General features: G+C 37.9%; 1 long non-coding RNA gene across 1 annotated transcript; it reads right to left on the bottom strand.

Annotated features, from left to right (window-relative positions):
* Positions 1–55,053: 55,053 nt before the first annotated feature.
* Positions 55,054–93,560, bottom strand: LOC119873431. The gene is made up of 3 exons (XR_005364050.1): positions 93,507–93,560; positions 59,995–60,156; positions 55,054–55,107 (listed from the first exon to the last, which is right to left on the bottom strand). It is a non-coding gene; the product is annotated as an uncharacterized LOC119873431 (long non-coding RNA).
* Between the last annotated feature and the right edge of the window lie 50,619 nt (positions 93,561–144,179).

Here is a 144,179-nt window from a genome sequence, read left to right as displayed (position 1 = left end):
AGAAAATGGGATCAAAAAATATATATATATTTTTAAAGATTTTATTTATTTATTCATGAGAGACAGAGAGAGAGAGAGGTGCAGAGACACAGGCAGAGAGAGGAGCAAGCTCCATGCAGGGAGCCTGATGTGGGACTCGATCCCGGGACTCCAGGATCACACCCTGGGCCAAAGGTGGTGCTAAACCGCTGAGCCACCCAGGCTGCCCTCAAAAATATATTTCTACAAATAATACATGTTCTCATTTGCTTTGCCCAACAATTACTAAGACAAAACCATTAATAAGAAAACCTGCAAAATGAAGTCCAAAATTTTTCAGTATTTTTGTCCTGGGAACATATTCGACTAAAAGAGTACAATCAGAATTGTGTGTATTTGAATAAACTATTTTATCTGTATGGTTATATATCTTTTTGCTGGATGGCCTGACATTATGCACTCCCTGATGTGATGGATAGAAAGTATGGAACATAGCCTTTGTAGAACTATTTTTAGATTTTTTAAAAATTTGAACTTAATCATGAGAAAACAGAAAAATCTAGAATATGGAAGCTTTTAAGTGAACTCCTCAAATTATTTTATCTCATGAAGAACAAAAGGAGGCAGTAAGAAGGTTCTTACTCCCCTCAAACAGGGAGTGCCATGCATAATCCTCGATTGAATCTTGGGTTTAAGAAAATAGTTTATAAAATATATTTGGGGAATAGCTGTAGGACTTTAATAATGAATTACACCTTTAATGATAGTATTAAATTATTGGTTTCATTAACTCTGGCAATGATGTTTTGTGCAGGAGAATGCTTTTATTCTTGGGATCTACAAAAAAAAATGATATTTCACAACATCTATTACATTTTTTGGATGGTATGAACAAAGGGGAAGTGTTTGTGTCTAAAAGCATTATACACATACACACATACATTTGCAGACTAGGAACATAAATGGTGACTCTCAAACTAAAACATTAAAATATAGAAGCTCTACTAGAGAGCACAAGCTTAAAAATCTTCTACAGCTTTGTACACTATAAATCAGTATTTCACCAAAATAGGTCAGCACACCAACTGCCCACACAATCATTCATAGGCTTGTGTTCAGTGTGCATCCCATGCCAGATAACATCTGGACATAGGCCCTGGAATTTGTATTTTGTCAAATGGCCTACATGCTCTTTATGAATATCAAAATATCCAGAATAGTAGTAGTGAGGACAGATTGGCTCTTTAATAAATTACAACTGGATTAATTAAACTAAAGCTGTGAATCAAGCAAGGCACTCCCTTGACAATTTTAATGGCTCCCCTTGGAATAAAGAAAAGTACTAGAATGTCAAGCTGAGAAATTTAAGATCCTGTGTTAACAGGCCTCAGCTCTTTCAAATTTTGTCATTTGTCTCTACCTATACACTACATACAACCTCTCTAGTACTCCATTTTCAGATAATCACATTACCCCTCAGTCATCCTGACTATTCATTGGTACTATAGCATGTTTGGAAGTTTTTTCGTATTTGACTGTTCCTATTTTCACCTCCCTATGCAACGCCTTTGTTTGGCACTACCCTGTATTCCAGTCTGTTTAAATCTACCCCAAATTTCAGAACTCTGTTTAAAACTCAGTTCATTCTAATATTCCTACTCTATATTCCATCAGTACTTTGTACCTCTACTAAAGCATATATCCCTTGTATGAGGATCACTTATGGCATGCACCTCTATGAATATGTATCTGTATGAGTCCCTAGAGGATTAGTCTATGATTTTTAATCCCCAGCTTATCTAACATGTCTTTTTATTTGTGGCAAATGTTTAATACTTGCTTGTTGACTATAATAAAAATGTCTAATGTTTTCCAACTTTTATGTACCATTCTGCTAAGCCTTGCAGTTCACTACAAAAATTTAAAGGGCTTCTAAAGAGATACCTATTCTTTTACTTTTCATAATAAGTAAATGGCTAATTTGTATCAGAAAAAAATAGTCATTACTTCTGCTATAAGCTACCACGACCTTGACTTTTCACTAAGAATGAAGTAGAGTACCACTGTAAACTTTAGAACAGGAGAAAGACATGATTTATGTTTTAAAATGATCACTCTTGGGGTGCCTGGGGTAGCTTAGTTGGTTAAGTGTCGGTCTCTGGCTCAGTTTATGATCCCGGGGTCCTGGGATGGAGCACTGTCTCCCTCTGCTGCTCCCTCTGCTTGTACTCTCTCTCTCTCTCTCTCTCTCTGGCTCTTTCGTTCTCTCTCAAATTAAAAAAAAAGAAAAAGAAAAAGAAAAGAAAAGAAAGAAAAAGAAAAAGAGGATCACTCTGGCTGTTCTGTTGAGAACAGATTGAACACTGTTTCCTCTAAGAAGAAACAAAGGACTAAGCAAAGACCAGAAAGGAGACTAATACAAAGCAAGGCTGAAGTAGGGAAACCAATTAGGGAACTACAGAATTAACCCAGAATTAAGGTGATGGTGTTGTAAGGCAGAATGTAAAACGTGTTTGGGTTCTGAATATATTCTGAAGGAGCACCAATAAGATTTCCTGTTGAATTGGATGTGGTTTATGTAATAAAATGAGGAGTCGATTTAAAGATTTTTGAGCAATGTAATGGAGAGATGGACTGGCTATCAACCGAAATAGGAAAAACTGTAGATGGAACAGGTTTGTGTATGAAGGAGGAGATTTCCCAGAGTTCAGTTTTGACATGTTAAATTAGACATGTTAAATGTTATATCTAAGTCAGTCCTTGAATAGATGGGTATAGAATTTAAGAGAGAGGTCTTGGCTGGAGATAAATTTGGAAGTTGGGGTGGGTGTAGGTACAGAGGAAGAACTGAAAAAGAGACTAAGAAAGAGCAATCATGGGTGACATAGGGGGAGAAACAGAAGAGTGAGAACAGAACAGTAAGAAGTGGTCCACCATGATAACTTCTGCTCATAGGACATGTAAGATGAAGATTAGAACTCACCATAAGGAATCAGAAAGTTGGTGGCTTGGGAAAGCAGCTCTTAACTAGAACTGGAAATGCATGCCTGATAGAAGAGGGACACCTGGGTGGCCCAGCAGTTGGGCATCTGCCTTTGGCTCAGAGTATGATCCCAGGGTCCTGTGATCGAGTCCCAAGTCAGGCTCCTGATGAGGAGCCTGCTTCTCCCTCTGCCTATGTCTCTGCCTCCCTCTCTCTTTCTGTCTCTCTCATGAATGAATGAATAAATAAATAAATAAAATATTTTTTTTTAAAAAAAAGGAAATGCCTGATAGAAGCATGTTTAAAGGAAAACAGAAGAGAATGAGATCGTGAATCCTTTGAAGAATTTTACTATACAGGAGAACACAGAAAAATGATGTGGTAGATTTCAGGGGGAATGAAAATGAGTTTTCACTTTACTTGGGGATTTTTTTTTTTTAAGTAGGAGAATTACATACCCAAAGGAATGCCTCTTTCTAGCAGAGAAAAACAACTTAGGAGAAGTGGAGTCTTCCAGAGCTAAGTTCTTGAGATGGGTGTGAAGAGCTTGGCTCCAGCACATAGGTGGGGAGGCTGATGGGGAGCAGGTATTGCTCCTCTTGGTTAACAGGCAGAACCATAGACCAAATGTTTGTGTCCTCTCAAAATCCCTATGTTGAAACCTTAACCCTAATGTCATGGTATTTGGAAGTGGTGTCTTTGGGAAGCAATTTGGTCATGGGAGCAGAACCCTCAGGATGGGATTAGTGCCCCTATTAGAAGATTACAAGAGATGCAAGAGAGCTAATCCCCTGACCCCTTCTTTTCCTCTCTCTACCATGTGAAGATATACAGCAAGACTTGCCTCCACAAACTAGGAAGAAAAGTTTTCACCAGGAACAAAATCAGCTACCACCTTGATCTCGGACTTCCCAGCTTCCAGAAGAGTGAGAAATAAATTTCTGCTGCTTGAGCCTCCCAGTCTGTAGGTTTTTATTACAGCAGCCCCAGTTAAGACAGACAGGAAGACAGAAGCGATGTGACCACTGGAGAAAAGGTGTGAAGAGAGCCACCAAGAGTTGGAGAGTCACACCAAGGTATAGAATTAGGAAGGGACTTAGTCAAAGAACCTGAGTCAGTCTTGAGAAAATTCACACATTTGTTCCAGGGACTGAATTTAGGAGTTAAAATTTCAGAGCTCTCTAGAGTCTTCAATCTGGAAAACTCTACAGCTCTGTGGCTCTACCAGCGTCTAGAATGTTTCTGATCCACTAAATGTACAAGATGCTCTACCTTCCCACAGAGCTTTAAAGGACATCTTATCTATTAGCATCTATTCTGTGTTTTCCAAGAATCTAGAAACAGAACCTGGAAACCTGTAGGATTAGATACTAGGCTTCAGGTCTTTTTCTCCAAAAGTAATTATTTGCACAGGTAAACAGAGGGAGAATCTTCACCCCTGAAATACTAATTGTGATACAAACAGCAAGATGAACAATGAAACAGCAAACGCTTAAGAAGACACAGCCTGGCTATTAACTAGGGGAGGAAGAACTCAGCAGAACTCAGCAGAACTCAGTTGTACTACTTAAGATAATAAATGATCTCAGAGCCCATCTCTCTCACTGATAAAGTATTGGACAAAGGTTCAATTACAAATTGGATTTCATATAACAAATGGGTAAATGATAGCATGAATTCAGAGAGAGCAAAGAGTAAGCAATTTCTGTTGAGGCATGAATTGAGATTCAGCCAGAAGGCAGGTTCAACAAGTAAGAAAGATGTTTCAGGGCTTCTGGGGGTGTCATCTGAAGTTCTTTAAGTTTACCAAGCTCAGCAGCATTAATTAAACTTAATTAAGGTTAGCACATTAAAAATTAAATGCTTGCAGTTTGAAGGGCAATTTTATTTTTTTTAATAAAATTAAATATCCCATACAGAGTGATGTTCTACTATAACTTACCCTGAAGAACTTTCTCTGTAGTTACTGCTGTGGTAAACACTACTATAAAATAATGCCCATTAAGAATACCTGCATTGATACACATTTCTTAAGTCATATTAAGAAATACTTGACCAATTTAATTTTTTAAGCAAAAAGAAAGGGAGAAATAAATAAATTTGGGCCTAAAGACCAGAGCTAACTAAAATCCTTAGCTCGGGATCCCTGGGTGGCGCAGCGGTTTGGCGCCTGCCTTTGGCCCAGGGCGCGATCCTGGAGACCCGGGATCGAATCCCACGTCAGGCTCCCAGTGCATGGAGCCTGCTTCTCCCTCCTCCTGTGTCTCTGCCTCTTTCTCTCTCTCTATGTCTATCATGAATAAATAAATAAATCTTTAAAAAAAAAATAAATAAATAAAATCCTTAGCTCTGAAATTTATTTACACTATAATTTGGGACAAATAATCTAATTTTTCTAACTCTTAGATTCTGCTCCACAAGGATAATAATTCTTACCCTTGCATTGTTATTTTCAAGGACTTAATAAGATAAAGTATATAAATCACCTAACATTTTCTGGGAGGCAATAGATATTTAACAGATATTTGTTAAACCTGAGAATAACAGCATGAAAACATCTCAGTGGAAAAGCCGAGAGATATACCATTTTGTAAGAAATTGACACACAAGAAGGTTGGGGGTAGTTTCCTGATTTTATGCATTTAAATATTTGCCTTAATGATAGCTGCCTCCATTCCAGAACCTAGTATTTTCCTCAAGCTTGGGTTAAACCCAACCATCCCTAGTCCTCTGCCAAAATTCCTCTTATTCAAAGCCTCCAGCTATACAAAAAAATAAAATAAAATCACTCACCATCAGTAAGAGTTGTAGGCACTTATGCAAACATGTTGTTTGGAGGATGGTTTATTTGGGAACATGTGTGAAGAAGTCATGTAGGAGAGAAAGAACAGACAGTATTTTATGGTTCCATGCCAGAATTTTCTCAGCAGGAAATCACTTTGCCTGGGTAATTGCAATGCTTGCTAAGAAACAGGATTGGCCATTACAGTGGATATTATTTCTCTTTTATGCCACAACATACAAAGTCACACCATATCAAGTAATAAGTCTGACTATATTAGCTGGAATAAACTGGTAGCCAAAAAAAAGGGACACATATTGACAGAGTTTTCACTTCCAGATGATAAAAAATCCACCCAACTGTGAAATACAAACCAAACACAGAGCAGAAGCCTACTCTGTTCTTGCTACTCTCATGCCCAGGAATATTAGCATCAGTTTTTTTGACACAGTGTTCTGCAGGGTACCTGGATTGCTAAGTCAGAAAGCCTGTTGGAAAAGTGAGCCCAGGACCTGCCTAGCCATTCCCAACTGTGTTCAAATCCTCATTGGTCTAATTCACTGTAGGAATTGAGACTATCCAGGAGAAACGTTCAAGTATGAATTCACCTCAGTTCATGCTTTTGCATGTGGTTTGGGAAAAGGGTCAGCATTCCCTTGGCAGAAGGAAGGAATAAAACATTTGAGTGAGGGAAATTTCCATTTAGACATTGTGTTACTTTCCTAGGCTACTGCTGTACCAATTACGACAAATTGGATGACTTAAAAACACCACAAATTTGGAGTGCCTGAGTGGCTCAGTTGGTTAAGCATCTGACTCTTCATTGCAGCTCAGGTCATAATCTCAGGGTCCTGGGATGGAGCCCCACATCAGGCTCTATGCTCAGCATGGAGTCTGCTTGTCTCTCTCTCTCCCTCCCTCTGCTCCTCCCCATGTGTTCTCTCAAACAAAATCTTTATAAAGAAGCTCACAAATTTATTCTCTCACAGTTGTGGTGGCCAGAAATCTAAAATCAAGGTGCTATTGGATTCCCTTCCAAAGGCCCTAGTGAGAACTTTTCCTTGGCTCTTCCACCTCCTGGTGACTAGAATCACTTTCATATGGACTGTCTTCATATGGACTTCTCCCTCTTTGTCTCCCTTCTCTTCTCTTCTAAGGACACATCTCATTGAATCTAGGCCCTGTCTGATTAATTCAGGATGATCTCAAGATCTTTAATCACACCTGCAAAGACCCTATTTCCAAATAAGATTGTGTTCACAGTACCAGGGTTTAGAATTTGGACATATAATTCAACCTAATTGTAGACTTTAAAATTTTCCTTGGCTGGGGTACCACAGAAGTGAATGCGGTCACTGACTGTAAGGATCTATGTATAGATTTTAGATACCTTAGAACTAGGTTGATTCAAAACGAACCACCTCCTCCTGTACCTACATGGACAGTGGTTTAGTCAAAACCCTCTTCATTCCTTTTGAATACAGCAAAACCACTACAGCACAACTTGGTAAAAAAAAAAAAATTCTTTTAAATTGATCCACTCTCACTTGCTTCCTTATTTTCAAAATTGCATCAGTTGTATATCCTCATTCTTATTAGTGATTGTGCTATGCTTGCAACCTAGCTTAAGTGAAATATTTTTCCCCAAATCACCACATAAATAACAGCTTATTTTGAAACAAAATGTTGTATATATTACATAATGCCTAGCTGATAAAAGTCATTGCCTAAGTTGAAATCAGAAGCAACCTCTAAAAAATGGCTGTTTGGCTGGAAAAAAAGAAGCAACAAGGTGTTTTGAAAATATCAGAGATCTAGAGTCAGGCATTTCTGGATCCAAATCTAATTCTTTTCTACATATTACCTGCGTAATCCTAGATATGGTTTTCCTCCCTACTAATTCATTTATTTTTCTCATTTATAAAATGAAGAAGTGAGGTTCATAGTGTTGTTGTGAGGGTTATAAAAAATACAGTGTCTGGCATATAGTAGATTATATAGCTATAATTGTCTGAAATGATTCTTTGGGAGTTCTACATAATAACTGCCATGGGAATTATCATTCCTATCTGAAGTTCTAAATTTTAAGCCATTCTCAAAAATCAATAGAAGTATTTGTAAAGGCCACTGTTCTTCTTGGCATTTCTATAGTTTTGCCAATTTGGAGACACATGTGCTGGATAATAGCCACCTGCCATTTTCACTTGCTATCATTGAATTCTAAGGCCACCACCAAGGATGTTCAAGATGTGAGGGAAGTCTCCTTACAAGATACTCAAGGTCAATCTCAACTCTCAGATTCTCTGTTATTCTGATTGCCCATGGCAAGTGATTTGACCTCTTCAATGCCTCATACATATTGCCAGTGAAACAATTTCTCCACTGTGACATCTTCTCTTTTAGGGTAAATAAGAATAAACCATATAGTTAAAACTTGTTTCACCTGTATACATAAATTTGTTTCACGCCTATTTTAGAAATCTTTGATTATTGCCATTATTGATATTTTAAGATAAAGAAATGAAAAGATATTTCAAATAATTGGGCATTTGATATCAGTGAGGGAATTGGGTCAAAAAATTGACAGTATGATTTACTTTGCAAATCAGAAATGGCCAGCAAGATCATATCTTTAGTTGTAAACTTTTCATAACAGCTTAAGTTATCACAAGGGTTGGGCCTTGGGCTTATCCTAGGAGGAGCCAGGATTGGAGGTAGAATCAACTGCCTGGAAGGTAGACTCTTGACTGAGCAGAGTCAAAACCAATGAATCAGAACAAAGGGCAATTACATGCCCAGATACTGAGGAGTATGCTAGCTTGTGTATGACTTGCTACGGTAGGTCTACTACACAGAAAAGAGCATAAGATATTCATTTAGATATATCTACAGGATAGGGCATATATTAAGGAGGAAAAAGGCAAAATTTACTACTGATTAGGGGAGGATATATAGTCCAAAAGAAAGAGTACTATGTTCAGAGACTCCAGAGATGAGCAACAAAAGACAGCTTAGACAATGGATGGCACCAAGTATGGTTAAAGGGGATATTGAAGTCACAGCAGGCAAAAACAGACATGGGGCATTTCACTAGATCAGGAAAAATAGAAGAGGATGGATATGGATCAGGATCTAAAACAGATAATACAGTATTCAATAAATAATTAGCTAAGAATTCAACTCAACTATTCAATGTAATTCTGCTTTTTACTGTGCTCTCACTATCCACCTACCTTGAATGGCTCAGCAGCTAGATGATCCTTCAGGTGTGGAGAGGGGCCAGAAGCACTTCCATAGGTTGAAATAGAAGCAAAATGTGAAGAGAGCCTAACTCTATCTTGATTACTTTTTTAGAGGGGAATAGTCCAATATTCATAAAAGTACATAATGTATTATAAGCCTTTAACAAATACTTGTGTAAAGATGGCATTCTCACAGTGTACTCAGACATTCTCCTTAGCTTTTCTAGTCCATTATTAAAGGGAAAACAAATATAGGGATAAAGGTGAGAAAGTAGCATCTAATCTCATGGGGCTATAAATTGAGCTTCTCTTACCATAGACCCACATTCTCTATTCCATATTTTGGTAATTTCTTACACATAATACATCACCACTGTTGGGTCACCACAGAAATGAATTATTTACTCCCTGTTTCTATGTGAAATATCCTGTGTTTCCCATTCCCTTCCATTGTAGCTAATTCAATAATACCTTCTGAGAACCAAATGCCCAATACCAGGTGAGAATTGGTTCAAGAAGAGGTAGAGAAATTTAGCCAGTGGGAGGATAGTTGGTCAAAAATACCCAGGATGACTCTTTTGGTGTGTGGATCCAGAATAGGAACAAACGGGCACATGGGCTGGTTAAATGTCTGACTTGTGATTTTGGCTCAGGTCATGATTTCATGGGTCATGAGACTGAGCCCCTGTCAGACTCCCCAGGCCCTGTCCCTGCCCTGTCCCTTCCCTGCTCATGTGCTCCCCTCTCTCTCTCTCTCTTTCTCTTCCCCACGTCCTGTGCTAAAATAAATATTTTTTAAATAGGAAAAAAAATCTAAAAATCTTCTATAACAGAAAAGACTCCGAATAGCCAGGGGAATATTGAAAAAGAAAACCAGAGCCAGGGGCATCACAATGTCAGGTTTCAGGTTGTACTACAAAGCTGTGATCATCAAGACAGTGTGGTACTGGCACAAAAACAGCCACATGGATCAATGGAACAGAATAGAGAACCCAGAAATGGGCCCTCAACTCTATGGTCAACTAATATTCGACAAAGGAGGAAAGACTGTCCACTGGAAAAAAGACAGTGTCTTCAATAAATGGTGCTGGGAAAACTGGACAGCCACGTGCAGAAGAATGAAACTAGACCATTCTCTTACACCATACACAAAGATAAACTCAAAATGGATGAAAGATATAAATGTGAGACAAGAATCCATCAAAATCTTAGAGGAGAACACAGGCAACACCCTTTTTGAACTTGGCCACAGCAACTTCTTGCAAGATACATCTATGAAGGCAAGAGAAACAAAAGCAAAAATGAATTATTGGTACTTAATCAAGATAAAAAGCTTCTGCACAGGAAAAGAAACAGTCAACAAAACTAAAAGACAACCTACAGAATGGGAAAAGATATTTGCAAATGACCTATCAGATAAAGGGCTAGTTTCCAAGATCTATAAAGAATTTATTAAACTCAACAGCAAAGAAACAAACAATCCAATCATGAAATGGGCGAAAGACATGAACAGAAATCTACAGAGCAAGACATAGACATGGCCAACAAGCACATGAGAAAATGCTCTGCATCACTGGCCATCAGGGAAATACAAATCAAAACCACAATGAGATACCACCTCACACCAGTGAGAATGGGGAAAATTAACAAGACAGGAAACAACAAATGTTGGAGAGGAAGTGGAGAAAGGGGAACCCTCTTGCACTGTTGGTGGGAATGTGAACTGGTGCAGCCACTCTGGAAAACTGTGTGGAGGTTCCTCAAAGAGTTAAAAATAGACCTGCCCTATGACCCAGCAATTGCACTGCTGGGGATTTACCCCAAAGATACAGATGCAGTGAAATGCCAGGACACCTGCATCCCAATGTTTCTAGCAGCAATGTCCACAATAGCCAAACTGTGGAAGGAGCCTCTGTGTCCATCAAAAGATGAATGGATAAAGAAGATGTGGTTTATGTATACAATGGAATATTACTCAGCCATTAGAAATGACGAATACCCACTATTTGCTTTGACGTGGATGGAACTGGAGGGTGTTATTCTGAGTGAAATAAGTCAATCGGAGAAGGACAAACATTATATGGTCTCATTCATTTGGGGAATATAAAAATAGTGAAAGGGAATAAAGGGGAAAAGAGAGAAAATGAGTGGGAAATATCAGTGAGGATGACAGAACATGAGAGACTCCTAACTCTGGAAAACGAACAAGGGGTGGTGGAAAGGGAGGTGAGCGAGGGGTTGGGGTGACTGGGTGTCGGGCACTGAGGAGGGCACTTGATGGGATGAGCACTGGGTGATATGCTATATGTTGGCAAATCGAACTCCAATAAAAAATGTACAAAAAAATCTTCTATAAAATATGTATAAGGAAAGTAACCACACTTGTTATGCTTCAGAATTTTTTTCTTAAAAATTTAATTCACAGAGAAAGGGAGAGAGAAAAGGTGTGTGGGGGGAGATAGACTGATTATAAATGGGATAGGCAACATTCATCCTGAGAAGCAGGCAGTGTTATAGGAGCCTAATTAGCAAATACCAGCACACATCCAAAGAGGTCTGGGCAGCAATAGATTTTTTTTACTGCAGTCACTACTTTTGCTATAACAGCAAATTATCTCAATTCTCTAGGACTCAGTTTCCTCATCTGTAAAGCAAAAAGACTTTAAGTTACAGCATTGATTTGCTGACACTCAATGGGTATCCTTTCAAGGTGTGGCCCCCTCCCTGCTAAGCTCTTCATTTTCGTTTATTCAGCTCTAGTCTGATCATGCTCTGCTCTTTCCATGGGGAGTCTGTCTTCAGAAGGATGATTATTCTACGTGCATCCATCTGAAGCTTATTTCTGCAGTGAGCATCTGTTTCCACTCAGTTAAGAGACTGAGATGGATATGCTCTCAGAGATGTGTGGGTCCACGTACCATGTGTGCCAGGCAGGGAAGAATCAACTGGAAAGACTGAAATGCTTGAAAAATCATTAAATACCCCCTCAGAAACCTCCAGAAATAGAAAAAGAGAAGGAAGACTTGAGTACTTGTCAATTGAGCAAAATGTGAACCTAAAGAGACTGCTGAAAAGGAGGAGAAGAAGAAAAACTCTGGTCTCTGTGTTCTTTCTACCCCAGAACGAGCTCATCAGCTGGAGAAGAGAATCAAGAGGCAGTTTGCAGAGAGTTCAGGCTGAGCTTTAGAGAGAAAATTGGATTCTGTAGTGGCAGAAACAGTGACTTTGAAGGGTCAACATCAACATTTAGTGATGGATATAGCTTTGTGCAACTTAGAATTTTAAAAGCACTCAAGAAAATCAAGAGTTAAGGATTCAAGTAAACATTGTTTCAGGGCCTCAAAAGAATTGGCCAAGCTGGAGTAATCCTTTGACTCCTAGAAGATGGAAGGTAAAGGATCAACCAAAAAATTGTCATAAGTGTAGAAAGCATTGATTTCATACAAGTGTACTGAAGAGGTAAATCAAGGGTTATAGAGGGGAAATTAGGATTCAAAGATGACTCATGCATATGTGGGGAACATAGCCCACATGGAAGAAGTCGCCATTCCCTGAGATAGAGGATCCAGGAAGATGATTTGTAAGGGAACTCAGAAAATAACTGGTTCAGTTTGGGACATATTAATTTTGATGGACCCCTGAAACATCCTAGGGTATCAGTCAGGTGAGACTATTGACAACTCAAAGGCAATGTCTAACTTGAATATAGTAGTAAAGACAATCTTAGGGTGAGAAACACCATCTGCAAGGACAGCACTAAGTAAAAGAGGAGAGGGCATAGGAGAAAAACTTAAGGAATTCTGTCCTTTAATTGTTGCACAGATGAGGACAAATCTGCAAAGAAGATAGATATGCAGCCAGAGAAGCAGAATAACAGAGCAGTGTAGCATCATGGAAGTCAAAGAAATAAGTGTTTTAAGAAGAGTGTCTAACATTGTCAGGAGCTACTAGAAGATCAAGTAAGGTGAGGCCTGAAATTAATAGGTTAAAGATTATTGGTTTAGAGGTCATGAGTGGCAGAGTGAGAGCTATTTCTGATGGAGTGATGGGGATAGATGTCAAGTACATTAGGCCAAGGATTAAATCAGAGATAAAGGAAGGCTGTTATAAAATATCACAAAGAGATGGGAAGAGATGGGGTAGCAATTGAAAAGGAATGTGAATTTGAGAGTATTATTATTATTATTATTATTATTATTATTATTATTTTAAGGCTTCAAGGGTATTTTTTAATTTTTATTTTGCTGAATTACATTTGGCACGTAATATTGTGTAAATGTAAGGTGTATAACATGTTAATTTGATACATTTATCCATTGTAATATGATTGCCCTTACAGTGCTACTATCATTAGTATCTACCATGTTACATAGTGATCCTTTCTTTTTAGTGCTTGGAACCATTCAAAGGTATTTAGAAGCTGATTGGGAAGATCCAGATTATAGGAAGTGATTGAATACACAAGACAGAATAATTTAAGCAATATATTAGCATTAAAAATTTAGATTTAAGTTGTTTATGAGCATGAGATATATAACCAGTAAAAATAAACAACAAAAAAGCAAGAAAAATGGGAAGGGGTGGAGAGGTGTTTTTTTTTTTTTTTTTAAGATTTATTTATTTATATGAGAAACACAGAGAGAGGTAGAGACACAGGCAGAGGGAGAAGCAGGCTCCATGCAGGGAGCCCAACGTGGGACTCAATCCCAGGTCTCCAGGATCAGGCCCTGGACTGAAGGTGGCGCTAAACCGCTGAGCCACCAGGCTGCCCTGGAGAGGTGTTTTTAAAGGTGTTTAGGGTAAGTATGATAGCTCTACTTGCTTCTGAACTCCTCAGGCCAGATAGGTTAGTGTAAGATGGTTTTTATGGGAGTAATTTCTGGACTCAAAATGCTTGGCTTAAATCCCAGCTTTGCACTTACCAGCTATGTGATTTAAGCTAAACTATAGAAACTCTCCAAACCAGAGGTCACCTCACCAGTAAAATGGGAAATTATTATAGCACATGCATACTCACAAACACACACATACACACACACACACACACACTTACCCTTAATTATATATATATATAAAATTCTATATATACACACACTCATATACACTTTTACACAAACACACATATACATACATATATTTTTTTACTTTTGAAAAGTAACCAGTAATATAATAAGCTCTATAAAAGTGTTATAATTTATGATAGGAGAAATATCCTAAACTTTTAGTAAGACAATTCTATGTGAATATATAAGAAGTCAAGTTGTTAACTGATGTTTATTTTATCTTTTTAATCAGGTTTCTCTTGCCCACTTTTGGGAAATAGAGGCAGCTATGTATACCTTCCACATTCCATACTTGAATGCCTCATTGAAGAATTTTAAGGAGATCTTCTGGGAGCCCACTAAGCACACTACATTGATTCATTTCATTTATTCTGTACATCTGTGGAGACTGTGTACACTGTATGGCACCTGATAAAATAAAGAGAGTCCATGTCCTTGAGTAGCTGAATGAGGGAGACATATAAACAAATTGTGGTAAAGTAAAATAATAAAGATACTGTTGGAACATCAAGAACTGAGGACACCAAATGAAGAGACAGTGTGACCATTTTTTATGGTTTTTCTGCTGGACAAGTCAGGACTACAGCATAGTAGTCAGATCCTGGGGTCAGTTGGATGGGGTAATTGGTCTACATGCTGTGAAGTATGGAACCAAGAGAGACATGAAAGTAGTGTCAAAGTGTGAAGCTGGGATCAAGCCAAATAAACCAAAGCCATGCTTCTCAGTTTTGATTATGCACTAGAATTACCTGGGGAGCTTTTAAAAAAGATGTCTGGGACTTCCACATAATAATCAAATCAGAATTTTTGGGATGTGGAGTCAGACATCAATATCTTTTTAAAATACTCTCTAGTTGGAATTCGCATGCAGCGAAGTCAGTAGAGAACAACTGCACTGAAGGGTCAAGTCAAAGGAGAGAGCATAGACGTAGCAACAAGGTACAGGTCCCCATAGATGATTGCTGTTCACAGATGTTCCTTGAACCAACATTATCAGCACTGCCTGGGAGACTACAGACATGCAGAACCTTGAGCCTTGCCCCCATGAAAATCTGTATTTTGACAAGTTTCTTTATAATTCTTCTCTACACTAAAATTTAAGAAGATTCTTAGAAAACTGCAGTCACTCTCTACCTGGTCTTCTTGCTTCTATTCTTGTTCCCCCAGAGTCTATATTGCTGAGATTTCCCTTTCTTTTTTTTTTTAAGATTTTATTTATTTATTCATGAGAGACACAGAGAGAGAGAGGCAGAGACACAGGCAAAGGGAGAAGCAGGTTCCCCGCAGGGAGCCCGATGTGGGATTCAATCCCAGGACCCCAGGATCACACCCTGAGGTGTGTTGACGCTCAACAATTGAGGCACCCAGGCTTCCCTATATTGCTGAGATTTAATCATTGAGCACTAAGTATATGCCATGTCTGACTTGCCTTAATTGCCCTGAAAAAGACAAAACCATATTCTGAAGGAGGATAGATGTCAACAACTGGTAAAACACCCTCAGAAAGCAAACCATGTGGAACTGGAAATCAAGGTGGGAGAATTATTCTGCACAAGCCCACCATGTCCAGGGAGAATCATCACTTTTTGGCAGTCCTGGCAGACCAGGATTTACATCTGCTTTAATGTCAGGGCAGAAATCTTGGTAAAATATGCACATTTGTAAGTATAATTCTGTCCCCCCACTCTTGCCTCCTAAGCTTTCTATCAAGAGGACAAATTGTAATTCACTAGGGCAATCAAGAACGTGTCTGGTAGTTTTCTGACTCATTATCAGATAGTTTTCTGACTCATTTCATATTGGTGCTAAATTCCAATAATGAACTTGGGTGCTAAATCCCAATGATGTACTTGGGTGTTACAGGAGCAGAGCTGTAACAGAGGACCTGAAACTGAAATGAAAGCCCTCATGAAAAATTGGATCCCTGTCAACCAAACAAGAAAATGTCTTGAAAACAACTATTTTGGAGATTGATGTTTAATACTGATCATCAAATTTCTTTAATTTTAAGACCATCGCAAATCTATAATTTATTGAATATTAAATCTGGAGTCACAGCAATAGAAATACCTACTTATTCCAAACTGCAGAATTCAAATCTCTACTACTTTTGATTCTTTCTTACATCTAAAATTGGAATAGGACAATCAGAAAAGTCTGGAAAGCATTGGCTAAAGCTGTGTTATGCATCAAATATGTATAGAAACACAATATTTTAAGACATAATGTTTCTTTGTTATTTAACCCAATCATCTATAACACACTGAAATATATTTAATTCTTACAATGACATACAGAGTTTGAGTTATTTATCATCACATTCTGCTCTAGAAGAATCTGAGAAAAAAAATCTTCACAGAAGACATGGAGCTGCCCAAAATCACATAATGGTTTTGGTTATATCCATACTCCTGCTAAATTCACACCAAAGCCAAATCCTTTGACTCCAAATCCCAAACATATTTCATTCCATTAAGCTATCTATCCTATGCTTTGATTGATCACATTCTTGACTATATGCAATTTTTTTTCTTATTGCCCAAAGAGTTTGAAGAAAAGCATCTGAGACTCTAAATAACTGGTTCCTACATCTGCCACTGGGAAAGGAGTTTCCAGCCCGGTTTTCCCAATTCCCTTAAGAAGAAGAAAAGCAAGCTCTTCAGAGCATAACCTCAGTTCCATTAAAAGGAAACTATATTTTATTTGTTGCTTATTGATAGAGCCCCAGTGCCTTCTCAAGTCAAATTTATTCTAAAACAAATCAGAGTAGCTTTTGTTTATAGTGATGAACACTCAGAAGAGGGTGTCTGTGTTGATCCTATGATAGACGTCAAGCAATTAGTCACAGTTGTGATTTATGGTACTATTTTAGTCACAAGCTATAAATATAGGCGTTCTGTATTTCTTGTTATTGTTTATTTGTTTGTTCTGGATTGAACTGAGCACTGATTAGCATAGCAAAATCAGCTTGTAAAATGAATGCCAACAGTTAAACAACAATTATGGAGATGCAATTAAAACTTAATGTTGGGAGATTTGTGTACCCTACAGGAGAACATCTGCCCAATAGCCAGGTGGACACATGGGAATGGTTGAAGAGGAAGACCTCCTGCTTACATGATCTTTATAAGAGAAATCTATGCTAAGTGAAGGTGACACCAGAAGGCAGCTTTGTCCTGAAAGGAGGAATTGAGGCAAGGGCCAAATAATATGGGTATGTTTTAATTTTAAATTTATACAAAGAATTAAAAACCTTTTCAGATTTAGAAAAGATGGATTAACATAATTATTCCATTTCTATCCAATTAGAAAGCATCTGCTCTATATTTGTATATGAATTTTCTTCCCTACCTCTGGCCAAATCTTCACAACTTATGAGAGGTATTCAGCCCCTATTCTGAAGTCTTCTTATTTTTCTTCTCTAATTTCTGTCCTTCATTATATTAGCTCTGTATTCCATATCTCTGCGCAGTTCCTCAAATTATTTTTGTAATGAAATAGAAAATCAATTAATCATTCAATCACCCTATTCTTTGAAAAAATGGTTTTTTAAAAAAAAGATTTTATTTATTCATGAGAGACACAGAGAGAGAGGCAAAGACATAGGCAGAGGGAGAAGCAGGCTCCTAGAGGGGAGCCCAATGTGGGACTCAATCCCAGGACCCCAAGATCATGACCTGAGACAAAGGTAGATGCTCAACCAATGAGCCACCCAGGTATCCCTTAAAAAAAATGTTTTCTGTCACTGGTTGTCTGACTTCCTTCTTTGTTCCCCAAATGCAAGGCCTTGATATAGTTTTGTTCAGGGCATAAATGATGTGAGGACCTAAAAGAACCCAACTGAATTCTATTGACAGAAATAACCTAGATAAGGCACTATCTATCCACCCTGAATCTGCTTCTTACTTTGAACATTTGGGGACAGAAACTATCTTGTTCAGTTATATATGCCCACCAACTAGTACATCTACAATGTAGATCAATAAAAAGTTGTGGGTTTTCGTTTGTTTGTTTCAATTCAATGGAGAAATTACAACAAAATAGTAAAAAGCATATTGCATAATAATACATGATCAAGGAATCTGTCCTCAGGACAATTTCTGCAAAATAGTGACTTTTAGGCTGAGTTTCTGGGCAGTCAGATTACAGAAATAACCTACATCCTACAACTCTGGAATTAGTATTAACCAAAACTCTGAGATGTCAAACTATTATTGAAGCACCTGTTAATTTTAATAAAAATTCCACACAGAATAATGAGGAAGATATAAGGTTTAAGCTATGCATTATCATCCTTGATTATCTACAGCTATTCCTCATTGAGCTAGACAGAAGTCCTCGCTCCTTTCCTGAACATTTCAGTAGAGGAATTAAGTGCACAGTCCAGTGGACCCAGGTCTGAAATGAGCTTCTACCACTTACTAATGGTGTGACCTTGGGGCAAGTCACTGGAACACTAAGGTACATTTTCTTCACCTATAAATTAGAAGAAATGATAGTGCCTACACCAGAGAGTTGCAGTGTGTTATATGGGGACAAGCTTTATGGAATGTCTCTACATGGTATGTATGCAATAAATATTAGCTAATTCTGGTTCTCTCCTCAGTATGGTTGCTTACAAATCTACATAGTTATGTCAACATGAATTCATCTGAAAAGACGAATTCAACTGCCCAACTCCCTAGCAGTGTAATTTCCCTTCCCTACTGGATCATTCTCATTATCACACAGTCTATAATACCTCTCATTTTAAAATCCACCCCCCCTCTTCCTATTACCTCCTCTAGCTACCATCCTATCACCCACCTCCCCCATTTGGTAAACTCCCAGACAAAATAGGAGTTATCAGTATTCACCTGTGGGCCTCCCTTTTTCTTTTAGCCCACTTCCACTAGACCTCCAACCTCATCACTCTACCCTCATTTGTCAAGGTCATTAATATCCTTCGTTTTCCCAAACCCATTGGTCAAGGCTCAGTTCTCCCTTTATTTGACATCTTGGGAGCATCTGACAGTTGACTATTCCTTCTTTCTTAAAATCTTTCTGTCACTGGGCTGCTGGGAAATCACTTTATTCTGATGTTTCTCTCTTTCCTCATCAGCTGCTTCTCATTGCCAAACTATAAATTTTAGGGCACCCGGGTGGCTAAGTCAGGTAAGCATTTAACTTCAGCTCAGGTCATGATCTTGGTGTCCTGGTGTTGGGCTCTCTGCTGAGCAGGGAGTCTGCTGTTTCTCCCTCTGTGATCTGTCTCGCTTTCTTTCAAGTAAATAAATAAATAAATAAATAATATAAATAAATGATATCTAAATCTATATATCTATATATTTCTATCATCTATCTATCATCTATCTATCTATAAATTTTGTAAAATATGGTCTTTTCCCCTCTTTTCTCTATATAAGATCATCTAGGGAAGGAGTTTATCTAAAATTGTTCTCTATTCCTGAGTTCTCCATTAATATCAAGGGGCTCATCTCTGTTTGGGCTTTTAGGAGGTTTCTTAACCTTCTTGTATCTTGATTTTACCTTGAAGCTTCATCCATGCCTTTTTTTAGTATATAACATTACTACTGAGGTCTCTTAGGAAAACCAAATCAAACCAAACCAAACTAAACACTAAGCTAAAATGTAAACTGTTTCCTGTGCCCTCACCACCTTCTTTCTCTTTTTATCTTTTTTTTTCACCTTCTTTCTCAATCATCATCGTATTCTTTCAGTGCCACCCACATTGGCCATCTGACTGATCTCTAACCATGTAATATAGCTTGTTTCAGGGCCTTTATCTTTGACGGTCTTTCTGCCTCCTTGAAATGATCTTTTCCTACAGAATTCATAAGTCTTGCTTCTTCATTTCAACCCAAATGTCACTTGCCCAGAGAGGTCCTTCCTGACCCCACTTATTATAATACAGACTTCCCATTATTTTCTGTCCCCTACTCTTTTAATTTGCTACATAGTTATATTTTATCATTGCTTGTAATCATAGGATCCATTTATTCACTTGCTTAGTGGTTGTCTCACTCATCCAGAAGAATAGAAGCTCATCTAGAGCAAGATATTTGTTTCTTTCTTCACCATGTCCCCAGCTTCTGCTTATAATAAATTCTCCAAAAGCACTGGTGGAGTAGATGAACTGTAGAGCTGGGACTTGGTTAAGGAAGGCTCTGATTCATACTTGGACCCTTGAAGGCCATATACACAAAATGTATACCCTATTTATCTAAAGACTTGCTATTTTCATTTGTGTCCTCAAAGCATACTGAGAGAATGCTGAATCTGAAAGCAAAATCACAAAAGTAGTAGCTCTGCCCTGTCATTTATCATCTAATCCCCCAGGGAAAGTCAGTGGAACTAGCAACTCAATTCCCCAAGTTGTAAAATGGTGATCATCACAGCTGCTATTACTAACCTAGAGAATTGTCAAACAAGAAAGGAAGCCATCGCTTACTATACACCTACTATATATCAGGCATTGTACACTCAGATATGTCTTTCATATATATTTCTCTTCTGAATTATTACAATGACTTTCTAACTCATTTCCCTGGCTTCATTCAGGAAATCCTTTTAAGATGGCCCTGGAGTAATCCTAAAAATATAAATCAGATCCTATCACTCTCTTAATAACTAGGACACCCTCCTGCAGCTCTCTATTGAGTAGATAATAAGGTCTAAATTCCTTGGAGTTACAAAAACAAACCTCTAAATTCTGGCCCCTATCTCTTTCTCTTTATTTCCTAGAACTCAATTTCCCCTCCATTCCACCATCTGAATTTCTTCAAGTATCACTCACTAATTTGTACTTAAATAAAACAGAGTATTTCTTACCATTTGATTCTGTATTTGCTCTGTCTCTTGCCTGGATCTCCTCTCACACCTTGGGCTGTCAAACTCCCATTTATCCTGTAAAGTTCCACAGGCATGTAATTACCTGTATGAAGCCTTTATTAGAATATGTCCAAGGCTCCAGAAGAATCAACCACCCTGTATTATTTCTATACCTTTTACACCCTTAATACATCATACCTACTAAATTTTTTTGTTGTTGTTGTCCTATATACTACAAGTTTCTTGAAGGCTATAACCAGTTCTTAATCACCTTTGTTTTGTTTTGGGTGGGGTTTTTTTGTTTGTTTGTTTGTTTTAAGGATTTTATTTATTTATTCATGAGAGACACACAGAGAAAGAGAGAGAGAGAGAGAGAGAAAGAGAGAGAGAGTGAGAGAGAGGCAGAGACACAGGCAGAGGGGGAAGCAGGCTCCATGCAGGGAGCCTGACATAGGACTCAATCCTGGGTCTCCAGGATCAGGCCCTGGGCTGAAGGCAGCACTAAACTGTTGAGCCACCCGGGCTGCCCATCTTAATCATCTTTGCATCCACAGATAATAAACATATAGTAAACTCTCTGTAAGGGTTTGTTGAAAGAATTAATCACCTGATACAATCTTATAAATCTCTCTGTAAGTAGGTATGGTTTTCTCCACACTCACCAAAGAACACCAGACAAATGTGAGTATCATCCAAACCAGAACATGTTGAAGCACAGAAAAGGAATCATTAAAAAATTTCTCTGGGAAGACAAGCATAGATTAGGAGTGTTGGAAGACTTAGAGTCACCATGTTTAAAAGGCCCTACATGATCTAGTGTCCCTTTATCTCACTCATTGCTCTTCAACTCCTATGGCCTCCTGTGTGCTCCTGGAGTACACCAAGCATGCTTCCAACTCAGAGCATCTGTATGCTCTTATTAAATATTACCTTATCCAAATAATCTTCCCTAACCACTCTCTAAAATAGCATACATATTCCAACCCACCTAATTCTCCATCACATAAACTTCCTTCATCTTTTCCTAATAGAACCAATCACTATTTGGCATACTTGATTATTTTTATTTATTTTCTGTAGTAGGTACTGGGAAGTAATCCAAGGTTCAATTGGCAGAGTGAACAGTCAGCTAGAAAAAGAATGTTGGTACTAAAATGATAGAGAACTTTAAAACCTTGACAGAAAGGTCTGAATATCATTTTGTTAAAAATGCGAAGCCTCGCAACATTTTGACCAGGCAACTGACATGATGCAAGCTCTGTTTTAGAAAGATTAACAAGATAAACATGCATCAGCAGAGCCCTGGTCCCCCAATAACAGAGTTCTATGACTGTGTCCTCTCTGTTTTGTAATTGGCTTCAAGTGTTGTTCATGCCCTCAGAGTTCTCCTGTCTTCTAATTAGATATTCTGTATATCAAGAGTGATCTCAATAAGCCTGTGTTTAGTTTATCACATCCTATAGTAACACCTAATAAGGACCATAAATGGGGTCCATAAGACTCCTTCCAAAGAAGGCAGCCCTATAAAACTGGATCAGATTCTCCAACACTGGCTCCACTTAGTCCTGCCTTCCTTCTATCTTCCATATTCCACAATAAAGTGGTCTCAGAATGCCTTGCATCACAACCAGGCTGAATTAAGCCAGAAGTAACAGAACTTGACAGCATTTTGAAATAAAGAGATGAGGAGGAGAGTCCAGAGTGACAGCAAGTTTTCAAACCCAAGTGACATAGAAAGCAATGATTCCATTTGCATTAGTGGGAGAACCAGAGAAAAACTGATCGTTTCAGTTTAAAACATACCGATTTTGAAGTCATGATAGAAACTTCAGGTAAAATATCTAGTACATATCTGGAAATGTAAGATTTGAAATGAGGAAATAAATCTGCATATAGGACTCAGATTTGGGAATCATTTGCATCCATGTGTTATTTGAAGATGAGAAAGCAAGTGAGATGAGCAAAAAATAAATTGAGAAAAAAAACACTTTAGCAAGATTTTAGAGCCAATTTAAGCAGGATGATGAGGTAAACAAGTGAGGGAAGAAGTATAAGTAGAAAAGGGAAGATCGTTTTAATATCCTGTGAGTGGTGAGTAGTGCTGGGAAGATGGCAGATAGGAAGACCCGGATTGCCCCATCGGTTACAGCTAGATAACACTAACATCAGTGTAAATAACCCAGAAAACAACCTGAGGACTAGCAGAACAAACTCCACAACTAAATGTAGAGAAGAGGCCACATCAGAGAGGAGGAAGAGTGGAGATGTGGTGGGGAGCTATATAGACCTGTAGGACTATCCACAGGAGGGAAGGACCTGGGTGTGCAGAGACGGGGGAGAAGGGGCCCTCACACTGGGTAGCCCACCCAGGAAAGATGAATCCCCGTAACAGTTGGCTTTGAAAACCAGAGGGACCAAGATTCATGAGTTCTTACAACCAACAGGACTTAAAACCCAAATTAAAAAAATCAGTGGCTTCACTCAAGGAGAATTGGTTGGGCAAGAGGAAACTGAGGCCCTGCCCTGAAAGAGACAGCACAACCAAAAGCCCATGGAGATACAATATAGAAGCAATTATTTGAAAAATGCCTGGGCATACAGATGAGTTATTTATTCATTAAGAGGTGTCCTAGAGGGACAGAGATCACCAGAAGACTCTTCCAGGAACATAGGAGCTGGCAAGAGCCATTCCCCTCCTCTACTTCCTAGCATAAATGTATGGCCACCTTGGGAACCAGTACAGCACTGACCCTTTACCTAGCTTGCTAATACCACTGCCCTACCACCCTGGCCCCTCCAGCCAGGCCTGCCTCAGCCCCTGTGCTATAGGTCCTGTCCTCCAGAGGACTGGCTGTGCACAAATCTTGCAAACACTGCATGTCCTGCCTCCGCACACATTGGGGAACTGCCTCTCAAATATGCTTTTGGCTGGAACCCATCCAGAGCCATACCACAAGCCTGACAGTATGCAAGCAGCCCCAGCAGGAGCCAGCACCACTCCAAAGAGACTCCTGCCCTGAGGACAGAGAAAGATAACCACACATATCAGTCAAACTTTGACCCTAGCAGTGGACTAGGGGCAGATAACTGGTCTGACTGCAGGTCTGCCCACCAATGAAAGTTTCTCAGGGGACAACACAGGGAAAGCACACTGTAGTTTGGTGCTACTGCACCTTGTGGACACCTTATCTGAATCAACTCAAACCCAAGGCATCCCCACTCTGGCCCATTAATAGTACATGACCAAATACTGCCCATAGCAGGCAAAGAGAGCTACTGCAGATGACTGGACTGAAGAAAAAGCACTTCAGCCACAACAATAGGGCACATGCAACACATAGGAGACACCTCTGAAGTGCCAGTTTCCAGTGAAAAGTGTCCTGCACTACAGGACACTGTAGGACCTCTTCTTCATAAGGCCACTATTTTCAGAAGCAGGACATATAGCTGACTCTCCTAACACAGAGAAACAGAGTTATGCAAAATGAGGAGACAGAGGAATAGACCCCAAGGAAAAGAAAAGAACAGGACCAAACCACAGCAAGAGACCTAGGCAATATAGAGAAGAGTAATATGACTGATGAAGAAATTAAAATAATGATCATAAAGATACTGGAGTTAAAAAAAAAAAAAGATACTGGAGTTGAAGAAGAGACTGGAGGATATCAGTGAGACCCTTAACAGAGACAAAAAGAACCAATCAGAGATGAAGAACACAATAAATGAAATTAAAAATATACTAGATAGAATAAACAGTAGATTAAAAGAGGCAGAAAAATGAATCAGTAACCTGGAAAGTAATCAAGCTGAGCCAGTGAGAGAAAAAAAAAAGAAATATATATGGTGTGCTTAGGTGGCTCAGTTAAATGTGTGGCTCTTGATTTTGGCTCAGGTCTGGATCTCAGGGTCCTGAGACTGAGCCCAGTGCAGGACTCTATACTCAGTGGGGGTTTGCTTCCTCCTCCTTCTCCCTCTTCCCCTCCCCCTGCTATCTCTTAAATAAAACATTAAATAAATGATTCTTTAAAAAGAAAAAGCCCCCACAGCCAACATCACATTCAATGGTGAAAAACTGAGAGCTTTTTCTCTAAGGTCAGGATCGAGAAAAGGATGCCCACTCTTACCACTTTTATTCAGTATATTGTTGGAAATTCTAGCCACAGCTTCAGAAAAGAAAAAGGCACAAAAGGCACCTAAATTGATAAGGAAGTACTAAATCTTTTACTCTTTGCAGATGACATGATACTATATGTAGAAAACTCTAAAGACTACCAAAAAATTACTACAACTGACAAATTCAGTGAGGTTGACGATACAAAGTCAATGTATAGAAACTCATTGCATTTATACATGCTTATAATGAAGTAGCAGAAAGAGAAATTAACAATCCCACTTATAATTGCTCCAAAAATAATAAAATACATAGGAATCAACTTAACCAAAAAAGGTGAAAGACTTGTACTCTGTAAACCATAAAATACTGATGAAAGAAACTGAAGAAAATACAAATGCAGACATTCCATTCTCACAGATTGAAAGAACAAATATTGTTAAAATATCTATACTACCCACAATAATTTACGGATTTAATAAATCCCTATCAAAATAAGAATAGCATTTTTTCACAGAACAAGAACAAATAATCATAAAATCTTTATGTAACCACAAAAGACCCCAAATAGCCAAAGCAATCTTGAAAAAGAAAAACAAAACTGGAAGTATCATAATTCCAGACCTCATGTTATACTACAAAGCTGTAGTAATTGAAACAGAACAGTACTGGCACAAAAACAGATGTATAGATCAATGGAACAGGATACAAAGCCTGTTAAATAAATAAATAACAATTATGTGGTCAATTAATCTTTGACAGAGGAGGCGAGAATATGCAATGAAAAGGACAGTCTCTTCAATAAGTGATATTGGGGAAACTGGACAACTAAATGCAAAAGAATGAAATTGGACCACAGTCTTTCCACATACACAAAAATGAACTCAAAATGAAATAAGGACTTAAATGTGAGACCTGAAATCATAAGAATCTAGAAAAGAGTACAGGTAGTAGTGTCTCTGTCACTGGCCATTGCAACATATTTGTAGAGATCTCCTAAGACAAAGGAAATAAAAGCAAAAATAAATTATTAGAACTATATCAAAATTAAAATCTGTGAAGGAAACAACCAACAAAACTAAAAGACAACCTATAGAATGGGAGAAGATATTTGTAAATGACATATCTGATCAAGCATTAATATCCAAAATATATAAATAACCTGTACAACTCAATACTACCCCCCCCCCAAAATAAAAACCTCTTAACTACAGAGAACTGATGGCTACCAGATGGAAGGTTGGTGGGGGATGGATGAAAAAGGTGATGGGGATTAAGGAGTGAACTTGTTTTGTGAGTAGTAGATGAGTATAGTTATTAGAGTAGAATATTTAGAAGAGTACTCTAAGGAGATGAGTAGAATCTTTATAGGGCAACATGATTAGCAAGAGGACTCAGTGGAAGGCAACCTATAAAGAGCTGAGGTGGCATGGTTTTATAACTTTATATAACTATCTAAGAATAGAAATGGAAAAGGCAAGGAATGGGAACTTCTGCACATTGGCATTTTTACCTAACAATTGTAGAATTGATATGATATCTAGAGATTGACATAGTATACACAATCTATTAAAATGTAAGGAATTGGGGATCCCTGGGTGGCTCAGCGGTTTAGTGCCTGCCTTTGGCCTAGGGTATGATCCTAGAGTCCCGGGATCCGGTCCCGCATCAGGCTCCCTGCATGGAGCCTGCTTCTCCCTCTGCCTGTGTCTTTGCCTCTCTCTCTCCTCTCTCTCTCTCTTTCTCTCTCTCTCTGTGTGTGTCTGTCATGAATAAATAAATGAAATCTTTAAAAAATAAAAAAATTAAAAAAATTAAATGTAAGGAATTCTAGGATGTAAAGTAGCACTGAGCTGATAGCTCCAATTGAGAAGCCCTGCCTTTTGTTCAAGTACTAGAAAAAAATCACCGAGGTCAATGAAAATCTAACTATAAAATCAGACAGAGGAAGTAATAAAATTGGAGTATCAAAGCTGGGCAAAAATTAATTCTAATTCTTCCATGGATTTTGGGTGATCAAATGAGTCAACAGGTCTGAAGCATAGAGAGTGTATCAGGCACTGTCCTCAGCTCTGGAAATGCAAAAATCTTAGATGAGCAGAGATATAAGGCACAGAAATCTGAAGCAACTTAAGAAGGTCTCACAAGAAATTTATGGCAAAACCTCCTGGGTCCTGGCCTATGCTTTTTTGCTTTATGTCCAATTTTTTACATTTCTCTCCAACCAAGTGCTAATTTATTTTTTTCCAAATCTAGACTAATTTCTTTGAAAGTCCTTGGATCTTTTGGAATTTTCTAATTTTTTTTCTGATTTTATAGGTTGCTTCGTTTAATCAAAATCTCCAGGTATAAAATGATAATATAGCTGTAACTTGCACTTGCTTATACATGATGTCTCTTATTATTAAGAGACACAGTCACCTGAGTTCCTTGGAGAAAGGCACTATGGAGACAAAGGCAGATATTCAATATTGCAAATAATCTCATCTTCTCTTGCTATCAAATATTCATTTAAATTGCATGAAATAGAAAAGTGGCTTCTTTAAAATGTCACTGTAAGAAAGATATCCATTCTGATCTAGCTGTGTCATAAAAGTAAGAGTGGGAAACACCATTCTTTGTACTTCGAACAAATAGAACCTGGCTGGTTTCATTTCCCTAAAAGGCAACTCAGGTGAATTGGCTCTATTAGCAGTACAGAAGATAATAATAATAGTTAATACTATTTTGTATACATGATGGATTCTCTGGGAAGTAGGTGTGCCCTGGTCAGCCCAAGTTAATCCATTTTCTCCACCCTGGCAGTACTGAATTGTTTTGTCATCAGCTTGGTTGCACTGGGAACTGCATTTTCCAGAACTCCCTTTCCCGTAAGGTTCTGGGGTCAGTCAGAAGAAGTTGCATGATTTAGGTGAGGAAGAAGTAAAGCTGTGTGACTGTTACCCTTTGAAGTTGCTCGTTGGCTCCAGGTGATGAGAGACAGATATATAGATGTGCTAGTCTATGCCAGTCTGCCCAGATATTTTCTCAGCTGCCATCCCTGCTCTGGTAGGCAGAGTTCTAAGAAAGCCCCAAGGTTCTTGCTCCCTGGTGTACCTTCTTTGTGTAATATCCTGCCCTTGAGTTGGGGGGAGGGGGGCTGTGACTATGATGGGATATCATTCCCACACCTAGGTTACTAATCAGCTGACTTTGAGTTAATCAAAGCAAGCTTATGTGGGGCAGGCTTGGCCAAATCATCAGAGCCTTTAAAAGAAAAGAAGTTGAAGTGTCCAAGAGGTTCATTCCTACTGGCCTTGACAACATAAATTCCATGAGGTCTACAGCAGCAAAGAAAAGAATCTGCCAACAACCACGTGAGCTTGGAAGAGGCCCCAAGCCTCAGATGAGACCCCAGCCCTCGCTGACACCATGGTGGCAGCCTTGCGAGACCCTAAGAAGAGGAGCAGGCTAACCTGTGTCTAGACTCCTGATACATGAACATCCATGATAATAAATGAGTGTTGTTTTAAACCAGTAACTTTGTAGTACTTTGTTACAAACTAACAGATAACTAATATATCTGTTGTAATAATTTAATACATGCTCATAGAAACAGATAACTGATACATCTGTTCACCAAAAGAAACCCCAGACCCACACTATCAGATGCCTTGCTGAAAATCCAAAGGCAGTAGCCATGAAGAGCAAATACATTCATTGACTTCACCAGCGTCTCTTGATGGTCTTACTCTTTAACAGCTAGATATGCCAGCTTCAGTATTTCCCTGCTAGTTCTAATTCCCCAGCTCCTTCTGTAATTGTGTAGCATCTAATTTGTATAAAAACTTTCTCATTTCATAATACTCATAGTGGTTCTGCTTCCCTGAATGAACCATGACTGATATGGTGACTAGTACCAGAAGTGGCAGTGGGACAATAGAATCTTTAGAATGGATATCTGGAATTGGTTTTAACATTTAATTAGACTTATGGGCATTAATGACCTTGCCACCAGTGTTAAAGAGCACATTGGTAGTCCAAGGAATTCAGTGACAATATAGAAAACAAAATTATCACCTCTAGACATCTACATTCAAGCTCTCATAGAAGGCAGTGCTTTGGGGGACCAAGTGGTTGCTGCTATAAACATTTTTAGTTAAAATAAGGCCTACTGAGGTTACTTGGCCAATTATAAATGCATCAGAGCACTGAGAGAAATAAAACTGTGGTCCTGTGACTTTAAATTTCCATTGCAAGATCCATTAAAAAAAATCAGAAAGCTTTTGCAACTGCCCTAAAAGAAAACCTTATCTCCTATGACCATAGGCACACGATTTTAAAAAATCAAACCAAAAGTCTAATCCTATGGGTGCCTTAAGTACAATGCAGATTGAATCCATGACTGCACAGGGGCTTTTTTAAATGTTAAATTTAGGGTATTGACAGGGAAGGAACAGGATGTTGAAAATTTGGATGGAGGGATCTAATGGGAGATTCTAATGAAACTGAACACATCACACCCTGAAAATTCTGCTGCACTTCCTTCTCAAATAGAAGCAGACCTTGTTCCCTTGCCTGAATAGTGTCCTGCTATGGCTGAAGAACCTGCATTTGATTCCTGTGAGGGAGTTATCTAAAGGGGACTGCTGATCCTCCTCAAGACCTTCTCCCACCACCTGTCATTTCTTCTAGGCCCAAGTTTTGGCGTGACCTATAGGCTCAAATGCAAAATACAACCATGAAAAGAAGCCATATGCACGTAAAAAGAATTGCAAGACTTTTTTCCAAGTTACATTGAATAGTTAGAGCCAATGCAGTTATCAGAATGGTTGAAGACACAAAGATCGTTGATGTTGGCTAATTGATTATATTGTCCTTGGGACTAAAATAAAAGGACAGAAGATTAGAGTTTTGACTTTTATAAGTGAAAAAAGTTCTCAATCAAAATGAAATTAGTCTTGAATTGTCAAAATACAGCCCCCAACTTGACTTGAGCCAACTTATAGACCCAGTCACTTGAGTAAAGAAGAATCTAAGTCCCCTTGAGAAAGGAATCTAAGCACTACTAAAAATGTATACCTCAAATCCTTCTTCTAGTCTACTCCAGTGTAACCAGTGACCATTTACCAAGATGGCTTGGATAGAAGAGGGGGGATGGTTATGCAGGCCTTTCAGAATTTTTTTTTAAGATTTTATTTATTTATTCATGAGAGATACACAGAAAGAGGCAGAGACATAGGCATAGGGAAAAGCAGGCTCTTCGTATGGAGCCTGATGCAGGACTCGATCCCAGACCCAGGGATCATGCCCTGAGCAGAAGGCAGATGCTCAACTGCTGAGCCACCTAGGCATCCCGGCCTTTCAGAAATTATTAAACAATAGCTTTGAGTTGACACTAATTTCTGATGAACTAAAATGTCACTGTGATCTACCAGTCAGAGTAGGGGCTTATGGAGGCCCAGTGACTATGATGTTTTGGCCCAGGTCTATCTCACAGCATGTACAGTTCCCCTCCTTCCCAAACCCAATCTATGCTTATCTCCTCTATTCCATGATATAAAGTTAGTAGACATATTCAGAAACTGGCAGAGTCTCCACATTGGTTTCCAGACACATAATGTGATGGCTCTTAAAGGAAAGGTCACATAGAAGAGACCAGAATTGACTCTACTTAATTAAATAATAAACCAAAGGAATATTGCATTCTTGGAGAGATTGAAAATATTATTGCCACCCTCAAGGCCTCAGAAAATACAAGAGTGGTGATTCTTACCACATGCTTATTCCACCTTCCTATCTGGTATATACAGAAGACAGAGGATCCTCTAAAAATGTCAGAGGATTATTGTAAACTTAATGAGAACTGCAATTGCAGCTGATGGAGTAAGTCAACACATCCACTGGCACCTGGTATCCAGCTATTGTTCCAGTGTATGCTTTTTCTTACATATACCTAATAGTGTAGGTATTATATACCAAAAAACGATTTACTTTCATCTGGCAAGGTCAGACCCATTCATTGTCTTATCCCAGGGTTATATTCAAATCTTAATTGCTAAATCACAGTCTAGTCTGCAGGGTGCATGATTGCTTCTTCTTTTCTTACACTGATCCACTGTATCAATGATATCACATAACATTCTTTCTAACAGAAATCTGACCAGTGCAGCAATAGCCTCACACTCACAGAGTTTAGTGATGTTACATGTTTCCTAACACCCTGAAAGAGCTGAATGGTAGAATGTATTTTTGAAAATTCAATGTACTAGTTGGGTAGCAACATCTTGCAAGGTTGGGTTGATCGCCTCAAAGACATGGCAAATACCCTTTGTCTGCAACTGATATACAATGTTATCTTTCCTTCACAGATCAGGGATGCAAGAAGTAGAAAGTGGCCACACTATTTCTCATAGTGGTCATCTAGGTAAATTTTCCCCCAACCTTATAACATTGAGCTCTGTTTATTTACAGGTCTTCATCTCCAAGAGGAAAAAAGGCTTCCACTGGAGAGACAGTACTTATGACATTAAAATAAAAGTTGAAACTGCCACATGGTCACTTTGATCTACTTGAACCAGTGAAACAATGGATAAAGATAGGATTACTATACATCTGGGTGATTGAGCCTACTTTCTTTCCCTGATAAAAGGAAATTAAATTGCTTCCATACAATAGGAACAGGGAGGGGCATGTCTAGAATGCAGGAGATCCTCTGGTGCTTCTATTAGTTGTCCCATGGCCTCTGGTCAATGTTAATGGAAAAGTACAACAACCTCATATAGAAATGAAGGTTTTGGTCATCTTCATAAACAAGGAACCATGACCAGCTGAAGTGCTTGCTGAGGGTAAAAGGAGTGTCAAACAAGTAGTAGAAAGAAGTTATAACTGCCAGCTATGATCCTGTGAACAACTGCAGAAAAACAAACTGTAGTAGCTATGAATGCATACTTCTCTTCCTTGTTCTGATATGAATATATTTATGTTGGGATGTTAATTTTGTTTTTTCCTTTGTTATTTCTCTTTTTCCCATTCCATAAGTCAAACTTATAACTCAATATTTAAGTCACAGGATGTCAAGGGAGAGTGACTTCACCAGAAGAATAAATATCATCCAAAAAATGGTTAAAGCGGGAGTTTGTGTGTTCTCACTGGGAGGGAATGTTAGCATGTCTGCTGTACAGAGGAATGATTAGATCATGTTAGGCAGAAGCCTCACTTGCTATTGTCCTCATTTGGAAGTTAAATATAATAAAAGAGGTGTATATGTATGTCAATTTGATAAGGGGTTGACTGGCGGGTCGTTCTGGTTGTTCTATTGTCACCTTGGTTATGCTGAGAACTACATTTTCCAGAATCTCCTTGTCTATGTAATTCTGAGTTAGAATTTGTCAAAAGTGAAGTCATATGAAATCTAGGACACAAGCAGCAACCATCATTCTGCAAAGTTAGAGATATTGAGGATTGATACAGAGGTCCCAGCAGATCCCAGCTGGTCCACACTCTTTCCCACTCAGCACCCACCTCTCCTCCCCAGCTGCTGGTCCTGCTGACTAACAGCATCCCATGCTTGTCATCAAATGCTTTGTTGCAAAGTCACAGACATCTACAGGGGCTCTCTTCCTGGACACGCAGGAACCTCTGTATTTCCCTGTAAGCTCTAACTCCCTTGTTCCCAGGATGGTTAGTGACCTTTCTCTCTGAGCACTAACCCCCCTTTTCAATCCTTTAATGCTCCAGTTCCTCCTTCTAATATCTAAAGTCTAATTCCTATAACAAATTCCTTATTCAGAATGGCTGTGCTTTATATTGAACTCTGATAGAGCTGCCTAAAAAATAATCTTCATTTCTTTTGAAAATCAGCAGTCACTTTACAGTAAACTAAATACAGAATATCCCTAGTATTAGTGTCAATACTAAAAACAGAGAAAACTATAAAGAGCATACCCCCCTTAATTGTGTGAACTTGCAAACCTGGCCTGCCCAGAATACAGCATTCTCTAAAACATGTTTCCATGTCTTCCTGTGAGTTTTCACTGGCAGACTGATGAGATCCTTTTCTTAGGGGTAGTGTCTGTCTGGCCAACTCAGCCACTATGATCAATAGTATTGATTCTATCCAGGGGGCCAGAACAGGAGAGTATGAAAATCTATTCCAGCTTATCTGAGTTAGCCTCACCACATGTGCAGCTTCTCACTTATTAAGATTGACCACAGAGGTTCAGAAGACAGAGGCAAAAATTGAAGAACCTAACCATTGATACCTAGGGGGAAATTCAAGAGGAATCTGCATGTTTATAAAATATAATAGAACTGATTTAACAGGTAAATTATTAAAATAGTTTACCCTGGCACAGACACGGTCAGTAGGTGCTACTGCACAAGTGCTCACCAGGTTCCACATAAAATGTAATCAGTCTGTTGAACAAGCATGAGTCATGGGATGAAATTATAAAGCCATTTTATGTTGCCTTTCATTATTTTTGCCCATTTATTTAGCGAAACTTTGTCTTCTCCCATCCCTATAGAAAATTCAGGCATACCTCAAGACATTGTTGGTTATTCTTAAGTTATAAAATATCGTTTCAACTTAAGAATTGAAATGTCCACTTCTATATGTGTTCAAACTTCCAACCCTATTTGGGTTGAAACATGAGGAATAAAGAGAGGAAAAGAGTTAAGGATAGTCCTTACTGGAATGGTGGCTTTTCTCTAGAACTGGCAGATGTCTGAACTGACCATTTCTCCCATGGTGTTCTGATGGAATCTGTGGGAGCTATTCTGGGAAACCTCTACCTGCAGTTGCCTTGATCTCTGTTCCTGTTGGTCTGGTCACTTATTCTATCTTCACCGTCTGAAAATTGGTTGATACCTTCAGTTTATCTCTACTGAGATAAACTAAAGCTATTTGCCCCTCCAGGCAATCCTCTGACTCCTCCCCAGCTTTATCTTATCCATCATTGGTCCATAAGACATAGTCATGCATTCTTCCCCTGATGTATGTACTCCCAACATTTCTAGGTCTTTTATCTACAACTAGTCAGACCATGTCTTATACTACCCTTTGCTCAGGCAGGAATCAGACACCTGGTCAGTGTGTGTGTTAACTTTCTGTGTGGTCCAAGTGGGCACAAGACAAAGGACAGGCATAACCAACCTCTTTGCTTTGAGATGAGTAGGAGAGCTCAGTGTCTACCAGCAATATTTTCCAAAATCCTCTTTACAACTTTTAATTTTAATCCTCAGTTCATTTACATCTGCTTGATGTGGATGAGTTTAGAACTGTCATAAACCAACTAACCACTTTTCAACCACGCCCTCCTGTGAATTTTCTACTCTAAATTGTTATGCTTACTTTGGTGTTTGATATCTATTTGCTTACATCCTAGGAGAAAACTCCATTGTAAAATATCGTCATATAAAGCAATTCATTTCTGGAGTCACCAGTCTTTACCCATTCTATGCCTCAATTCTTGATCTCTCAACTCAACCTGTCTAGTTACCAACTTCACTGTTTAAAGTATAATTATATTCTCAACCACTTCAAAAAAATATGTATTTTTTTAAAAAATGATATATTTGCTTATTTTAGAGAGAACAAGCACAAGGGGCAAGGGCAGAGGGAGAGAGAGAGAGAATCTCAAGCAGATTCCCACTGAGCACTGAGCCCCACATGGGACCTGATCTCCCCACCCTGAGATCACGACCTGAGCCAAAACCAAGAGTCAGATGCCCAACCGACTGCCACCCAGGAACTACATAAATATATATTTCTTTCAGATAGTTCATGATATTATAACTGTGATTTCTATGTCTTAGCTTCTTTTTTCATTCATCTAAAGTGTTTCCCATGCCCCCTCCCAGGTCATCCTATGTGCAAGCCCCAATGCTAAATCTCAGGATAACAAGGATCTTAAAATAGAACCTGGCCCCAAAGAGATCACTCAATTGTCAGAATTGTGATTCAAGAGATATTCAAGTCACATAGAAGAGACAGGAGGTACCAGAGGAGAAGATGTGTAATCAGAATCTTCAAAGAGGAATAGAAGTTGAGGAGTAGAAAGCTATTCCAGAGAAAACAGGAAAAACACAGGCCAAAGTAGAGAACAAGAGAAAGGATAGAATAATGATTAGCCAAGGATGGTTCAGTATGCATGGAACACATGGGGTATACAAGGAGACCATGTTGATTGATGAGCTGACCAAGTATATCAAGGGTATATTTTAAAGGAGTCTGCATGCCTGTTAAAGTTTAAAATTTATGTTTGAAGGCAATTGGAAACATCACATTTTAAGCAAGAGTGTGCTGTAGTAAGATTTAAATCTTAGAAAAAATATTCTCACTGAAGGGCTGCTAATAATTAGGGGAGGGGGTAGTGAAACATACTGTGACAAAGCATTGGCATTCTCTAAAAATGAAGGTCTCATACACATAATTTAAAAGCCAAACATTACCACAGTAGAAAGGGGGAGCAATGAAAATATATTTCTCTTTGCCAAAAAAAAATTAAGGGTGACAAATTAAAAATGAGATAATACTTTTCATCCATATGACAAAAAGCCTGTAATGTCAATGTGATGAAGGTTTAGGGAAATAATCTCTTAGGGTGCTGTGGGGGTGCAAGTTGGTAGAGCCATTTTGAAAGACAATTTCACAGTATCTATTAAAATTGAAAATGTGCATGCCCTGTGACTACACAGGCCTTCTTCTAGAGGTTTCGTATCACAAGTACTCATATGTGTACAAGAAGGTTAGCACAAGGATGTTCAGTACTGCATTGTGTGGGACAGTAAAACCTTGAAAACTATTGTAAAAAAAGATACTGTGAGGTACAAATGGGATATTTCCTTTTTTCCTAGAACTAAAGTACAAAGCTGAGAACAAAAGACATTAAAAGCCTCTCATTCTCTCAGTACAAAGAACTGCCCCATGTGGGGAGCCAGCTCTCTCCCCCTGAGCTTACACAGAGACAACACAGCAGTAGAACTGACATGTGACACCTGCTCCTACCCTGTGGTCATATCGGGAGAACTGGGAGGAAGAGGTTCTTCCAGTTTCCATACCCCAGAAAGGAAAAGCCCAGAGAATCTCTGGGGACAGTATGGGGATATCTATAAGAAAGGGAGACTGACATTTTACCTCTGGTTAGATTTCTGCGTAGTCATCAGAAAGCCCCTGCTGCAGATGAAAGGCACACAAGGGAGGGACAGCACAGAGGGGCAGCCAGCAGGGGGCACTGACAATCCACTCAAGTCCCCCTCCCATAAATCTAGAAAGCAGATCCTACTTTGGCTCACTAGACTCAATCAGGGGCAACAGAAGGTGAGGAGACTGAGCCCTGCTCTCTTGCTGGGGACCACTGAGCTGTAAAGCCACAAAGGAGTGCCTTGAACAGGACCGTGGAAAGCTGCTACCATTCTTCTGCTGTGAAATCAGTGAGCTAGGAAAGTGCTTATGACCAACCCAAGAGAGGATCTCCAGGTTGGGCTCTTAAACAGATGATGTGTGTTATTTCCCTTCTCACCAAGAGAGAGAAGAAGGGAAAGGAAAATGGGGCAAGGTTGAGGATGAGGATTCATGGGCAGTCAATTCTGCCCCCCAGCCCCTAGTCTAAACCCTAAGAACCACATGCCGTGTGAGTGCAGCAGTGAGGGATATTGCTTTGAATAGAATCTGAGATTACAGTGATAAAAGGTACACTACTGAGTCTTAAAGAACTGAAGCAGAACTGGTTTAATAACAGAAAGGGACTTCACTAGCTCAAATGAGTGTCATTAAGGGATTCCACTACTCAGCAGGAGGGGGCTGGAGAAAGCTGGACAGAGCACTGCTATTGTTGTTATTGGAAAAAATAAAACATTTTCATATACCTGGGAAGAACTGAGACTTCTTTTTAAGTAATTATACAAACTAAATGTGTAACACTAGGAAAAAGTAGAAATCCATATGTACAAACACTGTGAATTCAGACAGCATGTGTGGTACTTCAAAGGAATGACGTGGCTCAAAATTATCAATATGGATATTTCAGAAACACGTTAGCTGAAAACAAGTGACCAACAGTGCAGGCACAAGACCATATTAGTACTTTCTATGGAGATATAGAAGTACAGATATAGATGTAATTTTTTAGAAGATGACTTCTTAAATGCATGTTAGTTCTTAGGGAAGAAAAATATATAAATATTGAAAGGTCAAAGTCAAGGGGATTTTAACTTGTACAAGGTGCTTTCTTTATTAAAGAGAGACAATGTGTTCAGACACTACTTGTGTAACATAATGTATAAAAAAGAGAAATTTTACTAAAAACAAAACAATGGTTAATCCAGTGTGATGGGTATTTGAATGACTGTTATTTTCTTCCTTGTGCTTTTTTTTTTTCACTTTAAAATAACGTTACCCTCCAAAAGAGGGAACAAAGTAAGAGAAAAGACCAAAAAAAATCAACATGTAAAATGATCATCAGACTCATTAGTTATACAGATACTAATAAAAATAATGAAACATTATTTCCTGACATATTTATTTAATTATAGTAATGGAAGTGCTCATATACAGCAAATAGGAGTTTATATTGTCATGTTCCTCTGAAGGGCATTTGGTAAGATGTATAATGGGCCTTTTTTTTCTGGAAAATTCATGACTATGTATATACATAAAGCATTTCCAAAAGATTATTTAGTAAAATGTTAACTGTTAATCTCAGAGTCTTGGGATTATAGATGATAGGTGCTTATCTGTATATTTCTTCTATAATAAGCATGTATTATTTTTATTGTAAAAATATACACATATGTACACATACATATTTAAATTTTCTACACTCTCACTTAGTAATTCTACAAGTAGGAATCTATTGTAAAAAAAATAATAAGAGATTTCTTCAAGATTTAGTACAAAGATATCCATGGCAACATTATTCATAACAGCTAAAAATTGGAAACAACCTCCATGCGCAACAATAAGAGAATGTTTAAATACATTATAAAACAACCATATGATGGAATAGAAAGTAGTCTTTTATAAAAATGGTGTTTTCAAAACACACTGAATTGCATGTGGGGAATTCTTAGGATACATTATTGTGAGGAATAGAGAAAGGAAGACAAATAGGGATGAATTACCAAGTAGTCCCAGGGGCCTAAGCAAGCTTGAAATCCACACATTTGTGGAAGCACCAACACAGCCTGGTTGCAAGATTTTTCTTGGCTAGGATTGAGCATCCCAGTCACACAAGAACAAAGGACAGACAACCTCTGGAAAGCTAATTCAGTGCCAATTCTTTTTTTTTTTTTTTTTTTTGAGAAACTTAATTTATTTCCATGATGCGGGGGCTGAAGGGTCTGAACAAAAACCTGGTCTCCTGCCCCCTCCCCTTTTAACCAAAGAAAGAGGGGCTTGGCCACGAGGGCCAGCTGAGGCCTGAACAGGTCCACGGTGGCTCCTTGGCTCCAGGGCCCCCTCAGGAAAGACAGTGAGCAGCCATGGGGCAGGGTCACTTTGGTGGCGGATATGCCAGCTTCCAGCTCTTGAGAACTGACCACTTATGCCGCTTCATGGCATAGATCAGGGGAAATAGCAAGCCCATCATCATCAACATCTTGAGCCCCCTGCGTAATGAACTCTATGTTTTCTAGGGCTTAGAGTCACAGTTTATATCATCCTTGTTTTATAAGCACCACATTCTCAGTTAACAGAAGGTCTAGATTACCCTCTGCTCTGGAAGATCCTCTGCCATTGTCACTGTAGTGCCATTGTCACATGCAGAAGCAGCAAGCCATTGGTGTCTGCAGCAGGACAAAATTTGTGTTTGAGGGCATATGGAAGAACTTTGACAGTGCTCTGATACAACTCCTTTCTGTGTGCTTGGCAAAGTTCTTATAGGATCACTATGATCTGTGTATTCTAGAACACATGATCCAAGACCAAATCCCTCATGTGCTCCTCCATGCTAGTGTTCAAGCAGACCATTAAAGTCCCTGCAACCTTATGGTCTTATTTGTTGCTTTGGTAGCCTTGTTTCTGGAATTATGCCTCCACAGAAATAGATGTGTATGCTAAAGATAAGTTAAATGGAGGATTTTCTGGAAACATTTGAATTTCATGAATCTAAGAGGTTATGAAAACTATAAACTTAAAACTCAAACCTCCTTTATTCCATCTAAGTGACTGTGACACAGTAGTCACAATTACCAAACAGCAGTGTAAGCCAGGCACAAACAACTGTCTCCGGATGAATCTTTTAAAAGCATATTATGCTCAAACCTCACCCTCAAGGATTCTGATTCCAAATTCTATGAGGCAAATAATTGTTTTAGTACAGTTGTGTTGATAATGGCTAACCTACTCTCCTCCCAGAATCTCTCCCTTAGAAAGAGATGCACAGCCGTTCTCCAGAAGATATTCCTCTTTCAGAGCTCTTTTAACACTTTAGTCTCACATCAATGCTCCCAACAGGGTCCGAGATTTTTATGAACCATTTTAAGGACCTCTAGATCTTGATTTACCTCTCATACCTCAGGGTTTAAGCATAGTGTTAGCAAAACACCTCAGGTGCTTAATGATCACTTCATATGCCATAAGCTCTTTGACATGATCCTACTGATAATACCTTTTCCCCCATGTAAGCAAGCATCACCACGGTGTCCTTTCTTGATTCTATATTTTAGATACCAAAATTACAAAACATGATGAAGGTTATGCACCAGGCTCTGTTTTCAAAGAGTATTCTAACACATGCTTATTCACATACATAGTTTTTAAAATATCCAGGTCTCGGGATGCCTGAGTGGCTCAGTGGTGAGCATCTGCCTTTGGCTCAGGGCATGATCCCAGAGTCCTGGGATCAAGTCCCATATCTGGCTCCTGACAAGGAGCCTGCTTCTCCCTCTGCCTGTGTCTCTGCCTCTGTGTGTGCGTGTGTGTGTGTGTGTGTGTGTGTGTGTCTCATGAATAAGTAAATAAAATCTTAAAAAAAAATATCCAGGTCTCATTCCTCACTTCATTCTCTTGATTCCCCAAGTTGCTACGCATCCTGAACTACCAGGTCTACATGAGTTATTTTAGCTTAATGCACATTCCAGCATTACCCAATTCACACCATTGTCCTTGTTGTTAGTGTTTTAAGATAATGAGTACTTGAACGTGTTTATAAGCTAAAGTGAAGAAGCTAGAGGAGGAAGAGAGAATGAAGAATCAGATAATAAAGGAAAAATTGATGAGTCCAGGTTCCTCTAGGTGTGGGATAGGATTAGACCTAGAATAAAACATGATAGAACTGGTATCAGACAGTATTTAAAACAGAACACACCAAGAAAAAGATTGTTTGAAAACAGAATCTTATATCTCCAAATTAAGTTCTTAAATATTCATTCAATACTAATCCTTTCCATCTTATCTCAAGAAAAATAAAGGGGCCTATCTTCACCAATATTCCCTCTATTTTCTGATTCTGTAACCTCTTTCTCCACCAGCTCCCCCTAAGCCAAAATTTATGTTCAAGTTATTATCTTAAAATGACAACAGAAAGCAAGGACAAAGATGCTACTTGACTAATATTCAGGCAAATGCCCCTATTTGATTACAATGAGGTTTTGATTTGAAAGCTCAGTACAGTGGCCTGTTTGACTAGACTTACACTTGTGTAATATTTTCGCTTAGCTAAAGACATGTCTGGAATCTTCAAGCCAAACAGATTGAACCCCCCCTTTGTTCCTGTCTCCATAAACTCATGCCTGATTTCCAAGCCTCCTTGTCATAACAATGATGAAAGAGTGATCCAAGGTAGAACGTGTAGCCAAGGAGAAGAGACAAGCATAGGAGTATAAGAGATTGTATACCAATGCCGAGAGCAGGTTGATTTGGGCTTCATGTCACAGGATTTTGTAATATGAGAGGCAGCTTCCAAAGCTTCAGGGCTCCAGGCTTTGTAGGAAAAATCCAAAGGGAGCAAAGGAAGAGCCCAAGAGAAAGGGAGATAGATGCCAGGGTCTTAATCCAAGAATTTCTGCCAGAAGAAAGTAGACACAGAGAAAGGAAGACCTAATGCTGGATTTTCTTTTGAAGATTCTTGGATACAAGAAACACAGTTATTTATATTCTTCCTACCAAGACTCTCTATCCTTAAAAAAAATAGCTCGATGAGTTTCTTGGAATCGATAATTTGAAAGCATCATTTTTTCTCCAAAGGAGTTGGTGTCAGCTAACTAGCAGAAGTCTACAAGTGGTTGTTAACCTTTTCCTTTGACATAATAGAAAGAGAAGTTTAGGTGAGACTATTCGCAAAAGTCTGAAGACACTATTATAGTTCAGAAATAGGTCTTAACTCAAAATGTTGTTACTTGCAATAACATTACAAGTATTTTTAAATAATTTTTAAATATTTTTAAACAATTTACTTTTTTTTTGAGGTCTAAAGACACACTATTTTTAATCACGAATAATAGAAACTGAGGAGCACCAAAACAATCACCAGTAGAGGCTGTGTTCCAAATCTGGCCTCTGTCTGGACTACCAGGGAAATTGCTGCTGGGAGAACAGGTGGCAGTTGCAAGTACAAAAAGCAGAAGTCTTTAAAATTTAAGGTCAGGAGCAAATTAAAAACTGGAGCCACAGTGGTCTCAGCCCTAGCAGCCCCTGTAGCCACGGTGAAGATTCGTGATGATCATCCCCACATCCAGCTTTCTTCCATGTAACCAGCAAATGAAATTAGTTCCAGAGTTGGTGTTCCAAGTTGAAATACATCACTAGCCTCACAGGTTCTCATAACCCTCTTTTCCATTTGACAATCAGGCTTTTATCTGCATAGCATTCATCAGATAATATTTCTGCTACAGGGTTCTTGGCTTATGTTCTTCTGCTTACAAAGAGGTTGAAGGCTTAGTAAGTTTTCTTATAATAAATTCTGAAGGTGTACCCCAGAGTTTCACTCTCTTCTCTCCCTTCTGAGGTTCTAATCCAGCTCATCTAGTGTTGGCACAACTAACTCCTAGCCATATGGAAGAGATTTCCAGCTTCTTTAGACTTTAAGCATATTTTCTTTCACAGGATAATTTGCAAAGATTCTAGGTCTTTGGGGAAGCCACATTGCATCTCTGGCGCTCCATCTCCTCACTGGATATCTATCTTCTTCATCTGTCACTTCTCTCTCAAAAAAATATACTTTTAAAATTAATTAAAGTACATTCAAATTTATCTGTATAGTAACGTCCATCTCCCCCACTGATACTTTGATGGCTTTCTGGAGTAGAAAACAAATGCTAGGGGCACCTGGGTGGCTGGGTGGTTGAGCATCTGCCCTTGGCTCAGGTTGTGATCTCAGGGTCCTGGTATCAAGTCCCGCATCAGGCTCCTTGCAGGGAGACTGCTTCCCCCTCTGTCTATATGTCTGTCTCTCTCCGTGTCTGTCATGAATAACTAAATAAATAAATCTTTAAAGAAATTTTTTAAAAAAAGAAAAATGCTGAAGGTTATGTGGCTTTCTGGTATATATATATATATATTTAAAAAATTGCTGCTCTGACCCAATAGCTGAAAGTTTAGAAATGAGAACCAGAGAAATAAAGCAGCTTACCACATATCTAGGAGTAAATTAGGAGAAAGGGAATCAGATTCTCATGGACTCCAGTTGATGTCATGTCTACTACACAAAGCTGTCCTCTGTGTAAGGAACTGAGACAGGAAAATGGCAGAAAGCAGCAAAATAAGAGGCAAGAGTTGCTTTTGCAAAGGCCTGTTGCAACCTTTCATTTCTCCATGTTTCTAACATAAGACCCATAAAGAAAGCTTGTGTCTGTAACCTAAATTGGCTAATATTTTTTGGACTCTTGGAATTAGAGAACATTTAATATGTCTTCTGCGTAGCAGGAAAAAGCTTCTAATTCTTGCTTTGACCTGCCATTCATTTTAATTTGACAAAGCCACTCTTAACACAATTCAGATAATGCTGAACCGTCAATGCATTTCCTTATTCAGACAGCTCCTTAACGTGCAGTTCATTCATTCTCTACATTACCATAAGAAAAGCCATTCAATTTACCAAAGGGATGACAACCAATGGAAGCTCTGGTCTTCTTACAAGTCAGAAAATCATTTGCTTTTCCCACCAAGTAATTATGGCCAATGCCTCTAGAGAGTAGCAAATCCTACCCCCCTCCCCTCACAATGCTATTATCAGTGTCCTTCGCAGGTCAGAGGCATGAAGATTGAGGAGTAAGGATGACATATTTCAATGTAACCTTTAAAATCCCTCTTTGAAAGATTCTGTGTAAAATGAAAATCTCCAAAGACCTGAACTTTTACAACTCAGTAAACAGTCACCAGTTGTTCCCATTAAAGTCATCCCTTAGGGAGATTTAATGAGTGAGAAGAGGAGCATTTGTCAGGATTTCCTACTTGATCTTTTGATCTCCTCATAAGCAGGTTCATGGCAAAATTGTCTCCAAAACAAAGGGTTCAGGAAAAGCCCTATTACTGGTTAGTACTTACATAAGAGTAAACAACATTAATAACTATAATTTGTATTGCACTTTATCATTTATGGAAAAAAATGGACAATTTGTTCCATTAGGTATTGACAAAAACCCTGGAAACAAAGCTAGTGCTAGTATCATCATCTCCAGATAAGGACTCAAGAGAGATTGAGATTGAAAATAGTTTACATGCTAATTATGCATCAAATTCTGTTTGTTAACAACTTGATACTGATGGGTAGCTCTTGACCTAGAACAATATTTCAGTGTGACATTAGGACCCTATACCTCCAGGCTACAAACTTCTGCTTATTTATCTTATAAAATATTTTGAAAGTATGTAGCCTATCATACAACTTTATCTTTTCACCTAAAAGTTTCTATAATAAGATCAAATAACTGTAAAGTATATCATTTCTAACATTTATAAATATTAGTATTTGAAAATAAAAGTTTTTTATACTTTCAATAAATTCAAAAGAATCTAAATACCACTCACGGTCTGACACATGCCTTTATCCATTTGTAGATTACATGAAATAGGTCTTTAACATTTAAAAATTTTGTATCATTCCATTTTGCTTTTCAATTCATAGATGTATTTTGCATCCCAATAGAATTTTATCCTTGTGTAACATATTTTTATACTTGAAGGACTGTCATATTATCATTCTATCACACTGTTCCATAATGAAAAATTATATGTTGTACAGTTTGCTTATTGCATTTTTCGGTAACCATAAGATTCTAATTGTTAAAATTCAGGTCTTTGGGTTAAGATATTCATATTGTTATAATTAATACAGAATTGATTTTAAAGAATAGAAAAATACTGTTTGTGTTAATAAAACATTTTTTATGTAAGTATTAAAACTTCATTTAAAATACATTGCTTGGGACGCCTGGATGGCTCAGTGGTTGAGCATCTGTCTTTGGCTCAGGGCGTGATCCCAGAGTCCTGGAATCGAGTCCCACATCAGGCTCCCTACATGGAGCCCGCTTCTCCCTCTGCCTGTGTCTCTGCCTCTCTCTGTGTGTCTCTTATGAATAAATAACTAAAATCTTTTAAAAAATGAAATAATAAAAAATAAAATAAAATACATCTCTTAATGAGGTGAAAGGGGGTTGTAATAGATAGAATAATGCTCCCTCCAAAATTCTCATGTTCTAATCCTGAGAATCGGCAAATATGTTACTTTACAAGATAAAAGGATTTTCCAGATGTCATTAAATTAAGGATCTTGACACAGGGAGAATATGCTGGGTGGACCCAGTGTAATCACAAGGGTTCTTAGAAAAGGGAAGTAAAAGAATCAAAGTGAGAGAAAGAGATGAGATGACAGAGCAGAAGATGCACCCAGAAATGCAGATCCCTCCAGGTGCCAGAGAAGGCAAGAAAATGGGTTCTCCTGGAACCTTCAGAGAAAACATGGCTCTGACAACACCTTGAATTTAGCCCTGTGAGATTCTGGACTTTTGTCATCAAGAACTACAAGATGTTGAGTCTGTGCTGTTCAAAAGCACTACATTTGAGGTAATTTGTCACAGCATCTATAGGGAACTAATGCAGAGCTTTTGTTTAAAAATGTGTCCATTTATCCCTGGAGGATTATGACTTATCACTGAAATGAGACAGGATTCAGCATTTTTTACCTGTTTTCATATATATACATATATATGCATGAAGAAGCCTATTCTCAATATAGTACTTTCATTATAGCAATGGCAATCATTTCTTTGAGCCCCTTCTGAGTTCTACAACAAAAATTGTGCAGTGTTCTAATAGCAAAAATTGTCTTTAATTTTTATTGAAGTAGCAACAATTTCAAGTAGGTCTTACTGGGGCCAGGATTATGGATGGGAATTAAGGCCAGGGTAGGACAAGGAAAGAGGCGCTTATTGTCAGGGCCATGCGGGCACGGAGTCGATGCTTACAGGATGGTGAATGCTTTCTTAAATTTTGCTCTCTAGATGCCTTGCTTATCTCACCCTGGTCCTGGCCTTGGTCCTACTTTAATTTTATAGAAAGCAAAGGAAAAGAAATGGTCTAACTGGCAAAAATAAATAAATAAATAAACAAACAAAATTAGTTTACATTATTAAAGGAATTTATTTCTTCAATTTCTGAGAAGTATATCAAATAAAGACTAACAACTGTCTGTTAATTTTCCTGTTAACTTTTCATTTAAAGGCATCTGTTCAATTAGTCTCAGAAGGTTAGGGAAAATGAGATGTTATTTTCAATATGTGTTTTTAAACACTATATTTTGAGTAACAAACTTTTATGTTTATTGTGTTTGAAATGTACTTCTTTCAAAATGTTAGAGGTGAACATAGAGCTCATTTGAGTAATTAACAAAGTGACTAAACAGTTCAGTGCATCTTGTCAGGATGACTGACAAAATTCTGGATAATTTTGGGGGGATATTATGTAACCTCAAGAATCTGAGAATTTAATCACCAAAAATCTTTATTAGAAATTAATCCTGAAATTGTATGACAAAAACTATTATTCTTAATGGTTTAGCATCTTAAATTCTGGGAGGATCCAGGATGAATTCTATACATATTTAAGAAAACAAAACCCATAATATTAATACTCTAAATCAAGAGTGTGCATTTTAAAATCTTACTTTATATTCTTCACATTTTACGTAATTTAGCCAATTGAGATAAGATTCTACTTTTCTTACTCTAATTTGATATGTGTAAGCAACTGATTTGGATATATATTTTAAGTTGAAGTCATATTCAATTTATGTTCAACACTAAAAAGTGACTTTAGATTCAGCTTATTTATGTTTTATTTTTTAAGTTTCTAGGAATTATGCAAGGAGTTGGGAAAGCTTGTCAGTCACCAATCTGAATGCTTTAAATAAAAAAAAAAATCCTGTATATCAAATTTTATACTTATAAAAATATTTGAAGATGTTTAATTATAAAGGTTGTAAATGGAAGCAAACATTATGCAAAATCCCCTCACATGTGATTGCTGAAATTCTTGAGACTTATGAACAGAATCATACTGTATATCGACTGAACTTAAAAGCATAAGGAAGAAAGGTATTGGATTTTTTGCTTTAATAAATTAAACATTAGCTTCTAAAAGCAATTTGAATCTGAATAGTCTTTTTTGAGCATAAAAATTACTCAGAAGGGCACCAAAAAATGAACATTTAATACCACCAACCAGGAGTATGACTGGCTTAAGTTGCCTAGTCTACAGGAGCCTTTTTTGTCACCTACAGATAGAATTGACAGTAAAGACTGAATGACACAACACACTTAAACTCCTAGTCCTGTGTCCTATGTCTAGCAGATATTTTACATTGATCGTTTTTTTCAAAAAGGTTTATAAGTACTAAAACACCAGGGCACACAAACTCTTAACCTCCAGAAACCTATCCTAAAGAAATGCATATCTATGTGCATGGAAAAATATGCAGGATAATGTTTATTGAAGTACTGTTTTCACAGTAAAAGCCAGAAAACAACTGAAATGTCTAACAATAAGGAAAGTATAGAAAAATAAATTAAGGTGCATTTATATCATTAGATACTATGCAAGGACTAAAGAGGGTGGGGTAGCGTTATAACAGTCACATGGAAAGATTTCCTCAGTATACTATTAAGTAATGGGAAAGACTGCATAAAAATAGATATTCCATTTGTGTACAAAGAACTGGATTGATTATTTATTTATTTATTTATTTATTTATAGCAAAAGAATGGAAAGGATTCACTCAAAACTGTTAACAGTGACACAGTGATCTTATCTGGCTGGAAGCAACATGGTGATGGTTGGGGGATGAGGACAGGTAAGGACAGTATTCCTGTGTACTTATGTACCATACAAACTACTTATCAGGTAAGCATACATGTACACACACACACACACACAGAATATGTATTGCAAGTAGGAAGTCTAACTCGTGGTGGAATAAATTCATTTATATATCTATATCTATATCTATATCTATATCTTATATATATATATTTAAGTGATGTGTTCCCCCTATATATGACAAATGTGTCACAGTACTGCTCATGGCACATGTTGAAACACTTCTTTTGAAGTTGTCCAAACAGATCTTATTGAATTGACAGCTCTGGTGGTGTCAAATGGCTTGGTTTTTATGTTTCTTCACTATTCATATAACAGTTAGAAGACATGTAGTAGTAATAATAATTAATATGCCAACAGCAATAATAAATGAACAATTAGTGAGTGCCAGGCACTGCTCTAAAAACTTTAATTTAATGAATTTGTGTCATCCTAATAATAACTGCACTAGGTAGACACCATTCCAATAATCATATCTCGGGAAGGGAACTGGGCACAGAAAGGTTGAGTAATCTGCCATAAGGCCACACAGCTACTAAGTGACAGAGACAGGATTTGAATTCAGGTTCTGGGTTCAGAGTTGTGTTCATAATCACTTCACCTGACTTCTGTTTTAGTAGAGGAAGGATAGTAGTTACAATATTATGGATACATTTTTAAGAAAACTGTCATAAAGCAAGTAGTGCCAACCTTATGTTGATTGTGTTTAGCACTCCATATTTTTTGAAAACTGAGAGACACTCATGCTAACACACAAATGAAGCCCTAGCACACTTGAGTGAGACCCAACTCATCGTGCTCAAGAGGAAAGAGGATCATTATGATGTCTCTCAACAATGCTCCCACCACCACACAGTCATAATAAACAGATTACCTTCATTCCTTTACCCCATGTCCTTCACAGAGATTAAACAACTTGACCAACATCACACAGCTAATGAATGATGGAGCTGAGATAAGAATTCTAAATCTGGGCAGGAGGCCCATGTACTCACTCAACCAATTCTGAGAATGTGTAGCTTTACAATGATGAGAGTTGCAATCTGCTCTTTACAGAGAATGGTATGCAAAGTAGGCCCAAGGATGTCCCTGAAGCCATGTGGAAGGAAGGAAAAGCATATATGCTGGAATTACACAGATTTGAGTTTAAAACCTACCTCAGTTCCTTACTAGTTGTGCCCTATTGGGGCAGTTTCTGAATTTCTCTGAAAGGGAATAACCTAATAAGTAAAATGGGGAAAATACCTATATAATAAGATTATTGTCATTATTTCAAATCCCATCTTAAATATGAACTCTTTATCATCTTGGACAAGTTATTTATTCTTTGTGTTATCTCAATATTCCTACCTGCAAAATGGAGATTTAAAAATTGTCAAATGGGGGACCTGGGCAGCTAAGTCAGTTGTGCATCCAACTCCTGGTTTCAGCTCAGATCATGATCTAGGGTCCTGAGATCCAGCCCTGTGTCAGGCCTCCACATCAGGGAATCTGGTTGAGATTCTCTCTCCCTCTCCCTCAGCCCATGCCCCAACTCATACATCCACACTTTCTTTCAAATAAATAAATAAATATTTTTTTAAAGTATCTACCACTTAGTATTGTAGGGTGGATTAAGATAATCCATAAAGTGCTAAGTACTATTTGAAGAGGACAGGAGTCCCACAATAGGCTGACACATAAAGTGCTAGATTAACAAACACTAGTCTCAACAAACGTAGATTCACTTAGTTTTATACTCCCTGAGCAACTACCATTACCTTTTTATAAATTGCCTTCAGCACTGTTTACAATGCTTCTGCTGTTATGTTGTATTATCATCCCACAACCAATCTGCCTTATAAGTCAATGTACCTTTAAAAAATATAAATACACTGAGATTTCCATATCCTAACTCTTGTGATAAAGTCAGTCTAATTGTCATTTAAAAAGATGACAGGGACGGCAGCCCAGGTGGCTCAGCAGTTTAGCACTACCTTCAGCCCAGGGCATGATCCTGGAGACCCGGGATTGAGTCCCACGTCAGGCGCCCTGCGTGGAGCCTGCTTCTCCCTCTGCCTGTGTCTCTGCCTCTCTCTCTCTCTCTCTCTCTCTTTCTCTCTCTGTCTCTTATGAATAAATAAAAATCTTAAGAAAAAAAGATGACAGGGATATTAAATTAAAATTATAAGCCTCTTCTCTAATGAAATTACCTGCATATCTTCTGGAAAAAAGGAGGAAGGAAGGTAGGTCAAACCCAGTAACAATATGATAGATAATAAAAAATAAATAAATTAATTAAATTAAAAAGGTAGATAGTATACCATGATTAAAGTTTGGTGTCTTTCAGAAATAAAAAGCTTGGTTAAGATTCAAAGTCAATATAACTCATCATATGAACAGATTAAAAAAAAAAAGAAAAAATACAATAATCTCAATAGACACAGAAAAAAATCATATGGTAAAAACCAATACTCATTCATGATACAACCTCTAAGAAAACTGAAAATAAATGCATATAATTAACAAAATCCACTCCCCTCAAAAAAGGTATAGCAAACATTATACTGAATGGTGAAATACAAAACACTTTCTCCCTGAGATTGTGAGGAGACAAAAATACTGATTATTACCATGTATAGTAAACATTTCTTAAAATAACTTGATAGGATGAAATAAAACTGTCTTATTCTTAGATGATATTATTAGATTAAAAATCCAAAATAATGTACAGAAAAACTATTACAACTATTAAATACATATGAAGAAGTGGCTGGATGCAAAGTCAGTGTATTTTAAAATTATCTGGTTTTCTTTTTCTTTTCTTTTTTTTCTTAAGCAGCCGAGTTTGGAGCCCAATGCAGGGCCTGAACTCAGGCCCCTGAGATCAAGACCTGAGCTGAGATCAGTGCTTAACCAACTGAGCTACCCAGGCACCCCAAAAATCATCTGTATTCCTTTTTCTAAAACATTCTTTTTTTTTAAATTTATTTATGATAGTCATACAGAGAGAGAGAGAGAGGCAGAGACACAGGCAGAGGGAGAAGCAGGCTCCATGCACCGGGAGCCCGATGTGGGATTCGATCCCAAGTCTCCAGGATCGCGCCCTGGGCCAAACGCAGGCGCCAAACCGCTGCGCCACCCAGGGATCCCTGTATTCCTTTTTTTAAAAAAAGATTTGTTTTAGAGGGTGGAGGAAGAGTACAGAGAGAGGGGGAGAGAGTCTTATGCAGACTCTATGATGAGTGTGAAGCCCAATGCAGAGCTCAGTGTTTTGACCCTAAGATCATAACCTTAGCCAAAACCAACAGCTGGTTGCTTAACTGACTCTGCCACCCAGGCAACCCCATCCGTATTTCTAAATAGTCACAAAAAATAGAACATGGGTATTTTAAAGGATACATTTATAAAAGTATCAAAAAAGGATAAATCTATGAACAATGTGCAAATATGTAAAAATTATAAAATAGGATTAAGAGAATTTAAAGCAAAGCTAAATCATGGAAATGTACCATATTCTTGGATCATAAAACATTATATAGACTTTAATTCTCTCTTCATAGAGGCAGCCTGGGTGGCTTAATGGTTTAGCACCACCTTCAGCCCAGGGCCTATTCCTGGAGACCCGGGATCGAGTCCCACGTCAGGCTCCCTGCATGGAGCCTGCTTCTCCCTTTGCCTATGTCTCTGCCTCTCTCTCTTTCTCTCTCTCTCTCTCTCTGTATCTCTCATGAATAAATAAATAAAATCTTTAAAAAATATATCTCTTCATAGATTTAAGTATTCAATGCAATCCCCATCAAAGTAGGTTCTTTATGGTAGAAACTAATAAACTTCTAATGATATAAAAATACAAAGGGCCAAAACTGAAGGACTTACTCTACTAGATATTAAGATTTCCAAAATGCACACTTTCAGACAGTGCAAAGATAAACAAATAAATATACTGAAAAGAATCCAGAAATAGACCGACAAAAGTATCAATTTATGACAAAGATGGCTTTGCAATGCAGTGGCGATTCAGCATGGAGCAGGGCCAATAGGATATCCATATGAGAAAATAAGATTCTTAACTCCTGGGATGCCTGGGTGGCTCAGTTGGTTGAGAATCCAACTCTTGACTTTAGCTCATGTCATGTTCACAGGGTCCTAGGATCAAGCCCCAGTGTTGGGCTCCATGCTCAGCAGAGAGTCCACTTGAGGATTCTCTCTCCCTCCATCTGCCCCTCCCCCTGCTTGCTCACTTGCTCTCAAATAAATAAATAGATCTTTAAAAAAAAAAAAAAGAATCTTAACTCCTCTCTCTAGATCAACTGGAGATAAAAAGTGAATGGTTGTCTCTCTCTTTTCTTTGTACTTCTTTGCACATCTGCTTCTTTTTCTATGTATCTCCTACCCCACCGGTGCTTTCTCTCCTTCTCTGTTTTGGAAAAATATTACCACTAACAGTTGTTGATGTAAACTTACTTCTTTGAAGTGACTAGTCAGTCCACGGGAAAACCACTTAAATCTACTTTCATAATCTTGGGAGCAAGGTTGGGTCAAGTAGGCAATTTCCCATCTTCCAATTTATCAGCTGTAACCAGAAGGTGGCTCACAGCAAGCACAAAGCCACTCTTACCAAACCACATGGATGGTGTGAAGAAAAGCATCCTATAAAAGAGAAAGTCCTACCCAGATGTTAACTATAGGTTTCTGCTCAAGAAAACAGATGTCTAGAATAACTTCCTCTAAATCCAAATTAGGGAAGCAACACAGACACAATCTTGAAATCAAGAAAACAACAGAACAAGTTAATGTAGTACCTAAGATGCAAATATGGAGGAAAAAGTGAGAACAGAATTTAACAGAGAAGCTGGAGAATTATCTCTGATTCAGGAATGACACATACAATTAGCCCTTTAATTGCTCAATCCTGTATGATAAAGGATAACTGGATTCTAGGGTGGGGGATGGCTTGTCTTCTGTTTTACCTTAGGACACCCTTCCTGATGTGAGACAATAATGACTGCAGGTGTTGAGTTCCCTGATGGTAGGTTTTTCAGGTGTTGATCTTTGTATTTTTAAGATTTATTGATTTATTTATTTGAGAAAGAGTGAGAGTGTGAGAGAGTGTGAACAATGGGGAATGGTGGGAGAGAAGCTCCCTACTGAGCAGAGAGCCTGATGTGGGACTCAATCCCAGAATCCTGGGATCATGACCTGAGCCGAAGGCAGACACTTATCTGACTGAGCCACCCAAGCACCCCAGGTGTTGATTTTTGTATTAAAGGGCATCTGAGGCAGTCTCAATATTTAATGCATAAGTGATAAAAGAATCAGCTGAGGAGCTTATTAAAATGTAGATTCCTGGATGCGTTCCATAGATATTCAATTCATTAGTGGTTTGAGAAACACTAGGAAGCTTCCCTGGTGAGACACAATGATCATATCACCTTCGTTTCATCCCATCCAATTCCTAAGGACATAGGACTCTTTCTCTGGTTCCTCCAATCCCACAATGTTCACCATCAAATTGAGCCCTTTTCCAGTCTGCCCTAAGTTTTACAAGTTCTAAAATCATTTTTCAGTCAATATTCTTACCACAATATTCTCCAAACCAAATTTTCTAGTGTTGATAAATTTACTCATCTTGCTTTTCTAAAGCAGAGAACTACGATTTAATCAGAATCTATATAGCATGGTAAAAGATTTTGTGTTGTAGTTAGAAGTTCTGAGTTTGAATTCTCACTTCACACTTATTTATTGAATGTCCTTGCTCAAATTATTTATAATCTAAGAATCCTATATTCCTTATGTATATTAAGAGACATTAATTTCTGCCTCCCCCTCCAACTGCTAGTTTGTTAGAATCAGTTTTAAGGCTAGAACAGTTTATAAACAGTTCATTCTACAAGTCTGAAACAACAAGCATATGGATGTGAGATCACTTACCCAAAGTCATATTGCTGTTTATAGGATATAAGAATTAAATGATGTCAGGTGCAGCTGAGCTTGTCTACTCTACTTGTCGCACATCCCTCTTGGACTAGCAGGCTATCCAGGGCACTTTCTTTTTTTCTTTTTTTTTTTTTCCCCAGGGCACTTTCTCTCATGGTGATGATTAAAGCTCAAAAGGTCAAGCCCAACCACTTTCAGAGCCTAGAGACAAGTGGGTGTCAAGGCCAAGACAGTGGCCCCACAGCAACAACCAGGATAGGGCTACTTGTAAATATCAGGATAGGGCTACTTGTAAATATCAGGATAGGGCTATTTGTAAATATCAGTAGGATGAGAATGTATAATTAGATGACTTCAACTGTTCTTAGGTCGGTTATTATACTCCCCAAATTTGACATAGCGGTATGAGATGGTCACATGAAATGCAATTAACACTTGCTCATTTCCTTTGATTGTTGAGGACAAAAATCAAGGCTTGAGATGATGTCTTAGTATGCTCAGGAGGCTAAAACAGGATACCATAAACTGTGTGGCTTATATACAGAAATTTATTTCTTACAGTTCTGGAGGCTGGGAAGTCAAAGATTAGGGCACTAACAGGTTCAGTGCTTAGTAAGGTCTCACTTCTTGGTTCATAGATGACCATGTTCTTACTGTAACTTTTCATGGTGGAAGGGGCAAGGAACCTCTCTGGGGTCTCTTTACTAAGGACACTAATCCATACATGAGGGCTCTATCCTCATGACCTAACTACCTCCAAAGTCTTCACCTCCAAATACCATCATACTGGAGATTAGTTTTCAACATACGAATTTTGCAAGAACACAAACATTCAGTCTATAGTATGTAGGGCACAGGGCAACACCTTTCTTTTCTATAAATGTAGTGCTAAAGCCAGGGGATATTGAAATTCTATACTAGAAAACACGACTCGGCAGATTAGCCAACCCAAATTTATGTCATCAATTCAAGAGTCCAGGTCAGGGAATACAAATAGATTTTGACTTGCATATCTACTGATTTATTTGAAATGGAGCTTGGATTTCTGGGTTGAGAAGGATTCTGAGGCCATGTTCAGGCTAACTGGAAAACAGAGCCAGCATCAATTACTGGTAACAGTCATAGACATGGCAGTATCAGAGATGTGGGCTAGATAGAGGGCAGAAGCCAAAATGGAAACACACTGGATTTCAGGAAACCAAGAAAAATGAATGAAATGCATCAAGTCAGAAAAGATGACACAGAAGGTATCATCTAGCAATGTGAGGCATATTGCAACTTTATACAAAGACCCAGTACAAAAGTGTCTTTGTTTAAAAGAAGAGTTTAAGGGGTTTTTGGCTGACTCAGGAGGTAGAGCACACAACTCTCAATCTCAATGCCATGAATTCAAGCCCCATATTGGGCATGGAGCCTACTTATATCGGTAAATAAAAGCAGAGTTTGAAACTCCAGCATCCCTTGGTATACCCAGACAGTTCTGTTTCTGAGATAAATAAAAGCCTAGTAAATGAGTCTGACCCTATGCTAGGCTCTGGGAATACAAAATTGAATGAAATCCTCCATCCCCTCAAAGAGCTGAAGGCCTAATGGGATAGTCAGAAATCTGAATAATGGCTCTCAACCCTCTCATGCACCAAAATCAAATAGAGACATATTTATAGCTTGCCGCCCTTGAGATTCAGATACAACTGGCCTAGGACAAAGCCTAGGTATAGTGTTCCTTAAAATCACCCTCAGGGGACTCTGATGACTAAGCCTTGAAGAGAAAGAATTAAAGTCTTTGGATAAAGTAGGGGAGAGGCAATGAATGCAAACAGCTTGTGCTAGGTTATGAGGGTACAAAATACCTTATCACCTTCAAGTTTTGTTGTAAGTTTCTTGCAACTGGAGCTGAGTGTATCTAGAGGAATAGGGGAGCTGATATTAGGTGGGGACAGGCAAGAGCAAGATAATAGAAACCCTCCTGTGATAAGCTATTTAAACTTTTGCCATTTACATAAAGAAAGTTCTCTAAAAACTATAAAGCACAATAATACAAATATAATTTTTTAACTAGTATTAATAGGTAGCAATAGTCTTCTGAGAGGTATATGTTTTGTATCTCCTCCTTACCCTCTGAAATCTCAACCAATATGAAGGACAGATCCATCTGCCTTAAGGCATTGAAAGAGGGAGGTGGTGCAAAATTCTACTGAAGAGAGGATTAAAGGATAAGCCATTTGAAGGAGATAGAGGAAACTAAACTGTAGAGGGACAGCTGAAAAGTTACTTTTTACTTAGTCCACCCATTTTTCACCTCCACCCAGCATTAATGTTACTTTCAGAAGTGCTATGTTTGACTGTGTGGTAGTGAAAGGACCAGCCATCCCTGGAAGTCAAATGGCTTTGGCTCTAGCTTTGGCCCAATCACAAAATAGCTGTGTGTTCTGAGTCCCAGCTTCCTCATCCATAAAAGGAGTTAGTAATTACTAGCCAGCTTTTCTAACATGTTTTGAGTGATTTAAATTAAACTAATATTTACTGAGCTCGTTAGATCTTCTCATGTGAGATAATGAGATAATCTATGGTACAGTGCATTGTAACTTTTAAGTGCCATACAAACGTTAAGAGATAGTCATTGCTAATAAATATAGTAATTTACACAAACCGTTCACCATTTAGGTCAAATTACAGTGCAGTCAAATAATGATGAAGCATATCATTAACTATCTGTTGGATGATTTCTTGTATATAGGTTTTGATTGCAACACGAAGCAAATTACATCTGTTAAGCATTCTTTGCTTGTTGCCCAGAGAGCATGGTTGTCTGCTCATAGTCTTAAACGTTAGAAGGAGTGTTATTTCTCTTAGTTCATCTCAGTGAGTGAGCAAACCAAGTTTTAGCAAATCATGCAGTGAGTCAGTAGTGGAGATGGGCTGTAGAAAGAGTCTCAGAATGGAATTCTGAGACTATTACTTAGCACAGCAGGTCGGTGTGCCTCTGGGGATAATTGAAACTCTCTAAGCTGGCGATGGGGGATCGGGGTGGGGAAGAGACCAACTGTATATTTGATGTTTCACTGAGGTTGGATAATGGATAATTTTAGGACTAACATCTCAACCTCATTCTCTTTAAGCCTCTGGTTGCATTTTGTTGTTTTTTTTGTTTTTTTTTTTGTTTTGTTTTTTTGAATCAGGACATTATTTCAAACAATCGTGGGATTCTGAATTGTTCATTCTTTCCAGAGAAGGGCTCCTAATTTTGCCTCTCTGAGGTTTGTGTTTCTGAAAGTCTGTCTGTGAGAAGGAGGAGAATAAACTTCATCATTAATGTTTGATTTATCATTTAGGGGAAAACTTGCATTATCTTTAAATGGCTGGGTCCAACAACGTATTGGCACAAAATACATGTTGTAAAAAATACCAATATACTAAAGATTTATATGAATTCACTTTTCTGCTTGATGAGAGCAGGCAGTTTCTACCAGGCACGTGGTCTGTGGTTTCCTAGTAATAACCTTTGGCTCTACACTCAGTCAAGCCAGGTTTGAATCTTGGATTTGCTATTTCTTTGCTGTGGCCCCTCATTCTCCTCTCAACTTTTCTTTATCTATAAAATGAAAATGGTAATAATATCTACTACACAGTGTTGTTTGGGGGGAATTAAATGATATCACACATCAAAAGTGGATGACACGTAAGTGCTACAAAATGGTGAGCCCTTATTTTCATCATTCCAGAAGCACTTCACCCTCTAAGTCTCAAACAATAATTTAGAAGTGATAAAACAGAGATGAGGTCTCTGCTCCCTATAGAGAATGTCAATCTGACTTCAAAGTTAGGGTGCAATATATACTAGACTAGCAATAATATATACTTGTCTAAGTACAACACTTGGACATTTTGGGGCCTGGGTTCTAGTCCTACCACTACCATTAGCTGGCTTAATCTTATGATGATGATTCCACTTTCAACATTCCCATCCTTTCTCCATGCATTCTCAGAAGTGGAGAAGACAATGAAGAAAGCAATATGGTTGTAGTGAGTGAATAGTTCTATAGGATGTGTCAGCCCTTTCTTTCATCTGAAGTGACTAATGATATATACCTGTGGCTACAAACCATCCCCAATTTCTGTATCAGTAGCCTCTGCCTTACCATGTGGGGAGAGTTGTGTCTCAGAAAAGTCTCAAGACCTTCTATGAAGACTTAATACCTTTGAAAGAGTCCCAGCTCCCTGGATTGGGTCAGACATTCTTTGTATATCTTGGCCATTTTTATATAGGCCTGAGGATCAAATTGGATCTCAGCCCTGCTGGCACCTTGATCTTGGATTTTCAGTTGCCAGAACAAAGAAGAAAATACATTTCTGTTGTTGAAGTCACCCCATCTATGACATTTTATTATAGCAACCTAGGAAGACTAAGACAACTGGCTTGGACTCTTTGGTACTGGCAGTCTTCTGAACTATGGTTCTATTAATATGTAAACATCTGAGAGCCAAGCTAAGGGTGAATCAAAATTAAACTTCTTAGTCTCAATTTTACCCCATGTCCGTTTCCTTCCTCATCTCAGCACCCCAGACGATAAGATGCATGGCTTTTGAAATTTCCTGAATCATGAACTAGATGGTCAAGATCTTAATATATTGAGTGTTATGAATGTGGAAGCTACAAGGAATGTGATCACTAATGTTTTATTAATGAATATGCAGAAAAGCAGCTAAATTATGGTATTTTAGTAACAGACTTAATTTTCTTCCTCTGTCTTAGGATGTAAAAGTTATCAGCAAATAAGCATTTTGAAGAAGAGAGAAAACAGGGAAATGGTTAAGATTTTGCCCATTTACCCATAAGGCCTGTCAAATTGGAGAGTTTGGCAGATTATGGTAAACAAATTTGTCTTCCAAAAGAGTTCCATAAAGAATGGTGGACCCAAAGGAATTGTAGAGAACCCACACAGGCTCTAGGAGAGTGGAGGCTGAAGGGTTTACCCTTCAATGGAGAATTTATTCTGAAGACACAGGACATAATATAACTGTTGTCCTATTTGGGTTTTCAGTGATACCTAGAAACACTTTCACAAGGGTTTTGGATGCCGCCTCCTCCCCTTTACCATGAATCTTCTAAACCTTTTCCATTTTATCCAGCCATTAACTCTCCTCTCACCCCTAACTCACTTTCATTGGAAGACCTTGCCTCCTACTTCTTCAAGAAAATAACAGTAGAACTTGAGTTTCAGAATCATATTCCCTCTGGCCTCAAATGGCTGTATCCTTTAAACTTTTCATTCTTTTTGCCTCTCCAAAAGAAAATATTGACATTTTCTTTCTAAAGCTGATGCCCCTACCTATGTTTGCAACTTTTCCTCCTCTAAAGCATTGCTCCATCAATTATTCTGTCTGTTGGATATTTCAAACCTCCTCCATTGCTCCTTCCCTTGATCCGACAGACATGTTCAAATATCTACTACCCTTTAAAAATTCAAAATAAAACCTTGTCTCAACCCTGTTCTCCCTAAAGTCACTATCTCTCTCTCTTATTTTTCCCTCTTATCCAGGTTTCTTGAAAGAGTCATGCTTTGTTTTTATATAGTTCTCTCCCATTCTTTTTTTAAATCACAGCATCCTAGCCTCTACTCCAACAATTTAATTGAAATTGCTTTTCCATAGGCCATTAAAAACCTCTAATTGTTAAGCTCATTGGCTGATCCTTTTCCTACCTGGATTTTCTATTGCATTTTATGCTGTTGACTAAGTCCTCTTCTAAAACCATTCCTTCTCTTGGCTTTGGTGACACTGCTCTTAGTTTTCTTCCTACTTTTCTGACAACCATTGCCCTTTTTTGATTCATGTTAATTTACTCAATTATTTAAATAAGAAATTTTTAAGGTAGATCTTTTGCTCTCTACTTACCCTACACACTATTCCTGGTCAGATAATTAATCCTTGTAATTTCAACTATCTCACTTTTGTTTGGATCCTTCTCAAAGATTTAACAATAATTTAAGTGCTTCCAAGCTCCAGGCTTACCCTCCTTTTATATTCCTATGCTAAAACCATCTCAAACTCAACATATACGTTTTTAAACTTGCTTTATTTCCTCCAAGCTTGCTCTCTTGGTATTCTTCATCCAAGTGAGAAACTAGATACATCATTTCCCTTCTTGAAAACTCCTACCACTTTAAAATTTTTGCATTACTGGGACAGAAACTTTTATCCTGGGCATACAATCCACTATGTTCTCCAATATCTCTTCCAAGTAGATATATAGGCTTGTCCATTAGTTCTAGCCAGTAGAGTATGGAAAAAAAGGGGGCTTCTAGGTGGCTCTGTCAGCTAAACGTCCAACTCATGGTTTCAGCTCTGGTCATGATCACAGGGTCATGAGATTAAGCCCTGTATGGGGCTCTGTGCTCAGTGGGGAGTCTGCTCAAGATTCTCTCTCTTTCTCTCTGCCCCTCCTCCATTTGTGAGCACATACTCTCACTCTCTTGCTCTTTCTAAAATAAATAAATCAGGGACAGCCCAGGTGGCTCAGCAGTTTAGTGACACCTTTAGCCCAGGGCCTGATCCTGGAGACCTGGGATCGAGTCCCATGTCAGGCTCCCTGCATGGAGCCTGCTTCTCCCTCTGCCTGTGTCTCTGCCTCTCTCTGTGTGTGTGTGTGTGTGTGTGTGTGTGTGTGTGTCTCGTGAATAAGTAAAATCTTAAAAAATAAAAAAATAAAAAATATAAATAAATAAATAGACAAATAAATAAATAAATAAATAAATAAAATCTTTTTAAAGAAAGAATGAAGTGCCCTTACCTCCAGGGCTGGCTTATAAAAACCTCCTGTACTACACTTTATGGTCTCTTTGCCTCCCCTTCTGCCGGATACATGTTGATGTCCAGGGAATTAAAGATGGCAGGGTCTGCTTCAGTGGGGGCACCACCACAGTCACGCAGAGCAAAAGAACTCTGCCTGCGGCTAAACAAAAACATTCCATTATTTGAATATAACAGTTCCAACAAATAGACTCTACATGTTAACCTAGCACATTTCCATGTTTGCATTCACCTTTGACTATAGCCCAAATTCTGGCAAAACAGAGCTACATAATCTATTCCTTTTTTTAAAAAAAAGATTTTATTATTTATTCATGAGAGACACAGAGAGAGGCAGAGACATAGGCAGAGGGAGAAGCAGGCTCCTCTCAGGGAACCCAATGCGGGGCTCCATCCCCAGATCTGGGATCACGCCTTAAGCCAAAGGCAGACACTCAGTGGCAGAGCCACCCGGTGTCCCTACATAATCTATTGCTAATATACTCTGCCCACTAGATTTCTATCTCCCTTCCTCACATAATCTAGTCTTGATTCAAGCCATACTTGTTTCCTTTCCCTAATTGTACCATGCTCTTTTATACCTTTTACCTCTACATATAAAATATATTTCTGCAACATGGGCATCTCTTTCATATCCTTTCCATTTTGTGTATGCTTATTCACTTTTTTCATACACAATTCAAAGATGTGCTCCCCTATGAAGCTGTCTCTAATTCTTTAGATGAATTTCTGTCTCCTCTATGTTCCCATAACTCTTTATCACATAGTTTTATTTACCACATGAATCAAAATTATTTATACTCCAATGTCTCCATGAAATTTTGAGTACATTTTAAGCAGGAAATTTATTTTTGCTTTCCTAGAAGATAGTATACTATCTGGAATACTTGGTACTCCAAGAAGTAAAAGAATAACCAAAGTAACATATTTTTTTTAAAAATCAAATTCCTGGGATTAAGTAGTGTTTACTGGCTTTGTAGTATTCCTAGAAAAAAATAACATAATTACTCAATTTTATTTTTAAGTTTTGTAAAAGACATGACTATTCCTAGAATTAAGAAACCACATGTCATGAATGTGATATGAAAAAAGGTAGGATGAGGGCCACCTGAGTGGCTCAGTCAGTTAGATGGTGGCTGTCTTTGGCTCGGGTCATGGTCCCAGGGGGACCATGGGACTGATGCTGCATTGGGCTTTCTCTTCTGCTCCCTGTTCTGTTTAACTGACGCTGCTTCTTCTCCCTCTCCCCCTGCCTGCCACTCCCCCTGCTCTTCTTCTCTCTCTGTCCCTCTCCGTCAAATGAATGAAATCTTTTTTTTTTTTAAAAAGGAAAAAAAAAAGAAAAAGGGTTAATTGAAAAAGAAGAACACAGCTGTGCCCTTACAAAAAGGGACAAGTAGTGTAACTCTTGTGGAAAAAGAGGGATCAACATTGAAACGATTTGGAAAAGTTTACAAAAATGCAGCAAGGAAAGCTGTGAGTCCAAGACTCATGAAGTCTTAACATCTTCCCCAAAATATACAAGAAATATTTATGGACCTGAAGGAGAGGAAAATAGAAGGGTCTTGTTGATAAAAATAGAATAAAGGTAAAGGTCCATTTCAGGAAGCAGTGAAGAGAAATATCATAGCGACTCTTGAGCAATATAATATGACAATAGCAGAAACAAGTGTCCTTCTGGTGCAGAAAGACAGAGGGAAGATTTGCTTTACAAAACTCAGCCCTGGCTATAGTTTACAAAGAAAAAAAAAATAAGAAGAGGGTAGAACAATAAACATAACCGGGAATACCAGAGATAATTTGAAGAGGAGGTTCATGCTTGAGAAGCTTGGGTCTTAGATTAACTGGGCCTGCAGGAAATGAGAAGCAGAAAAGGAATTAAGAGAAATGTCAGAGGGGAAGAAAAGAGGGATGCCAAGGAGGCTAGGTGCTTGTGGGGACTGAGTCCCTAGCAAACTACTGCACAGGTAACAGAAGATTAGAGAAGATGAGTGCCTGTGTGGCTCAGTGGTTGAGCATCTGCCTTTGGCTCAGGGTGTGATCCTGGGGTCCTGGGATCGAGTCCCATATCAGGTTCCCTATAGGGAGCTTGCTTCTCTGCCTCTCTCTGTGTCTCTTGTGAATAAATAAATAAAATCTTAAAAGAAAATAAAGAAGACTAGAGAAGTTTAGAGTTATAACCTACTGAGCTCTGGGGACAACACTAGGTCTATACAAATCAGTGGGAGTGTTTTTTTGTTTTGTTATATTTTCTCCCCCCACAATGGGACTAACTTGATACTTGGAATTATCAAAGAGAGAAGAAAGAGCAGTACAGTGCATTGTTTAAAACAAGGCTTTAAGAGACAGGAATTCAGAGTAAGAAAATGTATACTAGGTAATAGAAGCATCAGAATTATAAATATTCATAAAAGGAAAACAGCATTTAGAGATAAAGCACTTCTCTGAATTGGGTTGAGAGGGCAATGTTAGGAGGGGATTATTAATTCAGTGGCCAAAGAAATATGTATGTAAGAGCCAAACCTCTAGAAAATAAGTCCAAAACGAAAGGACTGCACAAGATAAATGGACTACATTTATGTCGTATGCCATTTAACAAGAAGTTAAAGATATTTCCTTTTACAGAAAAAAACACACAAAAAATGACAACCCACAACTGATTCCTCTAGAGCTGGGATATGTGTTGAACTATAAGAACACTATGTGAATTGCTTTTGGAATAACGATAAATGCTAGCAAAAGATAGCAAAAGATTGATGGGGGCGATGATGATAAAAGCAATGTTTTCTTTTCAAGATGGCCAAAAAAGGTTGGGTCACCGCACAAACTGATAGGGGTGTTCTCAGGGAAGGAGTGATGACCAAGGATTATATTAGGCTGAATGTGATCATCAGAGAAAATATATTTGTTTTGGACCCCCTATTAGGGAGACTGCATAGAGCAGCAGCCTGTAAAAGGCATCAAAGACAAGGAGACCTAAAGTTAAGACTGGTTCTTCATCTTCCAAGCTCGGAGATCTTTGAGGGTCTAACTGACATCCCACTAGAGTATGAGTTCCATGAAAACAGAAACTTGGACTTGGTTGGCATTACCCACTGCTATATTTCTGGAGCCTTGAACAGTACCTGCTACATATAAGGTACTCAATACATATGTATGGAACCGACAAATATACTTGGCCATTTAATTTCAAAGACAGATGATGGACTCAGTTTCTCTGCAGTTCATAATCTGATATTGAGACATTGACTCCCATTAACCTAATGCATCTTAATTATAAAAAAATAATTTCACCAACTTCAAGAGTTTGGGTTAGGATTCAGTGAAAAAACTTTCATATGAATACATACCCAGCAAGGCATATAGATATTGAATACTAGTTTTTGTCTTCTTTAATTCAGAATGTGTTAAACACTCATCACATGCCAGGAATTCTACTCATAAGAGAGATATAATAATGAGGCAAACAGACAGGGCATCTCTCCTGCTTGAGCTTCTAGAATAGTGAGGCGATGACTATGTTCATAAATATCCACTAAGACAAGAGCTATGTGGCAAGAGCATAGGGAACAGAGAAGATGCAAGATAGACACAGATTTCATTTAAAGGGTCAATGAGATCTTCCCTGAGAAAACAGAATTGGAGGCCAGATCTGAAGAAATAGTCATCATCATCGCCCGGATAAAGAAGGATGCATGAGAAAACTCGTAGGCAGTGTGTAAAGGTCCAGAGGAAGGGGGAAACATGAGAGATTTGGGAGGATGATCTAAGGCCAGAAGGGCTGGAAAACAGATAACAAAGGAGGAAATGGCAAAATAAAGCTGAAGAGATAAGCATGGGTAAATTCATGATCGGATCTTGGTTAACCTCTCTGATAATTTCTGAACCATCTCAAATAAGCAATCCCACACTGAAGGATTCTTGCTCTTTGGAAAACTTTGCTCTGTTTATACCTCCTGTCTTCCTTGATGCTACCTCCCCTTAAAATTGCTTTGACCAACTCCTCTCCCCCTCCCATATTTTGACTGAAATATCAACATATAACATATGTAAGTATAAGATGTATGCCACTCTTCTTTTATACTAAAGTACTTTGCCTTCAAAACTCAGCCAAGTGTCTCCCCCTGATGCCCCAGCCTCATTTAAATAATAACCTTTCCTCCATGAGACTCATGCATAATTTACTTGAGGATGACATCACATTGCACTGAGATGATTCTCTCTACACCCTCCCTTCTAGACTCTAAATTCTTTGAGGAAAGACAATGTTTCATGTAACTTCTTTTCCCCACACTAGCTGGAACAAAGGAGGCACCCAGTAAAGGGAGGCTGGATGAATTTACAGACAGATGAATGTTATGCCTTCTACTTAGGCAACTTTATTTTGTATGGAATAAAGAACATTGTAAGGGGGCTCATGGTAGCTTTCAAATGAAGGGGGAAGCTTCTGGTATCAGGTGAGAATGGTGCCTAGAATAACTGTGAACTGTGTTCCCCAATTCCAATGCAGGGAAATGATAAAAGTGATAAAGATCATTTTGGAGATTTTTCATCATTTGAATAGGAAGAAATAATTACCAAATTTCAAAGATATTATGCAACCAACATCTCCCTTCCACCCCCATATTGCAGCCAAGGAACCACAGAAAGGCAGACTTAAAAGTCATACTCAGGCTTCCAAGCTAGGACATGAAAAGTTTGTAAGTCTCCCCTCTATCCTAAAAAGTAAAAAGCTAAACAAATTGGGAAAGCAACAGCTCTTATAGATCTGTAAGAGAAGATCACAAAGTGAACCACTTTACCCCCCAAAACAGGTGAGTATGGAGAAGCACTATTTACTGGAGCAGAAATCTCTGCAGGAACCAGTATAAGGAAAGAAAAACATGAGTTCTCATGGATGAATTGCAGGATACTCAGTGTGGACAAGTCTGAGGTAAAAACTCCTCAGAGAGATATCCCACACTTTTGTGAGTGTTACTGATGCTCCACCAGGTTCTTATGGTGAATGTCAGAGAAAAAATCACCTCCTGCTTCCATAGGGTGAGGGCAAAAGGAACCATTTTTGAAATATGTGTGGTGTTTGGTCCTTCCTAATTAGCTCTGCCCTCAGGAAAAACTAGTTAACCAAAGCCTAACCTGCTAGAGTTTTGTGAGAGCCTACCTGACCTGAGGGAAGTGAAAAACTCAACACCAGCCATCTCTAGCCTTCCAGTGAAAGAAGGGGAACATGCAACTCCAGTCCACTCTAGCCATCTTGTCCCTCTAAAAGGGAAGGGGAAGCTGAGAAGCACGTGACTTAACCAATAAAATACAGAGTCCAATAAAATACAGAGACTTAACCATAGGATTATAAAATACGTCCCCTCTACCCATACCTCACCACCACATTCCTGAAGGCCTATTTACTGCAATTCGTTTTATCCAGTATATCGTGTCCAGCTGTCAACAAAAAAATGACAAGGCAGCTAGACTTGATTCAAATTAAAAATGTCTACTTTGAGAAAGATATTGTCAATAGAATAAAACACACACACACACACACATACACAGACTGGGAGAAATATCTGATAAAGGATTGTTATCCAAAACATACAAAGAACTCTTAAAACACCACAAGATAAAAATCCAATTAAATAATAGGTCAAAAGCCTTAGCAGACACCTCACCAGAAGATGATACAGAGATGGTAAACGTATAAAATATGCTCCACATCATACATCATCAGGGAATTGTAAATTAAAACGAGATAGCACAATATACATAGCACGATGACATAACATGGCCCAAATCCAGAACACTGCTAACCCTAAATGCTGACAAGGATGTGGAGCAATAGAAACTCATTCATTGCTGGGGGAGGTAGGGAATGCAAAATGGTACAGCCACTTCAGAAGACAGTTTGGTGGTTTCTTAGAAAATTAAACATACTCTTGTCATACAACCTAGCAATTGTGTCCCTTGGTATTTACCCAAAGGAATTGAAGATTTATGTGTACACAAAAATCTGCATTTGTATGCCTATAACAGCTTTATTCAAACTTGCCAAAATTTGGAAGCAACCAAGATGTATGGATAAACTGTGGGACAATCAGAAAATGGAATACCATTCAAAGCTAAAAAGAAATGATATAATAAGCCATGCAATTATATGGAATAACCTTAATATATATATTTAAGGTTCTTAATGTATTAAGAAAAATAGATAAAATCAGTAAGTGAAAGAATCCAATCTAAAAAGACTACCAAAAAATAAAAAATAAAAAAAAAATAAAAAGACTACCTATGGCATGATTCCAACTAGATGACATTTTGTAAAAGGCAAAAGTATCAATACAATAAAAAGATCAATGATTAACAAGAGTTGGGGGTGAGGGTGAATAAGGTGGAGCACACAGGATTTTAGGGCAGTGAATATATTCTTCATGATACTATAATGATGGATGCATGTCATTATACATCTGTCCAAACCCACAGAATATACAACAAGCCCATACAATGTATGGGCTTTGGGTGATGTCACGGTAGGTTTATCAGCTGTAACAAATGTACCACTCTGGTGGAGGATATTGATGATAGGGAAGTCAATGCACATGCAGAAGCTGAGAATAAATGAGAAATCTCTATACATTCTCAATTTTTGCTGTGCACCAGTAATTGCTCTAGAAAATAAATTTTATTTTTTAAAAAAGGCACATTCAACTCAAGGCCATTCTTTTTGCATCCTTTACTAAGAACTCAAAGTGAGGGCCAAGCAATTCCTTTAGTTATAGTGGGTCCCTGCAGTCATTTAGAACCAGGTGTTTTCATAGTTAGGATATTGCACACTGATGGCTCAAGGCACATTCTGTGGCCTCACCTCTCACCTTCACATCTGTGCATCAAACCTCACACAAACGTTACCTTGTTTGCAACTAGTCAAAGTATGCTTAAGGTTTTTGGTTTTGTGGGGTTTTTTTTTTGTTTCTTTTTTTGCTTCTTCCCTTAAGAAGTGTGCTTTTTGAAGTCATAATTCTTACCTCATTTAAGTGGGAAATGATATGCTGAATTTACCACACCTGAGATCATAAGAAAAATACATAAAATCAGAAAGTATACTTCACCTTTGTTGGTGACAATTATTTTTTCTGATGTTAAGGAACTCCTGTGAAAATAAAAACCTATTTGGAAAGAATTATAATCAATAGAATATAATTAGGAACAATGTTCATATCTAAGAACAGGGTAAGATAAGTAAAAGGACATGCTGACTAATTAAGCTATTTGTTGACAATAATGGTTATGAGGAATTCCTATGATATAAATGAAATATATATGAATATATATATTCATTCACTTATTCAGCAAATCCACACCATGTCTGAGTACCCACTCTGTCCCTATGATAGTTGATGGGATTCAGCAATAAATAAAACAGCCCTGATCTCTGAAGCCATGGTGCTTACAATCAATGTCAGTAGTTCTCAAAGTGTGGTCTGTGGGTCAGTAGTATCAGCATCACCTGGAACTTGTGAGAAATGCAAATTTTTGAATCATCAACCAAAACTGTTCTATCAGAAATTTGGGAGATGGAGCTCAGTAGCCTGTGTCTTAGCAAATCTCTCCCATGATTCTGATGCAAGCTTGATTTGAGAATCCCTGGTCCAGCAAAAAAGACAAACATTAAGCAAAGCTATTCATGGTAATTAAATCAAGTATCATAAGAGAAGAGTAAGAAATTGTAAGGGAGGTTACCAGAACAGGATATAAAGTATTTACCTCTTTGGAGATTCAAAGACAGCTTCCCTGAAGAATTGATTGGAATAAAAGTGGGCCATTGTATAGAAGGATGGATAATGGATAGACATGTGACAAAGCAAGCATAATAATTTGTTAGGGGTAGAATCTTGGTGGTAGGTATACAGATGTTTACTGTAACATTTTTCAACTTTTGAGAATTTTCACTGTTTAATTTTGAAGAAAATGGGAGCGTGCTTTCAGTAGTATTAGAGATGGTGAAAGGCTGAGTGAAAGCATTCTTGATACAGGAACATATTCCATGCTACTTCATCCTCATTCATCTGTCAAGTTTTATAAGTCTCATGATAATTGAAAGAAGGACATTGTGGCTGGAATGTAGTGCTAAAGGGGAAATAGGCATGACAAGGTCAAGACTAGAGGTCAACAGTTTTGACAGTATACGTTTGAATCAGAAAGGCTAATTTGAATCAGAAAGGTTAATTTTCACGATGTATTACTAGTTCACACTTTTTATTGCTGAGTAGTATTGAATTATATGAACGTACCAGTTTTCTTATTCAGTCTCCTGTGGATAGACATTTGGATTGCTTCCAGTCTTTGATTATTATAAATAAAGCTGCTATGAACACTTATATTCAAGTCTTTAGTGGATGTGTGATTTCATTTCCCTTAGACTATAATTGCTGAGTCATAGAATGGATAAATCTAAAAAACTGCTGAACACTTTAGCAGTTTTCTGAAGCAGTTGTGCCATTTTACACCTCCACCAACAGTGTTTAAGATTCTAGTTGTTCCATATACATGCCAAAGTTTTCATTTTAATCATACTACTGGGTATATAGTGGTATCTTATTTGTTTTAATTTGCATTTCCTTGATGACTAATGATGTTGGACAGTTTTTCATATATTTATTGACCACAGTAGTATCTTCTTTTGTGAAGTGTCTCTTCAATCTTTTGCTAATTAAAAATTATTTGAGAAAGAGAAAAAGAGAGAGTGTGTGTGCATGGGGGGGGGGGGGATACTAGGGCATAGGGGGAGAGGGAGAGTCCTAAGCAGATTCTATGCTGAGCTTGACATGAGGCTCCTTCTCACGATCCTGAGATCACAACCTGAGCAGAAACAAAGAGTCAGATGCTTAATGGACTGTGCCACCCAGGTGCACCTCTTTTCCCATTTTTAATTGGGTTGTTTTTCTTATTAATGAGTTGTAGGACTTCTTTGTATATTCTAGATACAAGCCCTTTATCAAATATATGTATTGTGAATATTTTCACCCAACCTATGCTTTGCCTGTTTGTTTTCTTGATGTGCAGGGGTTTTTAACTTTGGTGAAGTTCAGTTTATCAATATATTCCTTTTAGTTCCTGTGTTTTCTGGATTATTTCCTAAGGGGGGGGAAAGAAAAGGTAGGTGGTGGTTTTCAATGTTGTGGTGTGTTATTTGAAAAGTTTTATAGATAATAGCTTTTATGTTTAGATATATGTTATAGCTCAAATAAATTATATGACATAAAGTATGTGTTGAGTTTCATTTTTCCCATGCAGATATCCAGTTGCTCCAGCACCATTTATGAGAACACTTTCATTATCCATTGAATTTCTATGGCACCATTGTATTTTTCCAAATATATGTGGGTCCATTGCTAGAGCTTCTATTCTACTTCATAGATTTATAGATATAGATATTTTTTTGACAATATCAAGTTTCCTTGATTACATCAGCTTTATGGTAAATCTTAAAATCAGATAGCCTAAGTACTCCAAATTTTCGTTCCCAAGACTTTTTAGGGGTTGATTCTAGGGTCCTGTACATTTCCATGTGAACTTTAGAAAAAATTCTTTAAATTTTTCTTTGTGGAAAGGTTTTAAAATTTGAATTAAGTTTTTTAAATAGATAATAGACCGTTCTAATTAAACAAAAAATTTCTTCTAATGACAGCTCTGGTACATTGTGCTTTTCAAATAACTTTTTTCATTTTATCTAAGTTGCTGGATTTATTACCATAAATTTCTCATACTAACCTTCCCCTTATACTCTTTTCAATGTTCTAGAATTTGTGATGATGTCTTATCTTTCATTTTTTATATTGGTAGTTTATGTTTTCTATCATTTTTTTCTTACTCTTGTTATGCTTTATCAATTTTATTAAACTTTTCAAAGAACAATTTTTAAAATTTTGTTGATTTTCTCAATTGCTTGTCCATTACCTATTTTATTGATTTCCACACATATATTATTAAAGACTTTCTTCCATTTACCTCGAATTTAATTAGCTTTCCTTTTTCTAGCTTCTTAAAATGGGATCACAGATCATTGATTTTATATTTTCTTCATTCTAATATGTTCATTTAAAATTTACATTTCCCTCAGTTTCTTACCATACATTTTGACATACTGAGTTTTCATTTTTATTCTTTAGAAATATATTCTAATTTCCCTAATCATTTTTTATTTGACCCATGGGTTACTCTATAGTGAGTTGTTTAATTTCCTAATATTTGAGGGTTTTTCAGATATCTTTCTATTATTGATTCCAAAATAATACCATTGTGCTAAGAAAATATTCTTTTTTTAAAAAGATTTTATTTATTTAACAAACACACAGAGAGAGAGACAGAGAGAGAGAGAGAGAGAAAGCATGCAAGTAGGTGAAGTGGCAGGCAGAGGAAGAGGGAGAAGCAGACTCTCCACTGAGCAGGCAGCCGAATGTGGAACTCAATCCTGGGACCCTGGGATCATGACCTGAGCCAAAGGCAGATGCTTAACTGACTGAGCCACCCACATGCCCCCAAAATATTCTAAGTATTATCTTGCTCCTTTAAAACATATTGAGATTTTTTATGGCCTACCATACAGTATATCTTATTAGGCATTTGATGTACACTTGAGCAAGAAGATTAATTTCTTACTCACTTTATCACTGGTCATTTACAGCTTTGTCACACATCATTATCATCCTGAGACCCAGCTTGATGAAGCAATCTCTGTCTAGGGCATTGCTGGTCTCATGCCAAAGGAAATGGAGAATATTTCAAAGCATCCCCTAGCTCTTAAAACTTCAACCTAGAAAGGACATGTACTACTTTAGTTAACATTCACTGACTAAAGAAATGTAACATGGCTATTTCTGATGTCATTCAGAAAGGGATGTGTAATCCTGCAACAAAGAACACTAAGTAATCTTAACACAGACGAAATCCATGCCAAGGACATGTTTGTCTTAAATAACCTGTGGATACTATCTCCAAGTACTTTTCTAACCAGTTTACTTCTCTGCATTTCCAATGCCAAACTGTCTTCCAAACCAGTCTTGTGGCTCCTCTGGACAGCAGCAAGAAACCTCTTAATAGATCTATCTACATCCACTCTCGCTTCATGACAGCAGTTAGAATATTTGACAAAAATCTGAGCATGCCACATACATTCTATTCCCATCAAATCCATCACTGTCCACCAGCTCCTGCTTTTTAAAACTTCTTAATAACTTCCCATTACACTTAAGTTAAAAGGCAACCTTTTCATGTGTTCCACACAACTCAGGAGAGCTCAGCCTCTGTCTACCACTTCAGGCTTATCTCTAACCACTCCTGCCCTCACTCAGCAAGCAGTCTCATGACTCTCAGTGCTTTGAATACACCAAGCTCTTCATAGTGCCATGGACTTTGCACAGGCTGTTGCTGCAGTCTGGAATGTCCTTTCCTCCATTCTTCACCCAGCTCACGTTCACATCCATATTAGGCTCCCCTCTTTCCCTTATTCTTTTTTTTTTTTAAGATTTTATTTATTTATCCATGAGAGACAGAGAGAGAGGCAGAGACACAACACAGGCAGAGGGAGAAGCAGGTTCCTCACAGGAAGCCCGATGCGGGACTCGATCCTGGAACCCTGGGATCCCACCCTGAGCCAAAGACAGATGCTTAACCACCGAGCCACCCAGGCGTCCCCCACTTCCCTTATCCTTGAGCATATTTTTACTTTGCTCACACCAGCTATCATGTTTGTAGTTCTATATTTATTTGCATGGAAATTATTTTGTTCCCTTCATGGACCATAGAACTGAATTAATCCTATTGCTCAGTTCAAGAGTATAATTATCTATGGTCCATGCCAGACAATTCTTTTTTTTTCCTTTTATCCTTCATCATTTTTTTCACTCATTTCCCCCTCAGTTCATCTTACCCCCTAACCATAGTTCATTTTAAGGGTGTATTTTCAATTTTCGCTGCATATATTAATTTATACAAACACACATGTGCACGCACACACACACAGCATGTTATGAGTGTTCATGATTATTGTCTTCCTCACTCAGTGTTAAATGTCAGAGCTCTGTCTGTTGCTGTGGACTACCAAGCTCTCTACTTGTGGCTAACCCCTTGTGGTATTATCACTTTACGGTGAAGAAAACAAAATGAAGCTGAGCAGTGTCTTAAGTCTTCCTAGGTGGGGCTTTGTAGATCCATGAACAGAGTCTAGCTTTGTTTCACTTCAATGTCAGCACTTAAATGTCCTTTTCTACCAAGTCACTTTTTCTGTCACTATATCCTTATCAGAGATACAAAATGTTTCAGAAATGTGGTATCGGAGAGGTCAGATGACTTGACCAAGTGGTAGACTTAGACTTAAAATTGACATCCTTCTCGTTCTTATGTAGCTCTCTCTGGTCACCTGCATGTAGCCAGTGCTTCCTAAAACATTAAACTCTAGGTCTCATTTCCTCCTCTGATTTTAATTTTTTTTTTTTTTATGATAGTCACACACAGAGAGAGAGAGAGAGGCAGAGACATAGGCAGAGGGAGAAGCAGGCTCCATGCACCAGGAGCCCGACGTGGGACTCGATCCCGGGTCTCCAGGATCGCGCCCTGGGCCAAAGGCAGGCGCCAAACCGCCGCGCCACCCAGGGTTCCCCCTCCTCTGATCTTAGAATCCAGGCTTCTTTTTCCCCTCCAGAAGCCAACTGCAGAAACTTACTGAAAACCCCAAGCCGTGTGCCAGCTCTCAGCTTTGTGTAAAGCTTTCCTGTTTGCCCAGCCTCAAACCAGCTATTTGGAGTTGGCAAAGCTGTTTACTTTCAAGCCTCCATTGTCAATAGATCAAGTAGAAACATTGATAACTCAATGAAGCTCTGGGCAGCCTGCCCGTCAGGAACATCAACATGATACATTTCTATGTACAGGAAGATTTACCCCTGGAACCTAAGCAAACAGGAATTCCTGATTTTGATCCAGAATGAATATTAGTGCTGTCCACCCCCATACTTGCCAGGGCAGTGAGGAAGCTGTGCAAACATCTATCTTGGCTAAAATAGCCTTTTGGACCTTGTAGGGCACTAATGGGCTTGGGGCTTAATAGGCATGAAAAAAACAGCTTACAGGGACTGGAGCTGAGATTCTCAAATGATGGGTGAGGGAAGCTACAGCTCTCCCTTCCTTGACAATTATTTATTGAGTGTCTACTGTATGGCAGGCACTGCTTTAGAAATGAGGGATGTTCAGAATAGAATACAGAGGCCCTATGCTCAATGTTGTCACAGTCTAGTGGGAGAAATAAGTAAAGCAAGCAAAGGAAGAAAAGCAACCATGGCAATGCTGTGAAATCCCCTCCAGTGACTAAGATCCGAGTCCTGCCTGACAAAGGTAAACCTCACAGAGGAACACAGAAGAGTTACTATTCCTGAAGGCCACTTAAATATGTTCTGAACACTTCAGCAAGCCAAATGGAGGCAGATCACAAAGCTAGAGCAGGCGTGGGACTGGCACTGAATGGAGATGCTGCCTCCTCGGTGAGACATTCTGGAAATTAACCTGCAAGGAGTTGTAGAAAACACATTAAAGTTTCCTCTTCCACAATTCTCTTATCTATAAAACCAACATACTTGGGTTACTCCTTTTGTGGAGTGGCTTGCTTACTCAAGCAAGCCACTTGAGATGACTCACCAAGAAGTATTACATAGACCTAAGTTTGTCTGTGTATCTATTTCCTTGTTATTCTGACATCTGGTTTCTATCAGGTGTTTTCTAGGCATGTTTCCCTTTGCCCTGATCCTCTTCTAAACATTAGTGTCACTTACCACTGCTTCTCTGTCTCTGCCTGCTCTTTCTATTAGGTTTTCTATTAGGTTTTAATCATTCCCTTCATAGAGAAGGCCAAGTTTTGAAATTAGGGATATAATACAAGTTTTTTGCTAGATAACTGTTAACATGTTCACCCTAGCAATTTATTTTATAATGAAACATTGTGTTTTAGAAAGATGATACACCTTTTGGGCTTCAAGATTTATACTCTTTTGATTATTGCATTTTAATTACTATTCTCAACCTCCGTAGGACACACAGCTACCTCTTCTAGAGGAAACTAAATTAAACACTGATATGCCTAACTAGGGCTGCTGTCTACAGTTGCCTAGATTATTATCGGGGATGCTATTCACATCATCATCTGATGAAAGACATCTTGCAATTATGCAGTGCACAACTTGGGCAGCCATTAGACATGACAGCCTACTTACTTTAGCAGAACTCTGCTATAAAATTAAGGAATTGAATATGATAATATCTAATGAAGAGATTGAATGTGATGAGAACTAAGATTTCTTCCTGTTCTAATGTATCTGATGCTAGGAATTCTATGCGCTTGAAATAAATAGCCTGAAATTCTGTTTTATGCACAGCATTGAATCTAGAAGACTAAAGAGCACTACGACAGCATCGGTCATGAAACTGAAGGCCAGATGTAGGACTGAGCTGCCCCTTTGCATGTCTAAGAGTCTACATAGGTATTTAGCCAACTCCTGATGTCGCAAGCTAGATAAGAAGTAAATACCAACAGGACAAGGTCAGTGGTTTGGTTTTGGCACTGAGAAAATGGAGTGACATAAGTGAAATGGGTATGTAATAAGCAGGATATTCCACTCAGCAGAAGTATTCACAAGTTATTGCTCTTGTTGGATTACTTCTCCGTCTCTCTCACTAGACTCCCACAACGAGAGCAGAACTCTTTATTCAATGTCCACCATTTTCCCCTCTGCCTGGATCTTTCCTCTACATTAACAATGAACATTGGCTTATTAAGCATCTGGGAATCCTGCAGTGACTAAACTGATCTCTTCTGCTTACGTTACTGTTTCCAGATTAATATGGTCACAGAATCACTTTTTCACCAACCATGCTTTAATATCTCACAAAACCTCCGAGGAATAGCCTGGTACCATTACTCTGAGCACTGTCTTTACTGCCACTGAGCTGCCAATTCCTATAACTAGGTTGCATAGATGTGCAATGGGATTCACAAATGGAGGAGTATAGTTGCTAGAAATGATGACTTTTGCTTGTCCTATGCACCTAAACACTCACTCCATAGTCAAAGGATGCAATAAGAGTTGCAGGAAGTGGCTAGAGTTCCACGCCTGCTCTCAGGTTCTTCCCCATCCCGCCCCATTCTGAGTCAGGCTTCTGGCCAAAATCGCTCCATCCAAGGCTGCACTCATCCTGCCTGTGAGGATGCAAGAGTTTGCAGCTGTCCTTAAAAGGGTTAGAGGCGGACAGGGGCAGTGAGATAGCTACACATTTTAGAACATTTTCTTCCTCTAGTAACTATTATTGGCCATTTAGCCATTTTCCCATTATCTCTAGTTCCCTTTGCCTGTTCTCCCACACTCGTTTAAACCTGATATTTGATACTAGCCTTTCTAACTCTCAGCCCCATTACCAAGCTGCTGTTTTCATCCTCCAAGGTTAAAACAGTCTCTGCAAGCAATGATGTTATTATTAATTATTATCAATATTAATATATCTATTTATATTGACCGATAGTTTCTATGCCTCTTACCTCTCTTTGAAATTACTGATGTTGGGCAGCTCGGGTGGCTCAGTGGTTTAGCGCTGCCTTCAGCCCAGGGCATGATCCTGGAGACCCCAGGATCGAGTCCCACGTCGGGTTCCCTGCATGGAGCTTGCTTCTCTCTCTGCCTGTGTCTCTGCTTCTCTCTCTCTCTCTCTCTCTCTCTGTCTCTTTTTATTTATGAATAAATAAATATTTTTTAAAAAAGGAATCACTGATGTTTTTCAAGGAGCTGTGTGTGCTTTTGTTCACAGCTGATCAAAATAGGCCAGAAAAAAATCAGGAAAGGTGACTTTCTGGGGCCCCCCAACATGCCAACAGCTCAGTAGCATCTTAGAGAAATAAAACCTGCTCTTGTCGCTGTCTCCTTAAAATTCTTCAAAATCCCTCCAGAGCATAAAGAGCACTTAATAATAATAACAGAGAACCTTTCTTGGGGATTCACATTGTGTGCACCTCAGTGCTAAATATTTTAACTCTGATTCTCAGAGCAAATCTACAAAGCAAATGGAATTATTAATCTGATGTTATCAGTGAAAAACTTGAGGTTTCAGGCTTTCCTACAGCTACAAAACTGGTATATGATGGAGCCAGCATTCAGACCCAGAGGCTGACTACTGGTTGGGCTTACCCACTAGGAAACTCTGCCTTATTGAAATCTGGATGAAGTGCCAACTCCTTACCTGGTCATATTAAGACCCTTTGAATTTAGGTCCCAAATTATCTTCCAAACACTTCTCCTATTACTCTTATTCTTGTAGCTGATATTCATTCACTCACCAAACATTTACTGAGCACCTGTTATATGCCAGGAACTGAGTTAAACATCACATAGCAGCCACCCAATCTGGCTCTAGACCATGAACTACATTTGTCCTACTTTGTCTGTGAGTTTATATGTATAGTCACTTTTGTCTGTAATGAGCTTTCCCTTCTTCTTTTTCTCTCTCCTTCTGGAAGAGTTTCTACATATGCTTTAAAGACTCAATTCTAATGTTATTTTCTCTACGAAGCCTTCTGCAGTTGATCTAGGCACAATGCTTCCTGGGCAGTCATTGCAGTTTATATATACATACCTTCTTTCTCCTCTCTAAATGGCTGCCTGTCTATCCATCTATCTACCTCCTACCTATATTCTGCTCTAGAATGTAAAGAACTTAATCTATTTCTTGCTAATCTTTCTGCTTCCTTGAAGAATGTCTGACATTTAGTAAATATTCTGGAATAGAATCAGCCCGCTAACTCTAACTGCTGAGACAAAATAAGGCTTATATCTGTGACATCCTTTAGACTACATTTTTAAGAGGCTTAGTCATGGGAACCCATCTTCAAGGGTCTTCAGTCTAGTTGGGAACAGCTGTACAAAAATGAAAATGCAAACACATTTATCAATGCTATAATAGAGACATACATATGGTGGCAAAGGAAAATAGAAATGGAAGTTATGAATGTCTCCTAGAGGAATCTGGAAATACTTCTTACAGGAAATGATTATTATGCTAAAGCATAGATGGCAAGTAGATCTTAACTAGGTTGACAGCAGAGTGAGCACCTTTTAGGACACAAATATTCAGAAACACATGTGAGCAAGGTCTACCCAGGGACCTAGAAGGTAAGTGTCTGAGGAGAATGAAATGGAATAGGGCCACATTGTAAAGGGACTAACAGATCATGAGAAGGGGCTTTGATTTTTTTCTGCCAAAGTAAAGATAAAGGGTCTGATTACTCATTTCCAGTAAGAGAGGAGTGCTCCCCACCAGCAAAGAGAAATGTTCTGACACCAGCTGGGTATCCTACAATTCAACTCATTTCTGACCCTCTGTATGGAGATACTATCAGATACCACAGGCAAAGGATTCAATCCCACAAGTCTGCCCTCCCACCCCCACCTCAGATGCCAGTGGCAAGTCCAGCCTATAACTTATACTTCTGATGAACTGGTAATAAATTAGAGGTTCCCACAACACCCTCCTCAGGTTTGACTGATTTGCTGGAGCCGTACCCAGAATTCAGAGAAACACTTTACTTACCAGATTGCTGGTCTACTATAAAAGGATAGAACTCGAGAACATCTAGATAGAGGAGAAGCATAGGGCAAGGTGTGGGGGAAAAGGTGTAGGGTTCATGCCCTCTCCAGGTGTTCACAGGCCTGGAAACTCTCCAAATCACCTCCTTTTAAGTTTTTATGGAGACTTCATTGCATAAACATGCTTGACAAATTCATTGGTCATTGGTGATTGGCTCAACCTCCAGACTCTCTCGCTTCCCCAGAGGTCAATGTGTGGGGCTGGAAGTTCCAATCCTCTAATTACATGGATGGCTCCACTGGAAACCAGCCTCCATCCTTAGGTGCTTTCCAAGATCTATCTCATTATCTCAACAAATGGTACCTTTGTTGCTCTCCCCACTTAGGAAACTCTGAGGGTCTTAGGAGCTCTGTGTCAGAAACAGGGTCAAAGACCAAATATATGCATTTTAAATCACAATATTACAAAAGGAAATTATGAAACATTTTACATTTAAGATGGAGTAATCAAATGTCCAGCCATAAAGATAACTCCAACAATAGTATAAAGGATAGAATTTTTAGAGTAGATCTAATTTAGCATCCAGGAACCTGTTATCACTCCTCCCCTTTTTGCACAAAGAGTTGACTTTTTAAAAGGGTAGAGAATCCCTCACTGTATGGAGAAGCATAAAGTCTCTGGCCAAGTCACCTGGCTCCTGCTGCTCTTGGAGTCTTTCGGTCTTAAGTCACTCTCTGCTCCTGTGGTCTCCTCACTTGTTTGCCAAGGAAATTTCGGGTTTTCCTTTGCACACCCTCTATTTAAGGAAAGCCTAATCATCCTTATCTGGGTCCCCAAAGATTTCTAAACTTTCCATTCTCAGTATACAAAAATATAAATCCCCCATTCTAAGACATTCTTTATTCGTTAGGATGAGGATTATTTTGCTTGCAAGTGACAGAAACCCAATTAGCTTATGTAAAAAATTGAATTCATTTTCTTATTAAATCAGAAAATCCCAGAGGGCTGAATCTGGCCAGGTAAAACTAAGAGCAGGATTTCAAATTGTCACCTGGACACTCTCTCCTCACTTCTTGGTTCTGCCATCATCTTCCCTTATTTTCACATATTCTTTCTTCATATGGTAACAAGTGGTGACTAGTAGCCCTAAGCTAACATGTTCCTCACAGCCTTCGTCTCAGGGGAATGTGTAGGATACTCTACCCACAAGCTGCTGTACCAATCCTTCACAATGTTGTTCATCAGTATCATTTGGATATATATACTTAGTACTGGGCCAATCTCAGTGTCCAGAGGAGTATAAAGTCTCAGGATAAACCTGCTGGCAGTGACCTGAAAGGGGCTTATATCAACTTTAGATAGCCAATTCCATGCTCCTCTCCCCAGTTCACATTTAGTGATTTCATATTGGAAGACTGAAGCAGCCATGATGGGAAGGTTGGAGACAGAACTAAAGCAAATGAAAAAATCAGGATTTTCTCATTTGGAAAGGCAAACTGTTGGCACACCACATGTCACAGGCTCATCCTTTTTTTTTTAAGGAAATAATGTGTTATATGACTGACCTGTCTACCAAGATCACATAGAATAGGAAAAGTTCCAAAATCAAAGGTACAAATGACAGAACAGACAAATGCAGTGTCCAGTATCTATCACATTCAAGTCTTTTTCTCTGTTTTTTCAGTCAAAAATGGCAAATCCTACTTTTTTGAGGGCTTAAAGTATAGTTTTCCATGTCACTTCAAATGTACACATCCCAGGGACCTGTTCTTCAGAGAACAGAAGAGAAGAACTAGAAACAAGACATATCCTCTTGAGCTCTCTCCCCCAGAATTGATTGACTGGAAAAGGCGAAGATTCATAACAATCACCTCACTCAATAGAAGTATTACTCAACACATTATAGAAGTTTAAAAAATATTCCTTGAAATACTACAACCAATAGTCATCTTACATCCATCAAATGTGTTATATTTGTAGGCTTTGTTAACTGGATCAGAGCCAAGCTGGCCATTATTTAGACTAAGGTAATACCTTTCCCTGAGATATCTTAGGATATCCTAACTTTCCAGAAGTTATGGAAACAAACAACAAACACATTCTGGGGACTGCTTGGGGATTGGTATTTCTGTGCCTCACCCAACACCAGACAATACAACAGAAGAAAGTAGCCGTCACTGATCACCAAAATTGGAGAGGATATTAAAGATGAACTTCCTAGAAATGAAGGCTCTTCCTGCTAGTCAGTATGTACAGACTCGGAACCCATAGATTTGGTTTCTTGCTAAAGTGTGACCATGGTATTAATCACCAGCCAGGGAAGTCTGTGATATTTGAGTTAAAAGCTAATATCATTTAATAGGGTTTAAAGATGGTGAAAACTACAGAAAAATTTATCATATGACTTTCTGTTTCCATCATGAAACTTGAGGCTATAAATTCTCCTGATTATGCAACTTTGTGCACAAAATCCTTCATAACTTGCTCATTTTCCTGGAAGGTAAAGGGTTAACTCTGATTTGGCATGATATCCCTGTGGTTGGAACCCTGCATCTCTCTAGTCTGATTTCCTTCTTCTTTCTCCTGTATATCCTGAAACACGGTCTTCTCAGTCAAAGAACGGACAGTGTCCATGGCTTCATACTTGTAAATATGTTCTTCCCTCTGCCTGGGATGCTATACAAGCCCTTACTCTCTCGGCGTGGTAACATCTTTTTCATCCTTTAAGAAACAACTCAGTATTTATCTTTTCTGACCCTATTCCCTCCTTGTTCACCCCTTTGTGCCTAAACCTGCTTGTAAGGGGTGTTAGGCTTAACGTCTCCTCTCAATACCCAATTAGAGTATCCATCACAATGATGATGTTTTGAATGCTAGTACATCTTATTGACTAGATCATGAGTTCCTTGAGAATAGGGGCTACTGAGTAATCCTTCTCTGCATTCCTGGAGCATCATGCAGTGTGGGTTACCTAGTATGAATTTCATAAATGTGATCAATTTGAATAGTTAACAATATGGTGTTTAAACTCTTTAAAAATATTACAAGCTCTACCAAGAAATATTTTTTACGTTTAATATTTTTAAATAATAATCACTGTCCAGACTTTTAACATCCATGTTAAGATATTATATTATTTTCAAGGCCATGTGTAAGTAGAAATTTTAGGAAAGACTATAAATTGTTTTATTATTATTTTTAAACACTATTCATCAAGCAGGAAGGATGTCCCAAAGTGTAGTAAAACATGTTACCAAATACTATAATGAATTGATTCTAGATAAAGGAGACAAATTGAATTGCTAATTATGAAGTTCATGTCAACAGAGCAATGGCCATTCAGTAGATAAATGAGTGGGAAAATAATTCTTCAGTTACATGAGAAAAATATCACCAAGGAAATTCTAGCTGTACCAGAAATTAATCACAATAATTTGCAAATCATTTCAAATTCCAAAGGTTCAGTGATTTTTTTCAAAGGAAGAATAACATTTTAATGGTGGAAACCTTCCTGTAGGAAAGAGGAATGTTAAAACAAAATTACTTTCTTTAGAAGAAATGGATATATATATATATATATATATATATATATATATATATTCAATCCAAGAGTTGAATTCATCTTACAAAGGGTGGTTTTGAGACTATATTGATCTCACTGACATGTAAAAACGCACAATGTTAATTTTCAGAAGCATGCTATGCTGAAATTAAAGGCTTTACATATTTGTTTGCTATTCTTATTGTCCATTAATGTTATGGCTGAATATTGAATGTGGAGGAACATGAAATATAGTAAATAGATGGCTCACCGAGATGCTGCTGCTGAATATTGTATTGACACTAATCCATCAAGATCAAAAACAGATGGAGGCTCACTAGTTATACCTGATAGCCCAAGTCTTACCCTTCTCCAATTTCATCACTGTCAGACTTACTTGCTAAATTTATTTATTTTTTTAAAGATTTTATGTATTTATTCATGGGAGACACACAAAGAGAGGCAGAGACACAGGCAGAGGGAGAACCAGACTCCATGCAGGGAGCCCGATGTGGGACTCGATCCCGGGAACCCGGATCACACCCTGAGCTAAAGGCAGATGCTCAACCACTGAGCCACCAAGCATCCCTAAATTTAAATTAAATGTTTACCAAGCTCTTAATATGAACAAAGTATTGTGTAGAGCATAAAGTTGAAACAAGACATAGTCCTTCCCCTCAAAAGGCAAATAATCCAAAAGGAAAAGATGAATACATTTACAAGCTCATTCCAATAAACATACATTAAGTACCTGTTGTTTCCAAAGCACTGTACCAATATCTATACCAGAGAGGTAAAAATGACCTCATTACTGGAAATGTGATTCTGATAGGAAGGATACCTAATTTCTACTACATACTATTTGTCCCCTTTGGTGAAATTGAGATTTTTATCTGTAACAATCTTGCTTAAAGTGGCTAAGAAAATTTCTCTTAGTATTGGAAAGTGAAGTCATAGAAACCAGCATTCATCAAAGACATGGAAAAACTCATGTAAACAAGAAGTAAGTTCTGTAACCAATGCTGCAGTTTACATGGAACTTGGCAAGGCTTACCATGCTCATGAATGATTACACATCTAAGTTACTGGAAATACATTATAGATAGGATATTTCTCAAATTAATGTGTTCAAAGCCAAATGATCAATGAAAAGTGGGAAAGACTCACCGGTATCACAAACTCATTAGAACCACAAAGCTTAATGGGGCAAAACAAATAGATTAATATGTATACCAACTATGTTAGTGAGCATAGGCTAGACTGAACTATAGTAACATTTGTTCTGAAATCTCTGTGGCTTAATGCAATAAAGACATATTGAGAAGCTGCCTTACTTGAAGTGATTCTTTGAATCTGGCTGGTTATTTTTTTAAATTAATTTATTTATTTGAGAGAGAGAGAGAGAGAGAATTAGCCCAAGGAAGGGCAGAAAGAGAGGGAGAGAGAAACTTTAGCAGACTCTTCACTGAGCTCAGAGCCTGATCTGGGGCTTGATCTAATGACCCTGAGATCAGGACCTGAGCTGAAACCAAGAGTCGGGTGCTTAACTGGCTACACCCCCCCAGGAGCCCCAATTCTGGATGTTTTGAATTTGTTAGGATGCCATATCTACATGTTGCTTCTGTGGGAAAAAGAAAAATTAAGAATTGAACACCAACTCTTAAAAATTTCATCCTGAAAGTGACATTAGTCATTTCCCCCATATTCCATTAGGCAGAGAACCACATGGCCCTGCCCAACTTCAAGGGGACTGAGAGGAATATAGAAGAGTACATGGCTATTCAATAATCAGTCAATGCTTGCACCACATGACAATTACCAAGTGTAAGGAAGAGATGGAGGCACTGCTGACAGTTAATAGAAGAGAGTGGCAGGCAACTATTGAAAAAGAGCATACACTGTGTTGGACAGGTGAAGACAAGCAGAAATTTGCCTTAGATCCAGGGAATTCTGGTACTGCAGGAAGAGAAGAGCAAGTGCCACGGATGAGTCCATAAGATCAATACATAGACTAATCACTAGAGTTCAGATAAAACTCTCACCCAAGTTAAAGAACAAGTAACTTTAAAAAAACAAAATCAGGGACAATGGTACTTGTAAAACACAATTTAAAGTGCTGGGTTACCAAAATTTCACTGAGATTTGATTGCTCCAAACCAAGAGGCCCATAGTAGGATCCACCCAGGAGCTGAATTTGTAAGTTACTCAGATGATTAATATGTAGCCAGCCCATGGATCTCATTTTGAGAAACTACTGGCCCAATAAATGAGCCAAGTTAGAACTGGCACAGAAAGCAAAGCAAAATAACAAGAGCCAAAACAACAAGCTTTGTTAAATTTCGTAAAATTGATAAATAACAGTACTAAATGGGGGCTCAAGTTGAGTGTAAACTACAATTGCCAAGGGTCTAAAGTGGGTCATCCAATAAATTTGTGGAATAGTTGTATTATATTTTTATAATTAATCTTAATGTAGGATAAATGGCTGTTTTCCTTTTTTCAAAATTGGCTCTTCCAAATATTTCTAACTATAAAAGTATCAGGGCTCTACCTTCTTTTGAGTAGTTATGTTCCTCCTTATTTTAAGGATTCCATGCTCCCATATTTGGGGAGTTTAAGAACTGAGAAGGTCAAAAGGAGAATTCTCTCAACTCTCAGTTAAGAGTTGTCTATAGTAATAGTGAGGAAGTAGAGGAAGGCACAAGGATCCAGGACACTGGCCAAAGAAATCTCCTATAATTACAAATCCATATGAGAAGGGATGACCAAAATTAAAATCTCAGTAGGGACACAAACATATACCAGCTCAAACCAGGAGAATAATAGGATCAGAGGTGTGCTAGTCTGTATCCTAGCTAAATCCAACTGGCTGGGAATCCATAGCAAGGAATCAGAGGCACAGTTTACTCCATGGCTCTTGAGGCAGATGCAGCAGCCATGATAGCAGATCTACCTGACACTGGAATATGAAAAACAAAAAGTCAGATATACATATACAACATGAAATAAATACTAAACTTGATATGTGAGTCATGCAGTTGAGTATTGTTGCTAACTAAAAAATTATGTACCTTGGAGTAGTGGGAACTAGCCAAGGAAGAAAATGAACTAGTGAAAGAATGAAGTTGGACCCTGTCTTACATCATACAGAAAAATTAACTCAAAATAGTTTAAAACCTAAATGTAAGACCCCAGCATATAAAACTCCTTGCAGAAAATGTAAAAGAAAGATTTCATGGCATTGGATTTGGCAATGATTTCCTGGATAGAACACCAAAGCACAGGTAACCCAAGCAAGCATAGACTAATGGGCCTACATCAAATTTATGAATTTTGTGGATTCTTAGAGAGTAAAAGGCAACCTATAGAATGAAAAAATATATTTGCAGATCATATAATTAATAAGGGGTTTATATTCAGAATATATGAAGAGCTAGTTGTAAACTAATTAGAGAGCTAGTTGTAAAGCAAACAAAAAAATGAAGGAAACAAGTTAGTTTTGAGTAATCTTTTATGTTTCTCCCTCTATTATCTCCCCACTATATTTTCTCTCGTATCTATCTATCTATCTATCCACATATATATGTGTATGTAAACAATATTTGTATATGAACTCTGGAAGATGACTAGTGAAGTCTTAGAGTTTCTTCAAACAGAGCAGATAATCACTGGTCAAGAGACTCTGTGAAGTGAATTTACAATCCATCTAAGTGGTACTGTGATCGAATTCAGAATATCTAGAAAAGTACATGATCCTTAGACTATTTTTCCTGAAATAATACTTCTTTTAGCCCATGTAGACGGATGACATGCCCAATACAGGCAATTTAAGGAAGAAAATGAAGATGGGATGCCTGGGTGGCTCAGCAGTTAAGCATCTGCCTTTGGCTCAGGGCATGATCCTGGAGTCCAGGGTTTGAGCCCTATATCAGGCTCCCTGTGTGGAGCCTGCTTCTCCCTCTGTGTCTCTGTCTTTCTGTGTGTGTGTCTCTCATGAATAAATAAATAAAATCCTTTTTTTAAAAGGAAGAAAATGAAGATATGAATATCTATAGAGCATTTTCTCTGTGCCAAGCACTGTATTGATTCCTTCATAACCCACTTTATTAAGTTTGGATTGTGCTTCCTGGTGAGAGCTTAAACCTCTACTCTTTGGTGCAATACACATTACCTTTGGATACTTACCAAGCTTGGCTTCCTATCATAAGTGGTGAGCAAACCATCAGTGGTATCACTGAGGGGGGATGTTACTCAACCATCAGATGAAGAGCAATTCAAAGGGTGCTCAAAGATATGCAAAGCTGTTTTGGACTTGACTCACAGCCACAGAAGGCACCTGGGCATGCTGGTGTGCTGAATTAATGACAGCTTCATCAGTCTTCCCTGAGCTGGGCAGTAAATACACAGGCAACCAGGTGACCTAATAAACATTCTAGAAATTCCTTTCAAGCTAAAAATAAAAAGGAATACAGCATAAGGAGAGAATCCATGGAGTAGAGATGAGATGGAAATTATTCTCCCAACTAAACATGAAATGTGTGGTAGGAAATGAGCAATCACCCCTCCTTCAAAGTAGTTCTACATTATGTGAGCATATAAATGTATTTTAATAGAGCTGGCCCAAGTTATATGTCAGACAACCTCTTTTAGAATTACCCATAGCACATTCTCTGGCAATTTTTGGTCATTTAAAGATAGATTGGAACTTGGAAAACAATCACTTTGCCCTAATGGAAATTTTATTGACTTTGGAATTAAACAATTCTGAGTGTGACTTTACACTGAGAAGCTTATTGGAATGACAACTAGAAACTGGGGATTATCACAGGATGACTGTTCCTGCCTTGAAAGTTGTTGGAAAACACACAATTCAGAGACTTAACATACTTAGTAAGTCCTATCCATTATTGTTTTCATGAAAAAAATTAAAAACAAATCACATGACTGATAAAGTTGAGCAATACAATTCAGCAACCGAATGTAAGATGAGCAACTTTTCTGTTTTTGATTTATAACTTCCCCCAGGGTCATACTGAAGGAAGAATCCCCAATATTTTGCATAGTAATAGTTAACACAGTGAGTCCATTTACGATAAGGGAATAGGTACTAGCCTTCAGGAGCATCGATTTTTAAGAGCACCATTATTTTGGATGCTTGAGTACTGGAATACTTGTTCAAAGAGCACTCTCTGTGATTTATAGTCAACCCAAGTTCCCAGAAACAGGCTCGGGGACACAAGGATCCCATGCAGACTGGCCTCTGAGGAATCCAATCTGAGGACTTTTGCAAACAGGTACGGTTTGGCTGGCAGGATGTTACCTGAACACAAGACTCAATCTGTGAGCTTCGTTCTTTCCCCCCTGGTGAAAAGAATCTCTCTGCTTTTATTCTCCTTCCCAGGGACTCAGAAACAGATCTGTTTGAGGAGACTGCAGCAACCAGCCAAGGAAAATTGAAGCCACCCTGCTGAAATGAGAGTGCAGGATGGCATTCTTTTTTGGACATTTTAACCATTTTTTTTTTTGAGGTCTGATCAACATGTAAAGAAGTGGACATATTTAGTGCATACAACTCCATGAATTTGGGGCTCCTTAGACACCCATGAAATCATCACCACTATCAAAGTCATAGGCACTTCCATCACCTCCCAAACTTTGCTCTTGCTCCCTTTGTTATTACTATTATTATTATTAATGGTAAGAACACTTAACAGAAAGTCTATCTACCTTCTTTGCAAATTTTAAGTATACAATACCATTAGCTATTACAGTATATAATGCTGTCACTTAATTATACAATACCACTAGCTATACACTATTGTTAGCTTATACAAGATAAATAAATTCTGGAGATCTACTATATAGCATAATGCCTATAGCTAACAATACTGTGTTGACTGGCACTCTCTAACGGCCCTTGACCTCGTTCCTGGTTTTCTAAGTGACTGAGATCCCTCCCATGTGACATGAAACTGGCTCCTAGGCAGCAAGGCTGTGTCCCTATACCATTTGGATGCTGGAAGTGGAAGATGTTAGAAAACATGGGGAAGTAGGACAATGAGTGAACAACATCTCCTCTTAAAGGTATATGCTGTGGCAATGAACTTGTCCAAAATCTCAGTTCAGGTCACCACAGCAAGCAAATAGGAAGTGCTAGCCAATTTTCACTTTAATAATTGTGATCACCCAGTAGCACTCTGAGATTAGCTCCAAAGGTTAACAAGACAGGGGGCTGGAGGTACAAGGGAAGGAGCTGACCACATTTGGTACAATTTCAACAAAAAAATCATTCACTTGTATAACAGTTCAGTGCATGGTGTTTGCTATCCAGCCCATCATGCCCCTAGGGCTTTTATTATAATTTTTCACCAGTTAGAAATGAATAAACCAAGACCTGGAGGGGACTGGGGACTTTTCCAAGGTAAATGTAACAAGGAAGTATTAGAGTGAGGATAAAAACTCAGAGTGCTAGAGGCAGACTCTTGGTTTATCATCCTCATCCACTGGCACCTATGGCCAATGCTGCAGCCACTCCTTCCACCCCCACTGCTGCTCCCAGAAGCTCCCTAGTATGTAATAATAATCCCAAGTCATAATGATAATTTTCATCATAAGCTGTGTGCTTCTTGTGCACCAGGCTGTGCTCAACGTATTATATAAATTACCCCCGTGTAATTCTCAAAACAACCTGTGAAAGAGGTATGATCATTGTCTTCATTTTTGAAATGCAAACCACATGAGGTTGTTAAGAACTTGCCCGAGATGAAAGAGTCAAGATTCAGCCCTGGTCTCTTTGATTTTAGCACCCAGGAATATAAATCTTACATACTTGTAGTCAAGAGACTCCTCTGCTTTCCTCCTACCCCACCAGTCTGGGGATTTCCAACAGCGTCACTCCCTCTTTGGAACTTCCCCTTCAGCTTCCAATTGCCCATTTTTAACCTCTGGGAACTAAGAAGGAAGGGAGACATAAAGAGTCGAGGTTTCCAGAGTCTCCCCACAAAAGATAGTCTTTTTCTTTATCCTTTCCATTGCATAGCAAATATTTTTCCTCCTTTTATTTCACCCTTTTGCTATATACCTGTCTGAGGAATCCATGGGCTTAATAAAATAGCCCCAAACAACGTAAAAAAACACAGCTGGGTGAAAATGGAGTTGTAGGAAACAAAGTACCTCTGGCTGTGAGAGATTCCTGGAACTGTTTCCTCAGGTTACCTTTAGTACTCACTTTAGTCTGTGAACCGAGAGTCCTCTGTGGCCAGCGCAACCCATTATTTTATTTCAGTGTTTCACAAGTGGGCCCAGATTTTTTCAGGGCTCTGACATCTTAATGAATCGAATTTCCTGGCTTTCCCATATACTTGTCTTCCTCTTTTGTGCACCTTTTACTAAAAGGCAGTATGCATGATCTTAGAGTCTTAGGGTGAACCCCAGTTTCTCTGTGTGGTCCCAATATTTGGAGCTTGGATTTCTCTCAAGTAGGAAGGGTTTGTGAAAAGTCAGCTTCCAAGCAAGCAAAAGAGAGTTGTCTGAAAGTCAGAGGTTCTGGATTCTAAGTATCTCCTTCATTTTATTCAGATGTCTGTGGTGGGGCACCTGGGTGGCTCAGCCCATTAAGTGTCTGCCTGCAGCTCAGGTCATGATCCCAGAGTCCTGGGATCCAGCCCCACACCATCAGGCTCCCTGCTCAGTGGAGAGCCGGCTTCTCCCTCTCCCTCTGCCCCTCCCTCCCCTTGCTCTCTCTCAAGCACTCTCTCTTTCTCTCTCAAATAAATAAAATCTTAAAAACAAAACAAAAGAAACCATCTGTGAAGTGCTTGTCCCTTGCCAGTTGCTGTGCTGCTGCCTATGTGAACTGCTCACAGTCCCTTTCCTTATCTGTAACATGAAATGGTCAGGCTGGAAAATCTCTTGGGTGTTTTCCAGCTCTTCTATTCCTGGCCACATAACGAGAAACTCATGAGGATGGTCAAACGTGGTACTGTGCTGCTTGTTTAGATGTGGGCCTGTATTTATTTAGTGGTGTGAGAAGCTATGGAAGACAGGCTTGGAGAGAGTATGACAGAGATAAAGAGACAGATTAGAATCTCCAATTTCCTCTCCACCCCTTCCTTCTGTACTTCATTTTCTACTGATACTTTGAGTCTTCCCTAGGGATGGAAGTGGAGTCATTACTGTCATCATGTGACATCTGATAATGTAGGCAAAGAGGCTTATGAGTCTGCTTCCTTCTTTTAACTGGGATACCCCATAGCAGTATGAATAGAGGGTGAGCTTAGGGCACTGAATTATCCTTTGGAATGATTTGTGATCCTCATTTTCTCTGCCATTAACTTAACTCAGGCTCTTATCAGCTCATTCCTGTATTAATACAACAGAGAAATTTAGCTGGGCTTCCTGCCTCATTTCCTTTTACTGTCCCCATTCCGACTAATCCACAGTGTGTTTCTGCTTTTACCTTTAATTCCAAACTCATAACCCTTCACTAGCTCCCTTTTTCCTCTCATTCCTGGACTATCCTTTCTCATTTGTCTCCCCACTGGAGATGAGCCCTCTACTGCACACTTTCTATTTAAAGCTCAAGGGTCATTCCCACCCCCTTCTTTTTCTACCAAGTGTCATCCTCCCTATTCCTCAAAGCCCAATCCATGTCTTTGCTTCATTATGAAAATTACTCAGACTATCTTAAAACTTACCTATCTGAGACACCTGGGTGGCTCAGCGGTTGAGCATCGGCCTTCAGCTCAGGGAGTGATCCTGGAATCCCAGGATTGAGTTAGGCATTGGGCTCCCTGTGAGGAGCCTGCTTCTCTCCCTGCCTATGTCTCTACCTCTCTCTGTGTAATTCTCATGAATAAGTAAATTAAAAAACAACAACAACAAAAAAAAACCCTTACCTATCTTACTTTTTTCTACACCCCAGCTGCAATAAACAAACAGTATTAATTTACCTATTAGTTGCAAATATACATTTTTGAGTCTGGCAATATTTACATGAACAGGCAAGCAAAGTTTTTAGGTTTCTTTCTATGTAATACAGTAAATATTAATATCCTTTACCTGGACTTCAAAATTCATATTGTGTGTGTGCGTGTGTGTGTGTGTGTGTGTAACTTTAAGGCTTTTCTCATGAAACAATTTTGTCAATGGTTAACTCCTTATGATATTTTCTATTGTACTCCATGTGTATAAAAATGATGATTGCTAATCCACAAAATTGATTTCATAGCCCACTAGTTAAGACAGAAGTTTGAAAGCATTGACTTGGAGGAGACAGACGTGTTTCCCTTGCTACTCCAAGTGTGCTCTCTGGACCTATAGCACCAATATCACCTGGTGCTTGTTAGAAATGCAGAATCTCAGGCTCTGCCCCAGATCCACTGAATCAGAGTCTACAATTCTTATGCTTAATTATAGTGCGAAAAGCACTGATGAAAACAACTACATATAAAACATGAGAAATGCTAAATGGACATATGCTTGGGGGTTGGGAGAAGAGGCAAAGCCAAAAGGCCAGCTTTTATTGAGACAGACAGTGGCCTGGGTTCCTTCACATAACTTGTCAGCTTTATCTCTTAAAACAATTCTACAAGTAAGATGGATATTATTATACTCATTGTCTGAGAGGAGAATACTAAGGCTGAGAAAGATTAAGAGCCTTGGCCCAGCTCATACCATTAATGAAACTGAGGCACAGATGAGAAATCCTATTTGCAAAGCATATATCCAATAAAGGGAGCATATGCAAAATATACCAAGAACCTTAAAACTCAATAATAAGAAAATGACCCAATTAAAAAAATGGACAAGAGATCTGAATAGACACTTCAACAAAGATCTACAGGTGGCAAAGAAGCACATAAAAAGATGTTTAATATCATATATCATTAGGGAATTTAATCAACAATGAAATTAAATTAAACAACAGTGAAATATCACTACACATCTAATACAATGGCTAAATCTGAAAACACAGATGACACCAAGTGCTGGCAAGAATGTGGGACCACAGAAACTTTCATTCTTTGCCGGTGAAAATGACAAATGGTAATGATACTGGAAAACAGTTTCTTACAAAGCTAAACATAGTCATATCATATAAGCCAATAGTCTTATTCCTAGACATTTACCCAAATAAACTGAAAATTTATTTCTCATAACTGTTTATAGCACTTCATTCATAATTCATAATTGTCAATACATGAATGCAACAAGATGTCCTTCAGTGGATGAATGGATAAATAAACCAGTACATCCAGACAACAGAATGGTAATCAGCATTAAAGAGGAATGAGCTACCAAGCCATGAAAAGACATGGAAGAAAATTGAAAACATATGGCTAAGTGAAAGAAGCTAATATGAAAAGGCTAGGTACTGCATGACTCCAACTCTATGACATTCTGGAAAAGGCAGAAGTATGAAGACAGTAAAATATTAGTGGATTTTAGGGCCTCAGGGGCGGAGAAGGCAGGATAAATAAATGTTATCACAAGGCATGTTTAGAATAGTGAAACTTCTATATGATTCTATAATGGTCAAAATATGATATTAAACATCTGTCCAAAGCTAAACAATGGTGTAGCTCAAGCATGAACTCTAACATAAACTACAGGCTCTAGTTTATAATTATATATCAGTACTGGCTCACCAATTACAGCGAATGGACTATACTAATACAAGATGTTAAAAACAGGAGAAACTGTGTAGGGAGAAGAAAAGGAATAAATGGAACCCTTTATGCTTTCTGCATAATTCTTTCTGTAAACCTAAAAACTGCTCTAAAAAAATTAAGTTTAGAAAATCAGAAGCAAAGCTAGAATTGGAACCCAGGCCTGTTTGATATGAGAGACGTGCCCCAAAAGGGCACTCAAAACTGTAAAGAAATGGAAGTAGGTTTTCCCCAGGTGAGAGCCGATCAAGAATGTGAGAGCGTCTGCCTGACTCTTAGGGTTTCCAAGAAAACAAACCCTCTCTGCAAAAACAGTGATGCAAACAGTGAATGTCCATGAAATAAATCCCAAAGAGAAATAAAGAAACCAGCTCCACACATATCCTTCCAAAGAATAAAAGAGGGAACATTTCCCAACCCATTTTAGGGAGACAGCATTACTCTGATTCCAAAATCAGACAAAGACACTACCAAAAAAATTCCAAAAGAAATTTTATGATTCAAGCAAACATGACCTTTTCTATTCTTCCCCACAAATGCTCAGCCATGGCTCAGAAAGACCCTCTGACTTTGTGTGAATTTCCAACAAAATAAACTCAATTACCAACAAGGAAGCCAGGAAACACAGCATCAATGACAGCACCATAAAACCTGTTAGTCCTCGATTTATGAGAGCAATAGAATATGTGAATAACATAAACCCCTATATCCCCGACCAAAGGTCCACCTCACTAAAACATAGGACTCCCCGCTAGCAAGCCATAAAGGCCACTCTTATAATGCTTTCTCCTGGTGAAAACATTGTGTTTGTAGAAGGATAAAGACACATCTGTGGTTTAGCTCTGTGAGCCTGATCCATCATGCTAGCACCTGTTTAATCTTGGAGTTGGTGGCACTATTCCTAGGAACGGTGTTGTAATTCCGATTGTCTCTGAAGAAATTAAGGAGAAATTAATGGCAATTATTCTTTTTGTTGCATAAATTTGAAAACTTCACAGAAACTCTTTAACACATGAAATATAAAAGTGTGTGACACCATGAGATACTAGTTATTCAGCTGTAGTAAATAAGAACTTACTTCAACAGCTTGTCTCTTCCTGGGTTATCTGAAGAAATTAAGGATAGTCAGCATTTTTCTCCTGCTCTATTACATCCAAAGAAAACATTCCTGCTAAGTAATAACTTGATTTAGGCTTAGGTGGTAGTCTATGTAGACTCCAAGCTTAGAGCTGTCCCATCTTATTGAATTATACTCAGACTGTAAGTAGAAAGTGAAAGGATCCCCGCCCCACCCAAAAGAAAAATGAGATCTAGCTTTCCTGCCCCAAGAGAAGTAATTTGAGAGCCCCAGGTATGTTCCACGACCATTTTTCTATTTTGCAATAGAAAAATGCAAAAATATCAATAGTTAAGGATATTAAGGAGACAAAGAGAATGCAAAAAAGAACAGTCTCTGTGAGGCCTGAAAATAGCCTAACCATATCAGAGACAGTAAATCAGTGGTAAAAATTCACGGTGCTGTTTTGAAAGCAAGGTCCTGCCTCCAAGCCCTGCATCCCCTGCTCTCAGAGCAGCCCCATAGCCTCTTCTGCTTGCCTGACAGTTACCTCTGCTTCATTATAATGTTAAAATCTCCACCCAAGGAAGAACACAAAACTCATTAACATAACATACCAGGTATGTGTAGGCATAAGATGCCTGTGCGACCTTCTGTCCACCTCTCCAACTGATGACAAAGCTCTCTGAATATTCATCCTGGCCCTAAATAAGAGAAACCCACTCACGTGACCCTGCTTGGAGAGTCACAGCTTTGGAAGTTATGCCCCGTGATCTCCTTACTTGCTGCAAATAAAGTTTCCTTCCTGTAACGACTCCACCTGGTGCAGTCTCCCGGAAAATCACCAAGGAGCAAACTCAAGGTTAGTTCATCTTTGGCCAACTTTCCATTGTTCTGAATTAAAGAGAGTAATTTCTGATGCTGCTCCCCCAAACCAGTTTTCTCTCTGAAAGTCTATTACATTACAACACCCTGTTGACTTTTAATTCCACTGTTTTCTTTTTTTCATTTAGCATATTCATTGTTAGTCAAATGCTAGACAATGTGTTGAGCCCTGCCCATTCCTCATCATTACTTAATACCTTTCCCATCTGCCTTCACCCAGATCAAGGACATGAGTTCCCCTCTGTCCCAAACCCTACAGCTGCAGAATCTTTCTGTTCAGGGAAGTAGATCAGAGTCAACTTCTCTCTGTGTCTGAGGGGCTGCTGTGAAGCACTGTGACCTAACCCCTCTCCCTGAGGCCCGCAGAGAGTCTAGGTCGTCAATGACTGTTCAAAAGTTACCTCCTGAAGTCTGGAGTTTTTTAGAGCTCCTATTTATTTTCATCCCAGAACTCATACTAGCAGCACAGTCCTGGGGGAAAAGCCGAGTTCAGTTTTCATCTAGAATCTCTCCTCAACCAGGTGGGTAGGAAGTAAATGTCTGAGACTTTCAGAGACTTTCCTACCTTCTAGAACCTTCCAGCACAATCTGAAGTACCAACAGCTAGTACAACAGGGCCCGAGTCTAGGGTTAGTCATCTACCTGAAACACCACGTGCACGTCCGCGTCCCCCGGAGCCCCTGGGCCTGCAGGGTCCCTGCACAGCAGCAAGGAGGAAATCCAGAGACAGCCCAGTATTGCCCCTACCAGCAATGGCATAATAGTGCCCTCTTGTGACAGCTGAACTAACTGTGCCCAGAGGCTGTGATGTGAACCCCAGGCTGATGAGCCTCCTTTTTCTCTGCAGAAAATGAGATGATATAAATGATCTGATGCCTGGGGCTTATGTCAAAGACATGTGCTCTCTTAATGAGCCGGTTGTTGGTACCTTCTAGAGTTCATTAGGTCTGTTCTTTCTCTGCAAAGACCGCTTGCGTGTGAGTGTGTGTTTAAACCGTTGTACTGAGATGAAATTTACATGCCATAAAAATTTACCCATGTGAGGTAAGCAAGCCAGTGGTTTTCAGTAAATTTACAGAGTTCTGCCATAATCACCACAATCCCATTTTAAAACAGGTCCCCCCCCCCCCAAAAAAAAAATTGTGCTCGTTCCCATCCCCAGCCATCCACCACCACTAATCTGCCTATTCTAGACATGTCATATAAAAGCAATCATACAAGGTATGGTCTTTCATCTGGCTTCTTTCACGTAATATGTTTTTGAGGTTTACAGATGTCGTAGCATACGTTAGCACTTTGTTCCTTTTTATGGCCAAATCATGTCCCGTTGTATGGACATACTATATTTTGTTTATCCTGTCATCCCCCTGATGCTTTTTTGGAATAAAACTATTTATGAGCTGAGGCTTCTACCCAATGTTACTACCCAATGACTAGTAAGTTGATTCTGTAGCAAAACTGGACTTTTAGGACGTTGCAAATACTAATGCTGTCTTTGTGTGGGAAGATGATAAGGTATGATCACTTCCAGACTCATTTTTGCCAGGAAGTTGTGATTCCTTTTGGCCTCTGCAGTATTCCTGTTAACTTACAGTACTTGATAGTTAGCACTTTCCATAGCCCATGAGATTTGGTAGTTGTGAGATACTTTGAAAAAAACCCGACACGGTTTCTAGACCTAATATCTCCTATGTCCTTAGTCCGATCACTTTTCAGTTGTCTTCTGACCATCACTCTCAGGCCAGTGCTAACAAATGGATATTCGAGATCTCAGATACAGAGTTTCTGGGTTATACTTTGTCCATCTAAGCAGTCATCCATCAGGACAAGATGGCATTCCTTCTGGAAACACCCACTTGGTCAGTCTAGGATTTCCCACATTTTCTAACCTCTACCAGAATCTCTCCAAGTCATTTTTATATTCTACTCCCCCAACAGTCCTAAAATCTGGTATAACAGACCTTCAACACATGGATAGTTATATATCATCCTTGGAAGTCCCAATGGCATTAAAATGATTAAGAATTTAGTTCTCTCTCTCTGGCCTTATAGGGCATTCTCCAATAAAGCTCTACCTTGTATATTTAAGACAAGCCTCTCCTGCAGTTTTTTAAGATTTTGTCCCAAAGCAGTTTCCTTGAGACAGAATATCTACCCTGTTTTTATCACTGTAGTTCCTTGACAATATTGACTACTTGTCCAATGACCTTGAAGTTGTCTAGCCATGGTGAGAAAAATAAAATAGAGACGAATACTCAGACCTAGTTTTACCAGTAACATCTGTCCTAAAGGTTGTGCAGCTAACAAATGACTATAATGTATAAGAAAATAATTATCAAAACCTTAGGAACCAGATAATGGTTCTTTCCTACCACAGCTTCGGTTTGGATCTGAAGCCAAAACATCAAACACTTGTACATGTTTTATAGCATATTGAGATTCTCTTGTGGCAAATGAATAAAGTGGGCTCTGAGAAACATTTCAGTGATAGAAGCTTCAGTTCACCTTTTTTTCTAAGGACCGGGAGAAAACAGGAAATTGTCCTTCTGAAACAAGCCCCATGCAGCACTTGCATTCGTCCTAGAACAGCTAAGGCTCTTGCTCTAGCTGTGTAGCATGAGCAAGGTGGCGCATCTAAAAGTAAGTTCAGTTGACTTCACTTGAGAAGCAAGAAGGAAAATGTCCATCTTTGTCATCTCTGCTAGAACTGATGAGAAGAAAGATTGATGGGTACAGTTTTGGCATGGCAAGAGACAGGGATTTCAGACACCGGGTCTTACTTTCAAGTCAAACAAGACTGGGATAGATGACACTGCTTAGACTCTCACTGTATCTCAATGAACAGCTTGGGCACTATAATGAAAAACTTCAGGGCAGCCCAGGTGGTGCAGATTTTTCTTAGGAGAGCAATCGCTATGTCTAAAAATCTAATAGCAATCAAAAGCAAGTCCCAAGGGGTGAATTCCCTTCCTTCAATGTTGCTCAACAATACTGGCAGCACTTTGGATGTTGAGAGCTGATGAATGGCCAAGGTTGCTGCGGTACCGTATAGCTTTTCAAAGCCATTTCTGACACCCGAAAAACTAAAACATGTGGTAAGCAAGCCTAAAAATGGCAAAGGCTCCAAAATAGCCTATAAAAAATAACGGTAGGCTGAGCAGCTGCAATAAGACTTAAAGAACAGGGAGCCCTGCTGTCCTTGTCCCATTGTGCAAGCCTCCGCAAAAATCCTCACCCTATCTCTCCACCCCTGAAATGCACACCCACCTGGGCACCTGGTTACCTCTCCCTCCAAATACAAAAAACTAGGGTTGTCAGGGAGAAGGTCAGCCAGCCAGTATAAATGGCCTTGGGCATCTTACTTGAGAATCAGTTTGCTTATCTGGTTGAATGAAATAATAATGACAACTTTATAATAATAAAGACCATTACATACAAACAGGTTTTGAAGGAAATGACTGCAGGCATTATCTTATTTAATTCTCATTTTCAAAAAAATATGAATTGAGGGATTATTACTATACTATTTTATGAGTAAGGAAATGGAAGTTCTGGATGGTCAAGTCATTTGCCTAAGGTTATTCAGTTAGTAAAGGACAGAGTTGTAACTTGATCCCACCAGTCATGACCTCCTAATTGCTGTGCTTACTGGCATCCCGTAGTTGTAAGTGAATTTTGCAGACAGAGCATATTTGATATGCTGGCCTCATAGGACATGTTCAGAAAATGCTAATGTTTGCCTTTTTGCCTCTGATCTGGTGAACCAAATCTCCCCCTTCTCACCTAAATCCTTATTAGAGTCCCTGCTGCCCTGAAGATCCTTCTAAAGAAACTCAAGCCAAAGTTTGCAAAACAAACTATAATTTACACCCACTGGGAGCAATTGCTCAGTAATTATACTAAAGGTTAGCATTGTTTTATCTTCAAGAGATTCTCAGACCAAAGAATGACACCCTTCCTTTCAAGCCACACAGTATTAAGTAGGATGTCGGAAAATTTTCCCAGAGAAATGTCTTTGGTAGCGATAAAATATGTGAGCCCAAGAATCAAGAGCCAGTATAAGAGGGCTAAAGTCTCTGGAGTTTGGGGGGACTTTTATAACCATTGGGCACTATACAATCTACAGTTTCCCCAACCTTTCTTTAACAATATATTTAGTCTTAAAATTGCTAAGCAATCAGATTTTTAAAGAATTAAATTCTATTTCTCCATTACCTTATGTTTAAATTTCAGAGATAAGAGTCCAAGACAAAATATCAAGAGTCTCTTAAGGATTTAGCAAATGCCACACTTAAAAGAAAATTAAATGCATGTCCTGATGGAATATTGATGTGTTCAGTGTGTACCTCCATCAAGACAAGACAGTTTACAGTAGCAGAGAGCAATAAAAGGCTGACAACTACCAGTGGGAAGGCCTCCTGCAGACAGGGGTTCACACACCGACCTCCCAGGTACCCAGCCTGAATGGCTTACTCGTAGTAACCTAGCCCTAGGAAACCTACCTTACACCAATCAACCCACATGGGATTAATTGGTATAGAAAGCCACTTTAGTAAGTTACAAGGAGAACTTGACTGGTGGTATTCTAGGTATCCACAGCAGCAGATCAGTGCATTCCCTTCCCAGTGGCGAAACTTGCTTCAGAGAGGTATTTGCTAGAGGATTCAGTCATAAATTGATGACAAGCCAGTGTCTGCTAAAAGATTATTTAAGAGAGATGATATTAAGGAGAGAATCTAATGGATTGTGTAAACAATCTATTCTTCTAGATTTTCCAGCTTGTTAAATCATCAGAAAGCAAAGTACTGGAACTGTATTAGCTCAGTATCTCTCATCCTGGAAGATGTATTCTGCTGTCTCCCAGATTCCCATATTCTCATTCAATTAACGTTGTGATCAAATAGTCCTTGCGTCTAGTGATAGGAGGGTGTAGAAATGAAGAAATAAAATTTTGTCTCTGCATTTGAGAGTTGCAACAGACTTATTATAGTCATTTAGTCATTAGATTGTACAACAGATTTCATTAAGCTCCTACTAGACTTTAGGTAATCTGCAAGATGCTGAATTATAAAGTTGAATTAAGCACAGTCCATGTCCCAGGGGAGTTTATAGTCTATGAGGAAGACTCACACTTAAGACAGCTAAATTAACCGACATTGGAGGCATACCCAGAGGGTGCAAACATTAATTCAGCCAGGATAGAAAAGAGAAAATGATTCAGGAAGGCTTTACAGTGGAATTCACAAACTGAGATTCCACAGATACAGAGACAGATGTGTTTTTACTGGTCAGAACTCTTCTGGTTGGAGGTAGGGTAAACAGCCAGTATGAACTACCTTGGGGGGAAAAAGGTTTGTTAATGGGATGTCTGGGTGGCTCAGTGGTTGAGCATCTGCCTTTGGCACAGGGTGTGATCCCAGGGTCCTGGGATCGAGTTCCACATAGGGCTCTTGCCAAAGGGAGCATGCTTCTCCCTCTGCCTATGTCTCTGCCTCTCTCTCTGTCTCTCATGCATAAATAAATAAAATCTTTTTTTAAAAAGGTTTATTAGCTTATAAAACTAGAACATCCATGGAGCTACCCAACATTCACTATTCACTTCAGGAATGAGTGAAACCAGGTGTTTGCGTGCATCCCTCATTTGTCTCTTTTTCTATATTCCCCATCCACAGGGTCTTGATTTTCAGGGAGTTCATCTCCTTTGATGGGAAAGAGAACAACCAGCAATTTCAGGCTTGCATGTCCCTTGCAGCCTTGATCTTGGAGAATATTAAGGGGTGTCTTTTTCAACAAACTCCTGCAAAAGTACAGGAAAGGACTCTAGGACTAACTTGTACAGTATGCCCGTCCCTAAAATAAGTGTGGTATCCACTGTAGAGATGCTCTTTACTAGCCAGTGGGGTGTGGGATCTGATGAAGGTTATTATGACATCAGAGTGAGGTAGACCCCATAGGAAGGAAATAGTAACTATTTCCTTTGTAAAGATAAATAATATATTCCCACTATTATATAATGTTTGGGTACATATTGTGTTCTAGAACTTATAGGTGTGATTACAAATAGATATACTTCAGCAAATAATGAAAAACTGGTCAAGAAAATTAGGTTGTTTTTAATGAAACTTTCAGAAGAGTGACATATCTAACAATACCATATGTGAATAGCTCACTAAAGGGATTCATGTGTATTTCAAACACCAGCAGAAAGCAATTACAACTTATAACTAAAATATGTCTAGGACTTTGTAAAGCACCTTCACATACATCATTAAATTAAATTAAGTTCTATAAATTAGATGCCATTACCTTCATTTGACAGATGTAGTAAAGAAGTTCAGGTATTAGGTGACTTGTCCAAGTTCACAGGATGGATAAGCAGCAGAGTTAGGATTCAGGTCATGATCTAGTTCCAAGACTTGTATTCTTAATCCTCACAAACTTATATGACAGTTTAGATGAGTCTGTCACCATGAAGAAGGTTGGCTTTAAAGTGGCAGGTGCTAAAAGGAGGGTGGTTTTTACTGAGAGAAACAAAGAAGAGTTGGAGATTCCAGAACTAACTCAGGGATCTACTCTATAACTATGTGGATACTTTGGCCAGATTATGTTTATTAGTGGAGTGTTATTTATTAGATTACCACAACTATGTATATATATATTTTCCATTATGTATATTACATATGTATATATTACATATATGTCTCCATTATATATATTACATATTATAGGACATATTTTATATTATGTCTCCATTCCTTAAAGGCAGCCAATTCAACCTCTTTCCTCTGACCTACTTGTAAAAGGCCAGCAGTTCCTAGTACTGGCTTTGCATCCTGGTGTTTGCAGTTTAACAAGTTCCTTGGGTCCTGCTGATGCTCAGACACATCTGGGGTACATCGTACCAACAATTTTTCAGTTCCAACGTGTTTTCCCCCACTAGATGCATTTATTTTTATCCCCAGGAGCAAAGGGTTGGAGTGCTTAATAAAAATGTCAGGTATTTTACAAATCCTTACACTTAAGAAAGAAGGAAATGGCTTCTCCTTCACTAGAACTTCCAGTCTCTTGGATCAAAATGAGCAAAACTAATTCCCCTCATCTGGTATCTGTTCTAATTTTCTAATTTCAAAATGTATTATTTGAAAAGCTTTATTCATCCTAGACACTCTGAATATTTTGGAATTGGGGCTGATTCATTGCTGCAGCTTTAAATTTCCTTTGACATTAAAAGACAATAGTAACCTCAATATCTTTCTCAGGTTTTAATTTTTCTTTACTCTCTGTTTAAGGATGTCTCTTTGTTGTTTATCCCCCTTTTAATAAACCAGAACTATTTAATTTTGAATGCTTTATGGTTACATTTGGAACCAACATTTATCTCCTTGTTCTGAGTACTTTCTCAGGTAATCATTCTCTGTGTCATTTGTGTGTTAAGCTTCACAAATCCTAGCAGAAATGTTAATGGAAAAATAAACTATCAGGAATGAATCAGTGGACAAAAGTCTATGAGAGCCTTCCCTAAAGTCAGACTGAGAAGACTGGAAAGGATCTGAAGGCTGTGAGTACCCATATGGGGCCAGCCTAGAAGGGAAGGAGGGACAATGCATAGACAGGGAAGTTGTGGGGAAAGACAACATTATCTACTCTTGAATTCTTTAGAATGATCCCCCTGCTCACCTTCCCCCAAAATTCTCAGAAATTGTAACATACTTTGGGGAGCAGAACATGGAGCAGATGTTTTGATTTTTCAGCATTTGGAACTGTTTGCCAATGATGGGCAAGTTCAAGAACATCTATTCAAAATTTCTGAAGATTTCATTATAAAAACAAATGTGAATTAAGAGTTTGAAGACCAAAACACTTCAGAAGTGTTATTTGTCACCCATCTATAAGTAAATGGAGAATCATCACATGAAAGACTATTTAGTGAACTATTTCACTAATATCAAATATTGGTGGGAATTATGTGAATTTGGAAAAAGTTGGAAAAAATCCACTTCTATCTGTAGGAAAAAAAGCAAACTTTCAGAATGGGAAGGAAAGTTAAAGCTTAATTATCAACATTTTCTTAAAGTTAATTTTCCTTGCCTTTGTCTCAGTGAGCAAGCTCTCTGTCAGAGACAGGATTGATGAGCATCTTATTTTAATTAGCAATGTGGAAGTAAATGTTCTGTGAAAAGTTGAGTGTATGTCCTCACTTCACAAGGCTGCAAGGGGAACACACTGTGAAAGATGTCATGCGAGTTTACTAATGCCATACATTATATTTTCCGTTGTTTTTCTTTCTAAGGAATTTTTAATATGTGGTCCCTACCATGGTGGGTTAACCATGAAGCTAATAATTATGTGAAAGTACAGAGCCAGAGGTGTTATCACAATCTCAAGGTATCCTTCAGATCTCAGTAATGGTCATGTGTGAGCAATGGAAAAGAAACCAAGTTTGAATTTTGTGGAGCTAGAAGCTAGTTTCTGGAAATTTCTTCCAGATCCCACACATGTAAAATTGTAAGCAGAAGATTTGTTTCATAAAATGTCTATTCAAAGCAGAAATTTTCCCCTGTCATGAGTATACTAATAAAGCAGTTTATACACTTATAAATGTATACTGATATACTTTTATGCAAATCACACAAAATAGAACTTATCGGAATTCTGGCATTTATGGTGGGCAGATAGTTTGCAGAAATACAAAGCAGGATATATGCATGGGAATTTTTACATTTTACGAATACTCAATATTTTTAAAAACTAATGTTGATTGTTCATGCTAAAGGAAAGACCAAATACTTTATCCAGAATCTACATAGAAAATATTTAAAAATTAAAATCACTGTCCCATAAAGAATTGGTTTCAAGATTATGTGGCCAAAAGTCACCTAAAAAGAAAAAAACAAAATGAAACAGTATTACAGTGGTGTATCATCAAGCAATTCATGAACTGTTAAGTTACCTTTCTAAATTTGGAGATACTTATGATATTCATCAGCTTTATAAAATTTGTAATTTGTTTTGTTCAGTTTTAAAAAGGTATTCACTATTATAGCTAATTTGTGTTCATAAATCTGAGTGCTTATTCTTATAAACAGACTCCAAACTGAATAGTTTCAGGTCTCTATAAACCTGGATCTGCCTCTGTAGGCAACTTCTTCTAGAGATGAGGTCTCTAGAAATGGAACAGATAACCTCTTATTGCAGAGTGGAATTGTTCTTTCCAGATAGCATGAATTAGGGTTTGTACCAGGAATGTAAGAATGGTTAACTTCAGAAAATCTGTGAATGCAATTAATTACTCCAATCATTCATTAAAGGAGAAAAATCATAGGATCATCTCAGTAGATGCAAAGAAAATATTGTTTAAAATTTAATACTGAGAGAGAAAACTCATAGTGAACTGAAAATGGAAGGGATCATCCTTAACCTGATAAAGGTTATCAACCAAGTGCAAGACTGCACTTCAGGTAAAATATTAGAATCAATCACTTTAAGATGAGGAACAGAATGAAAAATCTCTGCCATACTGCTATTCAAAGCAAAAAGACAACAAAAGGCAATTAGTGGTAAAAGGATTGGAAAGGAAAATTTTTTCCCTTTGTTATCCACATATGATTGTCCTCTTGGACTATTAAGCATAATCTGCAGGAAACTGCCAGAAATAATAAGCAAGATTGTTATATTGAAGATACAAAAATTAATTACAACCCAATGCACTAGAAACAGCAATCAAGAAAATGTAATAATTGTTTTTAAAGACACCATTCCATAAGCAACAGAACCTATCACATAGCCAGGAATAAATCTATCAGGAAAGGTCCGAGCCCTATATGGAGAAAATGAATAATATCTTTATTGAAGGACATAAAAAAGCCCTAAATAAATGGAGAGAGATACTTTTGGTCATGGATGGGAAGAATCAATTTCATAAAGGTGTCAATTCCCTCTAAATTAATCTGTAAATTTAATGAATTCCTATCATAATCCCATCACAGTTTTTTATAGACTGTGACAAGCTGGTCTGAAATTGCATATGGAACAGGGTATATAGCAAAGAATGGTTAAGTTAATTTCAAATAAGAATGAGGAGGAAGAACTCACCCTATCAGATATCAAGACAGTAATTAAGAGAATGTTTATTCAAAGATAAATATATCTTAGAAACATAAGAGAGTAATAGACTCTGACCCTCAAAATTATGAAAACTTTCTGTTTGACAAAGCAGCATTTTACAATTCAGCAGGAAGACAGACCTTATAATAGGTAGCTGAGACAATTAGGACCCATATAGAGAAAGACAAAACTATATTTGTAGTTTATACTAATAGTTCTCAATCAGGGTGATTTTGGCCCCAACACCAAGTGATCCAAATTGCCAAATGTGTGGATCATTCTTGGTTGCAAGAACCAGAGGGGAGGATACAATTAGCAGCATCTAGTGCATAGATGTAGGGATGCTGCTGAACATCCTACAAAGCATAGGACAGCCCCACAACACAGAATTATCCAACCCAGAATGTCAACGGTGCCCTAACTGAGGAACCCAGTTTTGGCAGGAACAGACTTCTCCCAGATAACTATGTGGTTAACTCCCTTGTCGCTTCTCAAATCTGTTCAAGTGTCACCTTCTCAGAAAGACTGCTCTGAACTCCTCTATTTAAAATTACCGTCTCAATTTCTCCCCCTATCCCACTCTTGATCTTACTTTGCTCTCCTTGTCCTTTATTTCACTGTACTCATCACCTTCTAACATCCAATACAATTGATTATGTATCATGCTGTATTGTCTATTATTAGCTATCTGCTAGCATGTCTTGTTTTGTTTGCTGATCTATCCCAAACACTTAGAATGATGGTTGGCACACAGTAGGTAGTCAACAAATATTTATTTCATAAATAAATAAACAACATCAAGCGCTAACTGGAATGTACAGTAGCAGGGTCACTCATAAACTGCTGGTGGAGACTGTCATTTTGGAGACATTTAGTTCTGCCATATATATTTGGAGATGGGTTTGCCACATATATTTGGAGATGCACGTACCAGGAAAGTCAATGCAAAGATGGTAGGCTGAGGGGCACCTGGGTGTCTCAGTCAGTGGTTGAGCATCTGCCTTCAGCTCAGTGCGAGATCCTGGAGTCCTGGGATTGAGTCCCACATCGGGCTCCCTGCATGGAGCCTGCTTCTCCCTCTGCCTGTGTCTCTGCCTCTCTCTCTGTGTCTCGAATGAATGAATGAATGAATGAGTAAATAAATAAATAAATAAATAAATAAATAAATAAATAAATAAATAAAATCTTAAAAAAAAAGAGGGTAGGCTGAGTCATCTCAAAACTTCCTTTCCCTAATACCTAACCAAATGAGTCAATAAAGTAAGCACCTAGAAAGGGAGTAATCAAGTTACTTTTGAGGAATAACACAAATCCATAAGCTTCAACAACATTTAGCTAAGGAAAGAAGATTAAGAACAGAAGAAGATTATAGCACAGCAGGGATCTTACTGCTGCTCACCTCCCAATCTATCTACCCTAGCCTTTATCATTTTCAAATAATAAATAGAAACCCATACATATTTTTTATTCTAATAAAAAATAAGGTTTTAACAAAAGCTCTTATCCAAGAGCACACTTCAGAATCACATGGGTAATATGTCTGTGTGTTTATGCATTTATATTCTATGCCTAATCCTAGACCTACCGAACCAGAGTCTCTAGGAAGCCCAAGAATCCACATGTGTGGTTTCACTTTTTTTTTATAAGTTCTTCAGCTGATTCTAATTACAAGCTAAGTTTTCAACTATCTAGTAGGTTTTGAAATGTATCTCAAGAAACTCTGGGTGTCTAAGTAACTGTAGAAGTATCTTAGGAATCATTTCTTGGACATCCTGGGAAAGCAGCTGTTCTTGTCTCTTCTCTATAGAAAGATTTTATGTAGGTGATTGCTTGGAACAAAAAGTAATGTTTCTTTAAAAAAAAGTTTCTAATCCATTGGTCTAGAGAACCTTGTCAGTTGAGTGACCGTTAACATGTATGATGGGTACTGTGATGTGCTACCCAGATCTTCAAGAACACAAAAATTTTCCTCCCAGCACTTGTGGGTGCTGTCTAAAGATGACCCTCAGCTGCCATTCATCCTAGAAGACTGCCGCAGGTGAAAAAAGCTGCCTGGGACAACTGGCTTCCATCCAGGGAATGTCTCTATACAATGACTAATCTATATGTGTGTAGAAAGGCCTGAATCTTGACTCAATTTGAGAAAACTTTGAAGAGCCATCCCATTCTCCAGAGCCCCACCATGTGGTCTACTGAGTTCTGCCTGAGGATAGCATCACAGTTTCTTCTACCCAATCCTGCTCCCTTTCTCTCCCCACTGTTATATCCTCAGAACACTTGTTAATAAGCATCTTGATCATGAATCTGAATCTCAGAGTCCGCTTCTGAGGAACCCAACCTGCCACACCAAGTGAACCTAGATCATATATGATGCCCAATACCATATCATGTCCAGGTGGATGAATGAACTAAATGACTGGAAAGGAGGAAAATGAGCCACATGACAAAATCAGACTGTTCTGTATTCCAACTGTTCTCCACTCCTAACAGATCTAATTGTCTGCAAATGTGAGTTAGCAAAACAGGAAACGTGCAAGGCATGGTATCATGATATTGAGATGAATACACACGTGTAGCATTAGCTCCATCCAGATGCACTATTTGGAATCTCCATTCATAACAAGCATTGGAGAAACATAGGCAAATAATAATTAAAGTCTCAGAAATTATACTTTTGGGGAAAAAATCAAAGAATTTGTTGTGAAGACAGCCTCTACTTCTGAAGCTCAGTGGAAAGAATTCAGTAAACTACACCCACCTTCCAGTTTGGGGAGAACTAACATACTGGTAATCAATTTATGTATTTTGGGACTACAGTGACAAATAAATAAGTTAAAATGTATACATATTGATATGAGGGAAAAAATGCATCCCAAAGTTTTGGAGATAGTAAACTGGTGGCAAGGTTCCATTGATAGTGAAGGAGACCCAAGAAGCACCATTTTGAGTAGGAACATGTGGCCATTAATAAAAAGCATTCTCTTCTCAGCTGGTTTATGCCATTCAAATCACCGCACATTCTGAATTCTTGTGTTTCTGGAGATTTATAGTTGTTACTACTATTTTACTTTTAAATAAATTCTTGTCTAGAAAAACCTCAGTTAATGCTATGACAAAGCCTTCAGATGAAGAACCACTGGAAAAAGTGAAATGATCATTGTCGACATAGAAAAAAAGCCCAGGCACAGCGATATTTGACAGAGCTGCCAGCGATGTGTGAAATCTAGAGCAACCGAACATGGAAAGGACTTCCTATGCTGGAATTTCTATGACAGAAAAAAAATGGAGAATAAAAGAGCCAATAGTTCAATCCTGCATCTGAACTGATCACCATCTCAAACTTTTGTTGGACTGTTTTGGGGAATACCTATTTCTATGCACTTACTTCTCCCCAAATCTGTGTATTTATCACTTCAATAAGTAAATGTGGTAAAAAAGCAAAAATGAAAACTTTGACCTCACATTTTACCAATCTAGTATGCCACTGATTCTACTTAATATTTTTATTTCTCTTGAGAATATATGTTTAGATTTGAGTATTTTCCTAGCTTCCTTCTCCTTTTTTTTCTTCTACTTTTCATAAATTCAACTAATGCATAAATAAAAAGACAAGCATAATATTGTAAGGAACTCTAGCCAGTTTTCTGGGATTCAACATATGTTAGTTACTTACATTACTTACCCAAACTTTCTCCAATGCCTGCAACTTGGCTCTATACCACCAGATAAAGAATATTGCTTTGAGTTTTTTAAATATAATAAAAATGCTTCAATTTACTCCAAACATGACTGACTCCTGGAGATAAGATGAAAATATTCTTCTCTTTTCAATGAATGACTATTATAATGGGCTATTTATTAAAATGAAGTATGAATTATTTAACTGCCCACCATAAAAAAAATGTAAAACTTCTGTGAATTGGTAGCAAATTGAGAAATACAATTAAAACTGTAAAACAAAATCTTCACCTCGTGCAGACGGGTAATGGAGAAGAAGACATATTGTCTACGAATTTAATTAGACCAGAGTAATTTTAAGGCTTAAATCCATAAAAGGAGCCCAAAACTAAGCCTGTGTGAAAGCTAACTTTCTCCATAGAAGAGCACAGGAAACATTTGTTTTTATATCTGAGAAAAAAGAAACAGAGGATAAAAGATGCAAAGAGAGAAAGACAGGTAGAGGTGAGCTGCACAGATGCAAAAAGCAAACGCTGGATCTGCAGCAACGGCTAAGACACTTGAAAATGCAGAGGGTCTAATAATCAGTGAAGAATGTTTGCATGGTTGTAAACTTCTCCTTAGTCCCAGATTTTCAGTAAAGTCAGCTGCACCCACAAATTTCTTCAATAAGAGGTGGGTGAGTAGTGTATGTGTGTGTGTGTGTGTGTGTGTGTGTGTGTAATAAAGAAAAGGACTAAATTCTATTTACAGACTTCTGTGAGGAATGGCACATGCATAGGACAGTGAACAGAAGCAGAACTCAGATCAAAGGTGAACCTGATAAGAGAATTCCCCTGGGAATTTGCCGCCTTCATGGGGTGAGCTTTGGACTCTCCACAAATCATAGAATGTTGGCAATAGGGTGACAGGGGGCTAGATAAACTTACTTAGGTGTTACAGATTGATCCCAGCTGACATTTGGGGGGTCAATTTGAGCATGTGCTGGTGTACTTAATAATCCAAACTTCAACAATATCAGCTCCTGCTAAAATAAGTCTGGCATTCTCTAAGGACTTGGTTTAACTTTATCATGAGTCTTTTCTTAAGGTCAGAAATCTTCCGAGTGATGCTGATTCAAACTTCAATTCCAAGGAGTAAGAACAATCCCTCTCCCCAGTCCAGGCCTCTCTGTTGCATCATGAGGCAATGCTAACTCTTCAAGCTAGGTCTTAATTAATTGAAGCCTTCCATGCCAATTTGGAACCCCTGATCCTGCCACCATTCCCATCATACTAGTAAGAGATTTTTGTTCCAATTCTCTGTAAACCTCTCTTTCATGATGAATCCAGATAGTGGGGAGTAGGGGAAAGCACACATTGTCACCAACACAGTAGTAACCTCCCATGATGTCCTTTAACCAAGAAAGAATCACATTAGAGATTTTCTCCATGTCTCATACCTCTCCATTCTCTTCCTCCTCTTAGAACATTTATTGCCTATTGAATATGCAACTGCTCTATGCAAATCCTCTTCAACTTTTAGAGATTTTTATCATCTTACTTTCTATAGATGGGAACTGACTATTTTACACCTTTCACAGAAAAGCAGCTTTCTTTACAAAACACCTTTTAGAAATGGGTTTACTCTTATTTTGGGGGCTCCCCCACATTTAAATAGGGTCATTATTGTTTCTCCTATGCCTGATTTATAAGATATATGCTCCTTTCAAGACTTAATTGAATATAGAGGTAAATAATTAAGAAAGTGAAAAAATCACACAAAACTAGCATGGCTACATTATGTGTAAGCAAACTAGGACCTTCTTAGAATGCAGGATGTATTAATAACTACTCTTAGACCATGCCAGGTGAATCAAGACTCATACTCACCCTAATAAGCCCCCAGGAATTATTCTATGAATATACCATACGATATTCAAGTAAGTAGAATTCCTACCTACTTAGAAAAATTGACTCATACTACACAGTTTTGTAGGCTTTCCTGCTTTGAATATAAAATGGATATAAATATATTTCTATGTCAATAAGCACAGAACTACATAATCATTTCAATGGGGAAATGACTTACAGTAAATGCCATAATAATGCTTTTTATTCCTATTATTCAAATGACATTATTGTTATTACAGTCTCCCTATCATAAGTAAATCAGAATTTATTTTTAAAAATACTTAATGCTACTTTCTATTAAAAGAAATGTCAAGGGCACTTGGGTGGCTCAGTCAGTGAAGCAACCCACTTGTGATTTCAGCTCAGGTCATGATCTCAGGGTCATGAGATCAAGCCCCGCATCAGGCTCCATGCTCAGTAGGAGTCTGCTTGAGATTCTCTCTCTCTCTCTCTGCCCCTCTCCCTTCCTCTATCAAATAAATAAGTAAATAAATAAATTAATTAATTGTTTTAAAAATGTAATGCTATGATCAATATTTTTATACCTGTTAAGTTTATGCCCTTTCTTAATGAAGACAAATTTCTAGAAGAGGAATTCTGGAATTGAAAATATGTAATTTTACATTTGGGAACACATTCACATGCTGATTTCCTAAAGGTATTAATATATAGGCCCATTAGAAATGTATGAGAGTACCAATTTTTCTATAATCTTGATAACAATGAATGTATCAAACTTCTTGACCTTTGCCAATTTAATAAATGGAGGTCATTTTAGTCAAGCTTCTCCAGATAATTAAAACCAATAGGATATATAGAGAGGGAGAGACAGAGAGAGAGTGAGAAAGAGATAGAAAGAAGTTTTTTTTTTGTTTTTTTTTTTGTTTTTTTTTTTTTTTTAGAAAGAAGTTTATTATTAGTGATTGGTTCATGAGATTATAGAGACTAAGAAGTTATATTATTGGCCAACTTTAAATTGGAGGCCCAGGAAAGCCAGTACAATTGTCCCAACCCAGGTCTGAGGGCCTAAAGCCAGGAACGCCAATGTCCAGGAACAGAATCAGTTTCAATCAGTTCAAAATAATTTTTAATTTTATTTGTGTTGTGTGTACACATGTTGTCCTTTGAGCTATTTAGAAGTGACTTGTTCAAATTTTCAGATATTTGGAATTTTTGCAGATATTGTTCCTTTTACTAATTTTTATTTTAACTTGAGTTATTTAAACCATCTATATTCTTATTAGTGTTCTGCCTATTTTTTTTTTTATTACTTACTGAAAGAGGCAGGCTGGGTGGCTCAGCGGCTGAGCACCTGCCTTTGGCTCAGGGCGTGTTCCTGGAGCTGTGGGATCAGGTCCCACATCAGGCTCCCTGAATGGAGCCTGCTTCTCTTTCTGCCTGTGTCTCTGCCTCTCTCTGTGCCTCTCATAAATAAATAAAATCTTTAAAAAAAATACTGAAAGAAAGAGGAATGTTGCAATCTCCAACAGTACTTGCTAATTTTAAGTTTCTCTTTTCGCTTCTACTAATTTTTAGTTTATGCACTTTAAAATTCTGCTCTTAGGTGCAGACATATTTAAGATTGTTATATCCTCTTAATTAATTGGTCACTTTCCCATCATGAAATGATGCTTTTTATTTCAGGTACTATCCCTTTGTCTAAAATCTACTTTGATACTAATATAGCCACTCCGGCTTTTATTTTTTAGTATCATCATGGAATGCTTTTTTTTTTTTTTTTTAAGATTTTATTTATTTACTCATGAGAGACACAGATTCGCAGAGACACAGGCATAGGGAGAAGCAGGCTCTCCGTAGGGAGCCCAATGTGGGACTCCATCTCAGGATCCTGGAATCCTAGCCCAAGGCAAAGGCAGAAGCTCAACCACTGAGCCACCCAGGAGTCCCTGGAATGCTTTCTTTCTTTTTTTCTTTTCTTTTTTTTTTTTTTTGCATCTATTAATCTTCTTTCAATCTGTGTCGTTTATTGAAAACAGGTGATCCTATAGACTGCAAATAGTTTGATCTTGACCTTTTTATCCAGTCTTACAATCTTTTCCATTAATCCGAAGGTAAAGCCATTTACCTTCGATTAGACTTAAATATATCATCTTGCTATTTGTCTCATCTGTTGTTTAAACTTTTCATTTTTACAGTGATTTTCAGTTGATTCTTCTTCTTTATCTCCACAGATGAACAATAATATAACCTGAGTACAATGGTAATTTCGCTTTTTCAAACTTACTGAGAATTTGTGTTTTTATTTTCTAATGTTATTGCAATGTCCGGTATTTTTAATATACACCAAATATTACTGTTACTGATAGGTATTCATGTTTTAATTTCAAGAATGAAAATGGCTAACATAGGAATGCCTGGATGGCTCAGTGGTTGAGCTTCTGCCTTTGGCTCAGGGCTTGATCCCAGGGTCCGGATGAGTCCTGCATTGGGCTCTTCACAGGGAGCCTGCTTTTCCCTCTGCCTATGTCTCTGCCTCTCTCCATATATATATCTCTCTCTCTCATGAATAAATAAATAAAATATTTTTTTAAAAAAGAAAATGGCTAACATATAGTAGTTAATAAATATGACAGGTGTTCTACGTGCTTTATGTGGATTACTCAGTTAATCTCTGCAACAACTTTGTGAGATAGTTAACATTACTATTCCCAGGAGAGGAAATCAATATAAAAAGGTGAAGAGTCTTGTCCAAGATCACACAGCTAATGAACGGCAGAACTGGATTTAGTTCAGGACAGCCTAGTTCCAGGGCCCATGCTTCTAACTATAAAGAAACAGACTACTTATCCTTCCATAAGCATGGTATTGACTGCATATAGATTTTTTAAATTTAATTTTTATTACTTTTGATCACTTGTATATTTTTTTTCCTTTAAGATAAAAAAAGTATCTATTTTTCTATGACTTGTATTATAAATAAAGGATAATTAGAGGTATTTTCCCCCAATTCTGACATGTGCTAAAGTAAATATAGACTTACCTCTTTTGCCTATTAATATGTTAAAAACACACTGAATAAGCCCTCTCTCTCTCTTTGATGAATGAATGTACTTGCCTAAGTTTCAGAACAGAAGCAGGGTCAACTCTTTAATTATAATTTCCTGTGTCATTATAAAACAAATGAAAACAAATTCTCATCTTAGATGATATAGGGCCAAGTTTCAAGAAGTAGACAGTTTCTTTACTGCTCTCCTCATTATTTATCACCCCTCCTAGAAAGAGGTAAGTCTTATATAGCCTTAGTTAACCTGTTGGTATGCACAGTCCCTAGCATCTGACCAGTTTTACTTTCTTTATCTCAAATGAACCATGTAAAATTCTTGTGTGTAGTAAAGCCATCCTTCCTAAGAGTGTTTTCTTGCACTTTACATATTTTTAATTTAGCCTACCTTTTTTTAATGACTTTGTATTTCTACATTTTTTAAAGTTCCAGTGTAGTTAATATACAGTGCTATATGAGTTTCAGGTGTGCAGTGTAGTGATTCAATAATTGTCTATATGACTCAGTGCTCATCATGATACATGTACCCTTAATCCCCTTCACCTCTTTCACCCATCCCCCCCTCACCTGTGTCCCCTCGGGTAGCCTTCAGTTTGTTCTTTAGAGTTAAGTGTCTATTTTTGATTTGTCTCTTTTTCTCTTTGTTATTTGTTTTGTTTCTTAAATTCCACATTTAAGAAATGAGTGAAATATGGTATTTATATTTCTCTGATTGACTTATTTCTCTCAGCGTTATACCCTCTAGATCCATCCATGTTGTTGCAAATGATTTAGCCTGAATTTTTTAGATTATTTTTTCACTTATTCTTAGGAATGCATCCTTGATATGTTGACCTTCTCCAATAAAGCCGGCTATTTTACACCAGACTGGAGAGAAAGGCTGAAGTGCTTTTTGAATACTCAGAACCTAGTGCTGTGACTCTGATCCTTGGTAGAACTGAGTAGCCCTTTCCCCCCTGGTATACATGGCTCAAGTACATGTGATTTTTTTGGAGGAGGAGGTTTTAAAATATAAACTCCAGTTTCCTAAACTCAATGGTAAAGAAGAATCTACAGACCTCTACAGATAATGAATGTTAGTAGAAGAGTTGAATGCCTTTGGCTGATTAGAAGTTAGAGCAGAAGGACTTCTCTGGAAGCTAGAAAAAACTTAGAAAATCTAGTTATTTGTTTATTAATAAGTAGTTACTAAATTTCTGCCCAGAACCTAGAGTTTAATAATGTACATGCATTATGACATAATACTTAGTAGTCAGGGTTTCTATAAATCGGTATTTTAAGAAAAGAATAATTATTCAAAATACAAAGGCAAAACAAAATTTGAGGAAAATGATTTTTGGCACCCCCTAATTTCTCACGTAAGGTATAAGTAATATTGGTATAAGTAGTTCAATAAGAAACAGGGTGGTTCTTTTTTCCCCTAGCTACTATCTAGTTTTACTCCAAGTACAACTGAAATGAATTCTGCCTAAGAGTCTATTAAAAAAATAATGGGAAGATAGAAAGATCATTTTAAAAGATGCAGGTGGAAATTCAGAGTCAGCTGTTTTAAAATTTATGAACAGCAGCAGTAATTTAACTTGTGATGGGGACAATTTTATTCCCATTCCCACGAATGCTAATGTTCACTTTCAGTTATTAAAATTAATCTGACTCAATTATATTCTGTGGGCTGTGTTCAGCTGTCCTGATTGATAATAGCAACAAACATTAAGTATGGTTTTGTGATCTGTGACACTATATGGCTATTAACACCAAATATGAAAGGGTTGGAAGAGCGTCCTTTTGACCCAAAATGCAAGGCCCATTAGGTATTAATGGTAATGATATTCTAAAGATAATGTCATTCATTCATTTGACAAATATTTATTGAGTCTGCCGGTAAAACCATGCTTAGGGAAGGGAAATCAACATTGACTGAGTACTTCAATATATGCTAAGAACTGTGTTAGGCTTTTGCTAAATGTTTCTTATTTAATCTCCACAGCAAACATGTGAGAACAGGTATTATTAGTACAGTTTACAGATGAAAAAATATAAATTTATCAAGGCTAAGTAACTTTCTCAAAGTAAAACAAAGGATAAGCAGTAACACTGATACTCACATCCATATCTTCTATAATCCAAAACCTAACTCTTTTTTATTATGCTATGTTCCTAATTACTACATGGATTCCAAGAAGTATAACATATCTTGTTAGGAGCTAACAGCCTATTTGAATACACAAGATATGAAAATGGTCATTCATTCTACAAATATTTTGCCTTTATAATGAACAATGTTAATAAAGGTGGAGAAAAATACAAGTCAATAGTAATTGTAATTTGTATCCTTTACATCGAGAAATTCAGAAATTTCTTTCATTCTTTTGTGGACAAATAAAATTATTTATGTTTTGAAAGTCTACTTCAATAAAATGTTTTCTTCTTCAAACTGTTAACGATAAACTAAAGCATCAAATTTTCCAAGGAGTGATCACTATCTGATGCTTGCAAACTTAATCAGGACTTTGGATTTAACTTAAAACACAGGAGTTGCTGTTAGACATGTAAGGGGAAACCTAATTCATGCATTTTCTTGTTCTATCTTATGCATGCTTCTACATGTGTATTACCTATTTCTTGTCTTTTAGATTGGAATAGCCCTTTTTCTTTTTGCTTCCCGAGTTCTTTTTCATATGCCACTTGGGAATCGATAGTATATTTATTGTATCTAAAATGAAAGCTCGGGATCCCTGGGTGGCGCAGCGGTTTGGCGCCTGCCTTTGGCCCAGGGTGCGATCCTGGAGACCCCGGATCGAATCCCACGTCAGGCTCCCGGTGCATGGAGCCTGCTTCTCCCTCTGCCTATGTCTCTGCCTCTCTCTCTCTCTATGTGACTATCATAAATAAATAAAATTAAAAAATAAAAATAAAAAAATAAAATGAAAGCTCCTATGTGTAACCCCAAACTTGTTCCAATCTCAAGTTTACCAACTCAGTGACTGTTACCACCATCATCTGGTTGCTCGACCCAAAAACCTAAAGGTCATCCCTAATTCCAACCTTTCCCAATCCATAATTCCATCACCCATATAATCTATTGGTTCATCTTTTAGGGCTTTATTTAGGTCCACAGTATGCACTACAGGTACATACTTTTCTCCGATTTCACTTCCTCCACCATAATCTACCCCACTACAATCTGACAGGTTGTAATAACCACCTCATTGATCGCTCTGCTTTTGTTCTACAACACTCCATATCTTCTCTACACCATAGCCAAGTCAAGTCTTTTTTGCCTTTTAAATATAATTCAGATGTTGTCTCTTGTCTATTTTAACACTTAATACCATCTGATACATCCATTCATTGATTGCTTTAATAGTAACATCATCTCAAACTCTTTTTTGTTTGCTTGCTTTTTTATTTCCAATCCTAAGATCCTCTCTTTTTAGTATGTTAGGAACAGCAGCATGATATTTCTAGCTGAGATACAAACACCCCATGAAATCAGGCACAGTTGCTCACATCTTATATTTCAACTCCGCCGGGAGCTGGAATTGTAGCAATAACAGGGGAGTTTCTCCTTTGATTATTTTGAGATAGATTCAGGCTGCAACTATATGTTCTTTGGCAGGTTTTTGTTTGTTTGTTTGTTTTGTTTTAGCTTGAATACGGGCATTTTCTTAGCTCACCTTGGTTCCAGAGACTGAAAAATCCATCAATCCTAGGAGAGAAGAGTAGGATACATATATTTTAAGGCAGGATATACTACTTAAAAAGATGTTTTTTAAGTCTATTTTAACACATGGATCCCTTTTGAAATGAGAGTTACCTGACACCAGAGATAAAAAGTTAAGTCATCGTTATGTCTGTGGATCCCACTTGGAAGGTCCCCAGTGCTCTTTCATGACAGCTTTTGTTCAGAGGTCTAGTGCTATGTGACCAGAATCACATCTTAATAATCCTTTTGGGGGTATAGAAGTCCATTAGAATGCTGAGGAACAAATTCATTCAAGAGGGGGGAACGATCAAAAAGGATAGGGTCAGAATATGATACAGGATAATCTACACAAGGAAGTACTATTCCAGAGAAAGAATGTAAGACCCATGATCTCTTTACATCTTCAGAGGCAGGTGCTGACTCGGTATCAGATTTTCTACCCAGAATCCACCAGTATTGCAAATCTCTCATTAGTGAAAAACAAATGATGTATCAATTTTAATGTACCCTGAGTAACGATTTTCATGTTGCATTTTCAACGCTACATGAATTTTTATTAGTGAATGGCTTGATGACTATTTTGAATCCTCAGGGAGCATTCTTAAAGAAGTCATAACAATGCCAAAAATTATGAAAGGTGTAGAATTTTAAATAAAATCATCAGAATAGAAGCAAATGAGTAACTAAAGGAATAATTTATTGTCACATTTGTCTGTGTACTTGCTTATTTACTCTGGATATTTTGACTATGTACACAGAGGGTAAAGATAAAAGTGAGATCAGAAACCAAAACAAGAGTGGAATAATTACAGTATTTGAGCAATATACTGATGTCTGAGCTTCTAAAACAAAACAGAGACGAGGGCTTTGCACAAGGTCTTACATGGGTTTTATTATCTGATTAAAAAAAAAGCTTACAAGATTTTTTTAAATGAGAAAGTTTTCCTGCTACAAAAGGCTAAAAATATCTAATATCTCATGGATATCTGTGTCTTTCACAGGTGTTATCAAGATGCCACGTGAGGAACATGAACTTCAGAACACACTTATCGATTTAAAAAAATCAAGTCTTCCTTTGAGACTCAGTTTTCACATCTGCAAAGTGATGGTAACAACATCTACCTCATAGAACTTTTATAAAGATTAAAGGAAAATCAAGTAAATGTAAAACTGTGATGTAGTATAAAAGTGAAGAACTTAAAAGAGTTCTTGGCACATATAAGCACAAAAATCCGGTTATTATCATTATCTTTTTATTGTTCTGGTGGAAGTCACCAGTTTCCACAACCTTCTCCTGTTCAGTCCAGCTCCCAAGAGGTCCTAATTTTTAACGATTTCCAGGCTTGGTGCATCTGGTTGTTAATTTCACTGAGGTAAATAATATTCAAGCGTTTGATTCATCAACTTTCCAACCCTCCCCCACCTTTTATTTCTGGGTCTTGTTGTCTCTCCTCCACTGAGCGATTCAGTAATTTCAAGGACTAGATCTCTAAACATTCATTGCTCATTCATTCAAACCAGGCATTATCATTTGATTTATACTTTAAGGATAGTAAGTCGTATTAAGGAAAGTGTCATTATTTATAGATCTATATAAGCTGGAAAAAAAAACCCATATGCTATCCAGCAAAATTTTCATAGTAACCTCATGTAAGCAGTAATAGCATAGTATCAAATCACTTTCCTCACAGAATCTCTTCAATATGTAAGCTATCAGTATTAAAAATGTTTTGCATTTTGGTGACGTGACCTGACAGAATTTTGTGAGACACCAGAGAAATAGGTGTGTTTGCCCAAATATTAGTTTAACCATGCTTTTGACAGAAAACAAACCACGTGCAGTTTAAGATTATAGTGTAGATATTACATGTTATTGATGGAAGGGAGCACATATGCTTGAATTTCTAAGCTTTCACATGGAAGTCTTAACATTCTGCATTAACAAAGGAAAGGATCTGAAGTGTACTGTTTGCAACTCGCTCTGAGATTCATGGAAAGTAAGATGGATCAATGGATGAACAGATGGAAGAAGGGGTAATGTGACAAAGCAAACAGAGCAAAACGTTAACAATTATAGTAGGGATGTGGGTGTCCACTATATAATTCCTTCAACTTATCTGTATGTTTCACAATTTTTATCATGAGATGTTGGTAAAAAACTAGAAAATCCTGATTTTCCTTTATCAGCGTTGAAAATACATGCAGGTGTTTATATGGGTGCAGAGCTAATACATGATTTTTTTCCCAGACAAAATAGAACATTAAACTTTTTAAAACTTGGATGTACACTCTCCGGCCCTAAAAGTCTCCATCATAAAGTAGGAATGAAAAGTATCTGTCCTGGGGTGCCTGGTAGCTCAGTTGGTTAAGCAGCCAACTCTTGGTTTCAGCTCAAGTCATGATCTCAGGGTTTTGAGATTGAGCCCCATGATGGGCTCTGTGCTCAGTGTGGAGTTTGCTTGAGATTCTCTCTCCCTCTCCCTCTGCCCTCACCCACTTCTCAAATAAGGAAATAATTTTTTTAAAGTATCTGTCCTGTACATATTTAAGGTAGATATTACCGTTAGCAAATCTGAAAGTTAAAAAAAAAAATCCCAGTGTGGCTTCCATAAGCCACATAATTTTCAATAATGTTGCCTTCTAGTAATCCCCTGGAATGATGACCTTGCCTCAAAATGTAGGCCTGCAAGTATTGACTTGGAAGATAGATTCTCTTAATCTTCTCTTAAAATATTAGATAGTGTCAGGAAAGGTCAATAACTTGAGACTTAGCTTAGTATTAAAGTATGAATACCTCTTAATCTGCATTGAAAGAAGAGCATTCCAGGAAGAAAGCTTAAAGCAAGGCATGGAAATGTGGAAATAAGAGGCTTATGTAACAAGTGGAAAAGTAGCCAAGAATGACTAAACACAAAGCAGGACATAGAAAATTTGGGTCTCAGAAAATGGGAGGGTCCCCATTCAAAGTCATGATCTGTAATTTAGGCTTTGTTCCACATGTAATAAGAAACTGTCAAAAGTTTTTTTCAGCCAAAAAGGATGAGTAGATTTGTGGTTTAGAAGAGTGACTATTCCCAACATAATGGAGAATGTGCTGGAGCTAAAATGAAATTAAAGCCAGAAGAACAAACCAGTTAGAAATTTTCTTTTCATCCTTTCTCTTTTTAACCTTCTTACTATCTCACTTCTCAAATTCTTGGCTTCTTTACTTTTCTGTGTTTTGGGGACAGGTGTGTGTATATATACATGTATGTGGTTATGCAAATATATGTATACATGTGTGTGCATATAAACCAGGTAGATTAATTTTCAAACGTTGATATGTAACAAATTCCCCTAAAGAGTTTGTTAGAAATACAGGTGCCAGGGCCCCGCCCCAGACCTGGAAACTACTGAAATGCCTCATTAGCCAGACATTCTGAATATTACTAACAAGCACATTACACAAAATGATGTACCTATAAATGAACTTTTAGCAAGCAATCCACTGATCATTTCATAAGGGCAACATCTGTCCTGCCTTTGGCTTGATGTTACATTGAATTTTTATGAAAAGTACAATTTGATGTCTGATTTGAGTTATCTCAGAAATTAGTGCTTTAAAGAGATTTGCCTGAGGGGCTCCCACGTAAGAATTAACAATGACTTCATTATCGCAGTGAGCTGCCATTTAAAGTCTTATCATAAGAGAGAAAACAAAACCAGCTGCCATTTCTTGAATCCGTGCACTTAGCATACTGCACCTGAATTACTGTGTCTTAGTATTATGAAACAATGAATGTCAAAGTCCCTTGAGGACAGAGTGTCCACATCGACATAGACAGTAGCTTTAGTATTGAGTGCTGTTAATTAATGCTATCTTTGTTAAGAAAGACAGATGTGCATGCCTTCAATATTATGTATTCTCTCATTCACTCATTTGCTCAGTTAACACCCATGAAACATATATATATAGTATATGTAGTAGGAGGATTTAACGAGAATTAAAATTAGCAGGACACAAACACATAGAAGATTGGGGCTTGATTTGGAAGAATCACTTTTTTGAAGAAAGTTGACTTACCACAACACAATAAAATATCTCCCACTTCCAATCCCAACCCGAGGAAATGGGAAGACCTTTTGTAGGATTATTTTTTTTTAGTATAGTTGACACAAAATGTCACATTAGTGTCAGGTGTATAATTCAGTGATTCCCCAAGATGATGCATTGTGCTATGGTTTCCACAATTGTAGCTACATCTGTCCTGATACACCACTGTTACAATACTTGTTAGGCTCTACCTTTTATCTCCATGATTATTCACTCCATAACTGGAAACCTGTATCTTCTACTCCTCTTCATCCATTTTGCCGAACCCCCCACCTCCCTCCACTCTGGCAACTATCAGTTGATTATCTGTATTTATAGGTCTGATTCTGCTTTTTGTTTGTTCCATCATTTGTTTTTTTATATTCCATTTATGAGTGAAGTCATATGGTATTTGCTTTTTTCAGTCTGACTATTTTCATTTCAGTTAGCATAATCCAGGCCATCCATCTTGTCTCAAATGGCATGCTCTCATCATTTTTATGGCTCTGTAATATTTTGTTATATATATTATATGCTTATATATACTATTATATATAAATACCTCACATTTTCTTTATCTATTTGTCTACTGATGGCCACTTATGTTGCTTCCATTCTTAGCTATTGTAAATAATGCTGCAATAACCATAAGGATGTATGTATCATTTCAAACTTTATTTTCTTTGAGAATTTCCCAATAGTGGAATTATTGAATTATATGGTATTTCTATTTTCAACTTTTTGAGGAATCTCCATGTTGTTTTCCACAGTGGCTGCACCAATTCACATTCCCACCAACAACATACAAGGGGTCCTTTTTCTCCACATGCTCCCCAACACTTGTTATTTCTTGTCTTTTTGATGTTTGCCATTCTAACAGGTACAAGGTGATATCAATGGAACAGAATAAAAAGCCCAGACATAAACCCACAGTCATACAGTTACATGTCTTCAACAAAAGAGACAAGAATTTACAATGGGGAAAAGGCAGTTTCTTCAATAAATAGTTCTAGCAAAACTAAATAGAATGAAAAGAATGAAACTGGACCACCTTTTAACACCATACACAAAAATAAACTCAAAATGTATTAAAGACCTAAAGGTGAGACCATAAAAATCCTAGAAGAGAACACAGGCACTAATTTCTCTGACATCAACTGTAGCAACATTTTTCTAAATATGTCTCCTGAGGCAAAAGAAACTAAAACAAAAATAAGTGATTTGGACTACATCAAAATAAAAAAGCTTCTGCACAGTTAAGGAAATCACTAACAAACCAAAAAGGCCATCTACTGAAAAGTAAAACATATTTGCAAATGATATATCCAATAAGGGGTTAATATCCAAAATATATAAAGAATTTACACAACTCTTTGATGAACCTCCATACTGTTTTCCAGGGTGATTGTACCAATTTGCATTCCCACCAACAGTGTAAGAGGGTTCCCCTTTCTCTGCATCCTCACCAACATCTGTTGTTTCCTGTGTTGTTAATTTTAGCCATTCTGACAGGTACGAGGTAGTATCTCATTGTAGTTTTGATTTGTATTTCCCTGATGATCCGTGATGTTGAGCATTTTTTCACGTGTCTGTTAGCCAGCTGTATGTCTTCTTTGGAAAAGTGTCTATTTATGTCTTCTGCCCATTTCATAACTGGATTATTTGGTTTTGGGTGTTGAGTTTGGTAAGTTCTTTATAGATTTTAGATACTAACCCTTTATCCGATATGTCATTTGCAAATATCTTCTCCCATTCCATCAGTTGCCTTTCAGTTTTATTGTTTGCTTCCTTCACTGTGCCAATGATTTTATCTTGATGAAGTCTCAATAGTTCATTTTTGCTTTTGTTTCTCTTGCCTCTGGTGATGTGTCTAGTAAGAAGTTGCTATAGCCAATGTTGAAGAGTTGCTTACTGTGTTCTCTAGGATTTTGATAGTTTTCTGTCCCACATTTAGGTCTTTAATCCATTTTTTAAAAATATTTTCTTTATTTATCTGAGAGAGAGAGCAAGCATGAGTTGGGGGGGCAGGATGCAGAGGAATGGGCACAGGGAGAGGGAGAAACAGATTCCTCACTGAGCAGGGAGCCCAATGTGGGGCTCAATTCCAGGACTCTGAGATCATGGCCTGAACCAAAGGCAGATGCTTAACCAACTGTGCCACCCAAGCACCCCTCTTTAATTCATTTTGAATTTATTTTTGTGTATGGTTTAATAAAATGGTCCAGTTTCATTCTTCTGAATGTTGCTGTCCAGTTTTCCCAATAGCATTCGTTGAAGAGATTGCCTTTTTTTTTCAATGGATATTCTTTTCTCTGTTGTTGAAGATTAGTTGACTATATAGTTGTGGGTCTATTTCTGGGTTCTCTATTCTGTTCCATGGATCTGTGTCTGTTTTTGTGCCAGTATCATAACATCTTGAACACTACAGCTCTGTAATATAACCTGAATTGTGATGCCTCCAGCTTTGCTTTTCTTTTTCAAAATTGCTTTGGATATTTGTGGGGTTTTGTGGTTATATACAAATTTTAGGATTGTTTGTTCTGGCTCTGTGAAAAATGCTGGTGATATTTTGATAGGAATTGCATTAAATCTGTAGATTGCTTTAGGTAGTATACACATTTTAACAATATTTGTTCTTCCAATTCATAGCATGGAATGTTTTTCCATGTCTTTGCTTACCTTCAATTTCTTTTAGAAGTGTTCTATAGTTTTCAGAGTATGGATTTTTTATCTCTTTAGTTAGGTTTATTCCTAGATATCTTATGGGTTTTGGTATAATTGCAAATGAGATTGATTCCTTTATTTCTCTTTCTGCTTCTTCATTATTGGTATATAGAAAAGCAACAGATTTCTGTACACTGATTTTGTATCTAGCAACTTTACTGAATTCATGTATCTTTTCTAGTAATTTTTTTTTTGGGTGGAGTCTTTTGGATTTTCTACATAGAGTATCATGTTGTTTGTGAATAGTGAAAGTTTGACTTCTTCCTTGCTGATTTGGATGCTTTTCTTTTTGTTGTTTGATTGCTGAGGCTAGGCCTTCTAGTACTATGTTAAATGACAATTGTGAGAATTGACATCCCTGTCTTATTCCTGGCCACAGAGGAAAAACTCTCAGTTTTTCCCCACTGAGGATAATATTAGCTGCAGAACTACCCTCTACAATCCAGAAATTGCATACTAGGTATTTACTCGAAGGATAAAAAAAAAATACTGATACGAAGAGACACATGTATTCCAATGGTTATAGCAGCATTATCATCAATAGCTAAATTATGGGAAAAGCCTCATTCATTGACTAATGAATGGATAAAGAAATTGTGGTATATTATACATAGAGTATTACCGAGCCATAAAAAATTAAATCTTGTTGTTTGAAATGACATGGATGGAGCTAAATTATATTATGTTAAGCAAAATAAGTCAGAGAAAAACAAAGACTATATGATTCACTCATATGTGGAATCTAAGAAATGAAACAGATAAACATAGGGGGAAAAAAAGAGAGGCAAACCATAAAACAGACTCTTAACTATAGAAAACAAACTGAGGGTTTTTGGAGGGGAGGTAGGCAGAGGAATGGGCTAAATGGGTGATGGAGATTAAGGAGGGTACTTGCTGCGATGAGTATTATATGTAGTTGATGAATCACTAAATTCTACTCCTGAAACTAATATTCTAACATTACAGTATATGTTAACCAAATAAAAAAAAATACAAATCACACCAAAAAAATCCAATTAAAAGATGAGTAAATACCTGAATAGACATTTTTCCAAAGATGCAGATGGCCAAAAGACACATAAAAACATGCTCACCATCACTTGTCATCAGGGAAATGAAAATCAAAATCACAGTGAGGTATCACTTCACACCTGTCAGAATAGCTAAGACTTTTACAGTTTTAGGAAATGAGACATGGATATGTAACTATTGGGAATGTCCTAATAAGTGATTAAATCTAATTCACCTTGGTCATGAGACAGACTACCTAGCATGAGAATTGAGGAAATTATACCTCAAGGATAAACATGCTTTAAAGATAGCTCATCCATGGTGGGTAAACATATGCGTGAAATGGAATGTAATTCCCTAAAAGTGTGAGGATATCAGAAATTTGATGTGGCAAATTAAATATTATCAAAAATTCCTGGACACTTCTTCCACCTATGGAACTATGCCCTCTCTTTTTGAATCTGAGCAGAATGTGGGGGTGTGTTGACCAAGAGAAAGTCATACCATGCCACATTACTTGAGCCCAGGCCTTGGGAATAGCTCCTGTAGCCTGTTCCTGGAACACTTTTGGAATCTGAAGCCCTCATTACCCGGAAGCTGTCCTGCTATGAGAAAGCCCCAGCTAGCCACATAAGAAGTAAGACAGTGGTGGGGAGAGAGAAACAGATTTCTGGTCAGGCTCTAGTTGTTCCAGATTCAGCCACTGGAATCATCTCAGCAGAACCATGTTTTGGGTTAGTTTATACCATGCCAGTAGATAACCATTGGTGATGCCTATGAAGGTGGCCACAAAGGTATGACCTTCAGATGTCAGGAAAGGGTTCCCATGGCTCAAACCATTAAGGAAGTAATGGTGTTCTAGGGGAGCTTCTTACCCTCAAGGAGACCACTTAGGCCTGGCCAAGGAGCAATGACACTGGTAACCACTATGGCAAAAAATCCTCTCTAAAGAGTTGTTTAGTCCAAGGAAAGAGAATACACCTTTGAAAGATGACAGTCCCTGCACTGCCTAACAGCTTTGGTGGAGGGATAGCTGAGCTAGATTTAATTTAAAGAAAAAAAAAAAAGCTACATCTTGCAGCTGAGTGTAAAGCAATTCTCACTAGTTAGAAATGGACTGAGTTGTCTCCATCACTTCCTCGAAGGATGAACTTGAAAAACCATTGAGAGTCTCAATATCTTCTTTTATACTCTTGGATAAAAGGATACTCTTGCCCTATCTATCTTGGAGAGTTATTATAAGATCATCAGGATAATTAAATCAATTTGAAAACTATAAATAAAATATTAGTACAATGAACATCTAAAACTATGATAACCACTTAATCTAATATATGCTCAAATATGTTTGAAACAAATGAAAAGGTAATCCTTTTGCCTGTATACATGTATATGCATACATACATATAGAGCTCTCTTTCTTGGGCATCTCTGTACCTGAGCACAAGCCACCATATTTCATAGACAGAGGACAGGCCTAATTGACAAAATGATCTCAGAACTGAAGGGGAGGGTAGGTGGAGTTATTTCTCCATTAGCATCATGCTGGGTGCTTTTTATGCATTTATCTCATTAAACCATATAATCTAATTTATTATTATTATCCCTTTGTACAAATAAGGAAGCTGAAGCATTAGTAGGTAAGTTACTTGGCCCAGAGTCACAGACTATTAAATGGTAGAGTTGGGTTTAGGCTTCAGTATGTTTAATCATCAAAACTTGTGCTTTTCCTCTTTATATGCCTTGTTGAACAAAATCATAATCATAATCATAATCATAATAGAGAACAATGAAAAGTTTTCATTGTGACGGGTACACCAGGGCTCGCTGGCCTTGTGAATTAAACAGAGTGATGAGTAAATTAATTTCCACTAAAAGTCTGGACTCATCAACTTCTGATGTGCAGCTCTGGATTTCTGGGTTCAGCCAAATGTGAGGAAAGCCTGACAAGGATTGAACTGAGGATTGTACAAGAAACAAAGGTTGAAAATAGAAAGAAGGCTCAGCATCCTGTTGGACAAGGCAGGGACTTGCTATTTCCTATCTTTTCCCCTTCTGGTTCTTCCTACCAACACAGAAATCCATCTTGGAACCCAGGCTGTACTGTCCACTGTGTACACCCTGTGAGATTTAACTTTTTTTTAATAAAAATTTTATTTATTTATTCATGAGACAGAGAGAGAGAGAGAGAGGCAGAGACACAGGCAGAGACACAGAGGGGAAGCAGGCTGCATGCTGGGAGCCTGATGTGGGACTCCATCCCGGGTCTCCAGGATCAGGCCCTGGACTGAAGGCGGCGCTAAACCTCTGGGCTGAACCCGGGCTGCCCCAGATTTAACTTTTAATCAGCTAAACCACCTCCCTGTTTACACCAGGACTCCACAAGAATTTAGCCCTATGATTTAAAGATAGCCTCTCTCTATCAATCATGCAGGGTGTGGAGAAGTATAAAAGAGAAAAAGTATTAAATCCAGAACAAAAAACAAAACTTCCAAATGCCTTGTTAAGATAGTGGGTCAATAAAACAGCCTATGTAGTACTACTGAGCAGCTAAAGTTGAGTTTGGGTAATTTTGAGGTGCTAAGGAGAGCAGAAGAGCTACACTCAAGAAGAAAAAAATATTTGAGGGATCCCTGGGTGGCGCAGCGGTTTGGCGCCTGCCTTCGACCCAGGGCACGATCCTGGAGACCCGGGATAGAATCCCACGTCGGGCTCCCAGTGCATGGAGCCTGCTTCTCCCTCTGCCTGTGTCTCTGCCTCTCTCTCTCTCTCTCTCTCTGTGTGTGACTATCATAAATAAATAAAAATTAAAAAAAAATTTTGGCGGGGGGGCAGTAATTCAGGTAGAAGAGGAGAGAGGAAGTAAAAGGAGAAGATTCCATGATGGGACTTGTCCTCTATGACCTCCACAATCTTCTGTAAGCCTACTAGCCTTACAAAATGTTCTGTGTTGTAGATTTGTCTTAGACACTGGTAGGATGATTAAGTTTTGTGTCTGGGCTGATGTGGAACAAAACAGAAAGTACGTATACTGACACTAGAGTGGAAAGGTCTTTAGACTTCCACATTGGATGAACTCTGTAGTCAGAAACAATTTCAACTAGATCTCTTTAGAAGATTACATATGAATCTATACAGCTTTTTCATCTGTCCATCTTTTCATTCGTTAGCTCATTCACTCAACACCTGTTGTAGTCACTGTTCTAAATAATCTGAGTAGAGAAATAATAAGTCACAGTTCAGTGCTGCTCAAACTTGTTTACATCAAAGTACATGTTGATTTTTTTCCCCATCTCCAATTAATGAGATTTAGTAAATCTGGAGTGGGACACAAGAAACTTGCATGTATCTATGGACTGCACTTTAAATGAACATAGACCTAATCTTTCATTCAAGAAACTTACAGTGCGGTAGAAAAGACAGGCACACAAACAAAGGAAGTCAGAGTAAGAATTTTAAGTGCCGGAATTGTTGCATGTACAGTGTCGGGAACAAAAGAGGGATGCTCGTTTCTTCCTGTAGAAAGACTTCATGGTGGAGGTGACGTTAGTCAAGTACTGAAAAATGACCACCTATTGAATAAGAGTGGGAATAAATTTCCAAAGAGAAGTAACACAAAGCAGGTATTAGAAACATGAGTTGGCCCACAGCACTACAAGAGGTTAAGAGTGGTTGCTTATGGGGGTAACAAACGATGCAGCATCATGGGCTACTAGAGATGAACACGAGCAAGACTGGGAAGCCTTTGTCAGCAACAGGAAGAGCTGGACAATAGAGGAACCCCTGGAAGAACCCATGAACAAGGGCAGGAGGGTGAACTAGTCCAACTTTCCTTTATTGAGGCTTCATATAGCTACTAAGTACAAAGCTAACACTGAATTGTGTCCAACCTCTGGACCCCAGCCTGGGAAAACTGTCCGGGTAGAATTGCAGAGTTGTGAGATGCAATTCTTTGGAAGATGAACAGAACCTATGAGTGCACAAAGAGAGCTGTAAAGGCATCCTCCCCCGGTACGACCCCCAGAACACGAATGCATTTCTGCTGTGCTGATAACATTCCAGTGGAGAAAAGTGAGTTTTGTATCTGTCTTTTGTGGGCCACCAAATAAGTTATGCTTATTGCTCTCTGCCTTATCAGGAGAGTCCTCAGTCTTCCAGGTTGTTCCTACATTTCTCTGTCCATCTCTGAAAATCTGGAATTTTAAATCTGAAGGCTAAAATACCCAAAGGAGATAGATGGTCTTTTATGTTGTCCTATTTTGTTTTCATTCCTTTGTAGCTTCGGTAAGTTTGTAACCAAAGATTTAACACAACCTGACTTTCAATCTGCCGATTTTCGAAGTGAAGTTCAATATTTGTACAATGTCTAGAAAGTCACAAATCCTCTAGTTATCCTGGGTTTGAATCCAGGGTCAAATGATGGCTAGACTCACCTATGTGAGGGAACAATAACACTGAATATAATTGGGTAGTATAGTCAGGTCAAGGGGAGGAATTAGAGATGAAGATGGTTCTATTCCATTCATTCTGTAATCTATACTAAATACCAGTCGCTGGGCCTTTTTAAAAAAGATTTTTATTTTTTAAAAGTAATCTCCACACCCAATGTGGGGCTCGAACTCACAACTCTGAGATCAAGAGTCACTGCTCTACAGACTGAGCCAGCCAGACACCCCAGCTGAGTCTTTATTCAGGATTGAATGTCATCCTAAAAGGCAGCTAAGTTGGTTTGAATTCCAAAATGTCCCGCTGGGGCCTTCATGCCCAGAAGGACTTATCTACGTATGTACATGAATTTCTATTTAAAGGTGAGCAATCTGGGGCTCCTGGCTGGTTAGTCATTAGATCTCAGGGTCATGAGTTCAAGCCCCATGTTGGGTGTAGAGCTTACTTAAAAAATAAATAAAATAAAATAACTCTTTAAAAAAATAAAGGTGAGCAATCTGGTGTTCTTTAAATATGGATTTGGTAAAAGCCCATCAGTCCTAGTAACAAATATTAATTCACCAAATGATTGAATAAATAATATTAGGGGCATGGATATATAAATATTAGCAAATATTAGCACCATCCTAGGTACATATAAAGAAGTAACATGATATCATTCATTTGAAAGCAAAACTTAAAAAAAATGAAAGCAAAACTTTTGTTTTGTTTTTAAAGATTTATTTATTTATTTATTCATGAGAGACAGAGAGAGAGAGAGAGGCAGAGACACAGGCAGAGGGAGAAAACTCGATCCCAGGTCTCCAGGATCAGGCCCTGGGCCAAAGGCAGGCACTAAACCACTGAGCCACCTGGGCTGCCCCAAAACTTTTGGTTTTAAAAACACTTGAAAACTAGCTATTTAATTACAGTGACATCAAACAGTCGAGACTTAGGATTTAGACAAAGTCAGAAACCCTCACATTCCATCTTTCTTGAGAACAAATTCTTTAATAATTTATTTTTTAGAGTAGTAAGTGTTAACATTTATTTATCACCCAGAGAGCTTAAGATTCTTTCTCAAGGTCACACAGGTATTGAGTGTTAAAGCCAAGCTCCTTAGATTCTAATGTGCATATCCATAGACATTTGCATTGCCTTCCTTAACTTCCCTGTTCCCTTTTCAACTATCATGACTTCCCCTTGACGTTTCTGCATATCATTTTAATGGAGTCTGCAATTGAGACTGGACATTGAGGAGCACAAGGCTTTATCTGAAAATTTGTCTTCAGAGGCACCTGGGTGCCTCAGTCAGTTAAGTGTCTGACTCATGATTTCCACTCAGGTCATGATCTTCAGGTTGTAGGACTGAGCCCCATGACCAACTTTTCACTCAGTGGGAAGCCTATTTGTCCCCCTCTGTCCTTCTCCCTGTTCACACACACATACTCTCTCTCTCAAATAAATAAATATATAAATCTTTTTTAGAAAATTGCGCTCAAACTTTGAGCAACTGTGGCCTTGTCTTTCCTATGCTTGCTTACACAGACTCCTAGGAACTCAGGATTGTTATAAAGGATGCTGTATATTGCTATCCAGAATAGATATAAGCCTGCAGAAGATTTTTGGAATTGGAAAACTCAAAGGCAGACTTACTTTAAAGTATAAAGTGTGATGCAATTAATAAAAGTACCAGAAAAACATCAGGATCACATTTTCCTGAAACCTGAGTCATAGGTGAGAAGAGTCACATTGGTTGAGAACCAGATGCACTGAGGTTCTAGTGACCAAATGAGTCTTCTCGACATTTCAAGAAGATCAAGGAGGTGAAAATATTAGCAGCTTGTTGATATACCAGCAGTTTCCTCAGAATGACCTCTCACCTACACAGAGTATTTTTTAAACAAGAAGAACTGGGCTTGAGTCCTGTCTTAGTCACCAGTTGGCTCTGGGACTTGGTAGGTCTAGCATTTCCTTCCCCTGGACTCTATATACTAGGCTTTACTAATGACTCTAGTGGGTTTTTTCCAACTCTTAACTTCTAGGATCTGAAATAGAAGGAATTTCTAGTGGACCCATATGCACAAGAATTATTTAATCCAGAAAGTAGAGAAAGTCTCCAGATACCATAGGTCTTCATCTTTCATCAATTTCTGTAGTCAATAACAGGGTACTGGTCCAAGACTATAGCATGTTTGATGCTTTTATCAGGAAATAAAGGGAAAGGAACAGCCCCACTTCAAAAAGTCTATAACTATGATTCAAGAATCAGGGCAACAAGAAGGGGAATTGCGAGTTAGAATAACCCGAAAGCTGTCTCAAGCTTCATTGGCCAGATTCTTCTGCCTTCAAGGTAAGTGGAGAGTAACTGTGTTCATTGGGATAATTCCATAAGGGATTCTTTTAGTCAACCACATGGGGGAATCAGTAACATAAATCAGTAATCTTTGGGCAGGATTGAGCTTTGTGAAGGGAGGAATCAGCTGGAAGAAGTTGAGAAAGGTGGAAGAAAAAGGAACAAGAGCAGCCAGTGGCAACCTCTACTGACTGTCTTATGGAAGTGTCCTTTTCTTTGAATAAGCAGCCAACTCATGATGATGTTTCTCTCCCCACCCCTTTTAGTAATTTATGATTTACATGATTGGTTCTAATTAATCTTCTGAATTGGTTTTGCCTAGATGGGCTTTTGTGTGTGTGTGTGTGTGTGTGTGTGTGTGTGTGTGTTTTAATAGAGCTGCTTTTTTTTTTTTTTTTACTATTTTATCATTGCCATTTTATGGAGTGATCTTTTAGCTTATTTTGTTTCATTTATTCTATTTCTCTTTTGCTTTCACTCTTAAAAGTGGAACAAGAAGTGACAGAATGATGGAGGTGATTATGAGAATTGTTTATGCCCCAAAGAGGAGAACGAATGTCTCCATTCTGGTTAGTTCTGCATAACCTCTGGGATCACAGTATGATGCTAAATTCAGCTTGTTAGGACATGCTAGCAGCTCTGTATTATATAACAGATTTTAGAAGGGTTTGGAGAAAAGGGAATCATTGTGCACTGTCAGTTGGAATGTAAACTGGTGCAGCCACTATGGAAACCAGTATGGGGTTTCCTCAAAAATTTAAGACAGTACTACCATACAATCCAGCAATCCCAATTCTGGGCATATATTCAAAGGAAATGAAAGGAGGATCTGAAAGAGATATCTGTACTTCCACTTTATTTATAGCATTATTCACAATACCCAAGACATAGACCCAACCTAAATGTGAATTATACAGAAAAATAAATATTATTCAGCCTCAAAAAAGAAGGAAATTCTGCCATTTGTGACAACATGGATGAACCTGGAAGACACTATGCTAAGTGAAATAAGCCAGACAAAGATAAATATGGCATGACCACACTTACATGTGGAATCTAAAATAGTCAGACTCATAAAAACAGAGCAAAGTGGTGATCACCAGGGGTTCAGTGGAAGGGGAAATGGAGAGGTGTTAGTCAAAGGACAAAAATTTATTTATGCAAGAAGAATAAATTCTAGCAATCTGATGTATAACACTGAGACTGTAGTTAACAATACTGTAGTGTGGGGCACTTGGGTGGCTCAGCAGTAGGGCATCTGCCTTCGTTTCAGCTCGTGATCCCAGGAATTCCACATCAGGTTCCTTGCATGGGGCCTGCTTCTCCCTCTGCCTTTGTCTCTGCCTCTTTCCATGTATCTCTCTTGAATAAATAAATAAAACCTTAAAAAAATACTGTAGTATATACTTGGAATTTTTTAAGAGGATGACTTTAAGTGTTCTCACTACCAAACAAAGGGGGAAAAAAAGAAGAGAAATAGTAGCTATAGGAAATGGTGGGTATGTTAATTAGCTTGATTGTGGTGAACATTTTACAATATGTATGTACATCAAAACATTGTTATACACATTAAATATATACAATTTCCATTTCTTAATTATATCTCAATAAAGCTGATCTCTACAAAACAAAATATAGAAATAGGGAAGGTGGCAGAGTATAATGAAAGAGGAAGTAAACAGGAGAAGAGGAACACCTGGGTGGTTCAGTCAGCTGAATGCCCGACTCTTGATTTCGGCTCATGTCATAATCTCAGGGTCCTGAGATAGAGCTCAGTATTGGCTCCATGCTCAGTGGGGAGTCTGCTTGAGATTCTTTCTCTCCTTCACCCTCTGCCCCTACCCCACTCTAAAAATAAATCTTTTTTAAAATTTTGTTTTATTGAAATTCAATTAATTAACATATAGAATATTATTAGTTTGGGAGGTAGAGTTCAGTGATTCATCAGTTGCATAAACACCTGGTGCTCATTACTTCAAGTGCCCTTCTCAATGCCCATCACCCAGTTTCCCCATCCCCTCACCCCTCCTGACTCTGGTAACCCTCCGTTTGTTTCCTAGAGTTAAGAGTCTTTTATGGTTTGTCTTCCTTTCTGATTTTGTCTTATTTTATTTTCCCTTTCTTTCCCTTATGATCCTCTATTTTGTTTTTTAAATTCCACATATAAGTAAATAAATGTCTTTTTTAGAAAAAGCGAGAAGAGAAGGAGAAGGAGGAGAGGAAAAAAGGAAGAAAGGAGAAACTAATACACCAGGAACTCAGAAGAACCCCTGGCCTAAGCTTACCCAAAGCAGTTTGAGGGTAGGGAATATACGTAGAACAATACTCTCATCTTGTTCAGAATTCCTAAAAGGGAACTTGTTACTGAAAAACTAAATTCTCTGGCACAAATTTAAGAAAAGGAATAATAGCTATAATATTGAGGAAACAACTTAGAGTAAGGAACAGATTCTAAGATCAGACTTCCTAGGTTTATAGTCCCCAAACCACTCTTTCTTTCATCACTTACTAGTTATGTGACCTTGAGTAAAATATTAAACATATGTAAGTCTCAATTGCTTTACCTTTAAAGCAAGAGTAAGAGGTTTACTTATCACACTGGGTTCTGAGTATTGGATGAGATGTTATATGTAAGCTGTAGATTGTCCAATACAAATTGATCAGTAAATGTTAGCTCTGATTACTCATCATTAGTCAAGCATCTACGATGTGTTCTGAGCTTTCTTATAACTAATCCTTACAGAATGCCTAAAATTTATTCTCCCCTTAGATTGAATGCCATCTTTTCACCAGGATCATGCAATAAATAAACAGAGTTGTCTGATTACAAAGCCTGCATGCCTTATGCTACATCACTATTCCTAAAATAAGATCCTACTGAAAAAAGCAATTCAGAAAAAAGATAACAAAAGCATGATGATGTAACAAAACCTGTATGCTGAGACAAAATAGATTAACACGAATTTCAAGTAGTCAGGTTTTCATGGCTGATTTTGTTTTCTATTTCAACTAAATTTTGAAAGTGAATAAATGATTTGCATAGTTGTTCTCCATTCAGCTTACTGCATATAGCAAGCGGTTATAATATTCTTTTTTTAAGTTATCATGAGTCAGGAAAAATAAAAAAATAATGAGAATGTACATAAGTCAAATAGAGAGATCTGGAGGAAAATATCTAGATATGGAAAATAAAAACTTTTTCTTTAGGTCAAACAAAACTTCAAAGTCATGGAATTCAAGAAGAAAAAATAAGATATAATTATCAAACATTTCAGAGATAAGATTTTTTTTAATCCACAGAAAAGTAAGACATTCACTTTAAGAAGATGCTCAGAATTGGAGAAAACAGCCACACTTCCTGGTGACTGTACAACAATGAATTCCAAATGGCAATATATTTGCTATTGAGCTCTAGACTGCATTAGATGCTCACTGAAAGAGTTTGTTATAATTAATGTCACTGCACTGAATGTCAAAGGAATTAATAATGATTAGCCTCTGATTATAAAGAGCTGCCTATCATGATTATTATGTTAACATTCAAAAAACAACTTGCTTTATTAAAGCATTTGTTTTTAAATTGTCAACAACAGTCTGTAAATCAATGAGTTGCATTTTTCAGGATCAGGGATCCCATATATGTCGCTGGTTTTCTTGCAGGAGCTGTGTTCCATAATTATGTTATTCAGGCAGATGATCAATTGGAAAAGAAAGGAAAACCAAATTTCCTTATATAAGATCTTGATATTGCCCATTACCCTGTGTGGGATTATGTCTAGACTTACGGGAATAAATTGGAAACCATTTTGGTATTCGAAATGTACAGTGTATCATTAGCTATGGTCTAATCTGGATTAAAGGACATAAAAATTTACTTTAAAAAATTGACCAGTTGCCCTTTGTTAAGTGGCATAATATTTGAGCAAATTTACTAAACAGGTATCTATGAATATTAACTGAAGTTGCTATGAAGTCTGAGTATCACCCTTCTCTTTATCAACTTGAAAATTTTAAAATAGTTGAAATCAGTAAGCAAAATGCCTTATGAAATAGTTGAATTTTTGAAAATGTAAAATTATCATTGATATTATGAACCTGGACACCTGAACATACAAATAAAAACTGATTTCAGGAGGACAATGGTATATTTATGCCAGAGGAACAGTGGAGAACATTGAATGATTATCAAACTCCAGAGAACAAAAATCTCCAGGGTTTAAGGAAGATAATTAGGTTTAGACAATGTGTGAAAAGGAGAAAAGCATTCTTTTCGCATATGCATGCAGTCAGCTGGCCATCAAAAGATAATTTACTTCCTTCTTTCAACACAAGCTGATGCATGTGAAATGCACATCATCTTTTGCCTGTACTGTAAACCTTTCGGTCTTTGTCAAGTTCTTAAGACAGAAATAATGGAATCAGAACTTTGAAGCTTCAGTACAATATGATTTGAGATATGGAAAGCAGACAAACTACCAAAGTATGGCTCACTTGAGCTAGCCATGAAAAGAACTTTTAATACAATAAACATTAGTAGAATATTCTATACCTGCCATGAAAAAAAAACACAGAATCTTTGTTATTTCTTCTTTTCTCGTTTAAAAAGTCCTTTAAAAAAAAGATGCTGTCTTGACCTATAGTGACATATAACCCATAAAACTTTCATTTAAACATCAATGGGAATCTGTCAAAGAATGATAGTAAAACCAGGCAAACAAAACCTATATTTTGAAGGAAAAATCAATCATGACACTTCTAGCTACTCTTAAAGAAACATTGCTCTTCCGTGTTGCCATTCCTTTGCTAGTATTATCACTGATTTCTAGAATGTCTGGAATTCTGGACTAAAATTTCAATTTCTGGATTTTCCTTTCTTCTTTTCCTGAAGCCCAATTTCAAATGTTTCCTGCTCAGATTTATCATAAATTTTATTATTATAAATTATTATTATGTATAAATTTATTATTATAAGTTATTATAAATATTCCTAGTCTCTCCTCAATGAGGCTTCTGCATTCAGACAAATTCCACACTTACCATACTAGATTAGAATTATTTGTTTATGTTTCTGTATCACTTCACTTGCGTCAGATTGGACGCTGTGATCACAATTGCATTTCAGTATCTCAGACATGCTAGGCTGAAGCCCCTGTTCCCTGAATGAAATGATTTCTCAAATTTGGAGTAGTTTAATAGTCATTCAACTACTTTAATGAGGAGTCTGCCCTAAAAATGGCTGATTTTAGATTTTAAAATATACTTTATTATTTTAGGGTCATAAAATACTCTCAAACATCTTGGTCTCAAAAACCTTTGTAGTCTTCAAACTAACTAAAGACCCCAAACGTCCCTATTTATGTGGGCTATGTCTATCAATATTTGCCATATTGGAAATTAAAAATGAGAAATTGTTTAAAGATGAACAATACACCTTGCATGATGTATTGCAGTGATGATGTCATCACAGATCACACAGCTTCCAGGAAACTCCACTGTTCACTCATGAAGGAATGAGAGTGAGTGAAACAAACACCTTAAATTTATTGTGAAAATAATTTGGCTTCATGGACCATCATAAAAGGGTTTTAGGAAACCCTCAAGGTCCCTAGACCATGCTTTGAGAAATCGCTGCAATAGGCTAATAAAACCAATAGGTAATAACTAATATTTTCATACCATTTTACAGTTTCACAATACTTTTTGTATCATCCCATGTGGGGGTCATAGCAATTCAGGAAAGGCATATAACAAACTGGCAAATCAAAGATTGGGCAAGACAGCTCACCTAAGAACACACTACAAAGATCAGAACCACACTTTAAAAGGAAGGTTTCTGATTTCAAATCCTTTATCCTTCATATAATACTAAACAGTGCCTTTCATCATGCAGAAATCCTTAGGATGTTAATGAGTAGGGTGTTCTTTTTTAATTTACTAAATTTATTTTTAGTTTTACTTATTTTGTTCTTTGGATTATAACTCAATACTGTATGTATGTATGTATGTATGTATAGCATTTTCTTACTTTTTTGGCATTGTACTCCATGCTTATCCTGTGTTTTCTGTGCCATCCCCACTAATATCAGCCACTTCTTCAAGGAGCTCTGACTTCTCTGATTAGAGTATGGTGTTTAGAAATCAAGACCCAGGTGCTGAATGTGCTTGTTTCTATTGAGCTAGCACTGTTTCTAGGCCTCCTCAGTAGACAGACCTAAGAAACACACACACACACACACACACACACACACACACACTAATCCATGTATCCACACATAGCTATATCTATCCATCTTTCTATATTTATCTATAAATATGGATTTATACTGACATTTCTTTTTTCTTTCTTCTTTCTTTCCTTTTTTTAAATTTTTTTTAGAGAAAGAGAAAGTGGAGGAGGAGGAGCAGAGGGAAAGAAAGAATCTTAAGTAGGCTCCTTGCTGGGAGCCCAACTCAGTCTCACAACCATGACCTGAGCCAAAATCAAGAGTCAGATGCTTAACTGACTGAGCCACCCAAACACCCCTATACTGACATTTCTGACTGCTACCCAGTGCCAAAGGGATTATTCTGGCCTTCTCCTCTTACTCCTTTGTAAGTTCTCTAACAGTAAGAAACCTGTTGAGTCTGTATTTTTAACCATACGATATATCTTTCCAATTTACATAGGTGTGTTCTAAAAATTGGAATCTGGGGTGCATTTTCCCATGGACAATAACAATTGTGGACATGGAACTCTATTTTATGTTGGAGATGGGTCCCCAGGCTCGCCTAGAGAAACCTAATAAGCTCTGGTACAGGATTGAGGACTCTCTGTTCATAGCTCAATTTACAGTGTGCTATCATACTTCAGTGAGTGCTATCCCCATTAATACTATTAATTACTACCACATCGTACTATTGAATAAAACTTATCATTTCAGGGATCCCTGGGTGGCGCAGCGGTTTAGCGCCTGCCTTTGGCCCAGGGCGCGATCCTGGAGACCTGGGATCGAATCCCACGTCGGGCTCCCGGTGCATGGAGCCTGCTTCTCCCTCTGCCTGTGTCTCTGCCTCTCTCTCTCTCTCTCTCTCTCTCTCTCTCTCTCTCTCTCTCTGTGTGACTATCATAAATAATAAATAAAAATTAAAAAAAACTTATCATTTCAGAAAGTGCTTGCACATATACCATCTCGTCTAATCCTCATAAAAACCTCAAGAGCTTTGTAATTTCTACTATGTTAGAAACAGGAAACATGAGAATCAGAGTAAAAGATTAATTCTTAATCAGAGAAAATATTATATCTGTTTGCTATATATTCTACTAAGTTAACTGATACTTAACATCATTTGTGTGCAAAATTAGCAGACAATGATGCAGTAGCACTTTAGAACAGTACTACTCAGTGTACTCATCAGTCCAGCAGCAATATCTCCTGAGCACCTGTTGGAAATGCAACTATTTGGATTTCACTCTTGGCCTATTGAATCAAAATGGCTAGATTTGGGACCAGGAATCCACATTTTAGCAAATTTTCTAGGCAACTTTGATGCTCACTAAAGCTTGAGAACCATTTGCTTTATATTTAGATAAACTTGCTAGGGGCTAGAAATCAAGATTCATTAGAATAGGACTTAAGCTGGGCTTTCTTCAAGTCAGGGAGGGTTTTCTCATATTCTATTAGGTATTTGGTTAGGTCATTCTTGACATATTTAAGATTATTTCAGACATTTTTAAGGATTTTAGAAAGCAAGCACAAATTAAGTGTTCCTTTCCAGGCAGGCCTGCTTGGTAGAAAGAGGATTGAAAACACTCCTGGTGGGCTGATAAATGTGTGATTCCTATTTACAAGGCTGGTCTATATTATCTTCGCTTTTCTAAAAGAAAAAAATCATTTTTATTGTTATCTATAATCATCCTGAAAAATGAGTCATGGATCTGAAAAAGAGTATTCCTGGATCTGAAGCTTAAGAGAAGGAAGATCCTGGTAGTCAATGGAGCTCATCCTATGCAATATCTAAATGCCCTCATTAGTATTCCCCAAACCCAATGAGCAGCACTTCCGAACACAGACTTTAAATCAAAAGCTTTGCTCAAAATTCTCATCTCTTTGCAAATCACAATGAATATCAATGATGAAAAAAATTACAGCATAGAAGATTGCAAATGGGTCTCAGAAATCATCTGGTCCAACTCTGTCACTTTACAAATGAGGAGCCTGAGATATAGAGAGATTCATTCATTTGTCCATGGTCATACAGAATCAGTGGCCATGCTAGGACCAGACTATGGCTTTCCTGCTTTCTGGGGCTGCTGTGGATATTTAAATCAGATCCTAAAACAGAATTTTCCTCAAGTGTCTCATCTAGCTTATCACTCACAACATAGCAATATTCTTAAAAGAAAGGCTTTCTTAGATGCCTTCACATCATAGCTAGGCTGCTTGGAAAATAATGTAAGATAATACAGATGACAGGAAAGCCAGAGACCCTAGAGGATTCACATACACGGAACAAGCTGGAAATAGCACAGAAAGCTGGTGTTCGTGAATATACTGAATCATTTTGCCGTAGTTCAACTCATTTTAGGTGAGTATACATATAAACATAGTTGGTTTAAGTTTTCATGGTCAAGTATTTATTTGAGAGTGAAATGAGAGTTGCAGGATTTTTTATAAGAATGTACCAAAGAGAGTGCTAGAGAATTAAGGGGCAGAGTACTTCACAGAGAAATATATGGGCACAGAAAATAACTCTCCAGAGACAAAAGGATTTAAAGGAATAAAGAAACATAACAATTGTTGGCAAAGTGGGTTTGATTCTTGCCATTCCGGCAGGACAATCAAGAATTCATTGATAGGAAGCTGCAAGTTGAAGAAAAACCATATTAGCAGCCTGAAATAATGACATGAATCATCAAATCCTGAAAGCTCATAATTGAACTTGACCAAAGCACAGATATTCAAAAGACTAGCCGCGTATGTTCTGGGAATATCTAAACCTTCAGAAAAACATTAATGTACGAACTTTAAATTCTGCATGTAGATGAGGTGAGTTGATTTTAGAGGCTGAAGTTGCTCAGAAACCATTAGTGTCTATATATAGCCCATATGCTTAATATTAAATAAATGTGTTATTTAATATTTCTGGTTAATTAAATGCCTTAATGTAGGTTTATGTTAAGAGTACTTACACTATATTGAACCTCTTCAGTAGTCCTGTAAAAATTTTATATACCAGACAATATCCCATGAAAATAACAACCTGATAGAATTCATGTAAATGTCCATAGAAGGATGTGCTACAAAAATAAACAACTCTCCCTGGGTCTAAACATTGGGTTTCCTGTCTCCTTAGACAGCTGTAGATATTTAAATCAGAATCAGACTTTAAAAACAAGACCCTAAAGGCAATTTTCTGAACCTTATAACATTTTTATTTTATTTAGAATTGACTATATGCCTATCACTTTCCCAGGCTCTGCAAGAGATTAAGAGAAAAATAGGATACAAATGAGCACATATGAGTTGAATTGCACAATCATGAAAAACTTTGAATCCTGAAATTCAGTTCTTATCTACTAAGTTAGGAGAAAAATTGAACATGAAACAAGGAAAAACCAAGAAAAGTGCTAAACTAGGCACAGGAAATGAAAAGATTAGCATGGCCTGGATAGACAAGGATGTTTCACAGAGGTAGTATAGAGGTTGGTTCTTAAGGGTAAATAGGATCTGGGTAGGTGAATAAAAGAGTTGGTGCCATTTAGGCTAGGAAAAGATCACTGGCCTGTTTGTATGGGAGATGGAGGAAGATGGTGGAAATTATGAGGGAAATGGCCTGTCCAAATTATGGGGATCATGCTGGAGAGCAATCATAATGGTAAATCTAATTTGTCAACTTGATTGAGCCACAATTTGCCCAGGTAACTGGTTAAACGCTATTTCTGGGTGTCAGTGAGGGTATCTCTAGAAGAGATTAGCATTTGAATTCGTGGACTGGGTAAAGCAGATGATCCTCCCCAGTGTGAGTTGGCATTATCCAATCCATTGAGAAAACCAGATGAGTTTGGAATTTACTTTCTGCCCCACTGCCTAAGATGGGACATCTATCCTTTGCCCACAGCATTCCTGGTCCTCAGGCCTTTAGACCCACACTGAGATCTACACTGTCAGCTATCTGGCTCTCAGGCCTTTGAACTACACCACCAGCTCTCCTAGGTCTCCAGCTTTCAGACAGCAGATGGTGGAATTTCAGCCTCCATAGTCATGTGAGCTGACACAATAGAATAAACCTCTTTCTAGATAGAGATGTAGATGTTAGAGACAAACCTAGACATAGACATTCTATTGGTTTTGTTTCTCTGGAGAGTCCTGACTACTACAGCAATGGAAGGTCAAGTCCTCTGGGTGGTATGGGATGAGATTATGCAAAATTCTGAGATCCTTGAGAGTTCAGGCTTGATCCTGAGAAAAACATGCAGGGGAGAGAAGTAAAGGAAACATTGCTTTAAGAAGACATTTCCAGAAAAACAATACAGGATAAACTGAAAAGAGAAATGATATAATGAGATTCTGAAGTAATACGAGCAGAAGTTTATGACTAGGTAGTCAAAGACAGCAATACTGAACATGTATGACTCATATTTTAAAAGAAAAAAATAATAAATTTTGGTGTCAAATTTTATGTAAGGAATAAAGTAGAATGACTTGTTAAAGATAATGTTTTTAATCTTGAGATACGAAAAAGTAGTGGAAGACTATTGGAAATAGTTTGTAATAATTGGTTAACTATAGTTTGGAAAGGAAGACGATGAGTTAGATTTGAGTTAGGTTGGACTTTAGAGAGAATGTTGTAGTAGAAAAAATATTGTTTCCTCTGGTGCTCACATGAAGACTACATTTATAGTCTCCCTCAAGTTAGGCTGGGATCATGTGACTGGGTTCTGGCCAATCAGATGTGGTTGGAAGAGATGTATGCCACTTCCACCTCTGGCCTGGATGAAAGGATCTGGGAACACCTGGGTGGCTTAGAGGCTGAGCATCTACCTTTAGCTCAGGGCGTGGTCCCAGAATCCCGGGATCAAGTCCGACATCTGGCTCCCCTCAAGGAGCCTACTTCTCCCTCTGCCTGTTTCTCTGCCTCTCTGTGTCTGTGTCTCTCATGAATAAATAAATTAAAATCTTTTTTAAAAGATAATAAATAAATAAAAAGGGAAGGGTCTGGATCCTTGAGTTTCTGCTTAAAAGAAAGCAATTGGCTCCACATTAGGTGTGACATGAACAGCAATAAAATTTCACTGTATTGTCACTAATTTGCCAGGTTTACTTTTTGTGCAACAGAGTCTGTCCTGCCCTGACTACTATAGATGTGCCATCTATCCAGACATATCCTATAGACAGTGCTAGATATGTATAAACAGTCAATATGCTCATCAGGATGGACAGTAAATAATAAGATCCATGGTTTGAGATTTAGATTTGGAACCCATTTTCCAGGGAGTAATAGTTTAGAAAACAATAATGGATAAGTTTCTGAGGAAGTGAGTGCCCAGAAATAAAGGCATGAAAGATAGGGTGTGAGTAGACATTAATAGCTAATAGTAGACATTAACAGCTAAGTAATATTAAGGTAGGGGAATCTGAAAGTTCTGTCCACCCAAACCCCTCAATAGACACCGAACTGTCCAGTTGGAACTATGTATTTATTAAAATGGCTGAACAGAAAGCAGCCCTCCTATAAAAGAATTCTAAAAGACAAACCTAAGCTAAGATGTTCTTTTGATCACTTGGAGACTTCCAGGTTGAGATTGGCCCACACGGTGCCTTCTACCGGCAGCTGTCCTCCTGACAAGTTTCTTTAGAGTACACACTTCCTGAAAATGACTTAGTTCTAATCATTGTATTCTCTCATCTATCCAAAAGCAGGTTGGTGATTTTTTTTTCCTTTTTCATCTTCCATCAATGTGAAAAGACATCTTATCTTATGCTAGATGCAGCTAAACAGATCCATTCATTTTAATCCCAGACTTTGCCACATCTAAGCTGTCTTTGAGGGACTTGGTATAATCATGTCTTTGTTCTTATCATTCTTGGGCAAATCACATTTCCAAAACTCTGGCAAGCTCTTCAACCCTGTCATATTCTGCACACCAAATTCTGTTTCTCTTCTCTGCTTTGTTATTTAGATACGGTTTCTATCCCACACATCTGAGGCAAAGTTGAAAGCCTACTGTGTAGGTGGCAGTTTCCAACAGAACAGAAACCTAATTTCACCTGGATACTCACTCAGTATTGTTTACTGGAATGTTATTGTTCAAGTTCAAGTGAATTTTAATAACTGCCTTACAAACATATTAAGGGCTCCCTATCAAAGAATATCACCATTAATATATGTTTGCATAATTTTAATGCCTTACAAAATTATATTCCCCTTGGACACAAATGCATGAAATTTGTATCCCTCCTTTATATATTCATTTCAGAATAGTTCTAATATGAGTTAGTACCTTGAGAAATGTACACAGATTAAAATAAAATTATAGCATTTCAGATTTTAAGCAACTTAAGTTTCATTTAATCTACTTTTTTAAGAATACATCTCTTCTACAAAAATTTTATGCATTGCTTTTAATAGGGTGGTAGAAGCACATAACTAACTTGTTAAATCTGAACTGTTGAAGTCCAAACAAAATGATTATTGATTTATGGATAAATAATATGGTTATCATGCTCACACTCAACAGATAAAAGACCTATTTCTGCTTAGATTAAAATTGGGAAGTAATTCTTTCTACCAAAATTATTCCTCACCATGGTAATAGATGTAGCACTGTGGGAAACCATAGTTTGGGATACCATGTATTCCATCTAGACACCAGAGACAAAAAACTGTACACACAGAGAAGGCTTTTCTAGGTTAACCTAAGTGGGAGCAAATATTTTTCAGAGAGCTTTACAGGGTGCCAACTTCTCTAGAAATCACTTTATAATGGCTGTCCCTAACATGAATCTTGGGAAAATTCATAAGTAGAAGCTCAGGATATGGCCTTGGTAACAATATCAAAGTAATAGTAAATATTTATTGCCATTTACTAAACACCCAGAGCTGTGTGCAGTGTTTTGCACTTATTATCTTATTTAATATCTGTAACAACTCTTAGGGGTAGTAAGATGCAAAAGTAGATCAAGTGAAGAAATGGAGGCACAGTGACTTTTAAATTTAACCAAAATGACATAATCAGTAAGTGTCAGAGCTGGGATTTCAACCCAGGTATGTGTTGAGCCTTTGACTCTGCCTCTTGGCTGTTACATTGTTCCACAATGTGGGATGTGACATCCCATTGCAGCCTTATGTAGCACAAGAACAGAATGAGACCCAGAAAAGGATCATCGTAGAACAGGAAAGAGGACCCCAGACAAGACCAGAAGAGAGGCCGTGTG

The sequence above is a fragment of the Canis lupus genome, chromosome 9, assembly GCF_011100685.1.
Source record: "Canis lupus familiaris isolate Mischka breed German Shepherd chromosome 9, alternate assembly UU_Cfam_GSD_1.0, whole genome shotgun sequence".
NCBI lineage: Eukaryota > Metazoa > Chordata > Mammalia > Carnivora > Canidae > Canis > Canis lupus.
This window is presented reverse-complemented; position numbering and strand designations above follow the sequence as displayed.